The sequence below is a fragment of the Oncorhynchus keta genome, chromosome 14 (assembly GCF_023373465.1).
Source record: "Oncorhynchus keta strain PuntledgeMale-10-30-2019 chromosome 14, Oket_V2, whole genome shotgun sequence".
In the NCBI taxonomy this organism is placed as follows: Eukaryota; Metazoa; Chordata; class Actinopteri; order Salmoniformes; family Salmonidae; genus Oncorhynchus; species Oncorhynchus keta.
The window spans coordinates 51,279,433-51,423,611 of record NC_068434.1 but is presented as its reverse complement, the minus strand read 5'-3'; the positions used below and the strand labels follow the sequence as shown (position 1 = coordinate 51,423,611).

General features: G+C 42.7%; 2 protein-coding genes and 1 long non-coding RNA gene across 15 annotated transcripts; 1 reads left to right on the top strand and 2 right to left on the bottom strand.

The window, feature by feature from the left end:
• Positions 1 to 1,819: 1,819 nt before the first annotated feature.
• On the bottom strand, positions 1,820 to 5,598 carry LOC118394280 (uncharacterized). Its single transcript, XR_004827717.2, has 3 exons — positions 5,399 to 5,598; positions 5,035 to 5,204; positions 1,820 to 4,528 (listed from the first exon to the last, which is right to left on the bottom strand). It is a non-coding gene; the product is annotated as an uncharacterized LOC118394280 (long non-coding RNA).
• A 29,175-nt stretch (positions 5,599 to 34,773) lies between these two features.
• Positions 34,774 to 87,981, bottom strand: grin1b (glutamate receptor, ionotropic, N-methyl D-aspartate 1b). Of its 4 annotated transcripts, XM_035786399.2 has the most exons (21): positions 87,299 to 87,981; positions 82,593 to 82,727; positions 81,098 to 81,274; positions 66,396 to 66,458; positions 65,630 to 65,727; positions 65,134 to 65,255; positions 64,327 to 64,501; positions 63,031 to 63,175; positions 62,665 to 62,751; positions 57,596 to 57,734; positions 57,335 to 57,462; positions 56,583 to 56,747; positions 56,330 to 56,448; positions 54,006 to 54,118; positions 53,587 to 53,735; positions 48,728 to 48,885; positions 48,341 to 48,502; positions 47,958 to 48,067; positions 47,497 to 47,642; positions 43,561 to 43,671; positions 34,774 to 39,235 (listed from the first exon to the last, which is right to left on the bottom strand). In XM_035786399.2, exons 1-21 carry the CDS (start codon positions 87,545 to 87,547, stop codon positions 39,170 to 39,172), a joined length of 2,817 nt encoding a protein of 938 aa, XP_035642292.1. In that variant the 5' UTR covers positions 87,548 to 87,981; the 3' UTR covers positions 34,774 to 39,169. The 4 variants fall into 4 exon arrangements, with proteins under 4 accessions (XP_035642292.1, XP_035642294.1, XP_035642293.1 ...); XM_035786401.2 differs by lacking the exon at positions 43,561 to 43,671; XM_035786400.2 differs by lacking the exon at positions 66,396 to 66,458.
• Positions 87,982 to 107,006: 19,025 nt separating this feature from the next.
• On the top strand, positions 107,007 to 141,034 carry tsc1a (TSC complex subunit 1a). Of its 10 annotated transcripts, XM_035786391.2 has the most exons (23): positions 107,838 to 107,972; positions 108,073 to 108,144; positions 108,783 to 108,987; positions 111,430 to 111,533; positions 112,034 to 112,186; positions 112,473 to 112,617; positions 113,160 to 113,314; positions 113,436 to 113,509; positions 113,689 to 113,894; positions 114,343 to 114,455; positions 115,890 to 116,058; positions 116,250 to 116,329; positions 116,748 to 116,805; positions 118,979 to 119,083; positions 119,356 to 119,947; positions 120,230 to 120,300; positions 121,758 to 121,924; positions 122,269 to 122,451; positions 127,930 to 128,040; positions 128,262 to 128,384; positions 136,893 to 137,080; positions 137,361 to 137,537; positions 138,813 to 141,034. In XM_035786391.2, exons 3-23 carry the CDS (start codon positions 108,879 to 108,881, stop codon positions 139,456 to 139,458), a joined length of 3,729 nt encoding a protein of 1,242 aa, XP_035642284.1. In that variant the 5' UTR covers positions 107,838 to 107,972; positions 108,073 to 108,144; positions 108,783 to 108,878; the 3' UTR covers positions 139,459 to 141,034. The 10 variants fall into 10 exon arrangements, with proteins under 10 accessions (XP_035642286.1, XP_052318591.1, XP_035642285.1 ...); XM_035786393.2 differs by lacking the exons at positions 107,838 to 107,972; positions 108,073 to 108,144 and adding an exon at positions 107,007 to 107,303; XM_052462631.1 differs by lacking the exons at positions 107,838 to 107,972; positions 108,073 to 108,144 and adding an exon at positions 107,437 to 107,668.
• The last annotated feature ends 3,145 nt before the right edge of the window (positions 141,035 to 144,179 follow it).

Below are 144,179 nucleotides of genomic sequence, written 5' to 3'. Positions count from 1 at the left end.
AGGAGGCATCCGGCTCTTTGTCCTCTGTATCCGCGTCACTTTCTCTTGCAAATGACGTGGATGTCGTCCCTTCCAGGTGTTTGGAGGATGTCTTGTGCGTCTTTTTTGATGAAGAAAAAATCTTTGTCTAATCCGAGGTGAGTGATCACTGTCCTGATATCCAGAATCTCTTTTTTTGCCGTAAGATACAGTTGCAGAAACATTATGTATAAAATAAGTTACAAATAACGCGAAAAAAAAACACATAATAGCACAATTGGTTGGGCGCCTGTAAAACTGCTGGCATTTCTTCCGGCGCCATTTTACATCTACTTTAATTCGTTGAAAAAGGTCTGTTTGTGGGTCGCCAGGAACGTGATTGTATAATACTGTTCCTTGAATATAGCTGATCATCATATTCAAATTCAAAAATATTGTATTATAAACTCGTTGTTTTACAGCATGTGTTCGTAATGGCTGCTCAGTGAAACAACCTGTCCTGATTTGTCATAGACGCTTGCTAAAAAACTTTCATGAGCAAACCTTCCTTCATGACCTGACATCTGTAAATTGGTATAGAATCAGCTTGATCCCCTCTGCCGAAGACACTAAGACCTGTTTTTTGATATTTTCAGTGATATTGTTAACAAACGCCCCCAACGAGAAAATGAGAATTAAAAACAGTTTCAGCCCCTGGTTCGACCGTGATCTTGCAGAGTTACTCGACCTCAAGAATTGCATTTGGCTAAAGGCTCAACACACGCATACTCACAAGCAACAGTGTGTAAAAACCTTGTGAAGACTTACAGAAAACGTTTGACCTCTGTCATTGCCAACAAAGGGTATATAAACAAAGTATTGAGATATACTTTTGTTATTGACCAAATACTTATTTTCCACCATAATTTGCAAATAAATTCATTAAAAATCCTACAATGTGATTTTCTGGATTTTTTCCCCCTTTGTCTGTCATAGTTGAAGTGTACCTATAATGAAAATGTACAGGCCTCTCTCATCTTTTTAAGTGGGAGAACTTGCACAATTGGTGGCTGACTAAATACTTTTTTGCCCCACTGTATATAGGGGGGGAATCAAGGAGGTGATGGAGTCCAGGTGAGTGTCATTATGCGCTGATGCGTGTAAGGATGGTGACAGGTGTGAGCCATAACGAGCAGCCTGGTGACCTAGGGGCCGGCGAGGGAGCACACGTGACAGTTCTTAACTGTCAAAAGGTTAAATAAAAATTATGAAAAATGAAAAATGTGCAAGTGCACTTGAAAACAGGTGGTACCTAGACTAAAAAAACAGATATTAGAGTTAAAGCACAGGGAAAGAAAAGAACGTGAACATGCTGCCAGACAGCAAGAACAGGAAAGTGAGCATGCCATTGAATTAAGAGCGATAGATCTGGAAACACTCCGAATCCAGTCAGGCCATCCTACAACCTCAACAGAGTTTGATCTTGGTCAGAACACCCGGCTTGTACCACTTCTTTTTTTTGTTGCAGTCCATCCAATTGAAAAGTGCATATTCACATACAGTACATGACATGTGTTCTAGACTAGCAGCATGTAAGATAAACATGCACAATAATACAGGATACCCTTACAAATTTTCACTGCAGATAAAATGCTGTAAAAATGCAGTACAATTAAATAATGGTTGTTTCATGATCATTGGATTGCTTACTTACAACTTTTAAGCAATTAACATTACGCAAAATTTGATTTTAATTTCAGTAGCTAAACGAGGAGATAGGCATATCAGTTCCAGCTAAAGCAATTGTTGGTGTTTCATACTGGAGAGGGAATGCAAAACAACGACGCTGGACAGAGTGGAATCAGGTGTATCAAAAAGGCAGTTTATTGGTCAAAGTTATCTTGTCCTGCCGTTTATCGTGCACGGACCTAAGCAATGTGACTCTGTGAAGAGTCAGAATAATTAGGCTGCTCAGCCAGAGTTTACAGCAGAATGTATACACAGAATAATGTAGGTGGAGTCTCGTCGTGTTGGTCTTCTGACTGGTCCTGAAGAGTTGGAGGCGGGCCTTGCTCTAGCCAGAGCGGGCCCCATTGGTGCACAGCAAAGTCCTTTGCTCTTGGCACCCGACCAGTAGGGGGGGTAGAGTGTGAGTGTACAGTCCTTCATGAGATGTTTGTGTGTCCAGGAACGAAAGATAGGGGAAACTAGCAGTGTCTGCTTTAGGCGCAGGTGTTTCCTGTTTATGCAGGAGTGCATGAAAGGGTCAATGTCAGTGAGATAGCTTGGCACTTAGTAAATGTTCTATTGCCATACTGGCTGAAAACATTCTCCTCCCTTGCTTGATAGCTAGCCAACTACGGCTAACTTACAGTCACATCAAACAGTGCAACCAATATAACAACAGTAGTGGCATTTGCATAAACTGTTCATTTGGATACATCCATAACAATGAGCAACAACACACAGCTAACACAATCACTTCAAACTGAAGCTGGAAAGACTGTACACTAGCTGCAGTTTCAGTTTCAAGTTTTAATGTCACGTGTACAAGTACAGTGAAATGCCTTTCTTGCAAACTCAAAACCCAACAATGCAAGAATCAATAAAAAAGTACCAGAGAAATAAGAATTTGAAATATGATATACACAATAAAGTAAGTAAGGCCAGACAAAACTGATTCAATGTTTAACGGATTTTCCCCCCAGAAAAGTGAGGCGAGCGAGTGAAAAAACAATAATAATTAAGTGGATAAGTAATAACAGTACTTTACCACATTGTTCTAGACTATATGGACATGAACAATAGGCAAAATATTCAATTTCAGACTTATTTTCAGATTATTAGTATTAATACACAAATTAACATTAATGAACATTATTCACATAGGATGTCTAACAGAATGCAATATTCTATCATATTCAAAAATTATTGGGAAGTTATGAATGTATTATCAGTTCATTAATCTGCTTAAATTGTATAGCCTAACACATTTTTGTAATCAAATTAAAAATGTTGATACACCATAATGAGTTCATTACCTGACTGCATCTCTAGAGCTTAGGCATAAACAAAATATTCATACTAATATGATTAGGCCTCCTCCACCTGATGATCTGCACGAAGTGTGTGCGTGCCACTGGCGATGTCCTTTGCTGGACATGCTAGCTGTTCTCGGTGGCGCATCATCACTTCAAACGCATTCCGTCGTGGTGTTATCGGTTGGCCTATTGATACTGGTCGTACTGATAAAATGTAAGTTATGAATCGCAAATCACCCAGCTGACACACTTCGATTTCATCAATCATTTTGTCTTCAATTTGGTTGTCCAAAATACTTTCAGCTTTCTCTGCGTCTTTGCTGATGAATGCCCTGGCCAATCAATTGGTTAAATTACAGTGTTGTTTCGTCTATTAATATCTTCTAATAGATCTGAAAATGATGCAAAAAACATGAATTTAACCGATGTTTGTTTATAATGAGGGACGTCCCACATTTAACCTGGAAACATAAATTGTATGAATTTGTGCTGGCTTCAGCCATGACAGCGTGAGAGAGAAATGAAACATCTGCATGTCGCCTGCAGGTGAGAGCGTATGGGGGGAGATTCATGCCAGAATTAACCTCATGAAGCTACTGATACCTTTCACCAAGTCACTTAACCTCTTCCTAGCGCCATAAAATAACGCCATGAATTAACATGGACTGTCAATGGAGACAAGTTAGTTTCTAAGGCGTCAAACGTTCACGTCACGTGACACGTCATGTAGATGTGCACGTTGCGTAACGTGTCAGTATGCGGGTAAGTTTATTATGAATGATCTTACCATGAATGCCTTAATGTCTACATGTGTTACCCGTTAGTTTAAGTGTCTGTTTAGTTCATCAATTTAATTTGTCGATTTAGCTAAAATAGGCCTATCATCTCAATGCAAAAATTATTAGGCTAGTTGATATCGCAGCTACCATTACTGTGTAGATATGCCTATTTCTTTCATCAATACAAACACAAGGGCTTCTTGGTAGCATAGTGGTTAGTGTTGGGCCAGTAAACATTAGATATCTATTGTATGTCTTAGCAATGTTGAATTAACAAATACCATCAAGGGATACGATACACAATAACAAAAACCTCATGAAACAGGTGTGAAAATCAATCTAGCAATATTTTACATTTAAATACATAACCATTGATATTTGTTTGGTAGATGTGTCAATTTACTTTCAGATTTTTTTGTACACTCACTTGGCAATCAGACTGAAATACAGAATTATGGTGTGGAATAGAGAGGAGGTGGGTCTTGTGTGGATGGGAGGTTCTGCCTGTCACTTGTTTTTCAACAGGCAGTGGACTCTAAGAGTGTCTAAGAGTGTTTGCAGTGCTAGTGATTTTAGCTAATCTGTGCAGCTCACATTATGTGCCCAGTATGATAGTTGTCTTGCTCTTTCTAAGCAAATAATGACAACTTGACAATAACAGTTGCTGATGTAATGAAAAGTTGGAGGGTGGTTGGTAATGGGGGACATCAGGAGGATCCATGTCTGGGTGTTTGGCAGAATCCCTATGTCCTGGAGAACAGGAGCAGAGTAAAGGGAACAAGGTAGGAGGCAGATGTAAACAAGCAAACACACATTAAATGATAATCAGGTATGTAAAAAATAGTTATTGAATTATTTAATTTAATGTTTGATGAGACATGCAATAATGTTAATGGCAGACAGAAAGGATACCAGTCTAATTTTTTATGTCAGTGGGGTTGGTAAGGGATGGTCCCTGGAAAAGATAGAGATTAGTTGTGAGAGAAACTCCAGGGTGGTGTCATGACCACTGGAGTTATACACCTTAATCAGTGTCTGCTGCAGACCTATTGTAGGTCGTAGTACCACCCTCCTCCACCCTCCATCCCTCCGTACCTACCTGGATGTAGCGGTTACTTAACGTGACCCAATGGTTAGCCTTGAGATTGACTATTTGGAGAAACCCCTGAGCCAGCGCTGGTATTGCTGAGAGCATGGCGATGCCGCCCAACACGAGGCAGCAAATGCAAATAGTTATCAGGGATTTTTATATTCACCTTAACGGATGTTGACCCCAGCGAGGAGCGAAAGAGCACCAAACTTTCCCGGGTCTAGTCTTCCTTTCTTCCAAGCCAAGTCATTCACCCAGATTCACCCAAAGCACTTGGTCCCCTTGATTCTTCTCAGGTAGATCCTCCTCATGCGCCCTGTCCATGTTCAGTCTCACCTTGATTGGTAGAAATAAATGCAATTATATTTCATATTATTATAAATACATCTATCTAGGAAGGCCAGAAAATAAATTAACAGCGGACAATAATTTTCACCTGGTCAAAAACCTCCACATCCTTCTCAGTGGTCTTCGAAGGTGTTCTGATCTGGTTCAAAAAACACTGCTGTGTTGTGTGAAAAGATAATTACCTTCCACCATTCCTGGTACCCGTCAAGGGACTTTCCCATGGCAGTCCTGTTGGTCCGTTCATCCAAATGGGGAGTCACCATACACCTACACATTCACATTATATATATAAAAATCTCACTGTACTATCAGTGTCGATTTCGGGGGGGGAAAAAACCTCTACATTACAGGACGCCTATGCAAAACAATGCTACTGTGAACTTCCTGGTCCCGTCCCTCTAGTCAGTGATTCACCACAGGAAGGAGTAATGGATGTATAGTTCATTTATTTCCAAAGCTGCAATCATGGGACACACACACAGTATGGATGAATGATGAGTAGTCAACGGGATAGAACACTCCCACAGCAATTCTCCATAGATCTGCTCTATAATATACAAACAAAAGAACAATTGAAATGTCTATCAAAGTCATTGTGATCATGTAGTGGATTTAACCATTTCTAATTTACTATGATAAAAATATTGCTTCCATGTGTAATCTCATATAGAATAAACTATCATCCATTTTAGCATTCAAAATAATTCAAATGAACCTGAAAAATTACTCAACATCACACTCTTGTGGAGAAGAAATATAATACCTAGAATGTACCACATGTTCCTAAACCCTTCAAAATCAGGCTAATACGCTGTTAGCTAGTGCTCATAAATGTATAAAACATATACTTTATACATTTGTCATAAATTACCTGCAATCATGACACACACAGTATGGATGAATGATGAGTAGTTGACGGGAAATAAATAGCACTCCTAAAGATGCATTTTCAAGAAAGCTACCAACTTCAGAGGGAATTTAAGCTAGCATAAAACCCACATGGCAAACTGAGATTCGGCAAATAACATGTAAAGAGTGCCTTAATTGACGCCAAACCAACAATTAGTTACTAAAAACATAAATTGCTAATGTACGATGTAAAATGTGGATTTTATGATGTAATGTCAACTTTATACATTTCTATCCCGGACCATTCCATTTTCAACTCACCAACAGCAATTCTCCATAGATCCGCTGTGGATTACCCAGAATCCCATAATTTAATTACACCGTTACACTACAACCATTACATTAAACTGACATGGACTAAAACCAACTAGGCTAGAGCTAACTACTATAGCGTTTAGCCAAGATAAATTTGGTTAGCTAAATCATCAAGCTAGCAAACTGTTAAACGTTATTTTCGTACAAATATTAACACTAACACATTTTATTGTGACATCACATATTTACATATATTACATAAAGTAAACTGAGTTCATAGAAAATAAAACAATTTGTATCTAAAACATAGGAAAAAAAGTACAGAAAGTTTGAACGCCATGTTAATCTTGTAACTACCCATCCCGGATCCGGGAGAATTGTCAACAACTGACACTAAGTAGCATAACGCAACGGACAAAAAAATCTTACTAGAAAATATTGATATTCATGAAATGACAAGTGAAATATAATTTTGTTAATCACCCTGTCGTCTCAGATTTTGAAAATATGCTTTACAGCCATAGCAAGACAGGCATTTGTGTTAATTTACCGATAGCCTAGCATAGCAGTATGCCTAGCTAACAGCAGGCAATCTGGTCACGAAAATCAGAAAAGCAATCAAATTAAATTGTTTACCTTTGATGAGCTTCGGATGTTTTCACTCACGAGACTCCCAGTTAGATTGCAAATGTTCCTTTTTTCCAGAAAAATTATTTTCGTAGACAAAAAAAAAAAAAAAAAAAGCTCCATTAGTTCTTCATGTTTGGCTGAGAAAACGACCGGAAATTGTGGTCACGACAACACCGAAAAATATTCCAAATTAGTTCCATAATATCGACAGAAATTGCGGTCACGACAACGCCGAAAAATATTCCAAATTAGCTCCATATTATCGACAGAAACATGGCAAACGTTGTTTATAATCAATCCTCAAGGTGTTTTTCAAAATATCTATTCGATAATATATCAACCGGCACATTAAGGCCGGGTGGAAAAATGGCTTCCTCTGTCTTTTGCGGAAAAATACACAGAGCCATCAGGTGGACACTGGCATAATGTTGTCGCTCAGGCTCAGTTTTCAAAATAAAAGCCTGAAACTATGTCTTGTGATACTAGACACATTAAGGAAGCCACAGAAAAAGGAATCTCGTTGATATCCCATTCACTGCTCAATAGGGAAGCATAGGAAGGGATTCTTATTTAGAAACCGCTGCATTCCTGATTGGATTTTTCTCATTCTTTTGCCTGCAATATCAGCTCTGTTATACTCACAGACAATATCCTTACAGTTTTGGAAACTTTAGAGTGTTTTCTATCCTAAACTGTCAATTTTATGCATATTCTATTTTCTGGTCCTGAAAAATAGCTTGTTTACTTTGGGAACGTTATTTTTCCAAAAATAAAAAAATGACCCCTAGATTCAACAGGTTCTTGTTCATGTAAACCTTACCTCAAAAAAGTAATACTGGAACATTGGTAGCCAGGATGAGCTATTTCAAATCAAATCAAATTGTGTCACATGCGCCGAATACAAGTATAGACTTTACCGTGAAATGCATACTTACAAGCCCTTAACCAACAGTGCAGTTCAAGAAGTTTAAGAAAATATTTACCAAATAATAAACTAAAGTAAAAAATTTAATTAATTCAAAAGTAACACAATAACACAACACTAACGAGGCTATATACAGGGGGTACCTAGTCAGTGTGTAGGGGCACAGGTTAGTAATTTGTACATGTAGGTAGGGGTGAAGTGACTATGCATAGATAATTAACAGTGCAGCAGCATTGAACAAAACAAATGGAGGGGGGGTCAATGTAGGAGTAGCAGGGTGTCTTGTAATAATTGCATAAGGATGCAAGTTAAATCAAATCCAATTTTATTTGTCACATACACATGGTTAGCAGATGTTAGTGCGAGTGTAACGAAATGCTTGTGCTTCTAGTTCCGACAATGCAGTAATAACCAACAAGTAATCTAGCTAACAATTCCAAAACTACTACCTTATAGACACAAGTGTAAGGGGATAAAGAATATGTACATAAAGATATATGAATGAGGGATGGTACAGAGCGGCATAGGCAAGATACAGTAGATGGTATTGAGTGCAGTATATACATATGAGATGAGTATGTAAACAAAGTGGCATAGTTAAAGTGGCTAGTGATACATGTATCATAAGGATGCAGTAGATGATATAGAGTACAGTATATACGTATACATAAGAGATGAATAATGTAGGGTATGTAAACATTATATTAGGTAGCATTGTTTAAAGTGGCTAGTGATATATTTTACATCATTTCCCATAAATTCCCATTATTAAAGTGGCTGGAGTTGAGTCAGTGTGTTGGCAGCAGCCACTCAATGTTAGTGGTGGCTGTTTAACAGTCTGATGGCCTTGAGATAGAGGCTGTTTTTCAGTCTCTCGGTCCCAGCTTTGATGCACCTGTACTGACCTCGCCTTCTGGATGATAGCGGGGTGAACAGGCAGTGGCTCGGGTGGTTGCTGTCCTTAATGATCTTTATGGCCTTCCTGTTACATCGGGTGATGTAGGTGTCCTGGAGGGCAGGTAGTTTGCCCCCGGTGATGCGTTGTGCCGACCTCACTACCCTCTGGAGAGCCTTACGGTTGTGGGCGGAGCAGTTGCCGTACCAGGCGGTGATACAGCCCGACAGGATGCTCTCGATTGTGCATCTGTAGAAGTTTGTGAGTGCTTTTAGTGACAAGCAGAATTTCTTCAGCCTCCTGAGGTTGAAGAGGTGCTGCTGCGCCTTCTTCACGATGCTGTCTGTGTGGGTGGACCAATTCAGTTTGTCTGTGATGTCTGTGAGGAACTTAAAACTTACTACCCTCTCCACTACTGTTCAATCGATGTGGATAGGGGGGTGTTCCCTCTGCTGTTTCCTGAAGTCCACAATCATCTCCTTAGTTTTGTTGACGTTGAGTGTGAGGTTATTTTCCTGACACCACACTCTGAGGGCCCTCACCTCCTCCCTGTAGGCCGTCTCGTCGTTGTTGGTAATCAAGCCTACCACTGTTGTGTCGTCCGCAAACTTGATGATTGAGTTGGGGTCGTGCGTGGCCACGCAGTCGTGGGTGAACAGGGAGTACAGGAGAGGGCTCAGAACGCACCCTTGTGGGGCCCCAGTGTTGAGGATCAGCGGGGTGGAGATGTTGTTGCCTACCCTCACCACCTGGGGGCGGCCCGTCAGGAAGTCCAGTACCCAGTTGCACAGGGCGGAGTCGAGACCCAGGGTCTCGAGCTTGATGACGAGCTTGGAGGGCACTATGGTGTTAAATGCCGAGCTGTAGTCGATGAACAGCATTCTCACATAGGTATTCCTCTTGTCCAGATGGGTTAGGGCAGTGTGCAGTGTGGTTCGAATTGCATCGTCTGTGGACCTATTTGGGCGGTAAGCAAATTGGAGTGGGTCTAGGGTGTCAGGTAGGGTGGAGGTGATATGGTCCTTGTCTAGTCTCTCAAAGCACTTCATGATGACGGAAGTGAGTGCTACGGGGCGGTAGTCGTTTAGCTCAGTTACCTTAGCTTTCTTGGGAACAGGAACAATGGTGGCCCTCTTGAAGCATGTGGGAACAGACTGGGATAGGGATTGATTGAATAGACACGTCATCTTTTGTTTGCTTGTTTTTTTATATATTTTTTTTATTTAACTAGGCAAGTCTGTAAAGAACAAATTCTTATTTACAATGATGACCTACCCCGGCCAAACCCTAACCCGGACGACACTGGGCCAATCGTGCGCTATGGGACTCCCAATCACGGCCGGTTGTGATACAGCCTGGAAACAAACCAGGGTCTGTAGTGATGCCTTTAGCACTGAGATGCAGTGCCTTAGACCGCTGTGCCACTCAGGAGTCCCAAGCATGTATTTTCTGTTAGTCCTGTCAACTTTGCCTGCTTGCAAATGTGTGCTGAAAGTGGGGATGTTTCATAGTGGTTAGGGTTATTTCTGATTAACTCATCATCACCAATACATTTTATTTTTCACAGATATCCACGGAACCACGACTGCAATATAGGCCTACTCTCAGATAAACAAGGTGCTATCTACAAACTAACAGGATTCTTCCGCTGTCCCCATAGGATAAACCTTTTTGGTTCCAGGTAGAACCCCTTCTGTGTCTAGGTAGAACCCTTTTGGGATCCATTCCACAGAGTCTTCTACATGGAACCAAAAATACCTACCTGGAACCAAAAAGTTCTCTCCTTTGGTGATAGCCAAAGAACTCTGTTTAGTCTGTTAAGTTTACACCATTTGATTCTGTACTCAAACATCTGCCTGGTATTCAAGATAACATGCAACATAGCACCACCACCTTTGAAGGTTTTTGTCAACCTCTGCTCAGACTTAAATCGCAGTGCTCCAAGAACTTCCACCATGAGTGACTGTAGTATCCTCAAATGGGCGAAAAGGAGAAACAAGAGGCACCCCACACTCATTTCAGATCCCAAGGGGTCTTTATTTTCATTCTCTATGCTCTCACTCTCATCACGATCTCCTTTGCCATCTTATCAAGTCTTTACTTGGAACTCCATCCATACACACACACACACACATATATATAGCATCTTGCTTACATTTCTCACATTTTAGGTATCCTGCTGAGGCCTTGGATGGATCATGTTACACTGAGATGGCACGGGGGTATATATACAGTCATTTTTAGTGTGGTGGCAAAGTAGTTGAATAGGACTTTTTATTTTTTTTATTTTTTTATTTCACCTTTATTTAACCAGGTAGGCTAGTTGAGAACAAGTTCTCATTTGCAACTGCGACCTGGCCGAGGCCGAGGACCTGGCCGAGGATGTGGATATGGTTACTTGTGGAGGGAGAACAGTGAGGGTGGTGGGTTGAGCACCTGCAGTGAAGCTGAATGGTTGCTCTGGCTCATCCCATCTTGACTAAAAGAAAGAGATTTAAAAATTAGTTCGACATTGCCATAGTTCAACAGCTGAAGCCGTCATTAACATACTCCCAGAGATAGCAATATATTCAGTATTCACTGAATTAAGTAGCCTACCAATCCCCATTTACAATTATATTCATCAATTAAATAAGTGATGCTATAGCACATTCAATTACATATTTGTAGACTATAGACTACTCCTGTATCTACCTTGTACAATAACGTAATCATTGAATGAAATAGCATACCCATCCACATTTACAATTTAATTGATCAATTAGATAAATAATACTAGCAAGCACATACAGTTGTTACATTGTTGTAGAATAGGCTACTACTGTATCCATTACATTTACATTTACATTTAAGTCATTTAACAGACGCTCTTATCCAGAGCGACTTACAAATTGGTGCATTCACCTTATGACATCCAGTGGAACAGCCACTTTACAATAGTGCATCTAAATCTTTTAAGGGGGGGGGGGGTGAGAAGGATTACTTTATCCTATCCTAGGTATTCCTTAAAGAGGTGGGGTTTCAGGTGTCTCCGGAAGGTGGTGATTGACTCCGCTGTCCTGGCGTCGTGAGGGAGTTTGTTCCACCATTGGGGGCCAGAGCAGCGAACAGTTTTGACTGGGCTGAGCGGGAACTGTACTTCCTCAGTGGTAGGGAGGCGAGCAGGCCAGAGGTGGATGAACGCAGTGCCCTTGTTTGGGTGTAGGGCCTGATCAGAGCCTGGAGGTACTGAGGTGCCGTTCCCCTCACAGCTCCGTAGGCAAGCACCATGGTCTTGTAGCGGATGCGAGCTTCAACTGGAAGCCAGTGGAGAGAGCGGAGGAGCGGGGTGACGTGAGAGAACTTGGGAAGGTTGAACACCAGACGGGCTGCGGCGTTCTGGATGAGTTGTAGGTGTTTAATGGCACAGGCAGGGAGCCCAGCCAACACCGAGTTGCAGTAATCCAGACGGGAGATGACAAGTGCCTGGATTAGGACCTGCGCCGCTTCCTGTGTGAGGCAGGGTCGTACTCTGCGGATGTTGTAGAGCATGAACCTACAGGAACGGGTCACCGCCTTGATGTTAGTTGAGAACGACAGGGTGTTGTCCAGGATCACGCCAAGGTTCTTAGCGCTCTGGGAGGAGGACACAATGGAGTTGTCAACCGTGATGGCGAGATCATGGAACGGGCAGTCCTTCCCCGGGAGGAAGAGCAGCTCCGTCTTGCCGAGGTTCAGCTTGAGGTGGTGATCCGTCATCCACACTGATATGTCTGCCAGACATGCAGAGATGTGATTCGCCACCTGGTCATCAGAAGGGGGAAAGGAGAAGATTAATTGTGTGTCGTCTGCATAGCAATGATAGGAGAGACCATGTGAGGTTATGACAGAGCCAAGTGACTTGGTGTATAGCGAGAATAGGAGAGGGCCTAGAACAGAGCCCTGGGGGACACCAGTGGTGAGAGCGCGTGGTGAGGAGACAGATTCTCGCCATGCCACCTGGTAGGAGCGACCTGTCAGGTAGGACGCAATCCAAGCGTGGGCCGCGCCGGAGATGCCCAACTCGGAGAGGGTGGAGCGGAGGATCTGATGGTTCACAGTATCGAAGGCAGCCGATAGGTCTAGAAGGATGAGAGCAGAGGAGAGAGAGTTAGCTTTAGCAGTGCGGAGCGCCTCCGTGATACAGAGAAGAGCAGTCTCAGTTGAATGACTAGTCTTGAAACCTGACTGATTTGGATCAAGAAGGTCATTCTGAGAGAGATAGCGGGAGAGCTGGCCAAGGACGTTCAATAGTTTTGGAGAGAAAAGAAAGAAGGGATACTGGTCTGTAGTTGTTGACATCGGAGGGATCGAGTGTAGGTTTTTTCAGAAGGGGTGTAACTCTCGCTCTCTTGAAGACGGAAGGGACGTAGCCAGCGGTCAGGGATGAGTTGATGAGCGAGGTGAGGTAAGGGAGAAGGTCTCCGGAAATGGTCTGGAGAAGAGAGGAGGGGATAGGGTCAAGCGGGCAGGTTGTTGGGCGGCCGGCCGTCACAAGACGCGAGATTTCATCTGGAGAGAGAGGGGAGAAAGAGGTCAGAGCACAGGGTAGGGCAGTGTGAGCAGAACCAGCGGTGTCGTTTGACTTAGCAAACGAGGATCGGATGTCATCGACCTTCTTTTCAAAATGGTTGACGAAGTCACCTGCAGAGAGGGAGGAGGGGGGGGGGGATTCAGGAGGAAGGAGAAGGTAGCAAAGAGCTTCCTAGGGTTAGAGGCAGATGCTTGGAATTTAGAGTGGTAGAAAGTGGCTTTAGCAGCAGAGACAGAGGAGGAAAATGTAGAGAGGAGGGAGTGAAAGGATGCCAGGTCTGCAGGGAGGCGAGTTTTCCTCCATTTCCGCTCGGCTGCCCGGAGCCCTGTTCTGTGAGCTCGCAATGAGTCGTCGAGCCACGGAGCGGGAGGGGAGGACCGAGCCGGCCTGGAGGATAGGGGACATAGAGAGTCAAAGGATGCAGAAAGGGAGGAGAGGAGGGTTGAGGAGGCAGAATCAGGAGATAGGTTGGAGAAGGTTTGAGCAGAGGGAAGAGATGATAGGATGGAAGAGGAGAGAGTAGCGGGGGAGAGAGAGCGAAGGTTGGGACGGCGCGATACCATCCGAGTAAGGACAGTGTGGGAAGTGTTGGATGAGAGCGAGAGGGAAAAGGATACAAGGTAGTGGTCGGAGACTTGGAGGGGAGTTGCAATGAGGTTAGTGGAAGAACAGCATCTAGTAAAGATGAGGTCGAGCGTATTGCCTGCCTTGTGAGTAGGGGGGGAAGGTGAGAGGGTGAGGTCAAAAGAGGAGAGGAGTGGAAAGAAGGAGGCAGAGAGGAATGAGTCAAAGGTAGACGTGGGGAGGTTAAAGTCGCCCAGAACTGTGAGAGGTGAGCCGTCCTCAGGAAAGGAGCTTATCAAGGCATCAAGCTCATTGATGAACTCTCCGAGGGGACCTGGAGGGCGATAAATGATAAGGATGTTAAGCTTGAAAGGGCTGGTAACTGTGACAGCATGGAATTCAAAGGAGGCGATAGACAGATGGGTAAGGGGAGAAAGAGAGAATGACCACTTGGGATGACCACACTATATTATTATACCGTTGTGATATTGTCAGGCATGATTTTAGGTCTTTGATCGAAGTTGCATGTTTTCCTCGTTTCCCTTCAGTGAAAAGTAGTTATTTCATTTACAATTGAATTAATCCATGAAATAATACTAGCACATCAAATTACGTTATTGTACACTAGCCTACTCCGCTATCGACACAGTAAATGATATTGCCTACGTGCATTCGACAATATGTCATCAACAAAACAATCATTTCAAATAAACCAAATTTGCCTTAACACAGCACTACTCCTAAATATTTCCTAACTATATCACAACTTAAATACAGCCTACTTACTCTTCAATTGGATCAAGGACATCTTGTAATTATTTTCATCATCTCAAAAAAGGAAACTGTCTGGGGCAGACACTCGAAAATCGCTTCTGCCGCTTGTAAAAAAAACAAATGAATGTCTGTGTCGCTGCCGAGCTCTCAAATACCGTGCCAGTCTCTCATTCTATGACCAGTCACTGCAATCCGGATTTATTGGGATGTCCTTACCCTAAACACTAAACTTAACCAATTTACATGTGTACTTGATAGAGGTGTGGACATCCCAAGGAACCTGAATAGCACGGACCCTCTGGGAAAGTCTATGAACTGCTCTATTCGAAGGAAGGGACATCCCAAGGATCCCGAATAGTAACTATAAACTCCGAAGGCCATGGACACTCTTATTGGTTGTCTGATGTGGAACTGGTAACAACACAGTCTGTGATTGGCTAACAACATTTAGATCTGTATACAGTGAGATAAGATAACATACCATTCCATGAGGTGTTGAGGGAAAGCAGATGATCTATAGATTGGACATAATCATTTCTAGGCCTTTAGCGATAACTGAAATACACAAACCGTAGGCTACACTATAGTTCAAGGTGGCTACTTCGAATTGTCTGCTAGCACGGGATTTATTTAAACATTTATAACATTTATGGTTGCGATTTAATTAATATAAATATAACGAGGCACATTATGACTTCCATTAACACGCAATGCAGGCGTCACTCAGACGTTAGTAAGGTGTTGGTATCGTCATGTCAGGTGGTACGGTTGCCTAGGCTTATATATGTCCCTTATCACCCCCCATGCGAGTGTGTGTGTTTCACTGTCCAATCCAAGGCTCAAACATGATCTGAGGCTGTTTAGGCATCAACTTGGGAAAGCCTCAAGGGAGAGCGTACAGTGCATTATAAACAAAGAGCTGCATATATTGGCCAAAAAATAACACATCCAATATTTTTTCCGGTGTGTGGAGAAAAGTGAGGCAGGGCATCCTACTATATACAGGAAATATTTTATAAGTTCCAATACCATATTTACATGTGGAGGGATACTGGAGTGATGGAGGTAGATATGTATAGGGGTAAGGTGAGCAGGCAACAGGATATAAGATAAACAGAGTAGCCACAGCCTACATGTGAGTGGGTGTGTGGGTGTGTAGAGTCAGTATTAATGTATGTGCATATTATGTGTGAGCAGTGGCGGTTCTAGCTTGTATGGCTCCCTGGCCAAACACCCCCCTTCAGCACCAAAAAAAAAAAATTAAACACCATTCTGCACAAACTGACATTTTTACTCATTTTTAAAACTATATAAATATATACAAAAATAAGAAGAAAGAAAATCAGAAAGCTGAAACAAAGTTACAAATTTGTGTTGATTTGGCACCTGACTGAGCATCAATACATTACCCATCCCCCAACACTGTCAACCAAGAGTCAAAACTAAACCAATTCACCTTGGTGGTGTGTAAACTGGTTTTACATTATTCTTAACGATTTCGCACAAACCAGAAAAAAATGCAACAATATGTCTGTGAAACTATATATTCAGAGTATTATGAATGAATTGTGGTTTATTTGGTAGCGTTTCGTAGTGTGACTGATTTGACTAATTACATTAGTACTATACAAAGTTAGAGGTGTTCTGTTTGATAGATTCCCCCACTCCCCCTACCTCGGGCTTCCAGTGGGGAGACTTGAGGTCAACCTACCCCCGTTCCCTCCCCATCTTGTACTTCTGAGCGGGAGACCTTCCCAGGCAGTAGCCTGCCTAGCTCACAAACTAGAAGCAGGGCCCGCATTCCGGTCCCACACGGTGAGCCATAGAAAACCAATCGTGCAAATGTCACCGTTCTGATTTTTTTTGTAAGGGTGCCCCGTGCCACCCCCGGCAAGATGCCGCCCTGGGCGGCTGCCCATGTCGCCGATACCTAAATCCGTCACTGTGTGTGTTTGCAAATGATGGAGTGAGTGTTAGTGTATGTGTTTGAGTGACAGTCTGTGTGAGTGTCTATGGCCCTGTGAGTGTGCGTAGAGACAGTACAAATACTGAAATAAATGTCAAAGATACAGAGTAAACATGCTTTGTTCAGTATATGTGTGTATCTCAGTGAGATAGAGAGGGGGGAGAGAAATTATGATTAGCAGCAGCACGTTCAGCAGTGCTGCAGACAATGGATCGTTGGGACCTCCACCAGCCCCACTACAGCAGGTCCCACTGTCTACCCCTCTTTCATCTTGTCCCAGTGGGATTCGACTCGCGCTCCTGAGGGAGTATGATGGGACGGCTACCGGATGCCAAGGGTTTCTACCCCAGCTGGAGCTCTACCTGGCGACCGTCCACCCGGCTCCTTCGGGGTGTGAGAGCATGTCCGCCCTCATCTCCTGCCTCTCAGGCAAAGCCCTGGAGTGGGCCAAAGCCGTGTAAAGTGAGGGAGACGCGGCGTTGGACCATTACACAGAGTTCACCCGCCACTGTGAACATCTGTTCCACCTGAGGCAGGGGACGAGGAGCACTCAGGATTTCGCCTTGGACTTCCGGACCCTAGCCGCCAGCGGGGGATGGAACGACAGGGCACTACGTGGTGCCTGAGGACACAGTTTCTGATCGGGGTCACCAGTTCACGTCCAGATCTGGAGAGCATTCATGGAACGTCTGGGGGTCTCGTTCAGCCTCACCTCAGGTTTTCACCCCGAGAATAACGGCAGGTGGAGAGAGTAAACCAGGATGTGGGTAAGTTTCTGCAGTCATATTGCCAGGACCGTCCGGGGGAGTGGGCGGCGTTCATCCCCTGGGCAGAGATGGCCCAAAACTCACTCCGCCACTCCTCCACTAACCTCTCTCCTTTCCAGTGTGTACTGGGGTATGAGGCAGTTCTGGCACCGTGGCATCAGAGCCAGATTGAAGCCCCTGTGGTGGACGAATGGTTAAAGTGCTCAGAGGAGACCTGGGACGCCGCCCTTGTGCACCTACAATGGGCCGTGAGGCGGCAAAAAGCGATCACCAACCGCCACCGCAGCAAGGCCTCTGTGTTTGCACCAGGGGACCGGGTCTGGCTCTCGACCCGAAACCAGCCCCTCCACCTGTTCTGCCGGAAGCTGGGTCCGCGGTTTGTGGGGCCAATTAAAGTCCCGAGGAGACTGAACGAGGTATGCAACAGGTTACAGCTTCCCCCAGGTTATCGTATTAATCCCTCGTTCCATGTGTCTCTCCTCAGGCCAGTGGTGGCTGGTCCAGGATGCTGAGGTGCGGAAATCGAGGGGGCCCCGGCGTATGCTGTTCAAGCCATCCTGGACTCAAGGTGTCGGTCGAGGAGCCTTCAGTACCTCGTGGAGTGGGAGGGGTACGGTCCGGACGAGAGATGCTGGGTGCCGGTGGAGAACATCCTGGAACCTTCGTTGCTGCGGGATTTCCAACGTCTCCATCCGGATCGCCCTGTGCCTCGTCCTCCTGGTCGTACCCGAGGTCGGTGTCTGTCTTTGTCTTATCACACCTGGCTTCACTCAACCAATGACTTGTTTATTATTTAACTCACTGTTCCCCATGTTGTGTTCGTGAGTGATTGTTTATTGTAATTCGGTCCGTGTTTGTGGGCTATCATTTATTGCCTTGTATATTTGTATTTTTCTGAGTAAAGTACTTTGATTACTCATATCTGCTGTCCTGCGCCTGACTCCCAACACCAGCTACACATAGGAAACTTACAGTGCTTCACAGTTGGGATGGTGTTCTTCGGCTTGCAAGCCTCCCCTTTTTCCTCCAAACATAACGATGGTCATTATGGCCAATCAATTCTATTTTTGTTTCATCAGACCAGAGGACATTTCTCCAAAAAGTACGATCTTTGTCCCTATGTGCAGTTGCTAACCGTAGTCTGGTTATGTGCAGTTGCTAACCGTAGTTCTTCCTTGCTGAGCGGCCTTTCAGGTTATGTGCATGTAGGTACTTTTGTACCTGTTTCCTCCAGCATCTTCACAAGGTCCTTTGCTGTTGTTCTGGGATTGATTTGCACTTTTAGCAACAAAGTACATTCATCTCTAGGAACGCATCTCCTTCTTGAGTGGTATGATGGCTGCGTGGTCCCCTGGTGTTTATACTTGCACACTATTGTTTGTACAGATGAACGTGGTACCTTCAGGCGTTTTAGAAATTGCTCCCAAGGATGAACCTGTGGAGGTGGAGGTCTTGGCTCATGTATTTAGATTTTCCCATGATGTCAAGCAAAGATGCACTGAGATTGAAGTTATGCCTTGAAATACATTCACAAATACACCTCCAATTGACTCAAATTATGTAAATTAGCCTATCAGAAGTTTCAAAAGCCATGACATAATTTTCTGGAATTTTCCAAGATGTTTAAAGGCACAGTGAACTTAGTCTATGTATACTTCTGACCCACTAGAATTGTGATACAGTGAAATTATCTGTTTTAACAATTGTTGGAAAAATTGCTTGTGTCATGCACAAAGTAGATGTCCTAACCGACTTGTCAAAACTATAGTTTGTTAACAAGAAGTTTGTGGAGTGGTTGAAAAATGAGTTTGACTCCAACCTAAGCGATGACTCCAACCTAAGTGTATGTAAACTTCTGACTTCTGATACGATACGGGGCAATAGAAGATGAACACCAGGGGCTAATGACTTTGGAGATGGGGAACTGGCCGATAAGCGGGGGGAGAGTTTGTGGGATTCCACCTGGAGGGGCAGATCCTGAGTGGACCTTCTGCACGAGATGATGCCGGGGCCCGGTGGTGATCCGCTTGTCATCGATACCTGGAGGTGGTCTTGAGGAGGGCCTGCCGGGCTCTCCTCTGGGAATGACGACAACTGCGGACAATCATCTGGGCAGAAGGTGTGCTGACCTCTTCTTCCTGCCCAGGGAAGAGTAGGGGCTGATACCCCAGGGAACACTCAAAAGGTGACAGTGCACGAAAGGGTGTTGTGGGAATATTCGACTCCACACAAGCTGCTGGCTCCAGGTGGTGGGGTTGGCGGAGACCAGGCAGCGCAAAGTAGTCTCAAGGTCTTGGTTGGCTCGCTCCGACTGGCTGTTGGACTAGGCGTGGAACCCGGAGGACAGACTGGCCGACGACCTAATAAGGGGGCAGAACGCCTTCCAGAACTGGGACGAGAACTGAGGACCCAGGTCGGAGACCATATCAACAGGCAGTCCATGGATCCGGAAGAGGTGCTGCACCATGAACTGGTCCGTCTGCTTGGCAGAGGGTAGCTTGGGGAGAAGAATAGTGGTCGGCCTTGGAAAATCGATCCAATACGGTCAGGATGGTAGTGTTGCCATCAGACGGAGGCCTGAGACCTGTGACAAAGTCCAGAGATGTGAGACCAGGGACGGTGAGGGACAGGCAGAGGTTGGAGTAGACCAGCCGGAGCTTGCCAAGGAGTCTTGTTCTGTGCACAGATCGTGCAAGAGACGACAAATGCGGACACTTCAGGAACCATGGTAGGCCACCAAAAGCATTGTCGCACAAAAGCCAGGGTCTGCTGGGAGCCCAGGTGGCAGGCAAGCCTGGAGGAATGGGCCACTCCAGGACATCCGGTTAACTGAACCCCCCCACTGGGGTACGGCTGGGAACACTGTGCTTCCCGAATCTGCTTCCCTATTCCCCAGCTGAGTGCCGTCGCCAGGCACGAGGTGGGAAGGATGATCTCAGGTTCTGGGGCAGTAGTCAATGGGGCTATAGCGGCGTGACAGCACATCTGGCTTGATTCATTCCCGGGCCGGTAGGAGAGGGAGAAGTTGAACTGGGTGAACAGTAGAGCCCACCTAGCCTGCCTGGAATTGAGGCACTTGGTGGTGCGGAGATATTCCAGGTTCTTGTGGTCGTTCCACACGATAAATGGATGTTCCGCCCCCTCCAGCCAGTGCCTCCACTCATCCAACTCCATCTTCACCACGAGAAGATTCCCCACATCATAGTTCCTCTCCGTGGCGTTGAGGCGGTGGGAGAAGGCGCAGGGATGCAACTTGAGGTCCAGGGCAGACTGCTGGGACAGAACAGCCCCCATTCCAACATCCGAAGCATCGGCCTCCACCACAAACCGGCGGGACAGGTCAGGATTAACCAAGATGGGAGCTATGGTGAAGCGGTGTTTGAGATCCATGTGAACGGAACCTTCGGAGAGGTGAGTGCAGACGTGGGGGGAAGCCAGGGTGCTGTAGCCCCGGATAAAGTGATGATAAAAGTTGGCTAAACCCAGGAACCACTGTACTCTGGACATAGGCTGGGGCCAATCCACCACCGCTCTCACCTTCCCGGATCCATCTGTACGCTCCCTGCAGAGATGATGTAACCCAGGAAGGGGATGGTGGACGATGGAATTTGCACTTCTCTGCTTTTACAGAAAGCTGCTTGGAGAATCTGTTGGAGAATCTGTCGGACGTGGAGTGTTCTTGGGTGGAGCAGGAGAAGACAAGGATGTCATCGAGGTAGAAGATGATCCGGTTCAACATGTCATGTAGAACATCACTAACCAGAGCCTGGAACACAGCAGGGGTGTTGGTAAGGCCAAAGGGTATGACCAGGTACTCATAGTGGCCGCTGGCCGTGTTGAAGGCAGTCTTCCATTTGTCACCTTCCCGTATCCGCACCAGGTGTTCGGCGTCCAGCTTGTCCAGCTTGGAGAACACATTGGCCCCTTGGAGTGGCTCGAAGACCAAGAAGATGATAGGTAGTGGGTAGCAGTTCTTCGCCGTTATGTTATTGTGATCTCTGGAGTCGATGCACGGGAGCAGGGTTTTGTCCTTCTCCACAAAGAAGAAGGATGGATGAACCCAGCAGCTGGGGAGTCCTCTATGTAGGTCTCCATAGCCTTGGTCTACGGATCTGACATAGAGTACACTTGTCCCCGGGGCGAAGTGGTGCCGGGGAGAAGATCAATCCCGCAGTCATATGGTTGGTGCGGCGGAAGCGAAGTGGCCTGGGCCTTACTGAACACTTCCCGGAGGTCCTGGTACTCCGCAGGAATGGCAGAGAGGTTCGGGGTTACTTCCGAAGCCCCAGGAAGACGTCCCAGGACAGGCTGTAATCACTTCCAGGCAATGGGTGTGGCAGAACAGGCTCCAGCTCATGATGGCACCGGCAGACCAGTCAATGAGGGGATTGTGTCGCTGGAGCCAGGAGAATCCCAATATCACGGGAACCTGAGGAGACTTAATGAGCAGGAACTGGATCGTCTCGCTGTGGTTCCCTGACACATGTAGGTTGATGGGGGTGGTATTGTGGGTGCACCGGCCTATAGAGCACCCATCCAGTGCTCTAACATCCATGGGAATGGAGAGGGGCTGAGTGGGGTTATCCAGCTCGGAAACCAGGGTAGCGTCCATAAAGTTCTCATTGGCCCCAGAGTCAATGAGGACCCAGAAAGATTTTGACTGGTTCCCCCACAGCAACATGGCATGAAAAGGGATGCGAGTAAGGGGAGGGGAAAAGTTATCCGTATGGCCCAACAGAGTACTTGCTCCTACCGGCGAGCCTGGTCTTTTAGTGGACAGGTAGAGGCGAAATGACCAGTAGTCCCGCAATACAAGCAGCTCTTAGTGTGAAGCCTGCATGGGCTCGGGAAGAGGTGAATCGGCAGACTTCGGAGAAATAAAAGTGTATTTCTAAAACAGGGTCAGGCAAACGACAGGTCAAAGGCAGGCAGGGGTCAATAATCCAGTAAGGTGGGCAGGCAGGCTCAGGGCAGGCATAACGGTCCAAATCGGGAAGGACTAGAAAACAGGAGCAAGAAACAGGCATGGGGAACAAACACTGGTAGGTTTCATGAACAAAACGAACTGGCAACAGACAAACAGTGAACACAGGTATAAATCACAGGGGATAATGGGGAAGATGGGCGACACCTGGAGGGGGTGGAGACAAGCACAAAGACAGGTGAAACCGATCAGGGTGTGCCAATGACAGACACATACCTTTTGAACAATATAATATTTTATTGTCGCCTTATTGCCTCTTTATTCATACTTACATTTTTGCATTTAACTTTTTTTTAAGACTACCAAGCTGTCCTCAATTGGAGAACCTTTGTCTGGGACAATGTCCTCAGTTTTATGGAGTGGTGTGTTCATAAAAGTTTTTGAATATTTTAACGTGATTTAATGATTAAGCAAAACTTTACAATTTAGAGAGGAGTTAAACATTTTCATTATCCAACTGTCAAATTTTGATGTTTCAGATTGATGACCAATTAATTAATGTCCCACTTCAATATGAAGAGACAGAGGAGCAAACATGACTTTTCTACCACTTTTAGTAGATTTGACTGTTAAAGATATTTTATTGTGTGTTACTATTAGCTCTTGTCCTGCATTCTAACATTATGCCAATCGTTATTTTTGTAAAACACTGTTAATGCTGACAGTAAGTGTCATGAAAAGCCAGAAAACTCAGGAGGTTGATGTGTTGCGGGCTCTTTGGAAAGTCCCGAAATATACCCCTGAGCCATGTTGGAGAACGACGCAAAGTGTTGTGGGCGCTGTGCTTTGGCAAAGTGGGTGGGGTTATACCCTGCCTGGTTGGCCCTGCCCGGGGTTATTGTCAGACAAGGCCACAGTGTCCCCCAACCCACCCCTGTCTCAGTCTCCAGTATCTATGCTGCAATAATCCATGTGCTGGGGGGGCTAGGGTCAGTCTGTTATGTCTGGTGTAATTCTCCTGTCTTATCTGGTGTCCTGTGTGAATTTAAGTATGCTCCCTTTAACTCCCCCTCCATAGGACCTGAGCCCAAGGATGATGCCTCAGGACTACCTGGTCGTGCTGCTCCAATTTCAACTGTTCTGCCTGCGGCTAGGGAACCCTGACCTGTTCACCAGACGTGCTACCCTGTCCCAGACCTGCTGTTTCCGTCTCTCTCTCTCTCTCTCTACAGCACCTGCTGTCTCAACCTCTGAATGCTTGTCTATGAAAAGCCAACTGACATTTTACTCCTGAGATACTGGCCTGTTGCACCCTCTACAACCACTGATTATTGGTAGATCCTCATCAAGGACCTCTGAGGACAGAATGCGATCTGTAGCGTAGTAACCCTCTTGAAGGGTCATGTGATTGGTCAGATCTGCAGTGAAGAGAATCAGCGCATTACAACGTTATCAACACCTGCACAGGATCGATACATCTGAACATCACACCTACGGGACAGGTACAGGATGGCAACAACAACTGCCCGAGTTAAACCAGGAACGCACAATCCCTACATCAGTGCTCAGACTGTCCGCAATAGGCTGAGAGAGGCTGGACTGAGGGCTTGTAGGCCTGTTGTCTGGTGAGGACCTGCCTTACATCACCAGCAACAATGTCGCCTATGGGCACAAACCCACCATCGCTGAACAAGACAGGACTGGCAAAACGTCCTGTCTTTTGTCTAACCAGGGGTGATGGTCTTTCGGATTCACGTTTATCGTCGAAGGAATGAGGGTTATACCGAGGCCTGTACTCTGGAGCGGGATCGATTTGGAGGTGGAGGGTCCATCATGGTCTGGGGCAGTGTGCCACAGCATCATCGGACTGAGCTTGTCATTGCAGGAAATGTCAACACTGTGCGTTACAGGGAAGACATCCTCCTCCCTCATGTGGTACCCTTCTTGCAGGCTCATCCTGACATGACCCTCCAGCATGACAATGCCACCAGCCATACTGCTTGTTCTGTGCATGATTTCCTACAAGACATGAATGTCAGTGTTATGCCATGGACAGCAAAGAGCCCGGATCTCAATCCCATTGAGCATGTCTGGGACCTGTTGTTTCGGAGGGTGAGGGCTAGGGCCAATCAAACAACAAGAGAAGAAGTTCTTCAGCAGCCTGCCGACCCAGATGAAGAGTACCTACCTGTCCCGACTCAGGTGCCGCTCTGCCCCCATGAGGAGTGCTGTGGAGGACACAATCCCAGAACCAGAGAAATGCAGACGGGAAAAAACGACATGGGCCACCGTGGTCACTAAAAGTATTGTATATGACAGACAAACCGTCTAGAATCAAAATGTACATTTTAATGATCTAAATATGAATGTATTTGTATTGCTGTCTGGGTCCCATAATTGAGATGATTGTATAATAGGTAGACCTATAATAAAAGTATATTCTACTGTATATTTTATTATAGAAGTATCTATCATTATTTAAATTATTGGGTTTTATTTTACTAGGCAAGTCAGTTAAGAACATATTCTTATTTTCAATGACGGCCTAGGAACAGCAGGTTAACTGCCTTGTTCAGGGGCAGAACGACAGATTTGTACCTTGTCAGCTCGGGGATTCAAACTTGCAACCTTTCGGTGACTAGCCCAACGCTCTAACCACTAGGCTACCCTGCCGATTTAGACAGCAGTCACAATAAAGGAACATACATCAATGTTTTAACAGTGTCGACCAGGTTATCTCTTGTCGTTTTGCAGGTTGCAGTCAAGAGAGGGAGAACATTAGGGACTACTTGTCTAAACAGCGGGAAAAGTTTATGCAGCAGGTAAAACAATTATGGTCTAAAATGTAACAGAAGCTGTGGCTAGGTCTAATGAATTCAATCAAGGAATACCTAGGATAGGATAAAGTAATCCTTCTCACCCCCCCCCCTTAAAAGATTTAGATGCACTATTGTAAAGTGGCTGTTCCACTGGATGTCATAAGGTGAATGCACCAATTTGTAAGTCGCTCTGGATAAGAGCGTCTGCTAAATGACTTAAATGTAAATGTAAATGTAGGGCCATTACCCCCAGAAATGTCTGGGAACTTGCAGGTGCCTTGGTGGAAGAGTGGGGTATCATCTCACAGCAAGAACTGGCAACTATGGTGCAGCCCATGAGGAGGAGATGCACTCTAGTACTTAATACAGCTGGTGGCCACACCAGATACTGACTGTTACTTTTGATTTTGACCTTTTGTTCAGGGACACATTATTCCATTTCTGTTAGTCACATGTCTGTGGAACTACTTCAGTTTATGTCTCAGATGTTGAATCTTGTTATGTTGCTACAAATACATGTTAAGTTTGCTAAAATAAACGCAGTTGACAGTGAGAGGACGTTAATTATTTTGCAGAGTTTAGAAATGTTATGAACAATGTTTTCAATATCCCACTTTATCCCCTGCAATACTTGTTACAGTGCACTCTTAGAAAAGCTTAACTATTTTGGAACCCTTTTTTTCTAAGGGTGTAGTTAATAGCCAGGTTATGATGAGGTCTTCTTAACCATGACCAGTAGGCTACATAATATAGTGGTCAGAATTATGACCAGCTGGTTCTATAGAGGTCACAATTATGACCAACTTGTCATTTGGTGTCCAGAAAAAGACGGCATATTCTGGTCAGTAGAAAGACGTAAAATAAATAATTTTTTCTATCAGTTTAAAACCAGACTAAGACAATCATGTTTTGAACATTTAGTGTATGTCTGTAAAATGGTAACGTAAAAATAATAATATATATACTCAAATATACTACTGACAATTATTATTGTACTTCACATTAATTTAAAAAATAATCTAATATAATAGACGATATCAGGGATTTACTGCATGTAACACATACAATCAAGGTTTATCGGTCACGTACACATATGACCAGATATCACAGCAGGTGCAGCGAAATGCTTGTGTTTCTAGCTCCAACAGTGCAGTTATACAACATCAATAAAATAACATACCAACTCGCAAATGATGCAGAAAGATCAAAACAAGAAAGAAATGCAACCCCTATACAGTAAACAACAAATTAAGTTGCTGCGGTATTTTTGAAGGGTCACACTGCTCTGCTAAAAATGCATTGGCCAATACAGTACCATAATACCGAATACAAATACAGTATTCAAACCCCTTGGCTTTTTCAACATTTTGTTACGTTACAGCCTTATTCTAAAATGGATTAAATTGTTTTTATTCCTCATCAATCTACACACAATACCCAAATGATGAGGAAGCAAAAACAGGTTTTTAGAAATGTTTGCAAATGTATTATTTTTTTGTTGAAATATCACATTTACATAAGTATTCAGACCCTTTACTCAGTACTTTGTTGAAGCACCTTTGGCAGCGATTACAGCCTTCAGTCTTCTTGGGTATGACGCTACAAGCTTAGCACACCTGTATTTGTGGAGTTTCTTCCATTCTTCTCTGCAGGTCCTCTCAAGCTCTGTCAGGTTGAATCATGAACGTTGCTGTACAGCTAATTTCAGGTCTCTCCAAAGATGTTAGATTGGGTTCAAATCCGGGCTATGGCAGGGCCACTCAAGGACATTCAGAGACTCCTGTGTTGTCTTGGCTGTGTGCTTAGGGTTGTTGTCCTGTTGGAAGGTGAACCTTCGCCCCAGTCTGAGGGAGCAGGTTTCGTCAAGGATCTCTCTGTACTTTGCTTCGTTCATCTTTCCCTTGATCCTGAAAAACATCCCCATAGCATGATGCTGCCACCACCGTACTTCACTGTAGGGATGGTGCCAGGTTTCCAGACAAGACGCTTGGCATTCAGGCCAAAGTGTTCAATATTAGTTTCGTCAGACCATAGAATCTTGTTTCTCATTGTCTGAGAGTTTTTAGGTGCCTTTTGGCAAACTCCAAGCAGGCTGTCATGTGCCTTTTACTGAGGAGTGGTTTCCGTCTGGCCACACTACCATAAAGGCCTGATTGGTGGTGTGATTCAGGGATGGTTGTCCTTCTGGAAGGCTCTCCCCCCTCCACATAGGAAATGTTGAGCTCTGTCAGAGTGACCATTGGGTTCTTGGTCACCTCTGTGACCAAGGCCCTTCTCCCCCGATTGCTCAGTTTGGCCAGGCGGCCAGCTGTAGGAAGAGTCTTGGTGGTTCCAAACATCTTCCACTTAAGAATGATTGAGGCCACTGTGTTCTTGGGGACCTTCAATGCTGCAGACATTTTTTGGTACCCTTCCCCAGATCTCTGCCTCAACACAATCCTGTCTCGGAGCTCTACAGACAATTACTTTGACCTCATGGCTTGGTTTTTGCTCTGGCATGCACTGTAAACGGTGGGACTGTGAAGACAGAAGCTGGAGACTAGAAGCAAGTACAGGAAGTGAACATTTTAATGAAACACGGACATAAACAGAATACAGACAGCGTCTGGACAGGGGAAAACAAAACCGACAATAATGCTGACACGGGGATGAAACAAAGGAAAGAGCAGATGTGCTTAATGATGGTGACAGGATTGCGTAATGAAGGGCAGCCTGGTGCCCCCAGGGCAGAGAGGGGAAGCGGGAGCAGGCGTGACAGGGACCTTGTATATACAGGTGTGTCTAATGCCTGCTAAACATTATGTTTCTTTCATTTGATGACATTGTGAAAGATGTCTTCAGTGATCACACGTTTGATAACACATAAGATAGGGTTTTAATGGGTAGAGCAAGTGTATTGCCAATGTGAAAACAGTGTAAGGTACTATAACTTCTTCCATTTGCTGTAGCATACTACATTCAAAGGGCAATTTTAAAACAGGGTCCTGAATTTATTTGCTATTGTATTAACTGGTTGTTAAAATAACTAAATTGAGAAGATATCATTGTTGTGTTTTGGTGATTAAGCCAATGTACTCATTATATTTGACAGTACACTTACAGGACCTTCAGAAGGTATTCATTCATTTACGTACAGTACCAGTAAAACATTTGGACATACCTACTCATTCAAGGGTTTTTCTTTATTTTTACTATTTTCTACATTGTAGAATAATAGTTAAGACATCAAAACTATGAAATAACACATATGGAGTCATGTAGTAACCAAAAAAGTGTTCTAAATATAACATCTAAACATCTAAATATATTTCATATTTGAGATTCTTCTAAATAGCCTGTCAGGCCCTGATCTGCTTCACCTGTCTTTGTGATTGTCTCAACCTCCTCCAGGTGTCGCTTATTTTCCCCAGTGTATTTATCCTTGTGTTTCCTGTCTCCCTGTGCCAGTTCGTCTTGTATGTTTCCAAGTCAACCAGCATTTTTCCCATTTTTCTAGTCCTCCCGGTTTTGACCCTTGCCTATTTCTGAACTTTACTTGCCTGCCTGACCATTCTGCCTGCCTTGACTACGAGCCTGTCTGCCACTCTGTACCTCCTGGACTCTGATCTGGTTTTGACCTTTTGCCTGTCCAGGACCATTCTCTTGCCTACCCCTTTGGATTAATAAACATTGTAAGACTCCAACCATCTGCCTCCTGTGTCTGCATTTGGGTCTCACCTTGTGCCTTGATAAGCCACCCATTACCTTGATGACAGCTTTGCAAAATCTTGTCATTCTCTCAACCAATTTCACATGGAATGCTTTTCCAAAAGTTTTGAAAGAGTTCCCACGTATACTGAGCACTTGTTGGCTGCTTTTCCTTCACTCTGCGGTACAACTCATCCCAAACAATCTCAATTGGGTTGAGGTCAGGTGATTGTGGATGCCAGGTTATCTGATGCAGTACTACATCACTCTCCTTCTTGGTTAAATAGCCCTTACACAGGCTAGAGGTGTGTTGGTCATTGTCCTGTTGACAAACAAATGATAGTTAAGCCCAAACCAGATGGGATGGCGTATCACTGCAGAATGCTGTGGTAGCCATGCTGGTTAAGTGTTTCTTGAATTCTAAATAAATCACTGACAGTGTCACCAGCAAAGCATCCCCACACCTCCTCCTCCGTGCTTCATGGTGGGAACCACACTCGGAGATCATCTGTTCACCTACTCTGCATCTAACAAAGACACTGCGGTTGGAACTAAGAATCTCAAATTTGGACTCATCAGACCAAAGGACAGATTTCCACCGGTCTAATGTCCATTGCTCGTGTTTCTTGGCCCAAGTAAGTCTCTTCTTATCATTACTGTCCTTTACTAGTGGTTTATTTGCAGCAATTTGTCCATGAAGGCCTGATTCCTGCTGTGTCCTCTGAACAGTTTATGGTGAAATGTGTCTGTTATTTGAACTTAGTGAAGCATTTATTTGGGGTGCAATCTGAGGTGCAAGTTAACTCTAATGAACTTATCCTCTGCAGCAGAGGTAATTCTGGGTCTTCCTTTCTTGTGGCGGTCCTCATGAGAGCCAGTTTCAACATGGCGCTTGATGGTTTTTGCGACAGGTTTTTGCCATAAAGGGGACTTGTTTTTTTAGCAAGTAGGGCTATCTTCTGTATACCAACCCTACCTTGTCACAACACAACTGATTGACTGACGCGTTAAAAAGGAAAGAAATTCCACAAATTAACTTTTTAACAAGGCACACATGTTAATTGAAATGCATTCCATTTGACTACCTCATGAAACTGGTTGAGAGAATGCCGAGAGTGTGCAAACCTGTCAAAGGCAAAGGGTGGCTACTTTGAAGAATATAAAAAATATTTCGATTATTTTTTATTTTATTATTTTGGTTACTGCATGATTCCATATGTGTTATTTCATCGTGTTGATGTCTTCACTATTATTTTACAATGGTGAAAATAGTAAAAATAAAGAAAAACCCTTGAATGAGTAGGTGTTTCCAAACTTTTGACTGGTTCTGTAAGTATTCACACCCCTGAGTCAATACTTTGTTGAAGCACCTGTGGCAGTGATTACAGCTGTGCGTCTTTCTGGGTAAGTCTCTAAGAGCTTTGCACACCTGGATTGTACAATATTTGCCCGTTATTCTTATAAAATATCTTCAAGCTCCGTCAAGTTGGTTGTTGATCATTGCTAGACATCCATTTTCACGTCTTGGCACAGATTTTCAAGCCAATTTAAGTCAAAACTGTAACTAGGCCACTCAGGAACATTCAATGTCATCTTGGTAAGCAACTCCAGTGTATATTTGGCCTTGTGTGTTAGGATATTGTCCTGCTGAGTGGTGAATTCGTCTCTGTGTCTATTGCAGACTGAACCAGGTTTTCCTTTAAGATTTGTGCTGTACTTAGTTTTATTCCGTTTCATTCATCCTAAAAAAAACTACCTAGTCCAAGCAGACTCATAACATGATGAAAATATGAAGAGTGGTACTCAGTTATGTGTAGTGTTGGATTTGCCCCAAACATAATGCTTTGCCCCAAACAAAGTACCTTTTTTGTAGTTTTACTTTAGTGCCTTATTGCAAACAGGATGCATGTTTTGCAATATTTGTATTCTGTACATGCTTCTATCTTTTCACTCTGTCAATTAGGTTAGTATTGTGGAGTAACTACAATGTTGTTGATCCATCCTCAGCATTCTATCACAGCCACTAAACTCTCTAACTGTTTTAAAGTCACCATTGGCCTGTATCTTTGCAGTGACTGGGTGTATTAATACACCATCCAAAGTGTAATTAATAACCTCACCATGCTCAAAGGGATATTCTTTTTTTTTTTACCCCCATCTAATAGGTGCCCTTCATTGCGAGGCATTGGAAACCCTCCCTGGTCTTTGTGTTTGAATCTGTGTTTGAAATTGACTGCTCGACTGATATACCTTACAGATGCAGTAACTGTATGTGTGGGGTACAGAGATGAGGTAGTCATTCAAAAATCATCTTTAACACTATTGCATACAGAGTGAGTCCATGCAACTTATCTGACTTTTACTCCTGAACTTATTTAGGCTTGTCATAATAAATGGGTTGAATACTTATTGACTCAAAACATTCCAGCTTTTCATTTTGAATTAATTTGTAAAAATGTCTAAAAACAAAATTCCACTTTGACATTATATGTGTAAGCCAATATTGTGTGAAGGCCACTGACACATCAATTGAATCCATTTTCAATTCAGGCTGTGAATACTTTCTGAAGGAACTGTATATTTTTGATCAATGGTTGTGTGGTGAAAGATGACTACAAACACAATTAATGCACAATAAAAGGTTTTGAACGTATGACTGTCTGTATGACTGTCTACGTTTTAACTGTTAACAGTTTCGAGTTTTGTACTAAGAGCTTTGAACATTCCCCACATACTTGTGAAAATAGTACCAAAGCAATTTAAAAAATTGTATTTACATTGTAAAAGATGTCTTCAATAATGACAGGTTTGATCACTCATGGGATATAAATTATGTAAATGTCATTGCCTACTGTGAAAACAGTTTAATGTACTTTAATTTACAGTGTTGTAGCATACTACATTCAAAGGTCAATTTTGAAATGTATCTTAACCTTTTTGCTATTGGATGAACTGGTTGTTAAAATAACTAAACTGAGAATATATTGTATCAGTATGTTGTGTTTTGAGGATGAAACCAATGTACTCATTATAGTTCACAGTACACGTATAATGAACAAAAAATATAAATGCAACATATAAAGTATTGGTCTCATGTTTAAGGAACAGAAATAAAAGATCCCAGGGATGTTTGTCAAATTTTGTGCACAAATTTGTTTACATTCCTGTTAGTGAGCATTTCTCTTTTGCCAAGATATTACAGGTGTGGCATATCAAGAAGCTGATTAAACGGCATGATCCTTACACAGATGCACCTTGTGCTGCGGACAATAAATGACCACTCTAAAATATGCAGTTTGGTCACATGACCCAATGCTATACAGTGGGGCAAAAAAGTATTTAGTCAGCCACCAATTGTGCAAGTTCTCCCACTTAAAAAGATGAGAGAGGCCTGTAATTTTCATCATAGGTACACTTCAACTATGACAGACAAAGTGAGAGATTTTTTTTTATTTTGTCCCATTCCTCCATGCAGATCTGCTCTAGATCTCATCTAGAGCAGTGATGTTTTGGGGCTGTTGCTGGGCAACACAGACTTTCAACTCCCTCCAAAGATTTTCTATGCAGTAGAGATCTGGAGACTGGCTAGGCCACTGAAATGCCTTGAAATGCTTCTTACGAAGCCACTCCTTCGTTGCCCGGGCGGTGTGTTTGGGATCATTGTCATGCTGAAAGACCCAGCCACGTTTCATCTTCAATGCCCTTGCTGATGGAAGGAGGTTTTCACTCAAAATCTCACGATACATGGCCCCATTCATTCTTTCCTTTACACGGATCAGTCGTCCTGGTCCCTTTGCAGAAAAACAGCTCCAAAGCATGATGTTTCCACCCCCATGCTTCACAGTAGGTATAGTGTTCTTTGGATGCAACTCAGCATTCTTTGTCCTCCAAACACGACGAGTTGAGTTTTTACCAAAAAGTTATATTTTGGTTTCATCTGACCATATGACATTCTCCCAATATTCTTCTGGATCATCCAAATGCTCTCTAGCAAACTTCAGACAGACCTGAACATGTACTGGCTTAAGCAGGGGGACACATCTGGCACTGCAGGATTTGAGTCCCTGGCGGCGTAGTGTGTTACTGATGGTAGGCTTTGTTACTTTGGTCCCAGCTCTCTGCAGGTCATTCACTAGGTCCCCCCGTGTGGTTCTGGGATTTTTGCTCACCTTTCTTGTGATCATTTTGACCCTACGGGGTGAGATTTTGCGTGGAGCCCCAGATCGAGGGAGATTATCAGTGGTCTTGTATGTCTTCCATTTCCTAATAATTGCTCCCACAGTTGATTTCTTCAAACCAAGCTGCTTACCTATTGCAGATTCAGTCTTCCCAGCCTGGTGCAGGTCTACAATTTTGTTTCTGGTGTCCTTTGACAGCTCTTTGGTCTTGGCCATAGTAGAGTTTGGAGTGTGACTGTTTGAGGTTGTGGACAGTTGTCTTTTATACTGATAACAAGTTCAAACAGGTGCCATTAATACAAGTAACGAGTGGAGGACAGAGGAGCCTCTTAAAGAAGAAGTTACAGGTCTTTGAGAGCCAGAAATCTTGCTTGTTTGTAGGTGACCAAATACTTATTTTCCACCATAATTTGCAAATAAAATCATTAAAAATCCTACAATGTGATTTTCTGGATTCTCTCATTCTCTCATTTTGGCTGTCATTGTTGAAGTGTACCTATGATGAAAATTACAGGCCTCTCTCGTCTTTTTAAGTGGGAGAACTTGCACAATTGGTGGCTGACTAAATACTTTTTTGCCCCATTGTATATATCTGAAGTTTTGAGGGAGGGTACAATTGGCATGCTGACTGCACGAATGTCCACCAGACCTGTTGCCAGATAATTTAATGTTCCTTTCTCTACCATAAGCAACATTGTTTTCGAGAATTTGGCTGTACTTCCAACCGGCCTCACAACCACAGACCACATGTAACTACACCAGCCCAGTACTTCCACATCCAGCTTCTTCACCTATGGGATCACCTGTGACCAGCCACCTGGTCAGCTGATGAAACTGAGCATTATTGCTGTCTGTAATAAAGCCCTTTTGTGAGGAAAAACTCATTCTGATTGGCTGGGCCTGGCTCCCCAGTGGGTGGGACTGACTCCCAAGTGGGTGGGCCTATGCCCTCCCAGGCCCACACATGGCTGCGCCCCTGCCCAATCATGTGAAATCCATAGATTAGGACCAAATTAATTTATTTAAATTGGCTGATTTCCTTAACTGAACTGTAAAATCGTTGAAATTGTTACATGATACAATTATATTTTTGTTCAGTGTACATTTTGGGTCAATGGCTGTGTGGTGAAAGACATCTACAAACAAAATGAATGCACAATGAAAGGTTTTGAATGTAAGACTGGCTGTATTACAGGTGTTACCAGTTTGGAGTTAAGAGTTTTGAAAATTCACCACATTCTTGTGAAAATAGTACCAAAGCAATAAAAAAAACATTAATGGAAACAGAGACCTACCCTTTGCGTGACACTGTGCGCAAAAGCGGACTCGCAACAAAATGGTGTGGTCAAACATTTTGTCAGCTCATGTGGAGACCTAAATGGTACTTCAGGTCAAAAAGCCGTTGAGGAGAATAAATCCGGTTTTAAAAACTGGACCTCCTCCATCCTTGGGAGCATCTTTGTTCAAACAACAATGAATTGAGTGAGTTTAATAGTTATAGCATATACCTTATCATTGCATCAATATAAGAAAATAGAAAGGCTATGTTAGCATTGCATCAATACCCACTCAATAGCAGTGTGTCCTTAGTTAACTAGTTCCTTTCCTGGAAAATGTCTTCCATAGGCCTACATGTAGATCTAGTGGGCTATATGCTACCTTTATTGTTTAGGCTACTCATCAAAAGTTTAATAAATTAAAGTGTGTCCAAATAGCATTTAATATATCAGACATTTTATTAGTACAACTGATTTCTATTACAAACAGATATTATAATGTATAGTCATTATTCACACAATATAGGAATGATATTCAAAGCACATTTGGTAGTGATTGATAGTTAAGTTATAGTAACTTACTATATCTTAAAGCCCTGCAAAATTGTAATTTTACATTAAAATAATTCGGAACTGTGTTGTTGAATATGTTTTGAGTCACCTGAAATGACAATTGAACACTTTACTCACAGTCTGTAATTCTATCACACAATCCAATGTAATCTGTTTTCCCAAGCATTGCAACTACTGAACTTCCTTGGCTAACAGAACAGACATTTTCACAGCCTAAATAAACCCAACTCTTTCGAGTTACAATTCCGAATAAACACTCTGTATTGAGAAATTAGATGATCAAATATTTCTACCTCAATTTAAACTTCATTAATAATTATTATACTTACATAATCATTTAGGTATATTTTCAGGATCCATGAGAACATTGACACAACCATAGCTAAACTTCCGATCTCTGGTTGATGGCTACATTGTTATAAGTAATAATTAATATATTTTCCCACATTATTTAACTTGAATGATAAATGGAACACCTATACAAAATTGAGCACGTCAATACTGAAACCATAATAAAAAATAAAAAAAATGATTCCAGACAGATCAATCCATGTCTCTCTCTAAAACCATCAACATTTCAAACGAGCCTATTGCACAAAAAACACATTTTCGGCTCATAAAATACAGGTATAGTAACAGTTACAGGTATATATTTCACATTCTTAATTTCTCACAATTATGAGCAAAGCCCTCATGTTGATTGTTTAAAGGCCCAGTGCAGTCAAAAACGTGATATATATATATATATATATCTCCACACCATGTGGTTGGAATAACACTGTGAAATTGTGAAAATTAAGATAATGTCCTTTTAGTGTAAGAGCTGTTTGAAAAGACTGCCTGAAATTTCAGCCTGTTTTGGTGGGATGGATGGAGTTTTGGCCTACCTGGGGACATCACCAGGCGGTAAATTAGTTAATAGACCAATAAGAAAGAGTTCCAGTTTTCCGCTCCCCACTCAGACCACTCCCAGACTGTCCTAGCTAAATTCTTGCTTGAGAAATTGCTCTAAGAAGCAATTTTTGTTTATTTTTAACAATTTTTAATTAAAACAATCACAGTATTGTAAGGTACTTAATTGTTACCCAGAAATGATTTGATATTGAGATAAAAACGGCTGCATTGGATCTTTAAGACAAAAGTGCTAAACAGTGTTTCAGATCTTGAGTCAGGAACATGCCAGGATACACTTGAGCTACTACACCGAAGGATCTCTGACAGGTTTTTGCAGGAAACAAACTTTTTACAATATATCATTTTTGCAATTAATCAATTTGCTATTGACAGACTAAATGTCGGTGTAAATGCAGTCTGGAAAATAGGAAAGGGTAAGAGTGAGGGATTTTATTAATCTAATCTCACATATAAAGCAAAAATACAGTGACATAGTGAAATATATTATTATATTATAAATACAAAGTAGTATTAATTTATAGGGTTAACCACACAGCTACAACAGCCATCTTAGCCGATTACCAGAACACCCCTAAGGTTGACAGAACATGATTATATATATATATATTTATATACACATATACATAATATACACACCACAATAATATATAAATCATTACAGGATATTTTGAGCCAAAGAGAGACAATCACTGTCAGTGCAGTTTAGGCTCAAAACATCCAGAAATCATGTACACGTCACAATATCCTCAATAATGTCATGATATAAAAGAGACTATGTAGAGAGAATACATACAGTGTCTTCACAAAGTTTTCACACCCCTTGACTTTTTCCACGTTGTTGTGTTACAACCTGAATATAAAATTGATTACATTGAGATATTGTGTCACTGGACTACACAATATCCCATAATGTCAAAGCGGAATTATGTTTTTTATTTTATTTGACAAATTAAAGATAAATGATAAACTGACATTTCTTGAGTCAATAAGTATTCAACCCATTTGTTATAGCAAACCTAAATAAGTTCAGGAGCAAAAATGTGCTTAACAAGTCACATAAGTTGCATGGACTGTGTGCAATAATAGTGTTTAAGATTATTTTTGAATGACTACCTAATCTCTGTACCCCACACATACAATTATCGGTAAGGTACCTCAGTCGAGCAGTGAATTTCAAACACAGATTCAACCACAAAGACCAGGGAGGTTTTCTAATGCCCCACAAAGAAGGGCACCAATTGGTAGATGTTTTTTTTTAAGCAGACATAGAATATCCATTTGAGCATGAAGTTATTAATTACACTTTGGATAGTGTATCAATACACCCAGTCACTACAAAGGTACAGGCGTCCTTCCAAACTCAGTTGCCAGAGAGGAGGGAAACAACTCAGGGATTTCCCCATGAGGCCAATGGTGACTTTAAAACAGTTACAGAGTTTAATGGCTATGATAGGAGAAAAGTGAGGATGAATCAACCACATTGTAGTTACTCCACAATACTAGCCTAATTGACAGAGTGAAAATTAAGAAGCCTGTACAGAATTACAATATTCCAAAACATGCATCATGTTTGTCCTTAATACAAAGTGTTATGTTTTGGGGAAATCTAATACAACACATTATTGAGTACCACTCTCCATATTTTCAAGCATCGTGGTGGCTGCATCATGTTATGAGTATGCTTGTAATCGTTAAGGACTGGGGAGTTTTTCAGGATAAAAAAATAAACAAAAGGGAGCTTAAACACAGGCAAAATCCTAGAGGGAAACCTGGTTCAGTCTGCTTTCCACCAGACACGGGAGATTAATTCACCTTTCAACAGGACATTAACCCAAAACACAAGGCCAAATCTACACTGGAGCTGCTTACCAAGAAGACAGTGAATGTTCCTGAGTGGCCGAGTTACAGTTTTGACTTAAATCTACTTGAAAGTATATGGCAAGACCTGAAAATGGTTGTTCTAGCAATGATCAACAACCAATTTCACAGGGCTTGAAGAATTTTGAAAATAGTAATGTGCAAATGTTGCACAATCCAGGTGTGGAATGCTCTTAGAGACTTACCCAGAAAGACACCTAGCTGTAATCGCTGCCAAAGGTGCTTCAACAAAGTATTGACTCACGGGTGTGAATACTTATGGAAATTAGATATGTTTGTATTTCATTTACAATGCATTTGCAAAAATGTCTAAAAACATGTTTCACTTTGTCATTATGGGGTATTGTGTGTAGAGGGGTGAGAAATGTTTTTTAATCAATTTTGAATTCAGGCTGTAACAAGACAACATTTGGAATAAGGGGTATGAATACTTTCTGAAGGCACTATATAGGCTATATAGAGACTTGATGTTGACTGATAAATTGATTTGCATTAATGACCATGTAACACTGTCAAATCAACAATTGTAGAGAGCAATTTTCTTGAATGAACAACAACATAGCCTACAGCACTAGTGGTTACCAGTCTATTTCTGTTGATGGCAACTCCTTCACCGATGTCATGCCAAAGACGTTTGGCTCAGAAACATTAGTATTGTTGAATGCTGAGAATAGTCTGCCACGCAATCAATGCTGAGAGAATGAAGTAAATTAACACATAAAAGGGGCTAAGACATCTATAGCTAAAGAAAGGGATTGCAGCTGATACGAGTGCTACAATGGACAAAGTGTGCTTAACTCGGATTTACACTTAGATATTAGCATAGCTGTATGCTGCTAATTTATAAATTGACAACTTGTCCATTGTTATTGCCCCACACTACACCGCATTAGCTAATGCTAACAAAAACCTGTCGATAAATGTAACACAGGAAAACCTTACAATGTCAAATAGTTTTAACTACAGTATCTTACATGTCTAAGGTTCGTCTAAATAAGTGGAGGTAGTAAGACATTGACATCACAAAATACTCTTAAACATGATCTATGAAATCTATCGCTTATTGAAATCAGAAACACAGTGCATGACGATGTATTGCGAATGACATGATCAGAAAATTTATATATTTCTTGTTGTTTCACACGTAAAGTACACAACTACATGACTCTAGCAGGCAGATTATAAAAATAAACCTAAAGCTATCATTGTGCTGGGTCAGGCCTCTGTGTGGGAAAAAACAGGTGGTTTGGCTCAATTGTGAATTGGCACAGTTTGTCAGTGGGATGTCAGCTATCCAGTTCCTGCCTGTTGTGTTTGGTGGGGAATGAGCAGAACACATGTTCTATGTGGGTAGATAGAGAACAGGATGGGCAATGGCTCAGGTGGCGTAGCAGCAATGGACCAGCTTCTTTCTCCAAACCAGGATCCTCTCTCTCATTTCAGTCCTCTCATTTATCTCAATCTCTCACACCACCGTGCTGACAGAGGGGTCTGACAAGTTGAGCTGGCCTGTGATGTCCGTGGGATAAGGCTGCAGAGAGTATGGGAAGAATACAAAATAGAACAAATTATTTCATCTGTACTCACATCATATATATTCACGGTGCATACAACACAACAAATGTTATGTAACATGATTATGTCATACATTTCATCAAGTCCCCCCTCAAGGCAGTGTTTGCCTGTGATTCGGAATGGTTGTTTGGACAGATCAAGCTCAGCACCGCAGGGACCCTATGAACTGTGCATGCTGATCAATAAACAAAGCAAGGTCACAGATGTGAGACTAAGCTACAGTGTTGTTGCCAAGTAACTGGATTTTTTTCCCGCTGTATGGTATTGATTTATACAGAGACGTGTTGTCCCAGCCCATTTAGCATATTTTGCCTGCAAGTGTAATATGGATTTTCAAATGAATGCTAAATGTCATACCCTGACATTTTGGAGCACAGAACACAATTTATCATCAGTGTTGGGAAGAATTTTCAGTTTGGTGTTACAAAGGGTCTATGAAAGGGCCTATCCTCGGTTGCCATGGAAACTGACATGATAATATCCAGGCACGGATGTTTTTGTCCTGCTGTTAATTTCACCACGGATTACCAATTACCATTGTATAAAAGTGATTATAATGCTGTTGATGAAAGACATGAAGCTATTTATCATTCAAAACTACCACCACCTTAATAAAAAGTTTTATTGTGTCAAGTATTCTTGTTGTGACCAAGAAATCCTTAAAGGAAATGTAAAAAGTTGACATGATATTCCACGAAAATGAGATTGTACCAAGGGTACAACGTTGTGGAACGTTAAGATAGAGATAATCTACTGTATGTAGAATAAACATGCGTTTCTGACATGTAGAATAAGGAAACATCAGTTTTATTCATGGCATTTCTATCTGCGACGTTCAACAACATTTGACTACTGAGCATGTGTGACCTCATTGTTTCCAATGCCGTTACAATTTTAGGTACAGCTTCACATTCCGAATCATAGCTCACAGCACCTCCTGCCAACAGACAGGCGAACAGCATGACAACAGTCTACACCAGTGTTTCCCAACCCTGGTCCTCGTATACCCCAACAGTACACATTTTTAGTTTAACCCTGGACAAGCACACCTGATTCCACTTGTCAACTAATCATCAAGCCCTCAATAAGATGAATGAGGTGTGTTTGCCCAGGGCTACAACAACAATGTGTACTGTTGGGGGTACTCCAGGACCAGGGTTGGGAAGCACTGGTCTTCTCCACAACAACCAAGGAGGTGGAAAGAAGCAGTGTGGCATATGGTGTGGATACCGATACTCACAATCCGTTGAAATCCATTTATAAATAAACACTGATATAAAATAATAGGATGGTTACAACAAAAATAAATGGGTCAATTCCAATAAAAGTGTAGGATTTATTTTGTGGGTAGTTTTAGGCTACCTATTTTTATCACTAAATAATAATACAAAATTAATATAAAAATACAATTGGATTGATTGTCTACAGAGACAGGGCTCTGGAAGATTGACACACTGCTTTGGATGGCACAACCTGGAGGCAAAAAGTAAAACAAAATAAACCGTTTTTGAAATGACTAAAATGTTCAGCTGACAATACCAATGCTCAACGGACTGGAATACATTCCAATCCTCTGTCTAGACTTTGTAGCCTGGTGCTCCAAGTCTGTTTGTGCTTCAGCCAAGTAAGTCCCCTCTGAGTTCATCCATTGTCACACCAAACATGTATGGCATCACAAAGAGTTAGCTACAGCACACCAGGCTATTATAAAACTACATTCAGTATGAATCCTGCTACAGTAACCATATTTACAGTATTCATGTAACCATATACAGTTCCAGGACTCATGGAACGAACGTGTTGAGCTCTGGATAATCTAGTGTAGAAATGATTGTCATTAAATTACCAAGTATTCAACATAAAAACGTTTGTTTGAGATTTATCATCAGGACAATACGCAATCCACAATGACATAAATGGCATGCATATACAGTGCCTTGCAAAAGTATTCATCCCCCTTGGCGTTTTTCCTATTTTGTTGCATTACAACCTGTAATTTAAATGGATTTTTATTTAGATTTTATGTAATGGACATACACAAAATAGTCCAAATTGGTGAAGTGAAATTTAAAAAATTACTTGTTTCAGAAAATTCTAAAATAATAATAATTGAAAAGTGATGCGTGCTTATGTATTCACCCACTTTGCTATGAAGCCCCTAAATAAGATCTGGTGCAACCAATTACCTTCATAAGTCACATAATTAGGAACAAACTCCCTCACGACGCCAGGACAGCGGAGTCAATCACCACCTTCCGGAGACACCTGAAACCCCACCTCTTTAAGGAATACCTAGGATAGGATAAAGTAATCCTTCTTCCCCCCCCCCCCTTAAAAGATTTAGATGCACTATTGTAAAGTGGCTGTTCCACTGGATGTCATAAGGTGAATGCACCAATTTGTAAGTCGCTCTGGATAAGAGCGTCTGCTAAATGACTTAAATGTAAATGTAAATAAAGTCCACCTGTGCAATCTAAATGTCACATGATCTGTCACACGATCTCAGTATACATACACCTGTTCTGGAAGGCCCCAGATTCTGCAACACCACTAAGCAAGGGGCTCCACCAAGCAAGCGGCACCATGAAGAACAAGGAGCTCTCCAAACTGGTCCGGGACAAAGTTGTGGAGAAGTACAGATCAGGGTTGGGTTATAAAAAAATATCAGAAACTTTGAACATCCCACGAAGCACCAATAAATCCATTATTAAAAAATGGAAAGAATAGGACACCACAATAAACCTGCCATGAGACGGCTGCCCACCAAAACTCACAGACCAGGCAAGGAGGGCATTAATCAGAGAGGCAACAAAGAGACCAAAGATAACCCTGGAGGAGCTGCAAAGCTCCACAGCAGAGATTGAAGTATCTGTCCATAGGACCACTTTAAGCCATACACTCCACAGAGCTGGGCTTTACAGAAAAGTGGCCAGAAAAAAGGCCATTGCTTAAAGAAAAAATAAAGGCATGTGGGAGACTCACCAAACATATGGAATAAGGTACTCTGGTCAGATGAGACTAGAATTGAGCTTTTTGGCCATCAAGGAAAACGCTATGTCTGGAGCAAACCCAACACCTATCACCCAGAGAACACCCTCCCCACAGTGAAGCATGGTAGTGGCAGCATCATACTGTTGGGATGTTTTTCATCGGCAGGGACTGGGAAACTGGTCAGAATTGAAGGAATGATAAATAGAGGGAAAATCTTGAGGGAAACCTGTTTCAGTCTTCCAGAGATTTGAGACTGGGACGGAGGTTCACTTTCCAGCAGGAAAATGACCCTAAGCATAAGTGGTTTAAGGGGAAACATTTTGGAATGGCTCAAGTGGTTTAAGGGGAAACATTTTGGAATGGCCTATTCAAAGACCAGTCCTCAATCTAATTGAGAATCTGTGGTATGACTTAAAGATTGCTGTGCACAGGTACAACCCATCCAACTTGAACTTTTCTTTGAAGAATGTACAAAAATCCCAGTGGCTTGTTGTGTCAAGCTTATAGAGACATACCCCAAGACACTTGCAGCTGTAATTGCTGCAAAAGGTGGCTCTACAAAGTATTGGCTTTGGGGGGAGGCAACAAAATAGGAAAAATGCCAAGGGGAGTGAATATTTTCGTAAGCCACTGTATTATATTATATCTCTTTTCATTCCCAGCAGCATTTGTTGATTGAAACACTACAAGTAAATATTGCTTGGTCAAACACACTTGACAGGAGATCCCTTAAAATGGAAAGTCTGTGGAAAGAAAAGAGAACGTAAAGTCTGTTACCCGGTGCATTTGGCTTTTTCTTGGCCATTATTTTTGTAATGAAAGGAAAAAAACACACAAAATATGACACACACAAAGGAAGGTGCAGCACAGACCAATCAGTGAAAGGAGACAAACACACATACACAACTAAAAAGGAGAGCACAAACCAAAATGGTGTCTAGTTTAGCCACAGGAGAAAGACCAGCATAAGGACTAGCTCTTGTATCCCTTTGCATAGTAGTCATTAAAAACACATTTTTTTTATCAAAGAAAACGAAAGCCCTTAGCTTCAGACTGCCTACTCATGCTCATATCGATTTCCTTCTTTTGGTGTTGGAAAAATGTCTGGATGGTTTATCGATGACTGACTGACAGACACGTGGCCATGACTGTAACTCCATGTGTGAGGGTGACTGACACGAGCCTGGAATGAAACGTTTTGTGAGAAGAGATGACAGAAGAGAGAGAAAAAAGGATGAGGTAAAGGAAGAGAGGAAGAGAGAGAGGGTGTAATTTCCTTCAACTCCTTACCGTGTCTTTGGAGGACCTACGTCTCTTGATGTTGGAGGCCAGGTTGGTACTGATGGACCTAAAAGAGGTTTTCTGTTTGGAGTCAGGCTCTGCTCTATCACTTTTCCTATCCTAAAATAAATATATATGTAGAAACATTATTGGTGTTCCCTGATGAAGGAGTGTGTTTGGTCTCAGTGCCCCCCCCCCACACACACACACATTACTACATTACTGTACACCAAAACTGCAGAGTAACTTGCAGAGTAGTTACACTACTCTCTATTTCAATTACCAGCTTTAATATGGTCCAGTATCTCATGTCCACTTTCTGTCTATACCCAATGCCACGTGGACATATAAAGTATCCTATAATTGGAGCTGGGTTACTATTAAAATCTGGGTATATTTCTCCTGGCTACTTTTTGAGGACTGCCTCGGATGGCATGGCACAGTAAAATAAGAACCATCCATGGGGGGGGGGGGCTGGTTATACAATGATCAGTAAGATCATGGAAAAAATATGGACCGACTAATCAATAAACCATGTGAAATTCAACAAGGTCCCTTTGCGTTCTACCAACACTAGCATAATGGCATTTCTCCCACGGCAAAGGGAGCGATGAAGACTAAGAGGAGCAGGGGAAGTAGATTTTGGTAGTGGGTGTGACTTCAACCAGAAAACATGCAGTGCAGGAAAACCAAAAGGGATACAGTATGTAGAATGAGTGGTATGATGTCGAACCTATAGGCCAGCACTGTCCCACATGAACTTGTGTCTTCTTGGTGGCTATAATCCCCTAATAGTCCTTGACTCCTCAAAAAGCATGGACCAGGTCAATTCCACATAACAGAGAGTCTGATTATAAATAGCTAAATACTGTATATTGCTTTGTGATTTGGTTTAGATGTCTAAATCATTTGGAACATTCTTTTCTCGTTTTACCCTTTGAAACACAGTATATCAGTATATTCAAGAGATTATTACATCCAGGATATCAACAACAACAGTGAAATCATTGCAGAATCCCCCTTTACAATCTCCACAATTGTGTTCACCTCCTTTTCATTGCAACCTTCTCAGACCGTTCACCATTGAATGAGGTTTCTCAACAACACCGCCTTCATCAGAGGGCTGTCTGGAATCGTTTGAAATGCTAATACAGCCCGCGGACAGGCGACTAGTCATGCATTTCAAATATGGGGAGAAATGTAGTTGGTCGAAAAGCATACAGTATATGTAGTGCACCTGAAATTAGGGCACGTTTTTCACTGGTGCCTGATGTTCGTCTGCCATTATTGTTGTTTAAATATGGACATGTACACCCTTCATACATATGGCTTAGAGTATAAATCACACATAAATCAATAATACATCATTCAGTCCAAAGCAGGGCATCCATCTTTTAACATAATGAGAATTTGTACAGTATTCATTTGACCTTACAACAACACACAGTGGCCCAGTGGATATGTCCCAGCACAAATATTAGCCGGCCTTGCTTGTGTTTTTTGCCTTCCATAGAAAACAATACCGAATACAACATCTAAAGGAGATCTATTTAGACTTGTTTACCTCACGGCTCAGTAGTCATAAAGAACAAGACAATTTGTCAAAGCTTCAAAGAGCAGTAAGTGCTCTCTCCGTTGAACTGAACAAGGAAATGCTTTTACTGTTGTCACAGCCTGATCTATTTCACTTGTCCTTGTGTTTGTATCCACCCCCCTCCAGGTGTCGCCCATCTTCCCCACTTATCCCCTGGGTATTTATACTTGTGTTTTCTGTCTGTCTGTGCCTGTTCGTCTTGTTTATTCAAGCCGACCAGCGTTTTGTGTCTCAGCTCCTGCTTTTTCCAGTCTCTCTTTTCTCGCCCTCCTGGTTTGACCCCTGCCTGTCCTGACTCCGAGCCCGTCTGCCTGACCTTGAGCCTGCCTGCCGTCCTGCACCTTTGTCCCTACTCTGGATTATCGACCCCTGCCTGCCTTGACCCATTGTTTGCCTGCCCCTGATGTTACAATAACACAGTCTACACTTGGGTCTTACCTGAAGCCTGATAACTGTACTATTGTAATTGGGGGCCCTATAGTAATGGCCCTATGGCTGATAGTGTGTGGGAGTGCCCGACCCAATGTTATGGCCTCTGGCATAAGCAGGCGAAGACTTGCAGCAAAATTCACCTCTTTGTTGTCCATTGAGATAGAAAATACTTCAAATGAAACTGCTATTTTTATTATCTTCCCCAAACAGCTTGCATCAGTCTAAACAATCTGTCAACACTGAAAATCAAGTTTATTTTGGTGAGAAGTTATACACAGGCATCTAATGTTGGTGCCCCCACCTCTTTAAGGAATACCTAGGATAGGATAAGTAATCCTTCTCACCCCCCCTAAAAGATTTAGATGCACTATTGTAAAGTGGCTGTTCCACTGGATGTCATAGGTGAATGCACCAATTTGTAAGTCGCTCTGGATAAGAGCGTCTGCTAAATGACTTAAATGTAAATGACAGAAAGTTAAAGGACCTACAAAGCTAAACAACCACTAGCTTTGGTCCCATCGCAAAATGACAACAAGTTGCTTCTGGTCTGCAACTACTAGAGAAAAGCACACTAACGCTTTGGACCAGAGAACATTTTCATGAAATGAGATTCACATTAGCTGGTCCCACTTGACAGAATCATCAACGTAAATTAAGAAATATATAGCTCAAGTTCAACCTTCACATTTTACAACCAATTAGACCATGTTTAGAAAAAAAAGGTTTCTCTAAACTGTTGGAGGGTTTAATCAGTGGCTGGGAGCATTGCATGCTACTACAGAGTCTTATATGGCTTGTTTTGTTTGGCTTGAGTTGGGTCGCTGATTACCAGTACATAGTACCGGCACCTTGAATATCGGCTTAAAAAAATATTATGAGCACTGGCACCTATTTCAGATCCACTTCAAGCACTGGCTTGTACAATATGGATTATATGGTGTGTCAACCAAAGCTAGCCCGCTAAGCCTTTCAAGACACAATAGGCCAAAGCTCTGTTACTTTCCGATCCCCCTTTACAAACAGTACATGGACATGATGTGCGTCAAGAGAGACCATTGATCAGGAGATGCTTGGCTGCCACCCGTTGAGCTATTCAGTAGCCTAGCCCTTTAGTGAGAGAGCCGGGCCCAGTGTGCATCTGGCTGACTGTACAGCAACATCAGAGCTTCCTGGTGCCCCACTGCACTCACCCGGGGTGCACTCCCCCGGTGTACCCCCCCACTGCACTCCCCCACTCTGCCCTTCACAGAGAGAGAGGGGTGGGGGAAGGGGGTCATCGTACCCTCCAGGCAGGGGACCGGTCGTGTCCTTGAGCGCTCAGACACAGCAGCAGCAGACGAGGATAATGAAATCAGTCCTTTCACAGACGCTGGGGAGTGTGCTGTACGTATGCATGTGGAGCTGCAAATATCCTCACAGCTGTTTGTTACATTCATGTTTTGGGAGGGATTTGGAGTGCAAAAAAACATGGATCTCTCATTATAAGTCATTTCCAAATTTAGAGAAGTAGTATGCAGCCAGCTCAATTTCTATAATAATGTAGTACACCCAACTAGCTCTGTGGAAGGTTATAATTTAACTTTTTCTAATCCTGTCCATATGAATCACTCACCAATGAATCACTCGCGGTTACCTGCGACAATTTCAAAATACATGGAAAAGGGGTAGAATAATTACTGAATTGGCGAAGGCAAAGAATTTACTTAGATTTCAACAACAGACTGACTATAAGTCTATCCCCAGTGAAGTTTATTATTATTTTTTTTTTTACAACCGCTGACCGGATTTACTAAGATCCCCACTGGCCGCTCTAGATCCAGATGCGGCTTGCGAGTTGCGAGTTTGAGACCCTACTCTACAGGATGTTGTCTGATGTGCTGCCCTGCTGGGGCCTGTGTGTGAAGACGGGCAGATCATACCTGTAGGTTCTTCCTCCACACGTTGACCGCAGCGAAGGCCAGCTGCATCTGCTTCCTGCGGGCATCTTTGTGGCGCTTATACGCAATCTCAATAAAGATGAGGAAGATTCCAGCAACAATACCCCCAGCAACCAACATGAACACACCTGTTAGGAGACAATTTGGACATGCCAACCTGTTATTTTACTGCCTGCGGTGCACAGGACATACTATTATCCCAAGTCACCAGCGGCCACTGCATCCTCCATGGAGAACCATTTTGAGCACAATGAACCTAATGAAAACAATCTGTCAAACTTCTGCAGATTAAGAAATACCTTCACACCAATTTGAATACCTACACACCTGCTATAGACTAACGTTCTGGCTCAGGGGGGGCTACTTCCTTACACACCAGTTTACTATTTGCATTTCCTCTCATTTCTGTATCATTATGGACTAAATTGGAGAACCGTACATACCTGCCATGTTCTCAAAAGTGAGGGTGGCCGGGGCATTACTCCTGGAGTCACACTCCTGGTATCTCACCCAGGTTTTATCTAGTTCCTCCATGAACCCATTCTCATGAGAGCTGTTATGGGAGAAGAGCCAGATCATACTTTAGGTTAGGTCTCAAACAGTAAATACTGATACAATACATAGAATATACTATGGGGTGGTTTCCTGGACACACATTAGGCTTAGTGCTGGACTAAAAAGCTACAGTATTTCAATGGAGACTCTCCATTGACCATGCTTTTTAGTCTAGGACCAGGCTTAATCTGTGTCCAGGAAACCACCCTTATTATAAAATTGTATGGTAGCATGTTGCTTCAATAGTATCTTGTTGCTGGCCAATATTCACCTAAGAATGGACAGGGAAACGTTTTGCTTCCAAGGGCTGTCCTTCCGCATGCCTATGCCGAAGCCGGAGCGGAAGAACAGCTCTCCCGTTGTCACCAAGTCACACTTCTGTGATGCCTCAAACTCCAGGACGGCAGAGTCCCAGATGAACGCGTGCAGTTTGCTGAGGGAGGGACAAGGACAACAGGGAAGAGGAGGAGTGGAACGAATGAGTGTATGAAAATGCACACTAGATAACCACATCATGTCATTATTGTCTTCCTCTCACTATTGCTCACCTGGGATAGCATAAATACTGTACATTCAGCATTATGGCCTCCCCCATTGGAATTTTCAGAGTATTAAACCCCCACCCTCATCCCCTGGTGCTACCCCAGCTGTTGCTCACTTGTCGCGCACAGCTTGGATGGCCTCAGCAGCGCTTTCGTAGTTGTGCTTCTCCATGTGGCGGTACATGGTGCTCAACTCCACTTGGCGCCGGAAGTAGATGTCCACCGAACTCTGCTTCACTGTGGCGTAGATGAACTTGTCTGATGGGTTTCGCAGCTGAGACACAGAGACACAAACAGAGGCACAGCAGTCAGTCATCCTCCATGACTGTCCTTTACATAAGCTTTCACCCATAAAATATCTGCACTCAATGAATGTTGCTGTTGCTTATTTCCCCAGAATACCATCAGCATTTCTTATCATTTTAAATTCATCTCAATCTTTCATTGATCCTAGGTGCATCAGGTGCATCTATTTTTTATATGTGTGTCTTTGTAATCACTGATGATGCTTGTGGTGATTTAAACATTTTCCCAAGTTGGGATCAATAAAGTACTACTACTACTCTACTCTACACTCCCTATACTGCAGACTTTCAATAATAGCTTTTCACCCAAGGTCTATTTGGGCCCTCTCTAAGAGTTCCAGTTACCAAGAAGACTAAAATGAACTGAGAAGACAGAGACGATTTAGCGAAAGACCGCCATCTTGTTAGCCTTAACTCCAATGGGAATGCTAACCGTTCATTTTTAATAGGCAGCGTGGTGCATTCTGGGTCAAGGAGTGCATAAAAGAGAACAGGGGGTACACATGGGTTCGCACTGCTAAAATTGCATTGCATACAGTACTGTAATGCGGTAAAATACAGTATACCATTTATGTAGCATAAGCTTTCATACAAAGTGACAACAGTGAGTCCACATATTCTCATATGTGACCCAAGTGGGAGTCAAACCCACAACTCTACCGCTGCGAGAGCCACACTTTTTCGAACTGAGGCACGTACAGAAGAACTACAACAATACCATAATAATTAAATCAAACGCTGAATCTCAAATAGCCGCCTGTCCCTTTTTAATAGCAGGACAATGGCACACATTTCAGCAAATAAACCTGTTTCAAAAAAACACCGGTCTAAATAAATTGTTTACAAGGTTAACATGAATTACCATGAGTTGTTTACAAGGTTTAATGTTTGATTTGTTACAGTAAATAATTCAGTAATGACTCCATTTTTTGGGACAATAATCCTTTTTTATCGGCAGAAAGAAACTGCTAACCATTGGCTACTAACAGCTGACAACTGCTAGCTAACTGGCAAGCACAAAAACAGTCAACAACTTTGGGAGTACAGGCCCCAATAAATTGTCCGCCCCCTAATGGCGAAAGTAAAAACTCCTGAAGATTAACAGTCAAAGAGGAGAATAATGATTATGCTAAGGAAGTTTTTTATTTGAAATAAAGGCATACTAAGACAAAATAAATGTGATACAGTGTGTAAACTACACATTAGTGCAGGAAATGAACAAATGTAGAAAAATGCTGGAAGTGAATGCTGGAATTCAACAATGAAATATGCAAATGAGCAAAATATGCAAAATATGCATGAAATCAAATCAAATCAAATTGTATTTGTCACATACACATGGTTAGCAGATGTTAATGCGAGTGTAGCGAAATGCTTGTGCTTCTAGTTCCGACAATGCAGTAATAACCAACAAGTAATCTAGCTAACAATTCCAAAACTACTACCTTATAGACACAAGTGTAAGGGGATAAGAATATGTACATAAAGATATATGAGTGAGTGATGGTACAGAGCGGCATAGGCAAGATACAGTAGATGGTATTGAGTGCAGTATATACATATGAGATGAGTATGTAAACAAAGTGGCATAGTTAAAGTGGCTAGTGATACATGTATTACATAAAGATGCAGTAGATGATATAGAGTACAGTATATACATATACATATGAGATGAATAATGTAGGTTATGTAAACATTATATTAGGTAGCATTGTTTAAAGTGGCTAGTGATATATTTGACATCATTTCCCATCAATTCCCATTATTAAAGTGGCTGGAGTTGAGTCAGTGTGTTGGCAGCAGCCACTCAATGTTAGTGGTGGCTGTTTAACAGTCTGATGGCCTTGAGATAGAAGCTGTTAAGGAAATAGACGCCTGGCTCAAATAGAAGCCTGTCTTTAATAACCACCTGTTTAGTCCAGTGATTTAAGCAAATACTCTGGCTCTTCCTTTCCTTTCGCGATCCTCACGAGAGCCAGTTTCATCATAGCGCTTGATGGTTTTTGCGACTGCACATGAAGAAACTTTCAAAGTTCTTAACATTTTCCGGATTGAAAATAATGATGGACTGTTGTTTCTCTTTGCTTATTTGAGCTGTTCTTGCCATAAAATGGACTTGGTCTTTTACCAAATAGGGCTATCTTCTGTATACCACCCCTATCTTGTCACAACACAACTGATTGGCTCAAACACATTAAGGAAAGACATACCACAAGTTAACTTTTAACAATGCACACCTGTTAATTGAAATCCATTCCAGGTGACTACCTCATGAAGCTGGTTGAGAGAATGCCAAGGGTGTGCAAAGCTGCTATCAAGGCTTGGGTGGCTACTTTGAAGAATCTCAAATATAAAATATATTTTTGATTAGTTTAACACTTTTTTTGGTCACTATATGATTCCATATGTGTAATTCATAGTTTTGATGTATTCACTATAATTCTACAATGTAGAAAATAGTACAAATAAAGAAAAATCCTGGAATGAGTAGGTGTATATTAAATACTGTATATTATTTAGTATATGTAAAGACAAGATTAAATCAAGAATAGTCTGATGGGTGACAATATTAGCCTATCAACTGTGAATTATATATTTACCGGGAAATTTGAGGCATTATCAAGTGCTTGTTAAATTGTGAATGAGAGACTGATCAAGTGTGTCCAGACTGTGCAAAAAACTAAGCAGAGCTCATGCTTTTAATGCAACTTTTTTCAAACCATCAATCAGGCAAGTGCACAGATAGGGCTCTACCTGTGCACATGCCCCTTTTCCCTTCCAGGCTCTAAAGCAACCTTTTGTTTTGGTTATTTGGTATTTTTGAAAGGTCTGTGCACGGCCGAGTACAATACAATACTGTAAAATTAATGATAAAAAATACGAAGATGTATGATTGCCATCCTCATGAGCTGACCACCCTCCCTAAGGCCAAGGATGTGGCATGCAATGACACCAATCCAGACCAAATGCAGGCTTGAACAGAAAAACAGGCTTGATGCAAACGAATGCCTGCTAAACATTATGGTACTTTCATTTATTTAAGTTGATTACGGTACACTTATACTAGGTTTACCAAACATTAGGAACACCTTCCTAGGGAAGCTGGCTCATGTTGACTCCAATGCGTCCCATAATTGTGGCAAGTTGGCTGGATGTACTTTGGGTGGTGGACCATACACACAGGATACTGTTGAGCGTGAAAAACCCAGCAGCGTTGCAGTTCTTGACACAAACCGGTGTGCCTGGTTCTTAATGTTTTGTATACTCAGTGTATGTTGTAATTAAATCTGAACAATGCATAAATATTGATGCAAAAGTAGCTAAGATGGGGTGAGGTCTGTCCATAATAAAGCGCTGTTCTGCCTTCATAAGAAATGCTATCAACAAAGCAGATCCTACAGGCCCTAGTTTTGTCACACCTGGACTACTGCCCAGTCGGGTGGTCAGGTGCAACAAAGAGGGACTTAGGAAAATTGCAATTGGCCCAGAACAGGGCAGCTCAGCTGGCCCTTAAATGTATATGGAGTGCTATGTTGAATGCACAGAGCTGTCTGTTTGAACTACTAGCACACAGCTCAGATACCCACGCATGCCCCACAAAACATGCCACCAGAGGTCTCTTCACAGGCCCCAAGTTCCGAGCAGACTATGAGAGGAGCACAGTACTAAATAGAGCCATGAGTACATGGAACTCTATTCTACTTCAAATAACTAATGCAAGCAGTAAAATCAGATTTAAAAAACAGATAAAAATACACCTTATGGAACAGCGGGGACTGTGAAGACACACATGATAAAATACGCACTATACACACACGTACTCATGGATTTTGTGTTTGGATTTTGTGTTTGACATGTGGTAGTAGAGCAGTGGCCTGAGGGCACACAGCATGTGTTGTGAAATCTGTTTTTAATTGTATATAACTGCCTTAATGTTGCTGGACCCAAGGAAGAGCTAATCAGAGTCTACAGTGCCTTTCGAAAGCATTCAGACCCCTTGACTTTTTCAAAACTTTGTTACATTACAGCCTTATTCTAAAAAAAAATGTAAATGTAATCCTCCACAATCTACACACAATACACCATAATGACAAAGTGAAAACAGATTTAGATTTATTTTTGCTAATTTATTATTATTTTTAAACAGAAATACCTGATTTACATAGGTATTTTCCGACCCTTTGCTATGAGACTCAGATGCATCCTGTTTCCATTGATCATCCATTTTTCTACAACTTGATTGGAGTCCACCCCTGGTAAATTCAATTGATTGGACATGATTTGGCACACACCTGTCTGTATAAGGTCCCACCGTTGACAAAAACCAAGCCAGGAGGTCGAAGGAATTGTCCGTAGAGCTCCGAGACAGGATTGTGTCTAGGCACAGATCTGGGGAAAGGTACCAAAACATTTTGCTCCAGCATTGAAGGTCCCCAAGAACACAGTGGCCTCCATCATTCTTAAATGGAAGAAGTTTGGAACCACCAAGACTCTGGCCACTCGGCCGAGAGCTGGCCACTCGGCCAAACTGAGCAATTGGGGGAGAAGGGCCTTTTTAACCTGCATGTCGTGATCTCGTTTGGTGTGTGGGGGGGGCAAAATAAATGTATGCACGATAGCGCACGCACACAGCCGGTTTGGGTTCCATGTTAGTTTGTGTGTGTGCTCACCCTGGGGTCATTGATGCCGGTGATGCGCTCCTCAGGCCGGTCCAACACTAGGAAGGCTGCCAGATTGGCTGTGTAGGATGCCACAATGATCATGGCAAATCCAGCCCACACCATACCTAAGATCCTTGCTGAAAAGCTCCGGGGTGCTCCTACAAACACAATCACAAACACAAACATAGTCACTCAGTTAACAGCAGCCAATTTCAATGTCCACTTGAATAGGTAGTCTACAAAGATCCTATTGAATTACTATATACTGTATGTTTCTATTAATAAATTACAATATTCTATACAGTATATAATTCTACGAGGTAGTCTGCATCTGAAGTGAAAACCTATTCCTATATACACTTGGTGCTATCTAGGGATTAGGGTACCATTTTAGACACATACATAGACATAGGCCAGTAGATATTTACCTTCTCCTATCCCGGAGTTCAAAAGGACCCCCCAAGAGAACCACATGGCGGAGGATAAGGTGAGGGCGTCCTCTTCTTCTTCTTCGCTATTCACTTTAAACCTTCCAAATGGGCTGCGGTACACACAAAACACATGTGAGCTCAGGTCTCTTTCAAGACACCAAACCTCCAACCTTTCCCACTGGATACAAACTGGTTGAATCAACATTGTTTCCACGTAATTTCAACAAAACAATATTTTTCCTTCTGAACACAATGTGGAAAACTGATTGGATATGCAAAAAGTAATCAACATAAATCCAATGACACGATTCAAAACTTTGTTGAATTCACTTTGAATTGACGGTACAGAGTCAATGTGCGGGGGCACCGTTGTCGAGGTAATTGAGGTAATATGTACATGTAGGTAGAGTGGGGGGCAATGCAAATAGTCTGGGTAGTCATTTGATTATATGTTCAAGAGTCTTATGGCTTGGGGGTAGAAGCTGTTTAGAAGCCTCTTGGACCTAGACTTGGCACTCCGGTACTGCTTGCCGTGTGGTAGCAGAGAGAACAGCCTATGACTAAGGTGGCTGGAGTCTTTGACAATTTTTAGTGCCTTCCTCTGACACCGCCTGGTATAGAGGTCCTGGATGGCAGGAAGATTGGCCCCGGTGATGTACTGGGACGTATGTACTACCCTCGGAGGCCGAGCAGTTGCCATACTAAGCAGTGGTGCAACCTGTCAGGATGCTCTCGATGGTGCAGATGTAAAACCTTTTAAGGATCTGAGGACCATTGCAAAATCTTTTCAGTCTCCTGAGGGGGAATAGGTTTTGTCGTACCCTCTTCACAACTGTCTTGATGTGCTTGGACCATGTTAGTTTGTTGGTGTGGACGCCAAGGAATTTGAAGCTCTCAACCTGCTCCACTGATGCCCCGTCAGTGAGAATGGGGGCGTGCTCGGTCCTCATTTTCCTGTTGTCCACAATGATGTCCTTTGTCTTGATCACATTGAGGGAGAGGTTGTTTTCCTGGCACCACACAGTCAAGTCTCTGACCTCCTCACTGTAGGCTGTCTCATCGTTGTTGGTGATCAGGCCTACCACTGTTGTGTCATCGGCAAATTTAATGATGGTGTTGGAGTCGTGCCTGGCCATGCAGTCATGGGGGAACAGGGAGTACAGGAGGGGACTGAGCACGCACCCCTGAGGGGCCTCCGTGTTGAGGATCAGTGTGGCGAATGTGTTCTTACCTACCCTTACCACGTGGTGTGGCCCATCAGGAAGTCCAGGATCCAGTTGCAGAGGGAGGTGTTTAGTCCCAGGGTCGTTAGCTTAGTGATGAGCTTTGAGGGCACTATGGTGTTGAATGCTGAGCTGTAGTCAATTAATAGCATTCTCACATAGATGTTCCTTTTGTCCAGGTGGAAAAGGGCAGTGTGGAGTGCAATCGAGATTGCATCATCTGTGGATCTGTTCGGGCGGTATGCAAATTGCAGTGGGTCTAGGGTTTCTGGGATAATGGTGTTGATGTGAGCCATGACCAGCCTTTCAAAGCATTTCATGGCTACAGACGTGAGTGCTATGGTAGTCATTTAGGCAGGTTACGTTAGTGTTCTTTGGCACAGGATGGTCTGCTTGAAACATGTTGGTATTACAGACTCAGACAGGGAGAGGTTGAAAATGTTAGTGAAGACACTTGCCAGTTGGTCCGCGCATGCTCGGAGTACACGTCCTGGTTATCCGTCTGTGAATGTTGACCTGTTTAAAGGTCTTACTCACACGGCTGCGGAGAGTGTGATCCCACTGTCGGCCGGAACAGCTGATGCTCTCATGTATGTTTCAGTGTTACTTGCCTCAAAGTGAGCATAGAAGTTATTCAGCTTGTCTGGTAGGCTCATGTCACTGGGCAGCTCTCAGCTGTGCTTCCCTTTGTAGTCTGTAATAGTTTGCAAGCTCTGCCACATCCGATGAGGGTCAGAGACGTTGAGCTGACGTCTGTCCCCAGTGGGATGTCAGTGCAGTTCTTTATTTCACGTGCCTGTGTTGTGTTAAGTTTCACTTGCCACAGACATAAACAATTATTTCAGCTGTTCATTACAAATGCATGGGGAACCTGTGGCATAGGAAAGGTATGGGGAATGTCCTGATCCTATGTGGCTCAATTGGTTAAGTATGGCACTTGCAACGCTAGGATCATGTGTTTAATTCCCGCTGGGGCCACCCATATGAAAATGTATGCATGACTGTAAGTAGCATTTGATAAAAGTGGCTGTTAAAAAGGCCTATATTATTATTAATGTGATCAGGTTATTACTGTACACAGACATGTCGTTGTTTTACCTGAACCGGTCTAATAGGTAGAGCATCACCGCCACCACATGGACCGATAGACCCACCAGCAGCCACAGGGTGCTCTGAAAGGGCTGCATGAACGAATCCAAAGTACTGCGTGGTATTTCCTACAGTCAAACAACAGCCAGTGACTCATTCATTCTACTGTGAGTAGTACTACTCTGGGTCATAGTTGTAGGAAGAAAACAATAGCTTCAATGGGTGCCTGTCTGAGCAGCGGGAGTAAGAGCAGAGAGCATACCTTTTTCACGAGGATGGTAAGCCCCTGGTACTTAAAGGGTTTTGAGAACTCGATGTACTGGGCGCGTTCGTTGTTGATCGTGAGCGGAGCCACAATCATGTCTGCCAGGCCACCCAGGAGTTCTCCCATCATGCCGTTCCACTCCTTCTTGTTGCTGTTGTTCACCTGATATAGAAAGAGAGGGGCATCCACTGTACTCTACATACTTAGTTGACATTTCCAAACCTGATTGATGCTTGGATCAGCCAAAAACTGTTTGATCACAAATGCGATCCTACAATTACATAAGATGTTGGACTAAATTGCACTTTAGCATTATGCACATAACCTGTACATGTACCCTTATATTATTGCAGTTAGCAAAGATTTTGCCTACTGGCCAATTTTTTTAATATCCATTGATTATCTGTTGTTATTGTTTTTCAATTGGTGATTTTGTCTAGAAAAACATTGTCCTTTCGCAGCCTACACAATATACAGACAAAATACAATCAAATCGAATGGACTAGTCTGTCATTTGTTGGTCCCAATAAAGTAATTAAATATGAACTGTGATGAAGGTGGAAAATAACACCCAAGAATACACATTGATTGGCATTTCATATGTGGTAGTCCACACTATACCACACATGTAGCCAGTACTGCATTTCTCTGTGTGATAATAAACATTACCTTGAACCTTGAGGATGGTATTCCATAGCACAAGGGGGTTCGGTTCTAAAGCTGCAGAACCATATGATCATCTTACTTACCCGCTCCTGTGTACCAAACTTCCCATCAGCCACCAGATGAACCTCATAGGTGAAGTTCATGGTATCCGCTAGTTTAATCAAGAGGTCAATGCAAAAGCCGTAGCAGCATTGGGGTACTATAGGCTGTCCTATAAGGGACAAACGACAAACACAAAATCAGCTTAAAAAACTGATATTGAGAGCAAATCAACATATACAGCCAATACAGATGGACACTATACTGAACTAATACTTGTGTATATCCTGTGGCTGTCTTATTACCTGGGATGGTTCCATTGGGGCCAGTGCATATAACTTTTTGGACATCTTTAAGTCCATTAACAGTTTTCTCTTTTTGGCAAGTTCCGTCAGTTGTTGTGGGTTGGACATAGACAAATGGCTCCTGATGAATGGTTACTATCTGTGAACAATAGAGAAGGGCAAGTATGGCGCCAACACATTTTGGCACACAGACATTCAACACAAGGAACAAGTGCTTGGGTGTATGCATTAGTGCACACCGTAGCAAAATATTTTGCCACAGAAAAAGTTTTCAACAGAAACAATTGGACAAATTCAGATAGGTCTCTCCCCATTTCTAGCCATTTGGTTCCTAGTGAATACACCCCCGGTTATGCAAGACCAGGGCGGTAGCTGCACATGAGCACACCAAGGTCCAGACCTCAGTTTTTTCTACTTACTGTTGAGAGTTAGAGTAGTAGGTGCAACTTCTAAACTTGGTCTTTCTCTTGATGTACAGTATGTCACTCACCGATAGTCACTCAATGAGTCCATCTCATAAAATGTTTTAGATTGGCAAGTTAGTCTAGTTAGTCTAGCCAGCTATCTAAACCATTAGTAATCATTACCAACCAGGCACGCAGGGCATGTGCCCAGGGGTCCTGACCTTTAGAGGGCCCCCATTGATATTGTTAGTCCCTGTCACTTAGATGTAATATTAACATGGCATAAGTCATGGCAAAATTATTGCAGGAAATTAGCTTTAAAATGGCACAAAAAAAGTTATGTAAAGCAAACTAATTTGTTTACATTTTGCTATTGGGGGCTTTCCAAAATAGGGGAGGGTTGTCAAACGTATTTATTTTGCTTTGGGGAGGGTTGTGTGTTTTTTTTATTTGGCACATGGGAGGGTAGTGCATTATTTTGCCTGGTTTACATGATCTAGTTGCAGGTTTTACTATATAACTAGCCACATTTCCTCATCTGCTTGCATGCACCTCCCCTATATCAAGGTGTTTTGGTAGTCCCATTATGCACTACGCTTTTCCGTGTGCTAACTTTTACTATACCACAGGTCAGTATAGTCTACCAGTCTAACGTTCCATCCTGCCCTCTATCATAGTGACAGAGCTGGTATAGGCTAACAAGCAATCACACCAAACATAAAATCATTCAAAGCTGCATTCAATTTCAATATGAAACCACAAGAACAAATAGGAATACCTAAAAGGCAGCGGAGATGCAAGGTGCATCATTGCGCATGAAAGTAGACATGACAAACAGCTCAACAAGCTCCCCTATTGATTTAGTTTTTTGGGCAATAAAATTGCAGACTAGCCTACAACACCACAATGCAATGAATAATTTCATTATTGTTTTCAAGCGAGTACTAACTTCTACTCTAGGTTACTGTCACGAGTCCGACCGAGGGTGGCTTCCCTTCCTGGTCGGGTGGCGGTCGTCGTCACCGGCCTATTAGCTGCCACTGATTGTCTTTCCTCCCCCTCCTTGTATGTTTATTGGTAGCACCTGTTTGTGATGATTAGTTGGGCTTCTTTAGACAGCCGGCCCGCCTGTTTGTTGTGCGGGATTAATTATTGTAACCTTCGGCTCTGTAGTAGAGGAACGTGTTTGTTCCTGGTCGTGAATTTTCAGTCGTACATTTTTCATTCCCCGTGTTTGGGGCCATTATTATTGTGAGCACCCTGTGGTGCGTTGGTGCATTAAAGAGCACAGCATTGCACTCTCTGTCTCCTGCGTCTGACTCCACACCCACGACACCCGGAGCATTACAGTTACAGTAAAAATGTCAGTTGAATAATGGCAGATTGTGATTTACATGTTTCATTCGATTTGGATCAGGCACAGTAGCAGGTCAGTCTGGCTGTATTTTTACTTCTGATTCTGAATGCGCTGTCAGTTGCAGATCGTCATTCTCCCAAGTCATCCTATAATAATGTGTCTACATATGCTCCCGCAGGCCAATTTATTCAGAAGAGTTTAACACACGCTCTGCCTCCTCTCCAATCCGAGCGGCTTTTCTTTGTTCACATGGAAGCTAAAGCTTCAATATGGCCTTAATATTTATAATTAAACTTGTAAAATGTATTACCTTTGTATATGTGCTAGAAACACAACCAGTCACACATTTTTCATCTGAGTAGGCTACTTCAAATGTGTCCTGTAGGCCTGTACATGTTCATCACAAACATACATTCCAGCATCTTCAAAATGGCTTGACATAAACAGGGTCAGACAAAAAATGTCACATGAGAAAGCAGACAGTTTATTAGGCTACAGATGAAATAAGTTATTAACTTCACAGGGTGGTGAAAGTGCACAGGGATGATGTTGATGCTCCTTTCAATAAATGTCTAGGATTTTATTCTGGCGAAATGATGACCGATGCTTGGCTGCCATTTGACAAATAGAAATCATCTCGTACTTTTATCCATAATAATCTCATCATTGTAGTAGGCTGTACCTTGCGCTGTATCTGCAAGCTGTTGGTTAGAGCGAACATACCAATACCAGTGTAGGCACAATCGCTATACCTATATACAACCATCAGTAGGCCAAAATCCTAATATATTTTATATTAATATCATACAGCGGGCAAACCTATAGGCCTATGCATCCAAAACCCTAATTAATTTAGAGCTACAATCTCTGACAGCTGAACCTTGATGGGGACAATTATTGTTCTAGGAAAGTAGCCTAAAAACAAAACAAAAAAATAGACTATGAAGTTTCGCATGTGCTACACATCGTAACCCAATGAATAGTGTTTTTATAATTTGTTATAATCTGTTTTTAAAGACACGTAAATGTGGCTAATTTGGCCAATATCCCTCGTTGGCTGCGCCAGGTCGGTTCTGAATGCATATTGATGTCCAGTAAATTTCTCAAATGTCCGGTAAATTAAAATATTTACTGTCATGTTCACTGGCGCCACAGGGAACTCTGAAATGTGCATGTTGTTTTTATGCAGATTTTAGAATATTTGCATGACATTCGGTCACCAATTGGATGGAAACCTAGCTATATACACCCAAGACTCTGGCAAGTGCACTAGTCCTGTGTCACATTGATTATGCCTGCACATCATGGTTCGCCAGCAGCCCCAAACATCTAAAGAATAAGCTACAGACCAGACAAGATTTGTACGTAAACTCTCCCCTTAGGAGGTTGAGCATTTTTTGTCTGTATCTCTGTAATGTGTCTGTATCTATGTAATTGTATATTTATTTATGTAAAAAAAAAATCCCAGACGTTATTGTGCAATCTCGGTCACTTAAAAAATATTTGTGTATATATATATATATATATATATGTCTTTTTTTAACTGATGAAATCAATAAATCAATCCAAATGACTCAAGGGGGAGCCCCACGGCACTTGATTTGAGCTGGGTTTGGACTTGCCGCACTGGAAAACCAGGGAGTTTATTGAAAGTTCCAGGAATTTTGCAACCCTAGTTGCACAATTGTTCTTACATAATATAACCATATGCAATTTCAGTAGCACATGTCTTAAAGTGATGGACTGTCCCATCCCCGCGGCCTCAGCAACAGATTAGTCCACCGAGACAAGCGTGAATCAGGCGGATGTCTTGTGCACCATGAAAAATATATATATTTGCCATTGCTCAACTAAAGAAATCTCAGTCGACCAAAATTGAGTCAGCCCTAGTAGGGAGGGATGTATTTTTTATTTTTTTTGTCGAGATTGACATAGTCTATTATTATGGTGTTGAACAGGCAAATCGTCATTTTGAAGTGACTAAAATATGCTTCGTTCATTGGTTGTGTGGTGCACAGGCACAGAAACCTGTTGGTGGGAAAATGTGTTGCATATATTTTATATAATTATAATTATGGCATCAAAATGTCGAAAATCATTGTCTGCAGCTGCTTCTGATCATATTGTAATGAACAGTTAGGGAGAGTGATCTCTCTGTGGTGGTCAGCGAACCCTCAACCTTCTGGCCCAAAAAGCATGCTAAAGTGGAAAAGTTTATATCAACGTTTATAAACATAGGGTTGCTACATTTATTGTTTGTGGTTGTAAACATTGTTTTGAGGAAGTTTTATGAGAGGGAGGGTGTTCAATTTATTTAACAATACAAGGGGAGGGTCATGTGAAAATATTTGTAATGTTGGGCAGAGTGGTGCATTTTTTTATGACACCTTGAGTTGGACCAGTCCCCCCCCCCTCAGTAAATATAAATCTGTCCATAATAAAATATTTTTTATGCTAACAGTTCCCTCTGTACATATTCAATTATAGTTTTTAATCCCCGTCACATCCTGATCTGTTTCACCTGTCCTTGTGACTGTCTCTACCCCTCTACAGGTGTCGCCCATCTTCCCTTATGTATTTATACCTGTTTTGTTCAAGTCAAGCAGCGGTTTGTCTCTGCTCTGCTTTGCTTTTTCTCAGTCTCTCTTTTTCGCATCATCCTGGTCTTGACCCTTGCCTGTCCTGACTCTTAGCCTGCCTGCCATCAGGTTCCTTGGCCTCTACTCTGGATTATCGACCCCTGCCTGCCTTGACCTGTTGTTTGCCTGCCCCTGTTGTTACAATAAACATTGTTACTTCACACAGTCTACACTTGGGTCTTACCTTGATTACTGATAATCCCGGTGCTGAGTTAATGTGTAGAAGCCAATTGTATAGCTAATAGGCTATGTGTTTGTAGAATGTGTAGAGGTGAATGAAGCTTCAGCAACCAATGCCGGAGCGGCAGAGTAGCCTAGTGGTTAGAGCGTTGCGAGTTCAAACCCCCGAGCTGACAAGGTACAAATCTGTCGTTCTGCCCCTGAACAGGCAGTTAACCCACTGTTCCCAGGCCGTCATTGAAAATAAGAATGTGTTCTTAACTGACTTGCCTGGTTAAATAAAGATTTTTTTTTTAAATGTGATAATGGCAGGGTTCATTTTTGCTCGTTTTTGCTGTTCTCGAAATAGCATTTTAGAGTTAAATTAAATAGAACTTTCCAAAAATGTCTTGGATGGGGGGGGGGGGATAAAGCCCACTTCTCCTCTCCCTCCAGACCTCACTAAAACTCAGATCCTGGCTACGGCCATGTGCTGGACGTAGTAGCTACCTTTAGTCTGGTAGACATCTGGTATCCTCTTGGCTTCTCCGTCTCTCCTCCTGGCCAAATGATCTTCCTCTGCGGATTCATCACCACCTACAAAACCAAAGAAATAGAATGGCTAGTATGGAAAAAAGTAATTCAGACAGTACAATCATATGGCACGCTAATTTAATTGGGCTAGTTTTTTCACCTCTATGTACAAACCACCCCAAATATTAATGTTCCCCATACAACTTGGTTTTATACATTTGATAATAACACAAGCACAAAATGATAGCACCAATGCATAATTACTTAATTTAACACTTAATTTAAAAAATACTGTATTGTGTACAACTGGTAACATAAAACATTTAATAAAACCCCCCGTACTTGGGTGCCGTTGAAAATGCCCACTTGCACCAGCCTGGTCTTTTGGTAGTTGAGGATGCTGTAGGTAGCAAACCGCCTGTCACCATCGTCATTAAACTCGATGCGTCCTGTCAGGCCATCTGGGTACTTGGATGACATCAGCACTCTAGAGTCCAACGGGGAGATCGGAGGGATGGCATCATCAGACAAATCATCCCAATATGACATGATGGACTTGGTTGATGAGAGGGGGTGAGATGGGAGATTTAAAACAATGAGGATGAAGGGAGGAGGGTGGGGGTGGAACTATAATGCAACGCATTTCGAATTAAGTGTGTGTTCGTAAATTCAATCTGGAGTGCCAGAGTGCGCTCAAAGTGCGTTCTGTGCATTTGTAAATTCAGAATGTTGTCAGGTTGTCCATACATAAATTCATAGCATTTCGCTCTCGGAGCTGTCAGAGCGCACACTCAACCCTCTGGCCGAGGATTAGGGTTGATGCGAGCATTCTGACAACACAATAGCAGCTAACTGGTTAAGGTTGGCTAGCTTGCTAGCTACTTCCAGACACAAATGAGAGAACACCTCACTCTGACCATTTTACTCGCCCTAGCAGAACTGGTTAGGCTGATTTCATGTTATCCAGAGCGTTGGTGACTGTAACTGTGTGGCTGGAAACAACATTTACTGACACCGGCCATATTCAACGGGTGTTGAGCATTTGTAAATGCATCAGTTATTCTGCTCTCTGGCACACTCAGGCGAGAGTGCTCTGGAATCGGAGTAGATAGCCAAAGTGAATTTACAAACGCACCCTAAGTCCTCTGATGTAGAATCCTCTATCCCCTTAATTCTGAGTTCTGTCTATGTATTCTTGCCAAAAGCCAGACACTACATTTTGGAGGCAAAGGAAATGCAATTCGAGATGTACCCACCAAGGCTACCCCAACCCGACTTGAATTTGACCTGCATGGCCCTAAATGCCAATGGAAACTAAGCTTAATTTCTCAGAGAATGCACAATGAGACAGGGATGATTTTCAGGGGTCTGACTTGGTCCACTTCCAATTAGAACTGCTCAGAAAGGAGGTCTTGCTTTCAGACTGCCCTCCCTGCCCTGTCTCCCAGCAACCTCAGGTGCCTGGGCCAGCATGTTCAGTTTTATGTTTTGGCCCTTGTCCTATACTGAGGACCATACAGGACTGTTCTGGTTATATTCTGGTTATTTCCAGATGACTCAGACCTACTTCTGACTGTGTGCAAATAAGAAATAAAAAAGTGTTTGTTTAGTTACTCTCACTATTACTTGTGGCATTACCGTTTGAAGAGCGGTCCAGTCCTCCAGATGTTTGTGTTGCCTACACAGCCGCGAGGTGGTTCTGTGATGTTCTCCTTCTCAAAGAGCTCCTGGATGGACTGTGCCACCACAGCCACGGCATCGTTGATATGCGCCGACTCGTTCTTGCCGTTGATCAGCTGAAGGCCGAGCAAGCCTGACCAGTCAATAAAATCACAGTTTTAGAGAAGCACTCGACCCGAGATAGCTAATATTAGGCCATGAACATTAAACTTGCTTATATAGAAACAACAAGTACCTATTAAGTATAGGAGTTAGGTTGGGGATGATACTGTACAGAACATGGGTTAGGGCAAAGTGAGCATGTTGAAGTGAAGGTTATGTACAGACGTGTCATACATGTAGCCAGGCAAAAAACAAAATGCAGTTGTAGCTTACCATCGGCTTTCTGTTACACTTCAATGTGGGGGTAGCAACACACTTTTTCTAAATTAGCCCATGAGAGCCAGACACTCATATTAACGTGAATTCAAAGTAATGTAGATTACCAAAACCTCTATTTCATTTGTTGTCTACTGAAAAAAACACACACACTAAAAATGGAACAAACAAAAGATGTTAGACATTTAAAGCACAGTAAAATGAGAAATAACTTGTTTTAAACCTTTAAACAAACAAATGTTTAAACGTTCAAACATTCAATGTATTACACACCACACTGATTAGCCGATGAGGATAAAACATTTGAATAATAAAGCAATGTGACCAGCACGACCGATCTGTCACACAGTCTGTGAGAGAGGCATAGGGTATAGGAGCAGGACATACCATCTGGTGCTTCACTCAAAGCTTTACCAGACATCTCCCTCTCTCCAACCAGCCACACGTAGCCAGAGCCCGTCATGTTGAGCTGGCGGGCAGCTTTGTAGACCGACGCCGCTTCGTCCTCGCTACAGTCAGATACACATCATTACCACAATGGCAGCTCCAGTCAATCTCCAGTGACTACACCAAGAGTACAATACATGTAAATGTTTATTTTGCTCGGTGCAATAAATGGTTAGTTCATCCAAAATGTACAGGACCATTACTGGCCAGGGTACCAATAACATAGGGACACAGTATATTTGTGTTTTCATTATTAATATATGATTATTATAATAATATGATATAATATATACTGCATGTATGTAACCTGTATTACTATATACTACTACTGTATAATGATGTCATCGAGTCCTGCTGCCCTCATAATAAAGACGTGTCTGTGTGGTATATGAGGTTTAGAGGTATAGTGCAGTGAGGGATGTAGATGGGAGCTTACCTGGCAGAGAGGATGATGACGCGAGCCTCCAGGTCCTTGGCCTCCAGCAGCATGGATGTCAGGTTGGTGTCTTGGCTGAACAGGAGAACTTTCTCTGCCTGCAGTTAGGGGACAAAATTAGCAAGGAGGAGAAGAACTCAGCCCTGAACCATGCTGTCTTCAGCTCCTCTTTTTCTTTTTTTTGGGGGGGGGGTGGAAGAAATGGAAAAAAAGGTTCCAAGATAATCTGTTTAACTGAAAAAAAATCGAAGCTGGTAGGAAAAATTGTTCTGCATTTGTGCATGCAAACTGAGGGTTATCAAGACTCCAAAGAGGAACGTGCAAGTTAGAAGTAGAGGGAGAAGAAGATTGATGCAACCGCAAATCAAAGTGGTGGAGGAAGGGAGGAGGGTGGTGGTGGTTTCTTTCCCAAAGAACAAAAGAAGAAGGAAATGCTGCAGAAAGGTAGGAGGTGCCATCTGGATTGTGCCTGTCCCACACGTCCAGATCTCCACAAACTTTGTCAATGTAATAGACTTGCAATCTCCTTGGTTTGAACACATGCAACCCTTTACACAAAAATAAAAAAGGTTGGAGGGGGCATTTCATTTTGCTGAAAATATACTAAAAACCCATTCTCGACTGAAATCATAAAATAAAATGTAAAAATACGTGCTACCAGGATAAGGATATCTCTGGAATCGGTTGTTGACTGTTTGACTTTCTAGTTTCTAGTGGCTACGTTCAGAGAATTGGTGGGCGGCGTGCATTGACCATGCAAGTATACCTTGGGTCCTCGCTTGTTGTCATAGGACAGTTGGTCGAGGTTTTCATAGTTCTTGTTTTTATTCTGATGAGTAATGTGCACAGAGAAAATATGCAGACACAGAAGGATATTATAAACAGTTATAAATGGTGTGCAGTAAAGCATTCCAACAAATCTCCACTTTTCTGCTTCAATTTGGGATTCCCAACACTGGGGCTTGCAAAAACATCAAAGGCCTGCTCACAGCATCACAGATTCCTTAGGTTTTAACTGTCTGACACAGGCACGCTCCACCATGGTGTTGTGGGAACCAAAAATATCCCCCAGCGACATTGCTCATTCAGTAGTCTATAGTCATTCTCAAATGGAAGGCCAATGGCAAATGCAGCAAGTTCACCAACGTATCTAACTGAAACAGCATTAATATCTAAATGTAGTATAATCAAATAGGACTGTAGGAAATGTATTAATAAGCTAATAGATTTTCCAGAAAAATTACATCTTAGTGTTGCTCTTGGACAATTTTTCACAGATCCTGTATCTGAAAAAGCAAGTTCTCTTCATTAGTATATTTTACTAAATATCCAAATTATGTTTCTCTATTATTCCTCTTGAATTATTATTTTAAAAACTGTATGTTGATATAATACAATATGGCATGCAGATGGTCAGAATAGTCCCTTAAATATCCATTAAATGCCACAAGGTTTGGGACCAGAGTCTTGGATCTTTGGATAAATCAGCTAAATATAGTGTGTATATACTGTGTACATACAGTATATTGTGTATATACTATGTATTGCGTATATACAGTAGTATTTAATTCCAATGGTATAAATAGGTCTGAAGATCCATAGCTTTAAAAGCTGCTCAGGTCTACAATGTAAACCCAATGATCTACACAACAACATAACAATAAGAAATATAGTCTATATCTATGTGTGAAGCTAATCATACATGATTTATACGTATTAATGACATATTAGTCTGGCGTTGCTATACCTCCAAAATCACACACACACACACACACACACACACACACACACACACACACACACACACACACACACACACACACACACACACACACACACACACACACACACACACACACACACACACACACACACACATACCTCCCTTGGAGGTATGGAGAATTTTGTATTGCAAAAAAGGTTTGAATGGTCCGCTGGCTCCCAGTCCTCCCCCACACGCCCGTAGAAGGCGTGCTGTGTGTTATGTGTATCACTGTTTTCCGTCCGGGTAGTTGTAACCTATGCTAGTTTCAAGTGCTAGTGTGGCCGACAGTCTGCGATTTAAATTTATTGAAAATGAAAGTGGATTACACTGGTAAAGTCAAACGTCACATACTTTTAATGTGGGGCTATGACAGTCAATTGCAAATGTTTCTTATCTCACCACCACTAATGAGATGGGTGTGCTTGATGCATGTCTCGTTGGAGCTTCTCAAAGTCAGAGGGCGTGGTCGACAGTGCACACCTCATCTCTGCTGTCACATCCAACCTGGATTGATGTTTGGTTTTAATGCAGACGAGAGCACTGAATCCAGCTTCACGCAGATATGAGCTGGCAAAGGGTAGCCTACTATGAAGTGTAGCCTACTATGAAGGGTAGCCTACTATGAGTTTTATGGTACTTTCAAGACAACTGGGAACTCAGAAACATACGAGGTCATGGTTTTGGTTAGGGACTTCCCAAGGATCCCGGATAGCAAAGACCCTATGCGAACCGAACGAGTGTGCTCGCATACTCCCTTAAAATACCTTTGCTTCAAAAACAGAAAAAAATATCAATATTACTGTTTGTCCATCTTGAGACACCAGTATACAGTATACACTTCCTCATAGTCCGAATTAATCTAGGATAACTCAAGAAATCTTAAATGTTCACGATTTTGCAGAGATCTACGTTGTGTAAATCTAACTAAGATAGTGCAGTATTTCTCAAAATAAAAATGTGCATAAATGATTTGTCTCTCGTTGAATGACTAAAAACACTTAATTTAAGAATCCCTACAGTTGACCAATCAACAACTAAAGGGGCGTAAACTTCGGCTACCGACTTCGGCTTGTCTCGAGAAAAAATGTTGTGTGCAGGAACAGCCGGGAAACAAATGTTACAGAAGACCAAAACTAACAAAAACGTCACAAAATGTTGTCATAGTATATGCACGAACTGTTCCGAACTGTTTCGGATGGGAAGCATGTGTACGCCTTATACAACTGGGAACTCACAAATTATGACGTCAGTGATCTTGAGGTCAGAGCTCGAGAAAGAGGCTCAAAGTTCCCGTGTTGGATGACCGTTCAAAGCGATTTCTCACAGTCAAAGCTTGTGTTTTTCTGAGTTCCCAGTTGTCTTGAACACACTGAAGTCAGAAGTTGGAGATTTCCGAGTTCCAAGTTCCCAGTTGTTTCGAATGCAGCATTAAAGACGATTTATGTTCATGTGTGATGTTAGGTTTGATACTGAAGCTCTGAGGCATGCGTCTCTGAGGCATGCATTGAAATCGCTAAGCAGCTAACTTTGAAACAGTGTGCATATGTGTATCACTTTATCAGAAGTACATCATCAATGATGTCCAAAGCTTTTTGGTGAAATTTGGTGAAAGCGCCGAAGCCTTCAGAAAGCTTTGATTTCCCATCACTAGCATCTGCATTGGCAGTGCAACATTTACTGCAATGCGGCTTCTGCAGAAGTCAGGGCATTCGCTTATGGGGAGCAGAGCAGATCTGTTGTGAAGGAAGTTGTCAAGGAAGTGAGTTTGTGTTTATGCAGGATGTACTGCCCCCACCTGGCATCAACCAATCATGTCAATGCAAAGCTATACGGAGCTCTCCGCATTGTTACAAAATTTGAGTGGTGCATGGAGATGCGTTACGGAGCTTGATTTGACCTCCACAAGCCTCTGAAGGCTCCGCAATTGTTCCACACTCTCTGTACAGAGCCTCCGGGCTGCATTTTTTTTTAGATCAAGCATGAATTGGCTTTAACTGAGCTGCTAGCTAGCTAGCTAGCTAACTTTACATACTGTTTAGCTAAGGGAATTAAATGTTATCAGCAAGCTAACTTCCTATTTGTTAGCTATCTTGATGTAATCCTTGTAAATTAAAAACAGTCTCCAAATGCATTTGTAGCCATGGAAGAGGGGGAAATTGCAGCTCCAGCTATCAGTAAAGAGAGAGTGGCTGTGTGTAGTAATAAGAAGAAGAACAAAAGATGGCAGTGTCGAATGCCTTGTGACTGATCAAATAATAGTACTATTACGCTGACCTGCTCACTCATGGGCAACAACATTCAAACTGGATAATACCTCAAAACAACAAGCCAGGCTAGAGAATTTTATAGACAAACACTACCAATGCAGTCAAAACAAAAACATGGCTGAGATTAAACATGGAAAGAATGGAGAACCAAAGTCAATAAAAAAATTAAAAAAATATGAGCCTCTTTGACTGACACAAATTATCTATTTTCACCACCCTGTACAGTAAGCATGGAAACCGAACTGCTAAAATCTAAAATTATAAATTAAGCATGCTTAAGTTCAAATCAAATAAAATGTATTTCTATTGTGAAATGCTTACTTACAAGCCATTAACCAACAATGCAGTTCAAGAAATTGAAAATATTTACTAAATAAACTAAAGTAAAAAATTTAATAAAAAGTAACACAATAAAATAACAATATGAGGCTATATACAGGGGGTACTTGTTAGTCGAGGTAATTTGTACATGTAGGTAGGGGTAAAGTGATGATGCATAGATAATAAACAGCAAGTAGCAGCAGTGTAAAAACAAAGGGGTGGGGTGTCAATATAAATTGTCCGGGTGGCCATTTGATGAATTCAGCAGTCTTATGGCTTGGGGGTAGCAGCTGTTAAGGTGGCTTTTGGACCTAGACTTGGCGCTCCAGTACTGCTCGCCGTGTGGTAGCAGAGAGAACAGTCTATGACTTGGGTGACTGGAGTCTTTGACAATTTTTTGGGCCTTCCTCTGCCTGGTATATAGGCCCTGAATGGCAGGAAGTTTAGTGCGTATGACCCGGTGATGTACAGGGCCAGATGCACTACCCTCTGTAGCACCTTAAGGTCGGATGTCGAGCAGTTGCCATACCAGGTTGTGATGCAACCGATCAGGATGGTGCACGGTGGTGCAGCTGTATAACCTTTCGAGGATCTGGGGACCCATGCCAAATCTTTTCAGTCTCCTGAGGGGTGTTGTTGTGACCTCTTTACGACTGTCTTGTTTGGACCATGATAGTTTGCTGATGATGTGGACACCAAGGAACTTGAAACTCTTAACCCACTCCACTACAGCCCCTGGCACCACTGCCAGGGCTCTGACTTCCTCCCTATAGTCTGTCTCATCGTTGTTGGTGATCAGGCCTACCACTGTTGTGTTGTCAGCAAACGTAATGATAGTGTTAGAGTGGTGCTTGTCCACACAGTCGTGTGTGAACAGGGAGTACAGGAGGGGACTAAGCATGCACCCCTGAGGGGCTCCAGTGTTGTGGATCAGCGTGGCAGATGTATTGTTGCCTACCCTTACCACCTGGGTTTCGGCTAGTCAGGAAGTCCAGGATCCTGTTGCAGAGGGAGGTGTTTAGTCCCTGGATCCTTAGCTTAGTGATGAGCATTGTGGGCACTATGGTGTTGAACGCTGAGCTGAAGTCAATGAACAGGATTCTCACACCGATGTGAGTCATTTAGGCAGGTTAGTGTGTAAAGATATACATGAGATGAAGGCAAGCCTTAAAATGAGCCTTGAAATAAGTGATGAGAAAGCCACGACACTGGAAAAAGAAACAAAAAAGCTTCAGGGTACAGTCAATGTAATGAAAGCTGATGTTAATGAATTTAAAAGAGAGAGAACGTTGTTAAGATAAACCTTACTTGATATACAGACTACATCAATACGTGGAAATCTGGTGCTTACTGAAATGAAAGAAAATGAAGGTGAAGATCCATAGATTCTGGTGAAATAATTTATGGTTCAACAGCTACAGATCCCAGACAGCCCTGTCGACCAAATTAAACTCAAACTGGTACATCGTTTCAGACAGAGAGGACAGGGATACGAGCGCCCAATTGTTGCCAAATGTGCATCCTTAAAAGATGAAATAATGGTTAAAACCCTGGGAAAAAGACTTGCAGGCTTTAAAATAGGCATGAACAATCAGTTCCCAAAGGAAATCCCAGAACGACGCAGAGTACTGTATCCACTCTCCAAAGACAATAGACTAAAAGGGAGACGTGTAGCTCTTGTAGTCGACAAGCTATACATTGATAACCAACTATTCAGAGACACCAAGACCACTCCATGGTTATTGTAAATAAAATGGAACATCCAACACTGTTAATGATTGTCGTAAAAAATAAACAGAAATAATAAAATAAAGCAATTACTAAATAAATTATAAATACACTATACTATTCAAGTTAGGGAATGTTGTAAAATACTTTGTGTTCATTTTTTATGTATAGTATTTTTAAATAGATAAAAGATAAGAAAATTCATTAAATAATAAATCCCGAAATACAAGTAACTGGAACACAAGTGGCGCCGGAGAACATGGCTGACGTTTTACGTGCTCCTAACAGATTGTGTTTTTATGTTCATGTTTTTGCGCTGTTTGTAACTTATTTTGTACATAATGTTACTGCTACCGTCTCTTATGACCGAAAAAACCTTCAGGACATTCAGGACCAACGTGAACGACATACTGGCCCAAATCCCTGCCATTTGTGTGAAGAAATGACGGAGAAAAAGAGGACGGAAGTCGGGCTGCCATCTGAGAATTCATAGGCGATCGAATAAACCCTCCTGTCTTCCATTCTTCTAGCTAATGTGCAATCATTGGAAAATAAAATCGATGACCTACGAGGAAGATTAAACTACCAATGGGACGTTAAAAACTGTAATATCTTATGCTTCACTGAGTCGTGGGTGAATTACGACATTATCAACATACAGCTGGCTGGTTAGACGTACGCTGTATCGGCAGGATAGAACAGCGGCGTCTAGTAAGACAAGGGGTGGTGGACTGTGCGTATATGTAAACAAAAGCTGGTGCACAATATCTATGGAAGTCTCGAGGTTTTGCTTGCCTGAGGTAGAGTATCTCATGATAGGCGGTAGACCACACTATCTACCTAGAGAGTTTTCATCTGTATTTGTCGTAGCTGTCTACATACCACCACAGACTGGATTACAAGCCATGGATTACAGGCAACATCCGCACTGAACTACAAGGCTAGAGCTGCCACTTTCAAGGAGCGGGACTCTAACCCGAAAGCTTATAAGATATCCTGCTATGCCCTCCAATGAACCATCAAACAGGCAAAGTGTCAATACAGGAATAAGATCGAATCGTACGACACCGGTCCCGACACTTGTCGGATGTGGCAGGGCTTGCAAACCATTACAGACTACAAAGGGAAGCACAGCCGAGAGCTGCCCAGTGACCCAAGACTACCAAATGAGCTAAACTACTTCTATGCTCGCTTCGAGGCAAATAATACTGAAACATACATGAGAGCACCAGCTATTCCGGACAACTATGTGATCACGCTCTCCGCAGCTGATGTGAGAGGTTTAAACAGGTCAACATTCACAAGGCCACGGGGCCAGACGGATTACCAGGACGTGTACTCCGAGCATGCACTGACCAACTGGCAAGTGTCTTCACTGACATTTTCAGCCTCTCTCTGTCCAAGTCTGTAACACCAACATGTTTCAAGCAGACCACCATAGTCCCTGTGCCCAAGAACACTAAGGTAACCTGCCTAAATGACTACCGACCCGTAGCACTCACATCTGTAGCAATTAAGTGCTTTGAAAGGATGGTCATGGCTCACAACAATACCATTATCCCAGAAACCTTAGACCCACTCCAATTTGAATACCGCACCAACAGATCCACAGATGATGGAATTGTTTTTTCACTCCACACTGCCCTTTCACACCTGGACAAAATGAACACCTATGTGAGAATGCTATTAATTGACTATAGCTCAGCGTTCAACACCATAGTGCCCTCAAAGCTCATCAAATAGCTTAGGATCCTGGAACTAAACACCTCCCTCTGCAACTGGATCCTGGACTACCTGACGGGCCGCCCCCAGGTGGTAGGGGTAGGTAACAACACATCCGCCACGCTGATCCTCAACACAGGGGCCCCTCAGAGGTGCGTGCTCAGTCCCCTCCGGTACTCCCTGTTCACTCATGACTGCACGATCAGGCACAACTCCAACACCATCATTAAGTTTGCTGATGACACAACAGTGGTAGGCCTGATCACCGACAACGACGAGACAGCCTACAGGGAGGAAGTCAGAGACCTGGCCAAGTGGTGCCAGGACAACAACCTCTCCCTAAATGTGATAAAGACAAAGGAGATGATTGTGGAACACAGGAAAAGGAGGACCGAACACGCCCCCATTCTCATCGACGGGGCAGGTTGAGAGCTTCAGGTTCCTTGGTGTCCACATCACCAACAAACTAACATGGTCCAAGCACATCAACATAGCCGTGAAGAGGGAACAACAAAACCTATTCCCCCTCAGGAAACTAAAAGGATTTGGCATGGGTCCTCAGATCCTCAAAAGGGTCTACAGCTGCACCATTGAGAGCATCCTGACTGGTTACATCACTGCCTGGTGTGGCAACTGCTCGGCTTCCGACCGCAAGGCACTTACAGAGGGTAGTGCGTCCAGCCCAGAACATCACTGGGGCCAAGCTTCCTGCCATCCAGGACCTCTATACCAGGCGGTGTCAGAGGAAGGCCCTAAAAATGGTCAAAGACTCCAGCCACCCTAGTCATAGACTGTTCTCTCTGCTATGTCACGCCAAACGGTATTGAAGCACCACGTCTAGGTCCAAGAGGCTTCTAAAACAGCTTCTACCCCCAAGCCATAAGACTCTTGAACCTCTAATCAAATGGCTACCCAGACTATTTGCATTTTACCCCCCCCCCCCACCCCCCACACATTCTTCTATGCTGATCCTACTCTCTGTTATTATCTATGCACAGTCACTTTAATAACTGTACATAATACCTCAATTACCCCAACTAACTGGTGCCCCCACACATTGACCCGCTGTATGTAGTCGGGATGGGGGGAAGTTTTAGCGGGTGGAATATTGGAGGACAATTAGAGGTGTATTTAGTCGCAACTACAGTATTCTTAACAGTGCAAATATCATGGTGTACCATAATAATATATGTTTGTAAACTTAGCATGTCCATATAGCTGTAGCTATATGGACACTCAATTATCATGGTACTCCTTAATGCTAAGTTTACAAACATATATTATGGTAAGTACTGTATAATCAAAAATTGTATCTCATTATGGTAAGTGGTGAAATAAGTATTGCAAGTTATAATTGTAATGGCTTAGCAGATAATTAGAAAGGACGATCAGTCTTTTCATTGCTAAAAGAGAAGGAATATAATATCTATCGTTTACAGAAAACTCATTCTACACCTTTAGACAAAATTGTATGGTAAAAGAACTAGGAGGGCTAAATATATTTCTCCCATGGGCAAAGAAACTCAAAAAGAGTAACAATATTAATTAACAATCATTTTGATCCAAATGTGCAAACTGTTCATACAGATCCGCAAGGAAAGTGGATCCTTTTAAATATGCTATTGGACCATAAACAGATTTGGCTTATTAATCTACATTGTCCAAATAATTATATTTAAAAATATATATAATAATTTATCAATCTTACAGGCAATACATGACTCAATTATTATGGTAGGTTTTAAGTACCTCAATGGACAGTAGAGGAAATCACACTACAAACTATCACCTTCATGCACTTAAGCAAATTACGAATATTATGGCTATATTAGAACTAGTGGAAATACAACATGGAGGCTTAAAAGTCCTGACCTAGTGAGATATACATTTGCAGTCAAAGGTTTGGACACACCAACTCATTCAAGGGTTTTTCGTCATAGTGCTTGATGGTGTTTGCGACTGCACTTGAAGAAACTTTCAAAATTCTTGAAATGTTCCGCATTGACTGACCTTCATGTCTTAAAGTAATGATGGACTGTTGTTTCTCTTTGCTTATTTGAGCTGTTCTTGCCATAATATGGACTTGGTCTTTTACCAAATAGGGCTATCTTCTGTATACCACCCCTATCTTGTCACAACACAACGGATTGGCTCAAATGCATTAAGGAAATAAATTTGACAAATTAACTTTAAACAAAGCACACCTGTTAATTGAAATGCATGCCAGGTGACTACCTCATGAAGCTGGTGAAGACAATGCCAAGAGTATGCAAAGCTGTCATCAAGGAAAAGGGTGGCTACTTTGAAGAATCTCAAATATAAAATATATTTAGATTTGTTTAACACTTTTCTGGTCACTACATGATTCCATATGTGTTATTTCAAAGTTTTGATGTCTTCACTATTATTCTACAATGTAGAAAATAGTCAAATAAAGAAAAACCTTTAAATGAGTAGGTGTGTCCAAACTTTTGACTGGTACTGTACATGGCAGAGGTTCAATCATGCTAGTCGTCTTGAATACTTTCTTATGTCATTTTCGCTGGCACCGAAAGTTAAAAGAATGTTGATATGGGACAGAATGCAGTCAGACCATCAAATCATTGGTATACACATTACTCTTACAGAATTTCCACAAGGGTGAGGATATTGGAAATGTAATTAAAGCCTAATGGATGACAAATTGTTTTTAACCAAGACAGAATAATTTATGACTGGCTTTGTCCTACATAACATAGGTACAGCAGATCCCCTTTTTGTATGTGACACTTTTAAATGTGCCTTTAGAGGCCATGCAATTCAATACTCCTCTTTAAAGTAAGAACAATATAGGTCAAAAGAGATCATCTTAAAAAAGGAAAAAGAGGAAATAACAGTACAGATAGAAAGCAATAAAAGCTGTAACATAGAGGCAAAGAATAAGTTATAGGAAAAACAAAAAGAAATGAAGGAACTTATTCAAGACAAATCAAGCGTAATATAATTACGCAATAAGGCCCGAGGGGGTGTGGTATATGGCCAATGTACCACGGCTAAGGGCTGTTCTTATGCACGAGGCGGAGTGCCTGGACACAGTCCTTAGCCATTGTATATAGGCCATATATCACAAACCCCTGAGGTGCCTTATTGCTATTATAAACTGGTTACCAACCTAATTAGAGCAATACAAATAAATGTTTTGTCATACCCGTGGTATACAGTGTGATATACAATGGCTGTCAGCCAATCAACATTTAGGGCTCGATGTCACGACCATCGTATGAATAATTGGACCAAGGCGCAGCATGAGTAGAGTTCCACATTTTAATGATAGTTGAACTTCCAAAACAACAAAGATATAATGATCGTGAAATACACAGCACACATAGGCACTCATACAAAACAATATCCCCCATAGCAGGTGGGAAAAAGGACACACTAAGTATGATCCCCAATTAGAGGTAACGATTATCAGCTACCTCCAATTGGGAACCATACACACACACCAACATAGAAATATAATACCTAGAACCCCGAGGGCTCTCTATGGTCAGGGCGTGACACTTGAACCACCCAGTTCATAATATAAAAATAAAGCAAACTGGATGGAATATGGGGAAAATGCACCAAATAATTGTTTAGTCTTCAACATATAAATGCTACCAAAAATAATTTACAGAAACTTGTTACAAATGACGGAGTGATCCATGATTCACCAAACTATATTTTGAAAGAGGAAGCAAAGTACTTTCAGCATATGTTTTCATTTCAGTCTCCTCCATTTCCACTAACTGAAGTTAATTGTAAGGATTTTTTTCTATTAATAGTGTCAAATTAACAGCTATACAGAAAGACTCATGTGAAGGCCTAATTACAGAGGAACATCTAGATGCAATTAAAGCCTTCAAGTTTGGGAAAACTCCAGGGCTGGATGGCATACCAGTTGAGGTATATCCAGTATTTTTCGATGAACTCGAAGGTCCGTTATTAACATGTTTTAACCACTCCTATAAAAATGGTAGACTATCAAATACTCAACAAGAAGGTCTGATTTCAATATTACTGAAACAGGACACAGATGGTAAATATAAAGATCCAGTCCACCTAAATAAAAAATGGATAAACTATCGATAAACCTCTTACACTTCAGTGTTGTGATGCCAAAATCCTAGCAAAATGCATAGAGTATTATCAGATATTATTCATCCTAATCAAACAGGTTCTTTGCATGGATGATACATTGGAGATAATATAAGATAAGTACTGGAAACAATAAAACACTATGAAAAATCTGGGAAACCAAGCCTGGTATCCATAATTTACTTTGAAAAGGCATTTGATAAAGTACGACTGGAATTTAACTTCTTGGATATAGGGGGCGCTCTTTTAATTTATGGATAAAAAAACGTTCCCATTTTAAACAAGATATTTTGTCACGAAAAGATGCTCAACTATGCATATAATTGACAGCTTTGGAAAGAAAACACTCTGACGTTTCCAAAACTGCAAAGATATTATCTGTGAGTGCCACAGAACTGATGCAACAGGTGAAACCATGATGAAATTTCAAACAGGAAATGGCCCAGATTTTGAAGGCGCTGTGTTCCAATGTCTCCTTATATGGCTGTGAATGCGCCAGGAATGAGCCTACACTTTCTGTCGTTTCCCCAAGGTGTCTGCAGCATTGTGACATATTTGTAGGCATATCATTGGAAGATTTACCATAAGAGACTACATTTATCAGGTGCTCGCTTGGTGTCCTCCGTTGCAATTATTGCGTAATCTCCAGCTGCGTGTATTTTCCCATTTGCTTCAGAGGAGAAACCCAACTGCCACGAATGACTTATCATCGAATAGATATGTGAAAAACACCTTGAGGATTGATTCTAAACAATGTTTGCCATGTTTCTGTCAATATTATGGAGTTAATTTGGAAAAAAGTTTGGCGTTGTAATGACTGAATTTTCGGGGTTTTTTCTTAGCCAAACGTGATGAACAAAACAAATAATCTTTTTGGAAAAACTGAACATTTGCTATCTAACTGAGAGTCTCCTCATTGAAAACATCTGAAGTTCTTCAAAGGTAAATGATTTTATTTGAATGCTTTTCTTGTTTTTGTGAAAATGTTGCTTGCTGAATGCTAGGCTTACTGCTATGCTAGTTATAAATACTGTTACACAAATGCTTGTTTAGCTATGGTTCAAAAGCATATTTTGAAAATCTGAGATGACAGTGTTGTTAACAAAAGGCTAAGCTTGAGAGCTAATATATTTATTTCATTTCATTTGCGATTTTCATGAATAGTTAACGTTGCGTGATGGTAATGAGCTTGAGGCTATAAATAGGATCCCGGATACGGGATTGCTCGTCGCAACAGGTTAACTGACTTGCCTAGTTAAATAAAGGTCAAATAAAAAAATACAAATAAATATCAACGTAACCTGAAAGGCCGCTCAGCAAGGAAGAAGCCACTTCTCCAAAACAGTCATATTAAAGCCAGACTATGGTTTGCAACTGCACAACTTTTTGGAGACATGTCCTCTAGTCTGATGAAACAAGAATAGAACAGTTTGGCCATAATGACCACTGTTATGTTTGGAGAAAAAAGGGGGTTGGCTGGCAAGCCGAAGAATACCATCCCAACCGTGAAGCACGGGGGTGTCAGCATCATGTTGTGGGGGTGCTTTGCTGCAGGAGGGACTGGTGCACTTCATAAAATAGATGGCATCATGAAGAGGAAAATTATGTGGATATATTGTAGTAACATCAGTCAGGAAGTTATAGCTTGGTTGCAAATGGGTCTTCCAATTTGACAATGACCCCAAGCATACTTCCAAAGTTGCCATTACAAAAATTGCCATTCCAAAATGGCTTAAGAACAACAAAGTCAAGGTATTGGAGTGGCCATCACAAAGCCCTGACCTCAATCCTATAGAAAATTTGTGGGCAGAACTGAAAATGCGCGTGCGAGCAAGGAGGCCTACAAACCGGAATTGTGAAAAACTGAGTTTAAATGTATTTGGCTAAGGTGTATGTAAACTTCAGACTTCAACTGTATATATATATATTTAAAATAAATATATATATTTACACTATATATACACAAATAAAGTAAGAGTGCAGGCTAATGGATAGGCCAGGCCATTTTGTTGGAGGACATTATGAAAAGATTCTCTATTTCCAGTCCCTAGAGGGGAAAACTCTGAGGACAGAGAGATAATAGCAGAATAATATTTAGTGCTGTCAAATTTGAGTATAATGAAGCATGATTCTTTGTGATATTTTCTGTCCTCAGATATGGAAAGCTGTGAAAGCTCCCAAGAGACTAAGGGTATATCCTATATGCCATGGGTTATATGTGTAGGCCTACCTACGCAGTGGTTTAAAGTACTTAAGTAAAAATACTTAAAACTACTTACGTCATTTTTGTGTGGTATCTGTACTTTACTATTTATATGTTTTACAACCTTTACTTCACTAAAGAAAATAATGTTCTTCTTACATACTTTTGGGTGTCGGGGAAAATGTATTTGTTACATTTTGAATGCTTAGTAGGACAGGAAAATGGTCCAATTCACACACTTATCAGGAGAACAACTGGTCATCCCTTACTGCCTCTGATCTGGTGGACTCACTAAGCACAAATGCTTCATTTGTAAATTATGTCTGAGTGTTGCAGTGTCCTCCTGGCTATCGATAAATAAATAAAAAATAGAAAATTGTGCCATCTGGTTTGCTTAATATAAGTATTTTGAAATTATGTATATTCCAATGATGGGATTCCAAACACAAAGAAATGCAAAAATACTCATAACAACACTTAAACAAAAACAGCAAAGTCATATCTGCTATCATGCTCCATAGTTTTGATGCATCCCTGGGCATGTTTTAGGGTAACTACACCTCACTGTGTCCCATCAAGATGATTTTAGTGCTTTGCTGTGACAGCTACCATAAATGTTTCCCCCATCAGGTCTATTTCCATTTCGTTGTGGGCAGATAGGCAAGCAACCCAATTTTAACTAACAAACAGGAAAAGTTCCATTCTTTCAAATGCAGACAGCACACAACGCTACACAACAAAGACTGGAAATTCAGATACCGGTAAGCAACATACAAGAAGTAGAGCTTTTCAGATTCTATTGCACTAAATGTGAACACAAACGCCATTCGTCTATAAAAAATGTATACCTCCAAAAATTCTGAATTATGGATGAAAACCATAGTTATCTTACCTCAGCAAAAAATAGTCCACATTTATTTCCAAGACTTGTGCACAATTTAACAGAAACCAAGAAACTGTTGGAAGAAGATCTAGTAGCTAATTGAACTATGTGAAAATCCTCGATTTTTTGCATAGCCCCAGGTTAGGTCCCTCATTGCGCTCCTGTTGTGGATGGACACATTTTGACTATGGTAAAAGTAATGTGAAATGAGTAGAAAATACAGAGTTTTGCCAGATAGCCACTTAGGACGCTGTTGATGCCTCTAGCATTAAAAAAAAGTTAGCTAATGTTACAAATGGGAAAAAAATGTGCTCACGTAACAGAAAATTAAAATAAATACAAACAGTACATAGAGGACCTTTGTGATACTGAATGCAAGTTCGACACACAAGAGTACAGACGCACAGACAGATGGACAGACAGTGTTGTGGAACATGGCGTCTGGGCCCGGCAGTCTCACCTTGGTCTCCCTTTCCTCCAACAGGGTCTCCAGCCTCTTCTGGGCAGCGCGGCCCTCGTGGTCGTCGCTCACTATCAGAATGATGTGGTTCCAGCGGAACTCTCTCATCATGTCGAACCACACCTGGGCTTGGTGGGAGTAGGGGGGCACGGTACGCAAGAAAGACAGGTGGATGCTCTGGAGGAGAGATACACAGTAGAGGGAACAGTGTATCTCAACCCCTCCTGTCTCAGCCTCCAGTATTTATGCTGCAGTAGTTTATGTGTCGGGGAGCTAGGGTCAGTCAGTTATGTCTGGAGTATTTCTCCTGTCTTATCCGGTATTCTGTGTGAATTTAAGTATGCTCCCTCTAATTCTCTCTCTCCCTCCCTCCCCTCCCGGAGGAAGTGAGCCCTGGGACCAGGCCTCAGGACTACCTGGCCTGACACTTTGCTCTCCCCAGTCCACCTGGTCGTGCTGCTGCTCCAGTTTAAACTGTTCTGCCTGGGGCTATAAAACCCTGACCTGTTCACCGGATGTGTTACCTTGTTGTTTTCGACTCTTTCTCTCTCTCTCTACCGCACCTGCTCTCACAAATTCTGAATGCTCGGCTATCAAAAGCCAACTGACATTTACTCCTGAGGTGCTGACCTGTTGCACCCTCTACAACCACTGTGATTATTATTATTTGACCCTGCTGGTCATCTATGAACGTTTGAACATCTTGGCCCGTGCACTGTTATAATCTCCACCCGGCACAGCCGGAAGAGGACTGGCCATGGTTCCTCTCTAGATTTCTTCCTAGGTAACCTTCCTTTCTAGGGAGTTTTTCCTAGCCACTGTGCTTCTTCATCTGCATTTCTTGCTGTTTGCGGTTTTAGGCTGGGTTTCTGTATTGCACTTTGTGACATTGGCTGATGTAAAAAGGGCTTTATAAATACATTTGATTGATTGATTGATTGATTGATTGATTGATTGATTGATTGATTGATTGATTGATTGAACAGGTTAGCTCAACGGAGGCAACACAGAGCCCAACGTGTGGTTTTTGTACTCGTTGAAAAAACGATTTACCATGTTGAGGACCTGTGCTGTCACTTAATTCTAAAAGCAGCAGCTTCAAGCATTGCTTCAAAGCATTAATAGACCTTTGATGTTTTGCTCTAATGTATTTCTCGTGGGAAAATATGTCAGAGTAGGCCTGAGAAAATCCAAATATTCGAAAGTGCATACAAAAACAACATCACAGGAGAAAAATGACAGTTACAGAAAAATGACAGTGAATTACTATAACAGACAGATTCGAGTGGAGCTGGAATTTCAATATTTGACTAATAAAATGATCCCATGTAGCCCTGCTAAGTGAAGTGGTGAAGGGATATCTGTCTGTTAACCACACTACCACTAGTCTGATTGTAGGTATAAAGAAAACAACATATCATAGATCACATTGTGTGTGTGTTTCTGTGTGTCTATGGGCTTTGTCCGTGTGTGTGTGTGTGTGTGCGTGTCTCACCTTGTCCGAATAGATGGACATGCGGGTGGTGAGTCCAACCACAGGGATACGGTAGAACCCTGCGGTGTAGGACACGGGTGTGGGGGTCAGATGGTCATTCGATTGAGGCGGGTGGCTCACCAGAATGGCATACACCTGTGTACAGAATATGGATCATAAGATACAAACAGATACAGGATATGTACTCGACGTGTGCTCAGGGATAATGAATAATACAGGAGAATCATATCTTTCTACATCAGCATACACACACACACACACACACACACACACACACACACACACACACACACACACACACACACACACACACACACACACACACACACACATCAGAACACACGACGCAAAGGCAGCTTTTGAAACTGATTTTTGGAGCCGATTTACTGCAATTCTACATCTGTTCAGGTGAACATCATCAGTAGGCTAATTAATGTGTGACCCAGTGAAATATTTGCACATTTTAAGTAAGTACCTGAGAAGAGTGTAGATAAAGTAGGCCTATGAGGACATTTTGTTATTACACAGTAAGCTGACCCATATAAATTGCATAATGCATGAACAAAAGTGCATCACAAAACATGTCTCTTGAATATGGAATAAATAGGCCTATAGAGAAATCTCTTGTTGATGCTCTTTGAGCGTGTGTGTGTATATTAGAGAGAGAAAGATAATTTGTTTTGAGAAAACGAGAGAGACAGCATGCGCATCTGTGTATGTCTGTCATGTGTGCGCCTGCACGCGCGTCACCACTTGCATTATAATCTGTGCTGTCACTTTGGCTAGTGGGCTATAATCTTCCTCTACATCACTGTATAATGCTGCCCTACCCGACTACCCGTGCTTTACTCACAGCAACAAAGCAGCTGCCAACCCGTGTGCCTGCTGACGCCATGTTGGCCTAATTTTCCTTTGGAAGACATGACATGGCCTCTCCACAGAGTTTCAAAGCAATGCCATTAGCTCAGGTTATCTAGCACCATTTTTATTCAACCTTGCTCCGATGTTGTCCCGTCATTCAAGATAAAAGGTCTGGGGTTTATCCTCCATTGAATAAGCCACTACGTTAAAATCACAGCCCTTGAGTTTGTTTTGGTTAATCCACTGGTGTGCACTCCCATCAAAAACCGGGACTCCCTAAAAACACTCCACTTCGATACAGTTATGACTGGAATGGACTTTTCGTAGCAGGTTATGAGAGCATTTTAGCTAACCCTAACCTCAACCTTATTCTCCTAACCTGCTACATGAATTATCCTAACCTACTGCGTAAGTTCTCCTAACCTGCTATGAAAAAGTAACTTATAGAAGTGGCGTGTTTTTAGGGAATCGATCAAAAATCTGTTATCTGGCCAGCGAGACTATTGAACATTGCAGCTGAAGCCTCATGCTTATTCATTCACAAATTGAATAAAGGAGAGGCTGTTTAATATCTATCACAATCACCCTAATGGATTGTATAAGTTCCAAATGCCAAGGCTACTCTAGGCGTAGCCTACTGCAAAAATAGGCTAGCAATTAGGCTGAGTAGTCTATGTCTTATTGAATAAATGCAGGTTAATCAAGAATTGGAGCACGTCAATGTTCTTTCAATTCATAAGCAGCCTAATGCATACAGTTGTTGTCATATTGACAAAGTAAATTATTTAAAGGCTATAGGCTAATGTGAAATGATGGTAAATGGGAATTTAAAAAAGGAATGATTGTCATTCAAGTTACTCAATATCTAGAAACCCAATCTCAATAATATCTAAGTGTGCACTCATTCAGAACATCCCCACAAATATAAAATAATTGGATTGGTGGAGGCACAGTCACATATTTTACACCATATTTCTCACTGAGGTGCTTTTTCTGATTGGTATGATCCAAAGTTAATCTTTGGTTCATTAAACCTATTTTATTGAATTTGTTTGAAATCAAATAATGAATGTGGCAGATCAACGTGATTTTTGCACTTAATGAAAGCTTCTAAAATGCTTTCAACATCACATGCGCATTCACATTGCATAGTAGTGGGTGCAATGTAGTGGTGTTTGTTCTTTTGGGATACCCGTGAGAGTGAATGTCATTCCAGGTAATGTGTGTTTTTTATTTTCATTAAAAAAATGTATGCTTACTGTATATTTTCACTACCAGCACGGAATCGTAAAAGATATCTACATAAAAAGATTGGGGCGGCAGGTTAGAGCATTGAGCCAGTATTCGAAAGTGTTGCTCGATCGAATCCCCGAGCTGACAAGGTAAAAATCTGAACCAAGGCAGTTAACCCACCGTTCCTAGGCCATCATTGTAAATAAGAATTTGTTCTTAACTGACTTGCCTAGTTAAATGAAGGTAAAATAAAATAGCTTTGGACCTAAAAAGTCTGGAAAGGTTTCCATTGATGAGATGGTCACCATTTAATTACAATATTGTAAACAGTATTTGACAGTGTTTGGAGTCATTATTTCATGTTATGGAACCAACTTAATACAGTATCTTGATAAACATGAAATTTATTTAATTGCTTGTAACCCAATTGAAGAAATTTGGATAGGTAATTTCAAAGTGAAAAATCTACTTGGTATCTAATGGGTTGTAAACTCACACAAAAAGAAAAGTCCCTTTTCAGGACCCTGTCTTTCAAATATAATTTGTAAAAATCCAAATAACTTCACAGATCTTCATTGTAAAGGGTTTAAACACTGTTTCCCATGCTTGTTCAATGAACCATAAACAATTAATGAACATGCACCTGTGGAACGGTGTTAAGACACTAACAGCTTACAGATACTAGGCAATTAAGGTCTCAGTTATGAAAACTTAGGACACTAAAGAGGCCTTTCTACTGACTCTGAAAAACACCAAAAGAAAGATGCCCAGGGTCCCTGCTCATCTGCGTAAATGTGCCTTGGGCATGCTGCAAGGAGGCATGAGGACTGCAGGTGCGGCCAGGGCAATAAATTGCAATGTCCGTACTGTAAGATGCCTAAAACAGCGCTACAGGGAGACATGATGGACAGCTGATCGTCCTCGCAGTGGCAGATCACGTGTGACAACACCTGCACAGGATCGGTACATCAGAACATCACACCTGCGGGACAGGTACAGGATGGCAACAACAACTGCCCGAATTTACAACAGGAATGCACAATACCTACATCAGTGCTCAGACTGTCCGCAATAGGCTGAGAGAGGCTGGACTGAGGGCTTGTAGGCCTGTTGTAACGCAGGTCCTCACCAGACATCACCGGCAACAACGTTGCCTATTGGCACAAATCCACCGTCACAGGACCAGACAGGACTGGGCAAAAAGTGCTCTTCACTTATGAGTCGCGGTTTTGTCTCACCAGGGGTGATGGTCGGATTCACGTTTTTGTCAAAGGGATGAGCATTACACCGAGGCCTATACTCTGGAGCGGGATCGATTTGGAGGTGGAGGGTCCGTCATTGTCTGGGGTGGGGTGTCACAGCATCATCGGACTGAGATTGTTGTCATTGCAGGCAATCTCAATGCTGTACTTTACAGGGAAAACATCCTCCTCCCTTATGTGGTACCCTTCCTACAGGCTCATCCTGACATGACCCTCCAGCATGACAATGCCAACAGCCATACTGCTCGTTCTGTGCATGATTTCCTGCAAGACAGGAATGTCAGTGTTCTGTGAAGAGCGAAGAGCCCAGATCTCAATCACATTGAGCACGTCTGGGACCTGTTGGATCGGAGGGTGAGGGCTCGGGCCATTTCCCCCAGAAATGTCCGGGAACTTGCAAGTGCCTTGGTGGAAGAGTGGGGTAACATCTCACAGCAAGAACTGGCAACTATGGTGCAGTCCATGAAGAGGAGATGCACTGCATTACTTAATGCAGCTGGTGGCCACACCAGATACTGACTGTTACTTTTGACCCCCCTTTGTTCAGGGACACATTATTTCATTTCTGTTAGTTACATGTCTGTGGAACTTGTTCAGTTTATGTCTCAGTTGTTGAATCTGGTCATGTTCATACAAATATTTACACATGTTAAGTTTGCTGAAAATAAACGCAGTTGACAGTGAGAGGACGTTTCTTTTTTTTGCTGGGTTTATATTAAGTTTGTATTTATGTTATTTATTTGGTTTAACCAAAGGGGAAAGGTAAGTTGAGTGTTGAAAGAAATAGGTTGCAACTTGAAATATGGGTTTGGCATTGAATCATATGTTTGGTTTAAAACATGTATTTATTTTCAATTGAGAAAACCTCTCATCTAAAGATTTTTTTTTTACACTGTAACAGTCATTTCCTTTCAAATCAGTAAAGGGAAGTGAACAAGTGCACACTTTGGGGGGAAGGAGAGATAATTGGGACATTTCTCCCAGTCTCCCCAGGGAATAAACTGCAACAATTGAAACGTTTATGATTTTTTTTATCAACCTCTAGCAACTTTACTCTTTAACAACAATGTGTTTATGCTCCTCTTTTCAACACACAGGCTCAGCCAGACAAACATCCTACTTAAAGCAAAATAAACATGGCCCAAGTATCACTCTCTCTCTCTCTCTCTCTCTTTATCAATGTAATTTTAACAAACCACTCAAGCAGCCATCCTCGCACCCAGATGTTGACTTTGCACACTGGCTTGTGTCTCCCCATAGGGGGTTTCATGAATGAGTAGTAAACATGGGTATCAAAACACTGTGAGAGCTATACTTCCATCATACATAGGCTGCAATTATATTGCTTACCTGGTTCGAGATGAGGTCCTCGCAGACGGAGAGAGCCATCTGAATTGCATTGGGTTTATGAGTGACAGAGATGGCGTTCATCTTGAACTTATCTTTCCCATACAGCGTGTTTGCCTGGGTGACGGCGTCCTTGAACACCTGTTCATACCTCTTCTGGCTCAGGACCGCTCCGATATTGACAATCTTGGGTTCACATCCACCACCCGCACAGGAGCAGGATATGAAAAACGCAAGCAGAAATACACGCATTTTGACATCGACACAGCTGCCAGACCGAGTCTCCTGTTGAGTGGATGTGCGTCGTAGCCAGCCCAGCTAACCGATCCGCATGGATCACGCGTCCTCTGGACCCTGTGCTAACAGCAATACCAGTGGAATGCAATTACATTAGTCCGCCCTGTCGAGGTATGTGCATCATGAGTTTTTTCTCCAGCTGATCTCTAAACCTGCATTACACTCCCATAAAAAAAGACAATAACACATTTGCTTTGTGGTGGGTAAATCCTGTTGATTTTCATTGACGCAACAAAAAAAAAACATATATTATTGGCCTACAAACAGTTTTAGGAGAGCTTGTTTCTTTGTCTTTGAGAGATGCAGGTCTCCTTGTCACGACTCCCGTCCGATGTTCTGCTTTGCTGAAGATCCAATGACCTGATGCTCAGCGCGAGCGGCTGTCCTTGGTCCTGAAATCGTGCCCGCGCAGCGACGCGCGTACCCACCACTCATTCCGCTTGACGTCGCTTTCGCGTTCTACTTGAACGCTCTGGCTACATTTGAATTAATGCAACTAAACATCTACAACTGCCAGGAGATGTTTTATATGGATTTGGAGGACGGGTTGACTAATATAGTAATACAAAAAAAAAATATTGTCAATGTTTTAAACTTTATGTGGCTTTTAGCCTAAAAGGCCTGTAAAGGCTACAGTAACGTTTTAGTAGGATATACTGTTGTATGATAATGTAGGGCTACAAATAATTTAAAAATGACAAAAAAAACAATACAGAATTTATCAGATGTTTAGCCTATTCCTGCTCCTACATAGTTCTAAAGGCTACATTGTGGGCCTACAGATTGTGTAGCTCATATGAACCATTTTCATGTCCAGCACCAAAATATATTCTCTCAATCAATAGGGTTAATTCGTTGAGGGATAATGATAATTACACAGATATCATACTGATATAATTGTTTTGTTATTACATTCATTCATTAATAGCAGGCTAAAAACATTTATTGTGTGTAGTATAATAAAACAAGCTGTGGGGCTATTTGGTCTACCTAAACAAAGAATCAATAGAATCCCTATTACTGGAGAGCTCCAGAAGGGTAGAACCAGATATGGCTCTGTGTAGAACCATAAGCACTGAGAAATTCAAGAGAACCTGGTTACCAAGGAAACAAGCATCTCTGGCTATGGTGCACAGTTTCCCCCAATGCCAGCCTAAGTTGCAATTATAGCAATGCTTTGGGTATGGGGCTTTGGTGAAAAAAACTGTCATGAAGAAGGCGTGTAATAATTTTAATAGGCAACAAAAAGCGTATTATGTCAGTGGCCTTTCCAGTGTAGTGTAAGAATCAGGAGAACACACAAGGTCATGCATGCAGATGTAGTCAGACAGAAAATGCGTAACACTGATATTGCATTTACATTACATCACTACCAGAGGTCCCATGCCCTGCCTTCCCAGTGCTAGATAAATCCAGGAGACACTTATGGCAACAGTTATTACTGAACACCACACTCCATTTTAAAGGGGAGATTGGAAGACATTTCCCCCCAGGGTTGAGCGAGCCTTAATTTTGAGCATTTAATGCATTTGCAGCATGGAACCTATCCTACATGTAATGTGATTTTTGATATTGTTTTATTCATATAGGTTACAGTTGTAAACACACAGGCAGAAACACAGGCACACTGGATTCACACCACACACATCATGACCTAGCCTCCTTCCGGGACAGGCAAAACATTCCGCTTTTTTTGTTTCCACCTGATTATCCGCTTAGACAAATGCTTTTCTGGGACTGGTGAGCCAAAGGCCCAACGAGCCCATGGATGGGACAGGGATCATTAGATGGCACAACAGCATCTATAGACACACTGGGGATCTATGATCATGCAGATAAAAAGACATGACAGCTGAACCCATTGCTGCCCTAAACTGCTCCAGGCTCTCACTCACTGCAGCTATCAGCAGAGGAATTCTCTCTCTCCGTCTCAGCTCTCTGTGTCGGTTTGTATCACACTACCATGATGCACATTTAGAAGTATTTATTACTTGTAGTATAAAACCATTGCTGTGACAATAGCTGTAAATCATTTTTTCATCATTGCTGTAGTTGGAAAAGACAGCTTGTGAATTAAACTTTCTTATGTTACTGTGGATGCTGTAAAATAATTTTAAAAAACAACTGGAAAAGTGGAGTGCAGAAAGAAACAAAGCAGATTATGCCCGGCATAAATCGACAGTAAATGGTCCAACCATGTACGGATTGGAAATGTACACTTGATTTTCTTTATTTGTGGCATATGTTCTCTTCATGCATAATTGACAAGCATACCACCACGTTAAAAAGCTCATCCCAAACGTCTGTTTGATTATGCAGAAGTGCCCCTAATGAGAATCCAGGTTCTCACAACTAGGGGTGAATTTCAATTGTATATCCTTGATTCCTTGTGTCCTCTCTCTCCTTGCCTCCTTCTCAAAATGCATTGGAGGAACCTCATGCCTTCTCCAATGCATTCTGAGGAGGTGAGGAGAGGTGGAGAAGATTCAAAGAAGTGTAATTGAGATTCAGCCTGGATCTCACAGAAGAGAGAGGAATAGTGCCCGCAATCTTTAAACAGATATTTCCATTGCCAGGGAGAGAAGAAATTCATTTGGATGTTCTTTTTATCATTTATAACATGCACACATTTTCCTAATTCCGAATAGGAAGTAAAAAAATATTGAAGCACAACAGAAGTCCTAAAAGCGTCTTCTTGGATATGCATACAAACGTAAACTTGCTTACGACACTGGCCTCTACTCTCAAGTGAAGCATTAAAAGTGCATTTTAAGAGTGCAAATAAGTCACTCTAAATGTATATTACTTCATTTGCCTGCATTAGTGCTACCACTGGATACTTTTGAGTAAAATGTTGAAATATGTTTTTTTGTATTTTCGCATTTGCATTTTACTGAGGCTAGTTTTGAGCCTTAAAACAAAGACAAACATGCACAATGACTATAAGATATACATTTACTTTCTTATTTACATTTACATTTAAGTCATTTAGCAGACGCTCTTATCCAGAGCGACTTACAAATTGGTGCATTCACCTTATGACATCCAGTAGAACAGCCACTTTACAATAGTGCATCTAAATCTTTTAAGGGGGGGGGGGGTGAGAAGGATTACTTATCCTATCCTAGGTATTCCTTAAAGAGGTGGGGTTTCAGGTGTCTCCGGAAGGTGGTGATTGACTCCGCTGTCCTGGCGTCGTGAGGGAGTTTGTTCCACCATTGGGGAGCCAGAGCAGCGAACAGTTTTGACTGGGCTGAGAGGGAACTGTACTTCCTCAGTGGTAGGGAGGCGAGCAGGCCAGAGGTGGATGAACGCAGTGCCCTTGTTTGGGTGTAGGGCCTGATCAGAGCCTGGAGGTACTGAGGTGCCGTTCCCCTCACAGCTCCGTAGGCAAGCACCATGGTCTTGTAGCGGATGCGAGCTTCAACTGGAAGCCAGTGGAGAGAGCGGAGGAGCGGGGTGACGTGAGAGAACTTGGGAAGGTTGAACACCAGACGGGCTGCGGCGTTCTGGATGAGTTGTAGGGGTTTAATGGCACAGGCAGGGAGCCCAGCCAACAGCGAGTTGCAGTAATCCAGACGGGAGATGACAAGTGCCTGGATTAGGACCTGCGCCGCTTCCTGTGTGAGGCAGGGTCGTACTCTGCGGATGTTGTAGAGCATGAACCTACAGGAACGGGCCACCGCCTTGATGTTAGTTGAGAACGACAGGGTGTTGTCCAGGATCACGCCAAGGTTCTTAGCGCTCTGGGAGGAGGACACAATGGAGTTGTCAACCGTGATGGCGAGATCATGGAACAGGCAGTCCTTCCCCGGGAGGAAGAGCAGCTCCGTCTTGCCGAGGTTCAGCTTGAGGTGGTGATCCGTCATCCACACTGATATGTCTGCCAGACATGCAGAGATGCGATTCGCCACCTGGTCATCAGAAGGGGGAAAGGAGAAGATTAATTGTGTGTCGTCTGCATAGCAATGATAGGAGAGACCATGTGAGGTTATGACAGAGCCAAGTGACTTGGTGTATAGCGAGAATAGGAGAGGGCCTAGAACAGAGCCCTGGGGGACACCAGTGGTGAGAGCGCGTGGTGAGGAGACAGATTCTCGCCACGCCACCTGGTAGGATCGACCTGTCAGGTAGGACGCAATCCAAGCGTGGGCCGCGCCGGAGATGCCCAACTCGGAGAGGGTGGAGAGGAGGATCTGATGGTTCACAGTATCGAAGGCAGCCGATAGGTCTAGAAGGATGAGAGCAGAGGAGAGAGAGTTAGCTTTAGCAGTGCGGAGCGCCTCCGTGATACAGAGAAGAGCAGTCTCAGTTGAATGACTAGTCTTGAAACCTGACTGATTTGGATCAAGAAGGTCATTCTGAGAGAGATAGCGGGAGAGCTGGCCAAGGACGGCACGTTCAAGAGTTTTGGAGAGAAAAGAAATTAGGGATACTGGTCTGTAGTTGTTGACATCGGAGGGATCGAGTGTAGGTTTTTTCAGAAGGGGTGCAACTCTCGCTCTCTTGAAGACGGAAGGGACGTAGCCAGCGGTCAGGGATGAGTTGATGAGCGAGGTGAGGTAAGGGAGAAGGTCTCCGGAAATGATTATTGATATTGACATTGGGTGAACAGCATACTCTGTGCCAGAGTGATATATTTAGCCCCAGAGCAATATGGTACATTTCTATAGCTGTATGTACTGTACTTAACCAGAAGCATCGTAACCAAATGAACAATCAATTACGTAACATTGCATGTACTGTGTGTACTGTATGTAGCTCAGAAGTAAATCACAACTCTCTGTGATACTGTATGCTGTCGTCTATCTAGACAACAGTGTTTCGGGAAAATAGCGCCCTCTGTTGGAGCTGCTACAGAAGTTTCCAGCATTTGGAACGTCACCTAGATGCTGATCTGGGTCCGTTTTCAATTTCCCCCACTAATTATCAAGGCTAGTATTGGGGGAGAGGAAGATGATCCTAGATCTGTACCTACAGACAACTTCACCCTGGAGCACATTTGGACATCAGCAAAGTGAACATGTAAAGGACAATACATTTGGTTTCTTTATCTCCATTTACAGAGATACATTTACATAGCAACTCTAGCACCATTTTAAAATCAACACACTTCAACTTAACATGAAAATATCATTCAACCTCATCTTTCAATAAGACCTCAAGAAGCTATTCAGCTATTCATCTTCTGACTGACATTGAATAGATGGAAGACTGGCATAGGTGCTGGACCAGTACTGTACATAATGAGTCCTCAAGGTTGTGTTTGACAGATTACTTGTTGATTTGGTTATTGATGACAAGGTAGGGGACCTTACTCACTCCCTGGTTGGGATCACTGTGGCAGGAAAGGGCAAGCAACTATTTCAAGAGAAGAGATTTATAACTTCAAGAGAAAAGTAATAATGGGAGAAAATATGTCATCTACACTGAGTATACCAAACAGTGGGGAAAGCCAGTTGGACAACTGAATGCATTCAACTGAAATGTGTCTTCGATTAGGAACAACTTATGAGTTGCACCCTCCCTTTTGCTCTCTGAACAGCCTCAATTTGTCAAATCAAATCAAAGTTTGTCAGGTGCGCCGAATACAACAGGTGTAGACATTAGTGAAATGCTTACTTACAGGCTCTAACCAATAGTGCAAAAAGGGTATTAGGTGAACAATAGGTAGGTAAAGAAATAAAACAACAGTAAAAAGACAGGCTACATACAAAAGCGAGGCTATAAAAGTAGCAAGGCAACATACAGACACCGGTTAGTCAGACTGATTGAGGTAGCATGTACATGTATATATGGTTAAAGTGAATATGCATATATGATGAACAGAGAGTAGCAGTAGCGTAAAAGAGGGGTTCGGGGGCACATAATGCAAATAGTCCGGGTAGCAATTTGATTACCTGTTCAGGAGTCTTATGGCTTGGGGATAAAAACAGTTGAGAAGACTTTTTGTCCTAGACTTGGCACTCCGGTACCGGAGTAGAGAGAACAATGCGGTAGTAGAGAGAACAGTCTATAACTGGGGTGGCTGGGGTCTTTGACAATTTTTTGGGCCACCCTCTGACACCACCTGGTGTAGAGGTCCTGGATGGCAGGCAGCTTTGCCCCAGTGATGTACTGGGCTATACGCACTACCCTCTGTAGTGCCTTGCGGTCAGAGGCCGAGCAATGCCGTACCAGGCAGTGATGCAACCAGTCATGATGCTCTCGATGTTGCTGCTGTAGAACCTTTTGAGGATCTCAGGACCCATGCCAAATCTTTTTAGTTTCCTGAGGGGGAATAGGCTTTGTCGTGCCCTCTTCACGACTGTCTTGGTGTTTTTGAACCATTCTTGTTTGTTGGTGATATGGACACCAAGGAACTTGAAGCTCTCAACCTGCTCCAATACAGCCCCGTTGATGAGAATGGTCCTCCTTTTCCTGTAGTCCACAATCATCTCCTTAGTATTGGTTACGTTGAGGGATAGGCTGTTATTCTGGCACCACCCGGCCAGGTCTTTGACCTCGTCCCTATAGGTTGTCTCGTCGTTGTCGGTGATCAAGCCTACCACTGTTGTGTCATCTGTAAACTTAATGATGGTGTTGGAGTCGTGCCTGGCCATGCAGTCATGGGTGAACAGGGAGTGCAGGAGGGGCCTGAGCACGCACCACTGGGGAGCTCCAGTGTTGAGGATCAGCGTGGCAGATGTGTTGCTACCTACCCTCACCACCTGAGGGCGGCCCATCAGGAAGTCCAGGATCCAGTTGCAAAGGGAGGTGTTTAGTCCCAGGATCCTTAGCTTAGTGATGAGCTTTGAGGGTACTATGGTGTTGAACGCTGAGCTGTAGTCAATGAATAGCATTCTCACATAAGTGTTCCTTTTGTCAAGGTGTGAAAGGGCAGTGTGGAGTGCAATAAAGTTTGCATCATCTGTGGATCTGTTTGGGCGGTATGCAAATTGGAGTGGGTCTAGGGTTTCTGGGATAATGGTGTTGATGTGAGCCATTACCAACCTTTCAAAGCACTTCATGGCTACGGACTTGAGTGCTACGGGTCTGTAGTCATTTAGGCAGGTTGCCTTTGTGTTCTTGGGCACAGAGACTATGGTGGTCTGCTTGAAACATGTTGGTATTACAGACTCAATCAGGGACATGTTGAAAATGTCAGTGAAGACACCTGCCAGTTGGTCAGCACATGCTCGGAGCACATGCTCGGAGCACATGTCCTGGTAATCCATCTGGCCCCGCAGCCTTGTGTATGTTGAACTGTTTAAAGGTCTTACTCAAGTCGGGTATGGAGAGCGTGATCACACCGTCATCTGAAATAGCTGATGCTTTTGTGCATGCCTCAGTGTTGCTTGCCTCGAAGCAAGCATAGAAGTGATTTAGCTTGTCTGGTAGGCACGTGTCACTGGGCAGCTCGCGGCTGTGCTTTCCTTTGTAGTCTGTAATAGTTTGCAAGCCCTACCACATAAGACGAGCATTGGAGCCGGTGTTGTATGATTCAATCCTAGCCCTGTATTGAAGTTTTGCCTGTTTGATGGTTTGTCGCAGAGCATAGAAGGATTTCTTGTAAGCTTCTGGGTTAAAGTCCCGCACCTTGAAAGCGGCAGCTCTACCCTTTAGCTCAGTGCAAATGTTGTCTGTATTCCATGGCTCCTGGTTGGGGTATGTACGTACAGTCAATGTCGGGACGACATCCTCGATGCACTTATTGATAAATCCAGTGACTGATGTGGTGTACTCCTCAATGCCATTTGAAGAATCTCGGAACATGTTCCAGTCTGTGACAGCAAAACAGTCCTGTAGTTTAGTATCTGTTTCATCTGACCACTTTTTTTATAGACCGAGTCACTGGTGCTTCCTGCTTTAATTTTAGCTTGTAAACAGGAATCAGAAGGATAGAATTCTGGTCGTATTTACCAAATGGAGGGCGAGCTTTGTACACGTCTCCGTGTGTGGAGTACAGGTGATCTGAATTTTTTGCCTCTGGTTGCACATTTAACATGTTGATGGAAATTTGGTAGAACTGATTTAGGATTCCCTGCATTAAAGTCCCCAGCCACTAGGAGCGCCGCCTCTGGGTGAGTGGTTTCCTGTCTGCTTATTTCTTTATACAGCTGACTGAGTGCGGTCTTAGTGCCAGCATCTGTCTGTGGTGGTAAATAAACAGCCACAAAAAGTATAGCTGAAAACTCTCTAGGCAAGTAGTGTGGCCGGCAATTTATTGGCATGTAGATGCAGGGTGGTCTGTGTGGGCACTAGGAAGAGGGAATCTGTCTTGATGTCCGCCACGGTTTTCTTTACAATTGCCTGGTCTGGTTCGGGACCCAAGCTCTGTATGTTTGTCATAAAGAGTCCACAGGTGCCATTCCTTTTTTCTTGGTAAGAGTAGCAATGTTCAAACAAATCTCTGCTGTTGAAAACCAAATGCTAGTCTATAAATTGCCTGGCTGATCTGATGAGACAGTGTATTGCACAGTCAGATGGAACCAAGCAAATAGGTATTTCAACATCATATATTTATACTTGATCCCTCCGATGTCAACAACTACAGACCAGTATCCCTTCTTTCTTTTCTCTCCAAAACTCTTGAACGTGCCGTCCTTGGCCAGCTCTCCCGCTATCTCTCTCAGAATGACCTTCTTGATCCAAATCAGTCAGGTTTCAAGACTAGTCATTCAACTGAGACTGCTCTTCTCTGTATCACGGAGGCGCTCCGCACTGCTAAAGCTAACTCTCTCTCCTCTGCTCTTATCCTTCTAGACCTATCGGCTGCCTTCGATACTGTGAACCATCAGATCCTCCTCTCCACCCTCTCCGAGTTGGGCATCTCCGGCGCGGCCCACGCTTGGATTGCGTCCTACCTGACAGGTCGCTCCTACCAGGTGGCGTGGCGAGAATCTGTCTCCTCACCACGCGCTCTCACCACTGGTGTCCCCCAGGGCTCTGTTCTAGGCCCTCTCCTATTCTCGCTATACACCAAGTCACTTGGCTCTGTCATAACCTCACATGGTCTCTCCTATCATTGCTATGCAGACGACACACAATTAATCTTCTCCTTTCCCCCTTCTGATGACCAGGTGGCGAATCGCATCTCTGCATGTCTGGCAGACATATCAGTGTGGATGACGGATCACCACCTCAAGCTGAACCTCGGCAAGACGGAGCTGCTCTTCCTCCCGGGGAAGGACTGCCCGTTCCATGATCTCGCCATCACGGTTGACAACTCCATTGTGTCCTCCTCCCAGAGCGCTAAGAACCTTGGCGTGATCCTGGACAACACCCTGTCGTTCTCAACTAACATCAAGGCGGTGGCCCGTTCCTGTAGGTTCATGCTCTACAACATCTGCAGAGTACGACCCTGCCTCACACAGGAAGCGGCGCAGGTCCTAATCCAGGCACTTGTCATCTCCCGTCTGGATTACTGCAACTCGCTGTTGGCTGGGCTCCCTGCCTGTGCCATTAAACCCCTACAACTCATCCAGAACGCCGCAGCCCGTCTGGTGTTCAACCTTCCCAAATTCTCTCACGTCACCCCGCTCCTCCGCTCTCTCCACTGGCTTCCAGTTGAAGCTCGCATCCGCTACAAGACCATGGTGCTTGCCTACGGAGCTGTGAGGGGAACGGCACCTCAGTACCTCCAGGCTCTGATCAGGCCCTACACCCAAACAAGGGCACTGCGTTCATCCACCTCTGGCCTGCTCGCCTCCCTACCACTGAGGAAGTACAGTTCCCGCTCAGCCCAGTCAAAACTGTTCGCTGCTCTGGCTCCCCAATGGTGGAACACACTCCCTCACGACGCCAGGACAGCGGAGTCAATCACCACCTTCCGGAGACACCTGAAACCCCACCTCTTTAAGGAATACCTAGGATAGGATAAAGTAATCCTTCTCACCCCCCCCCCCCTTAAAAGATTTAGATGCACTATTGTAAAGTGGCTGTTCCACTGGATGTCATAAGGTGAATGCACCAATTTGTAAGTCGCTCTGGATAAGAGCGTCTGCTAAATTACTTAAATGTAAATGTAAATATATTTAGCGGTGGTAACATGTGGAATAGACACAGGCTGGAGACCCATCCTTTGTTTAAAATCGTAATATACAAAGCATGTTACATTGGATTACATTAGAAGACCTTTATTATCCCCAGCATGGGAAAAATCTATTTGCATTTTAAGCTTCACAACAGCCCTCTTGCTCCAACAGGCCCTGTGTTGGTGCTGCTGGAGCACACCCCAGTAGTGGAGGGTGACTTTGTCCTTGACCACCCCGGCAAGCTGTTATAGACTACCCGGCTGGCGCCAACAGCATGTCCCTTAAATCAACCAAAACAAAATGCCTACCTCTCCGTGAGTTTTCAACTTAGTGCTGACTGTATTCATATTGTTATTGTTGTTTTGAGGATACGAAAATACATATTTAATTTGCAAAGTTATTTTCCCTGGCCCAAGACCCCGAACAGTCCAGTACACGATGATATCCCCAAATACCTTTGCAGATCATTCAAAGCTGTAAGCATGCATAAATATATATTAGTAAACTATGCTAATGTCAGTACTGTTGTTTTCCACTGAAGGGAGAAGATTAACTTCCTGACTGATGTCTTGAGATGTTGCTTCAATATATCCACATCTATTTTGTGAAGTGCACCAGTACCTCCTGCAGCAAAGCACCCCCACAACATGATGCTGCCACCCCCGTGCTTCACGGTTGGGCTGGTGTTCTTCAGCTTGCAAGCCTCCCCCTTTTTCCTCCAAACATAACGCTGGTCATTTTGGCCAAACAGTTCTATTTTTGTTTCATCAGACCAGAGAACATTGCTCCAAAAAGTACCATCTTTGTCCCCATGTGCAGTTGCAAACCGTAGTCTGGCTTTTTCATGACTGTTTTGGAGCAGTGGCTTCTTCCTTGCTGAGCGGTCTCTCAGATTATGTTGATATTGGACTTGTTTTACTGTGGATATAGATACTTTTGTACCCGTTTCCTCCAGCATCTTCACAAGGTCCTTTGCTGTTGTTCTGGGATTGATTTGCACTTTTCGCACCAAAGTACGTTCATCTCGAGGAGACAGAACGCATCTCCTCCCTGAGCGGTATGACGGCTGCGTGGTCCCATGGAGTTTATACTTGCATGCAGTTATTTGTATAGATGAACTTGGTACCTTCAGGCGTTTGGAAATTGCTCCCAAGGTTGAACCAGACTTGTGGAGGTCTCCAATTTTTTTCTGAGGTCTTGGCTGATTTCTTTTGATTTTCTCAAGATGTCAAGCAAAGAGACACTGAGTTTGAAGGTAGGCCTTGAAATACTTCCACAGGTACACCTCCAATTGACTCAAATGATGTCAATTAGCCTATCAGAAGTTTCTAAAGCCATGACAATTTTCTGGAATTGTCCAAGCTGTTTAAGGCACAGTCAACTTAGTGTATGTAAACGTCTGACCCACTGGAATTGTGATACAGTGAACTATAAGTGAAATAATGTAAACAATTGTAGGAAAAATTCTTATGTCATGCACAAAGTAGATGTCCTAACCGACTTGCCAAAACCATAGTTTTTAAATGTGTGGAGTGGTTGAAAACGAGGTTTAATATCTCCAACCCAAGTGTATGTAAACTTCCGACTTCAACTGTGTATTATATATATATACACATACACACACATATTTTGGGGAGAAATTGATCCACGGGTCTACAAAACGCGGGCATGTTGCCCATCTCTGCTCTAAGGGCTCTATTTTTGGCAGGTGGTAAGGAGGCGCAAGTGTCAAACGTACTTTAGTTTAGCACTTTTCACTCCTTACGCCAGGTTCGGCAATTTACCTGTCTATCAGTTCGCTTGTGTTGAGGTTGTAGGGGTCGAAATATGAGTTGTGTCCTTAAACACGTGCGCCAATATGCCAATTTCAGTCAGTGCAACTAGGGATATCTAAGACCGATCAAAAGTGGGTCTTAGTGGTAACGCAATTGGTTATGGCATTGATTTTGCCAGCAGGCGCCTTATGTATTTTATTTTATTAGGATCTCCATTAGCCAATGATAATGGCAACATCAAGTCTTACTGGGGTCCGACATAACGAAAAATACACTAGACTTTACAATTTACATACATTTAAAAGCATTAACATGTAGTGTGCATGTGTGTGTGTGCGCACACATCTATCAGTTACACATACATGTCAGTACATGCACACAAGTAGGACACATGGGCAAGAGGCGTTTTGCCGTGAGGTGTTGCTTCATTCGTTTAAAAAACAACAACAAGTTTGCTGTTTACATGCACTATATGAGATAGGAGTTCCATGCAATTATGGCTCTGTATAATACTGTTAGTTTCCCTGAATTTGTTTAACAACCTGAACCAGATTATAGGTACTAGTTAAGTGAGAAGCTTCATCAGACTGTGAGAAAAACAGTCAATATTCAGGTCCCCAAGAAAGTTGACCTCTCTGTTTACATCACATACACTATCAAGCATTTCACACACATGATCTGTAAACACTTGGTGGACTATAGCAACACCCTAAAATAATGTTTTAGATGACTAAGGTGAACCTGCAACCACACGTCCCACGATATCTTCTCTAAGCATTGCAGGGATATAGCGCTGAATTCGGAAGTGCATTCAGAAAGTATTAAGACCCCTTGACTTTTTCAACCTTTTGTTACATTACACCCTTATTCTAAAATGTATTGAATTTATTTTTCATCATCAATCTACACACAATACCCCATAATGACAAAGCGAAAACAGTTTTTTACAAATAAAAAAATTATAACTGAAATACCTTATTTACATAAGTATTCAGACCCTTTGCTATTCAGACTCGAAATCAGGTGAATCCCTGATGTTTCAACAACTTGATTGGAGTCCACCTGGTGTAAATTCAATTGATTGGACATGATTTGTGTATATAAGGTCCCACAGTTGACAGTGCATGTCAAAGCAAAAACAAGCCATGAGGTCGAAGGAATTGTCCGTAGAGCTCCGAGACAGGATTGTGTCGAGGCACCGATCTGGGGAAGAGTACCAACAAATATTCTGCAGCATTGAAGGTCTCCAATAACAGTGGCCGCCATCATTCATATATGGAAGAAGTTTGGAAACACCAAGACTTTTCCAAGAGCTGGCCGCCCGGACAAACTGAGCAATAGGGGGAGAAGGGCATTGGTCAGGGAGGCAACCAAGAACCCGAGCTCCAGAGTTTCTCTGTGGAGATGGGAGAACCTTCCAGAAGGACAACCATCTCTGCAGCACTACACCAATCAGGTCTTTATGGTAGAGTGGCCGAGCAGAAGCCACTCCTCAGTAAAAGGCACATGAACGCCCACTTGGTGTTTGCCAAAAGGCACCATCTCTACAGTGAAGCATGGTGGTGGCAGCATCATGCTGTGGGGATGTTATTCAGCGGCAGGGACTGGGAGACTAGTCAGGATCGAAGGAAAGATGAACAGAGCAAAGTACAGAATCCTTGAAGAAAACCTGCTGTAGAGTGCTCAGGATCTCAGACTGGGGCCGAAGATTTACCTTCCAACAGGACAACGAGCCTAAGCACACAGCCAAGACAACACAGGAGTGGCTTTGGAACAATTTAATCAATTTTAGAATAACAAAATGTGGAAAAAGTCAAAGGGTCTGAATAGTTTCCAAATGCACTGTATACATTAACCTCTCCCATAGGCACTCCTGTGTCTTCAGCTACTGCTGTGTCAAAGGAATGATCTAAGTGAGTCTCAAAATTGGCTAATATATGAATGTTATGTTAGAAATAAAGTTCATGAAATCAATAACTTGCTAAGGCTACATTATCAGAGAGACATAATATGGAAAAGAACAAACAAATCATAAAAACATTATTCAGAAGTCCATCAATCAGTGTTGCAGGGTTGACGCTATGAACCCACAGGCTTGGCTCGGTCATCCCTTTCAGGCTTTTGGAAGGGAGGGTGGACAGACAATGAGCCTGTCATAGTGGATGCAAGATATGTCCCCATGCGCTCTGACAGCTTTCATGGCTGGAATAAGTTCTTTCCTCTTCTGGCGCACAGCTTCAGGATAGTCCTCGACATTCCGCTCAAGTTCTTGGCTCTTTCCAGAACAGCTACCTTGTCCTTGATCCTCAGGAACTTGACCACGATCGGCCTGGGCCGGTGTTGGGTTTCCAGTCCTGTCGGCGGACTCCACCTCACTCTTCTTGTGGTCCATATTCTGTTTCTAAATGATAATTTCCCTCACTTTGTCCTCAGATTCCGTCCAGGTCTGGAGGAGATTCTGCAATTCCATCCACAACAATGTTGTTTCATGAGAATCTGAGTTCTCTGTCATTGTTATTATGCATTCACATACAGAACTGATGTCCTCACTCAATGACTTACAGATTGCTGTTTAAACTCATCGAGCTAACCCTGGGAAAACTGCTAACTGTTCTTCAGGTCCTGGACCTCTCTGGTCAGATTGTCCATTATTTTATTAGTTGACTCCACAAGTATTTGGACACAATACTAGCTATTTTCTTATTATAACAACTGCTTGTAGAACTCATTTTGTTTGTTTAAAATATCCTTCACCTTTAATAGACACCCCCCAATGTCCTCAACGGTACTCCAACCGGCTTTTGTCTGTGTCATGGTAGCAACGTAGGCTACGCAGTTACTCCTCACAGTTCCAGAAAGGGCAGATGGAAACAGCAACAAACAGCAGGGATTCAAACAGTCACACTCCCGGGACAATCCGTGATTCTAGCCTTATAGGCTGTGGGCTGTGTACAAGCTGCTAAGAAAAGCTTGATAGCTAGCTAACATTAGTTAGAAGCTAGGCTAGCGTCTGCGCCAACAAGGGAATGAGCTATTTCTCTTGAGCAAAATAGACCTATTGTTCACTGTAATACAGTGAATGTCCTACACTTTTGTGATGTTATATGTTAGCAATTATTTGAAAATAAGTCCATTAATTCATAGTTTTTGCAAAAGAAAGCCACGAGAAAGAAACATTTCAATGCATGTACATCAATGTTTTATTAAAATATCAAACAGCAAATGAGTGAACCCCTTTTTTTAATTCTCTGACAATTTGTGTCCCGCTGCTGTTAAAAACGTTTGGACTGATTATGTGCGATGCCATTGCATGAAAGGTGTCAGTGACTGTAGGAAGCCTGTTTAGGAAAATGTAGTTATTTAAAAAGACTGCGTATTGTCCTTCTGTAGCACAGTTGGTAGAGCATGGCGCTTGTAACGCCAGGGTAGTGGGTTCGATTCCCGGGACCACCCATACGTAGAATGTATGCACACATGACTGTAAGTCGCTTTGGATAAAAGCGTCTGCTAAATGGCATATATTATTGCTTTTCATTTTTTTATTCTGTCAAAAAAAATATGCATCTTCCACTTTTCTCTGTTGGACCTAACTGTCAAATTGTTCTGAATCCGCTATATTTGCCTGTTGGTTTCCCTTTCACGTGACAAAAGTTACTACTTGCCATATCAACAGCAATGGTAGGCCTTCAAAGTATTCACACACCTTTTTCCATATTATGTTGTGTTACAGCCTGAATTTAAAATGGATTAAATTGAGATTTTTGTTATTTTGTCACTGGCAACTGAAATTGTTTCTCAAAATGTTTACTAATGAATAAAAAATGAAAAGCTCAAGTGTCTTGAGTCAATTAGTATTCAACCCCTTTGTTATGGCAAGTCTAAATAAGGTCAAGAGTAAAAATGTACATAACAAATCATATATGATGTTTAAGGGACACTGTGTGCAATAATAGTTTAACATGATTTTTGAATGACTACCTCATCTCTGTATCCCACACATACAATTATCTATAAGGTCCCTCAGTCACACAAAGAATTTCAAACACAGATTCAACCACAAAGGCCAGGTTTTCCAATGCCTCGCAAAGAAATTAAATCCAATCTTATTGGTCAGATACATGTGACCAATACACCCAGTCACTTAAAGAATACAAGCTGAAAGATTTAAAAATGTTTGTCTAACAATGATCAAACAACCAACTTGACAATGCTTGAAGATTTTTTAAAAGATGAATGTGAAAATATTGCAATGCTCTTAAGAGACTTACCCAGAAAGACTCACAGCTGTAACTGATGCCAAAGGTGATTCTAACATGTATTGACTCAGGGGCTTGAATCTAATCAAGAGTGTTTTATTTTACTTTTTATAAATGTTAGAATTGTTCTTCAACTTTGACAGAGTATTTTGTATTGATCATTGACAAAAAAAATTATGAAATAAATTCCAATATATAACAAAATGTTGAAAAGGTAAAGGGGTATATACACACACACACACACACACACACACACACACACACACACACACACACACACAGTGCCTTCAGAAAGTGTTCACACCTCTTTACCTTTTCAACATTTTGTTATATATTGGAATTTATTTCATTTATTTTTTGTCAATGATCAAACAGGCTGAGATTACTACACGCTACTAGGGAGAGAATAGGTTATTTAAAGCAAGTTGCTTTGTTTTATTCACTGCCGATTTGTCTTTAATTTAATCCTTCTTATTGAAAACGTTTGGCATGTCCATGGCTCACACATAATGCATTTTACAGTAGGCCTATATCATTGTGGATTGATGGCAGCATTCGCGTGAAACTGAAAGTGCGAACCACTGCTTTTAATCAGGGCAAGGTGACTGGTAACATGACCGAATACAAACAGTGTAACTATTCCCTCCGCAAGACAATCAAACAAGCTAAGCGTCAGTATAGAGACAAAGTAGAATCTCAATTCAACGGCTCAGACACAAGAGGTATGTGGCAGGGTCTACAGTCAATCACGGATTGCAAAAAGCAAACCAGCCCCGTCACGGACCAGGATGTCTTGCTCCCAGGCAGACTAAATAACTTTTTTGCCCGCTTTGAGGACAATACAGTGCCACTGACACGGCCCGCAACTAAAACAGGCGGACTCTCCTTCACTGCAGCCGACGTGAGGAAAACATTTAAATGTGTCAACCCTCGCAAGGCTGCAGGCCCAGACGGCATCCTCAGCCGCGCCCTCAGAGCATGCGCAGACCAGCTGGCTGGTGTGTTTACGGACATATTCAATCAATCCCTATCCCAGTCTGTTGTTCCCACATGCTTCAAGAGGGCCACCATTGTTCCTGTTCCCAAGAAAGCTAAGGTAACTGAGCTAAACGACTACCGCCCCGTAGCACTCACTTCCGTCATCATGAAGTGCTTTGAGAGACTAGTCAAGGACCATATCACCTCCACCCTACCTGACACCCTAGACCCACTCCAATTTGCTTACCGCCCAAATAGGTCCACAGACGATGCAATCTCAACCACACTGCACACTGCCCTAACCCATCTGGACAAGAGGAATACCTACGTGAGAATGCTGTTCATCGACTACAGCTCGGCATTTAACACCATAGTGCCCTCCAAGCTCGTCATCAAGTTCTAGACCCTGGGTCTCGACCCCACCCTGTGCAACTGGGTACTGGACTTCCTGACGGGCCACCCCCAGGTGGTGAGGGTAGGCAACAACATCTCCACCCCGCTGATCCTCAACACTGGGGCCCCACAAGGGTGCGTTCTGAGCCCTCTCCTGTACTCTCTGTTCACCCACGACTGCGTGGCCACGCACGCCTCCAACTCAATCATCAAGTTTGCGGACGACACAACAGTGGTAGGCTTGATTACCAACAACGACGAGACGGCCTACAGGGAGGAGGTGAGGGCCCTCGGAGTGTGGTGTCAGGAAAATAACCTCACACTCAACGTCAACAAAACTAAGGAGATGATTGTGGACTTCAGGAATCAGCAGAGGGAACACCCCCCTATCCACATCGATGGAACAGTAGTGGAGAGGGTAGTAAAGTTTTAAGTTCCTCGGCGTACACATCACAGACAAACTGAATTGGTCCACCCACACAGACAGCATCGTGAAGAAGGCGCAGCAGCGCCTCTTCAACCTCAGGAGGCTGAAGAAATTTGGCTTGTCACCAAAAGCACGCACAAACTTCTACAGATGCACAATCGAGAGCATCCTGGCGGGCTGTATCACCGCCTGGTACGGCAACTGCTCCGCCCACAACCGTAAGGCTCTCCAGAGGGTAGTGAGGTCTGCACAATGCATCACCGGGGGCAAACTACCTGCCCTCCAGGACACCTACACCACCCGATGTCACAGGAAGGCCATAAAGATCATCAAGGACAACAACCACCCGAGCCACTGCCTGTTCACCCCGCTATCATCCAGAAGGCGAGGTCAGTACAGGTGCATCAAAGCTGGGACCGAGAGACTGAAAAACAGCCTCTATCTCAAGGCCATCAGACTGTTAAACAGCCACCACTAACATTGAGTGGCTGCTGCCAACACACTGACTCAACTCCAGCCACTTTAATAATGGGAATTGATGGGAAATGATGTAAAATATATCACTAGCCACTTTAAACAATGCTACCTAATATAATGTTTACATACCCTACATTATTCATCTCATATGTATACGTATATACTGTACTCTATATCATCTACTGCATCCTTATGTAATACATGTATCACTAGCCGCTTTAACTATGCCACTTTGTTTACATACTCATCTCATTTGTAAGTCGCTCTGGATAAGAGCGTCTGCTAAATGACTTAAATGTAAATGTAAATATGTATAGACTGCACTCAATACCATCTACTGTATCTTGCCTTTGCCGCTCTGTACCATCCCTCATTCATATATCTTTAAGTACATATTCTTTATCCCCTTACACTTGTGTCAATAAGTTGTAGTTTTGGAATTGTTAGCTAGATTACTTGCTGATTATTACTGCATTGTTGGAACTAGAAGCACAAGCATTTCGCTACACTCGCACTAACATTGCTAACCATGTGTATGTGACAAATAAAATTTGATTTGATTGCGAATCATATGTTTAACAATATATTTCCATAGTGAAGCCATGCTATTACTTAGAACATTGTGGACTGCAAACATGTTAAACATTCTTAGCAAATATGGGATATGTCTGCATTTAGTTACTTAGTTTCTGTAGTCTAATTAACAAACTAAGCTATCACTGACTAACATAATTAGAGTTGATGAAAATACAATACATAAAATACAATAAATACACATCTTGAAGCAACCACATATTTAGCCATGGAGCACGTTCTGATTGGCAAGTGAGGAATCACTCCTCCACACACCTACAATTGTTAATTCATCAAAATCCAATTGTATTTGTCACACCTTACTGTGAAATACTTACAAGCCCTTAATCAACAAAGCAGTTAAGAAAATATTTACTAAAAACTGAAGTATTTTTTGTTGTTATAAGAATTACACAAAATAATGAGGCTATATCCAGGGGGTACCGGGGCAATGTGTGGGGGTACAGGTTAGTCGAGGTCATTTGTACATGTAGGTAGGGGTAAAGTGACTATGCATAGATAAACAGCGAGTAGCAGCAGTGTAAAAACAAAGTGTCCTGGTGGCCATTTGATTAATTGTGGGGGAAGATTAAGGAGCCTTTTGAGACTCGTTGACGCTCCATTACCGCAGCCTTTTTTCGTGCATAATTCTGGTTGTAAAAAAATCCGACACACCCCCAAACCTAAATCTTAGCCAGTGCTAAGATTTGACATTGCGTTTGTTTGGTTAAAATAGAGCCCATAGGCTACTATTGAGAGTTTGAATCGTGGGCCTGGAATATACTATTCAAATACAAGGTGCAATTTTGAAATTTGGTAAGTGCATCAGCAGTTTTCTTCATGTTATGCAGTGCGGCTTGGTAGGATCGTGTTTCGGACGCATGGTTCTCAACCTTCGCCTCTCTCTAGTCCGGGGGGATAAAACATTTTTTAAAAATTAATTATGCTATCTCGAGTCATGAGTTATGTCCATATAAAAAACAAGCGTTGTGAGCTCAACTGGTGCTTTGGTTCGATGGACTACACCTTTGCTTGTTGAGTAACCTTGCCTGAGACCAGAATACTTGTCAGCTCCCCAAATATGCCAAGGCTTTACATCAGCAGGTTAAGTATACAGGCCTAGGCAACTCCAATATTTTTTTACGTACCTCCACAAATTCACCATTGCAAGGCAACACAATGTAAGTGCGACTTCTGAGCAATGCCAATTCAACAGTGATATACTGCAGCACCGTTTACAGTTACTGTTTGTCGTGGTACCGCATATGAATTGAAATCTGTTGGTAGGCCTACGGTCTGGAATGGATAGGTCTACAGCACTTTGCCCTTGTGCGTAGGACGCTTGCGCAGACAGGCTTGCTATGAGTCACGAGAAGTCCGACTTGCCTCTCAACCAACAAGGCAGTCCCCCTGCAACAACGCCATAGTCAACGGAGCACAATTATATTATTTTAAAGTGTTATTGTTCCAATAAAAAAAGGAATGGTATGTATTATAACTTTCGTGCCAGATTTGAAGGTCAGAATTTAGTCGGACTCGGATTGTAGTTGACAGCTGTGGATAATTTTTCCTGAGTGCTGCGTAGATTTCAGGAGAGGGAGGGGCTTTTCGGTTGCTCAACATGGCTGCGCCCTGTGGAGAACAACAAGTGTAGAAGGTATTGAAATGTATTCCATGCATTTACTTTCGCAGTGACAAATATTTTAGTCTAAAATTGGAACTTTGCTGGTACATATTTGAATTTAAAAAAATAGTTGATGAACTAATCGAGTTTGTCAGTACGGTACTAGCCAATGGTAACAGTTGACGTTAGCTAGCCAACTAGCTGGATGGCTAGCTAGCCTGGTTATAGATAGCTAACATTTTGGGGCAGCGTTCAATCAAGTTTGTGCATTAACGTCAGCTGTCTTCATTAGCTACTTCTTCTCGATTCATTGCATGATGTCTTTAATATGTTGCAATGGTAATAACTTTGAAATATGTTGACACAAGTACTGTGCCGGCTACTCATCTCTTCCCAACTACTGTAACTAGCTAGCTAACTAGGATTCACAGATAACGAACTGTACACACGCGCTCAATTCCACCAGGCAGGCACCACTGATCATCCTTTATGTTGTAGTTGAACATTAAATAAAATGTCAGCCTTTGCATAATAAATATTATTGATAGTAACTAGTAAATGGTCATATGATGTAAGTTCCTATTAATAGTATTGATGTGTAGCTAACTGCACAGCTGTATGAATTATTCAATTTTTTTTTAGCTTGACCACATTTTCTTTTCTGTCCAAAGTGCCTGCAGTGGCCACCCCATTACAACAGCACAGCAGGTTGCTGGCAGGCTTTACCTTGAGAGGGAGGACAGTTCCATAGGCATCCCAGCAGCACCATGGCAAAGGAGCAGTCGAATGTGAGCGACCTCCTCCCGCTCCTGGAGTCGTCCGATCTGCATGAACTGGATCAGATCAAAAGTGTCCTCAATGACCACCTCGGCACAGGTCAGTACTCAAAATCCTTCTGTAGCTCAGTTGGTAGAGCATGGCGCTTGTAACGCCAGGGTAGTGGGTTCGATTCCCGGGACCACCCATACGTAGAATGTATGCACACATGACTGTAAGTCGCTTTGGATAAAAGCGTCCGCTAAATGGCATATATATATATATATATAAAATTCAGCATTATTCCCCCCTCTTCCTTACTAGCCACTCAACCACAACAGGCTGAGATTGCTACACGCTACTAGGGAGATGTTTGCATAGTTTTCTGTAGGTCTCAAACTAGGTGACATTCTGCCGCATTTACCGCAGAGCAATTAAGTTTTGGTTATTTAAAAAAAAAAAAATTAAAACAACTGTTTTAACTGTTTTTGTTCTGAATCGCTATTAGCTGCTGCCTACTCTTATTGGGACCCAATTACATACAATACAATACACAACACATTATTGCACACCACTCTACCATAACATATCTACAATACAAAATCAATAATACAAGTAATTGACTAACATTAGTTAAATTTATTTGAATTCCATTTAATTCGTTTTTCTGTGCCCACAATGCGCACATTGCATAGTTTCTCTAGAGATAAATCAGATCAAGCCCAAACTGTGTGGTGTAATAGGGTGTTGTAGTTTCCAACAGGCCAATATTCTACATAGTTTAGTGCAGAAAAATGTGGTAATTAGCTACAATGACCATAATCCATTGTGAGCCTACTTGTCTGGTCTGTGTGTTTATTTTACGCATGCTACGAGAAGAGACAGAAGAATGCACAATGGAGGAAGGGACAGAGAGCAGTTGCTTCGCAAGGTATCGCTACCTAAAAAAAAAGCCCCCAGTTTGGGTATGCCTAAAATGACATATGTGCAAAGTGTGGTGGTTAATTTCTTTACTATCAAATGGGAGACAAACTTATCACACACGTCAGAGTCATACATCAACTAAATCTTTATTCACTTATTAATAAGGGAGCGGGTCAATACAACACACGGATAAAGTGAATTGATTAAGTGCTTTACGATAATGATGGCTGGTCAACAAATCACTCTTAGGTTATTAATTGAGAGCCCAGAGGTACAAAGGTCTTTTATAGCCAAGATACACCCCCTTCAGTCTACTTGACAAACAGATGTATGGAATGGGTCACAAGGTTAAGGTTGGTATGAAATAGAGGTCGACCGATTATGATTTTTCAACACCGATACCGATTATTGGCGGCCCATAAAAGCCGCTGCCGATTAATCGGCCGATTTCTTTTATTTATTTGTAATAATGACAATTACAACAAGGGGTCCTGTAGAGGTTTTAAAAAGCATATGGAAATTAATGTCCATCTTGGGCTCATAAATTAGTTTATTATGAAGTTTCGATACCCACTGAGTTATATATATTTTTGCTTCAAATCCAGATAATTCATTAAATAATGATCTATTATGGTTACATTTGACATCACACAGGACCATGTGCTGACACAGACCAATCACATGCCGGCAGGCTACGAGGTCACTTGCGCCCTCATGCCATCGACATTCAGATTGACTTGCTCAGGCAGGATGAAAATGACTACATCGACCATGATCCTTTGATAGTTACGGCCACTTTCACCATGATCCCTTGCGTTTTTTGGGGGATGGGAGAGGGATGCCATTCAGCCCAATTCAGCAATATGGTGCACAAATTCAGTCACTTCCGGTTTCATGCGCCATTGGGAGTTTTCCATAGGAATGCGTGGATGATGTCAGTGCTATCACTATCTACTGGTTTTGTCTAAAGAAAATATTATTAATATTATTATATTAAAATTATTTTATTAATTGATAGTTGGTATTCAGCAGTCAAAAGTATGCCTTATTTACTTTGAATAACTACTAAAATAGTGATTTCTGTCAGACAGCTTAGAGGTGTGTATCAATTTAACCTTATTTCTCACAGATATGAAAGATACGGTCATTATGCTTCCCAAACCGTGCAGCAAGCAATGCGTGTTAATATTCAGACCGAGCATTGAGGCTCTTAACAAAGCTCCCCATACAGAAGCTGCCTTTTCCATTACATTATACAAGAGTAATTAGACACTGAGAGTCATGATCAAGGGCTGGGTTCTCTGTAGCTCAATTGGTACTGCATGGTGCTTGCATCACCAGGATAGTGGGTTCGATTCCCGGGCCCACCCATACTTAAAAAGTATGCACGCATGATTGTCACTTTGGATAAAAGGGTCTGCTAAATGGCCTATATTATTAACAAATAAACTAACATCTAATGTATTGGCAGGATCTCCTCCTCTCTATGTTCTTGATGTTGTCTCCAGAGCTATATATTGAGAGATATAATAGCCATGTATTTATTTATCTATTAAATAAAATACATGGCTCTGGTTGTCTCTAGTCATCAACATGTTACATACATTGATTAGTTGATTCTTCCCTTCTGAATAACAGAGCGAGGATCTGTGCTGCTCAATGGCCTTGTGGATTACTACCTTGAGACCAGCTCTCCACAGGCTATACTCATCCTCTGCTCTGTCAGGGAGCCTCATGACAAGGTGAGCACTGTAGGGTAAAGTTGCCCAGAGGCTCTGATCTTGGGTTAGTTTAGCATTTTCTCCGGGGAAGGTGATCCCTGATCTGTACTTAGGGGAATCTTCACCCGGAGCACCAATTGATCGGTGTGCTGTCCTGCCGACTCCTATTATCATTGGCATGAGTTGGCAGGATAGCACAAACAGAAATGCAACCAGTCTATCAATCTGGCTTCTGGATAAAGTGTGGTTTACCACAGGGATCTCAAAACATAACATTGTGCTCTGAACAATTGGATCATGGCTGTTTCACCACACCTTAAACAGAATTATTTATTAATTGACAATATCGCACGGAAGCCATTGTTGACATGTTGAATTCCATGAGCAGCCATTAAGTGCTCACTGTAGCAAAACGTTTTCCAGCGGGAGAAATACTTTTAGGTTAGTCCCTCTGTTTCGTCCAGTTCATTGTGAATACACCTTTGCACTGGATATGTTAACTTGTCTGTGTTGTCCCACAGCACCTCCTGGACAAGCTGAACGAGTACATGGCCAAGCCAGCCTGTCGGCTGCCCACCCTTACCCTCCTGGGGCACGTTATCCGCAAGCAACCCCCCTGGATGCACAAGATAACCCGCTTCCCTCTGCTCACCTCCTTACTCAAATGCCTTAAGGTACATGAGTTAGCGCCTTGGTCAAAAGTAGTGCACTTTATAGGGCACGGGAGGTTGGTGGCACCTTAATTGAGGAGGACGGGCTCGTGGTATTGGCTGGAGCAGAATGAGTGGAATGTTATTTAATACATCAAACACATGGTTTCCATGTGCTTGATACCATTCCATTCGCTCCGTTCCAGCCATTATTATGAGCCGTCCTCCCCTCCGCAGCCTCCACTGATATAGGGAATAGGATGCAATGTGGTACACAGCCATTGAGTTTGCACTTTTTTGCCAAATCTAGACGGACTCTGATGTGGTGGTGCTGATAACTGGAGTCCTAGTGTTGATCACACTGCTACCCGTGATACCCCAGGCAGGGAAGCAGCACATATACGACTTCTTTGACATCTTTGGCCGACTGGCGTCCTGGAGTCTGAAAAACCCAGGTGGTTTAACATAGATCAGTATTGCCCACATAGAAATACAATTACTAGAGGGCGTAGCCCATCAGACCACAGCAATTTGACACAGCAAATCACGCCTCTGGGACTACCAACCATTTCACCTATTTGATCTATTCCATCACTAGATTCAGCTATTCATGGCTTTGATGATTATTTGACCTATTGAAACAGTTGTGTTAGTAATGGGATAGATGACATAAGCGAAATGAATGGAGGTTGTCGAGGAGAGGTTGGAGGAACATCCTAAGATCAAACCCATAACCTGCCCCATGGGAAGGAGGAACTGGGATGAGGGGATAGTAGCTCTCTGTGTACTATCTGATATTAGATTTTCCCATCATTAAATGTGTGGTGAATTGTAGTCACAGCCAAACTATTGAATAGTTAAACTACTAGAGCATCCATGCTCATCTAGCTACAGGACAGGATCTATTTCCTTGGGATCTCATTTGGTAATTTCCTTGGAATTGTGAAATGTTGCCTAACCCCTGTTCTCGCCCCACTCCCCGCCCTGTGTGCCATAGGGCATGTGCACGGGGTGTATCTGATCCACCTCCATGCCAGTGTGTACTCCCTTTTCCACCGGCTCTATGGCATGTACCCCTGCAACTTTGTCTCCTACCTGCGCTCCCACTACAGTATGAAGGAGAACGTGGACACCTTTGAGGAAGTAGTGAAGGTTAGTACAACAGGACACGCCATACTCACCCCATCCTAGAATCTATGCACACTACATAAATGTATGTTGTGTGAAGAGATGTCTCGTGGTCATCCGTCTCACCAATTTGTTCGTTTCTTAGCCGATGTTGGGGCACGTGCGGATACATCCCGAATTGGTCACTGGAACCAACGACTATGAGCTGGACCCCTCCAGGTAAGCACTCAGAAAGTAAGATTCCCAAATGGCACCCTATTCACTATATAGTGCACTATTGTTGACCAGGGCTCTGGTCAAAAGTAGTGCACTATATAGGGTACCATTTGACGCAACCAAAGACTCTTTCGACTTGTAAGGTATGACTCGACAACAGCCAAGTTTACACTAATAATAAGGGGTCCTGTCAAACCCAGGTGGAAGAGGTTTGAGATCCACGACATTGTGATTGAATGTGCAAAAGTCTCCCTGGACCCCAAGGAGGCGTCCTGCGAGGAGGGTTACTCCAGTATGCCAGACCGCATCACGATCCACCATCACCCCCACCTGCGGTCCGGTCTCGACTACACTGCCAGTCCCTACACCGACTTCCTCAGCAGCTTCGGTCAGAGCTCTGACACATTCACGTTGATACAACTCAATCCTAATAAAATATGTCCTTAGCCTTGTCCCAGGTCTGTTTGTGTCATCATGTCAACTCCTTGGCACTCATTGAGTTGACATGACGGCACAAACCTACCTGGGACCAGGCTACTCCGTCGTCTGTAATGACGTAATGCAGTTACAGGCTAGAACAGCAGTTGGGCCAAATACCACTTGGTTACTTAGTTGTCAGCCACGCTTAAGCCACTGCTGTAATTCACAGGTAGAAAAACAATGGTTAAATATTTAATTTGCTTATAACCTGCCTTTTTTGTATTTTTCTACCACACAGTGTCTGTTACTTCAGGGGGTCGAAAGAGGCTTTGAGCTGTTCAACAGCGTGCCTGTATTTACAGGTTGTGTGTACATTAATGATCCAGTTGCGTGTTTTTTTTCTCCTCCCCACACAGGTAGCTCTGCCTCTACCCCCCTATCGGTTGGCCGACCACCTCTCTCCCTGTCCTTACCCCAGCTACCAGGGACCCAGTCCTCCCTCTGCAGTCCCCACACCTCTTTCCATCAGGTAGGTCACTGTTCTCCAAGCGAAAGCACCCCATTAGTGAGATTACACTGAAATCTTTGTTTATATTTATACTTAACAAAAATATAAATGCAACAATTTCAAAGATTTACAGTTCATATTAGGAAATCAGTCAATTGAAATACATTTATTAGTGCCTAATCTATGGATTTCACCTGACTCTGAATATGGATATGCATCTGTTGTTCACAGATACCATTAAAAAAAATGGGCCGATGAACGATGGTTCTCAGGATCTCGTCATGTTATTTTTGTGCATTTAAATTGCCATTGATAAAATGCAATTGTGTTCGTCGTCCGTAGCTTATGCCTGACAATACCATAACTGCCACCATAGGGCACTCTGGGTCTGTGGTTGTGACGCCATTTTGAATGTTCTGCCAAATTCTCTGAAATGACTTATGGTAGAGAAATTAACATTGAATTATCTGGTAACCGCTCTGGTGGACATTCCTGCAGTCAGCATGCCAATTGCAAGTTCTCTCAACTTGAGACGTCTGTGCCGTTGTGTGACAAAATCGCACATTTTGGAGTGGCCTTTTATTGCCCCCAGCACAAGGTAAACCTGTTTAATGGTCATTCTGTTAATCAGCTTCTTGATATGCCACACCTGTGGATTATCTTGACAAATGAGAAATGCACACTAACAGAGATGGAAACAAATTTGTCCACAACATTTAAGAGAATTAAGCTTTTTGTGCATATGGAACAATTCTGGGATTTTTAAAATGTATTATTTATTTATTTATTATTTTTTGTTGAATTTTACCCCTTTTTTCTCCCCAATTTCGTGGTATCCAATTGTTGTAGTAGCTACTATCTTGTCTCATCGCTACAACTCCCGTACGGGCTCGGGAGAGCGTCCTCCGATACACAACCCAACCAGCCGTACTGCTTCTTAACACAGCGCGCATCCAACCCGGAAGCCAGCCGCACCAATGTGTCGGAGGGTACACCGTTCACCTGGCAAACTTGGTTAGCGCACACTGCGCCCGGACCGCCACAGGAGTCGCTGGTGCGCGATGAGACAAGGACATCCCTACCGACCAAGCCCTCCCTAACCCGGACGACACTAGGCCAATTGTGCGTCGCCCCACGGACCTCCCGTGCCTGGGCGCGAACCCAGGGACTCTGATGGCGCAGCTGGCGCTGCAGTACAGCGCCCTTAACCACTGCGCCACCCGGAAGGCCAATTCTGGGATTTATTTTTCAGCTCATGAAACATGGGAGCAAAACTTTACATGTTGCATTTATATATTTGTTTAGTGTATCAAGTATATAACACTGAAGCTCCCACTGAAAAATTTAAGTTATTCTACACAATTGTATTCTATTCTGTATTCCCATTGATTGTGATTCATGTAAATTCTCTTGAGACACACATGGCCCTCTTGTCCCCTGTGCACATGTTTCCAGAACCAACACTGTGAAGTCGACCCTGCTGGGAATAAAGTGTTGATGTGGAGTCCGTGCTCGGATTGTGGAATGACCACACCTCCCACCTCGAGGGGTATCTCCCCTGCAAATGTTCCAGAGCTATCTCAAAGTGCCTCCCATGCCCCCAGCCAAACTGCCAGCACATCAGGTCATTTTTGTTCATTTTTTATTTTACCTTAGTTTTTGCTGGTCAAATACCAGCTGGGGAAAACATTTGAAGATCTAGTGAAAGTAAAGATGGGAGAACAAAGAACCGTTATAGTTAGTATACTTTCCGGTGCTACGAGAGTGTTTTGATGGACTTTTCACTCAGAATTGTGTGTTCTTGTTTCATCGCAGGTGGTAAATGTCTCAGTCCTGCCCCGACTCTCTCCAATGAGTTTGAGCATCTTTGTTCACCCCCCAACACAACCAACCAGGTGTGTACTATAGCACACAATTCTTACTACCATAATCTTTGTACGAGAACCCCTAAGCACTACTCGTAGTAGTTAATTACTGAAGATGCTCTTCAATTATTTAATTGGCTAGTACAGATCATAGCAACGAAAGGAAAGTATCTGCAGAGCCAGAGTGTACACTGAGCACAAGCAGAGCTGGAAATGCCATCTTCAGCAGAAGTGGTAAACTGAACTCCCTCTAAAAGTCATGCAAACAAAGCAATCACTCCACCCGCAGAGGAGTGCCCAGCCTAAGGGAGTTTGTTTGCTCCAGCCAGTGTTGACTGTATTTAGATTATGGTTGTACCCAGTGCTGTTTGTGCGCTGGTTGTGTGTTTGAAGCCAATGGTCCACCCGTAAGACTTTTCATCAGCTGAATTTATATCTGTTCCGACAGCTGAAGCAGAAACCGAGTGGAGAGGCAGAGAGGGGCAACCCTGAGGTCATCAGTAAAGGTCAGCAGCTTTGCTCATCTCCGAAAGAGAAGCAGCTTTCGCTGTCACTATTCAGTGTTTTTTTTATGGAGCCAATGTTAGCCTTTAACACTCATACCCATATTCGGGTTGAAAATGGCAGGCTTGGACACTGATAAATGACCTTAATTGGAACGCAGTGGCTGTACAGCAACATGCCATACATGATGTCAGAGCTTTGGTCGGATCTCCGCTTCACAGCTCTTTAAGGGTTTTGACTGACAGTCGTTCTGAACTTGAGCACCCCTCCTGCTAATTGGGCTACTTTTGCTAATTTCTTGTTGTCTGAGTGAGGTAAAGACTGTAAATTACGTATTTTGAAAGATGAGATGCTGAGGATTACAATAAATACCGTTTTGATGTCATACAAAGAAGCCAAACACCTGTGAGTCCAAATGTGCACTTCACATTTTCATATCATAAAACTCATTGTAATATGCAGTGTCAATGTTTGATCACTATGTTTGATGACAGTGTTATAACCTGCAATTTCCTGAACAGAAAGCCTATTGTGAAGAAAATGTGCAATTGACCACGCATCTGAATGCACTCATAACTCTATTCTATGCTCACCAAAATTAGGATCTGCTTCTCTGAATTGCCTTGTGAAAGCCTAACACTGTAAGATCGTATTTTATAATTTAGCTAGTTATGTTGGCAATTGAACCTGTTTTCAAATTATGCCCACCTGACCCGGGTTGCGATTTATTATGGACCGTTTTTGGATTGCGTAAACAACAGTTACTGTGTAAAGGTGGGGGATGCAGGGCTGTGTTCCAAACAAAAATCCAAGTGTGCTTACTCTAGTTCCTCAATGGCACAGCCAGGTTGAGCTCCAAAAAAACACCTTATGGTTAGACTCTTTTGAGTCACAAAAGTGCATTAAAATGACATGTGCACACTTTAGAGAGGTATTTGGACATACCAGTTAGTCCTCTCACTCAAACCCTTGTCATTTCTTTGTTGAACCTATCCCACATTTTCCCGGAATAAGAATTCGTTCTTATTTGATTTGCCTAGTTAAATAAAGGTAAAATATTTTTTTAAACATATTTTAATTTTTAAACCAAATGTATCCAGAATATTTTCAGATTTCGTTATCAACAAATGTGTCAAAGTACAGAATGTAAAATGCACGTAAAATCAACAGTTTAATTTTTGGATTCAGTCTTTTAAAGTGAACTGTTGTCTTCACCTTTAGTCTAATAATTGTAACAATCTCCAAACTGTTCCTTTTTTAATTGCTACAATTGTTATGCATATACTTTACATAGTTCTTCTGTAAGAAATATTTCAATGTATCCCTGTCCATATAGGCCAATTCCCACAAGTGTAAGGAGTTAAGAACAAATGTCCTCTTCTTATGAGCGATCGTTCACTAGACCAGATTTTTCTAGCCTATTTTATTATGGCTGGCAATTGCTAGGTCCCTCATGATACGATATTATCACAATACTTAGGTTCCAATACGATGGGTATTGCGATTCAATATTACAATTTGATTTATTTCTTCCAAACATATGGCTCACAATATGTCTTCTGCAAAGAGATGAGCATGAGAAAATGATTTTTTTCCACTCGGAAATAAATGTTGAAAACATGTTGGCTCACTATTTAAAACGATGTAGAATAAGCTATAGGATTTAGAATACTGGAGTTTTGGTGCAGGTACAGCCGACTATCACTAGCTAATGCTACCTACAGTAGCAAAACATTTGATGTTATATATTAAGTTGAAGTCTATTATCAAGATAATATTGTGATATGTAACTATAGATTCCCCCCCCCATCACTACTATTTATTGCCTAAAATGACTCGTTAGTTCTGTTGACATCGCCAAAGTACCTTTCCTCCCCAATTTTTGGGGGCTTTACGTGACCTTTGCTGTAAATAGAGGCATCATCCGAGACCATTAATAGAGGTGGTGTTGACGGGACCTGGGTAGAGCGTCTGCTAAATGACTTAAATGTAAATGTAAATAGTATTGCTTGTCTTTGGAATACTTTTTGTTTGATTGAGCCTGTCTAGAGTACCCAGATGGGTGGGGTTTGCACTTTTGCTACTATTCCATTAGTTTCATTGAGGCAAGCTCAATGAAACAAATACTATTTGAACCCAGGTCTGGAACTAAGCACGCTCTATGCTCTTTGTCAGGTGCTGCTGGTGAGAGTGTGAAGACCATGTCGTTGACAGAGTTGTCGGACTTCATCAAAGAGCAGGATTTGGACATTCAAAGGATGGAGAATGAACATGACGAGGGTGAATGGTTTTTCCCAATTCATTAAATGGTATAGGGTGAAGTTGCCCCTATACCAGTGGTCTTTGGTCAGTTGTTCCATTTTCCTCACTAGTGGTTAGGATTGCAGGAGGGGAAGCCAATCCTTGATCTGTACCAAAGAGAAACTTCACACCAGGGCTCATTAAATCCCCCCCAAACCTACTACGGTATTCATATCTTCCCATGAAAATCACTTGTGTTCAGTCAGTGTGAAAAACATTGATTTGTTCCATACGCTCTTCTCCCTGGTCAGATGCCATCACAGAGGAGCTCCTGAAGTTGACTGAGCAGAAGCACAAGGTAGACTACTCTTTCTACAGTACTACAGAGACCCTGACTGGGCCTCAGGAGAAGGAGATGCTACTCACCACCTCCAACCAGAGCCTAAACAGGGAGGCCCCGTGCCTGGTCTCCACACCCGACAAGAGCGAGTGCTCGGCGGGGGGAGGAGATCAGCAGCTCCCCTGGTCCTTCCGGCCGTGCTTCACCCCCATCGACAACCTGCTGACCGGATTTAGCACTTCTCAGAGCCCCTACAGGGCCGAGGAGGAGGGGGGCTCCGGTCTGGCAAATTATGGCCTGTTCTCCTCCCCCAGTATCTTCAGGGACCCTGTTAACCCCGTCTACGAGCCTCTGTTTGAGCTGGCCCTGCCCAGGGCTGCCTCTCTGTTCGTGGGGAGGAAGACTTCGGTGGCACTGGCACAGAGGGCCGCTGGCGACGAGGGGGAGAGGAACGCAAGCAAGGGGGAGGAGGAAGGGGACGAGATGGCGGCAATGTCCCCGCTGGAGGTCCTGGATCGCCTCATTCAGCACGGCAACGAGGCCTATGAAAAAGTGCTCAAGAGGTGAGAGGTCATGGCTGGCTGAGTGTGTTTCGCTACTCTGTCCGTATGGACGACGACCCCTTTATGGAAGTCTGGGCGGGCAAGCCAATTCCTTCCGTAGACTAGTACTCCATCCATGTTATTGCTCTCATGTATTCACTGGTAGTCGGTATATCTGTGCATTGTTATGAAGTGCTCATCACCTGGCTGTTTGGTGTGCCGTACTATGTCTGTCGGTGTCTGTTATTGACCCTTCGTTATCTTTCCTCACACTCCTCTGTACTCTGTGTGTTCTTGTTATAGATTGCCCATGCCAGACAAGTCAGTTGACTGGACACACTTTGGAGGTAAACAACAGAGTATGAAAGCGAAAGGTATTGCCAAATGTATTGCCACTACGCTATGATGGGGGAGAGGATGAGACTATCCTTTTTTTCCTGTCTGCGCTCTCCTTCCTACCGCATCATCACTCTATTTGTCGGTTTGTCTTTTTTTTCTATCAGGTTCCTACCTGTATCTTCTTTGAAAAGCTACATATCAGCTGTAATATATGGAGTAGGGTGAAGTTGACCCTAAACGCTGATCTTGGGTCAGTTTTGCTATTAACCCACTAAGGCTAGGATTGGGGGAAGGGAAGCTGATCATAGATCTGTACCTAGGGGAACTGCCATGAGTGTCTGTGGATCAACCTGTTCTTCTGTTTCTGTCCTCCAAACTCTCCAGGCTAATATTAATTAGATTGACCTATTCAATCCAATGGGATTTGGATTACTATGTGATCAGAATCTGAGAGCCTCTGCATCTCATTGCTTCTTGCCCTTTGCTATGAAGTCAAAAGTTCGTCTTTTGAGACAATCTATGCATGCAGTGCTTAGGTTAATGCTTAAAATCTATGCAATATACAGTACCATTTCATTTTGATCTATACTGAACAAAAATATAAACACAACATTCAACAATTTTACTGAGTTACCGTTCATATAAAGAAATCAGTCAATTGAAATAAATTAATTAGGATTTGACTGGGCAGGGGCACAGCCATGGGTGGGCCTGGGAGGTCCACCCATGGCCACCCACTGGGGAGCCAGGCCCAGCCAATCAAAATGTGTTTTTCCCCACAAAAAGGGCTTTATTACAGGTAGAAATACTCCTCAGTTTCATCAGCAGTCCGGGTGGCTGGTCTCAGAGGTGAAGAAGCCGGATGTGGAGTTCCTGATCTGGCGTGATTACACTTGGTCTGCAGTTGTGAGGCCTGTTGCACATACTGCCAAATTCTCAAAAATGACATTGGAAGCTGCTTATGGTAGAGAAATTAGCATTTAATTATCTGGCAACAGCTCTGGTAGACATTCCTGCAGTCAGCATGCCAATTGCACGCTCCCTCAACTTGAGACATCTGTGGCATTGTGGTGTTTGACAAAATTGCCTTTTATTGTCCCCAGCACAAGGTGCACCTGTGTAATGATCATGCTGATAAGCAGCTTCTTGATATGCCGCACCTGTCAGGTGGATGGATTATCTTGTCAAAGGAGAAATGCTCACAAACTCAGATGTAAAAATAAAAATGTACAAATAATTCTGCACAAAAGTTGAAAGAAATAAGCTAGTTGTGTATATGGAACATTTGAGACTTTATTTAAGCTCTTGAAATGTTATATATTTACATTTATTTTTGTTCAGTATAATTTGAATCGTTTTAGATACCACAGTACTAATATATAGTTTTCTGTTGAGATGAATAACATGTCCTTGAAAAAATGAGTTTGAAAAGGTAATAAAATAAACATAATATTAAATAGTCAAACATTTTGCTCATGTGTCCTCTTGAAAGGCACCACGCCGCTGGACGAGCTGCACACGCTGCGCAGTCAGGTGCTGCTGCTCCACAACCAACTCCTGTACGAGCGCTACAAGAGAGAGCAGCACGCCATCCGCAACCGCCGTCTGCTCCGCCGCATCATCAACGCCACCGCCATGGAAGAGCAAAACAACTCAATGGTTAATTAAAAACCTTGCACTCCCTGCCCAGTCAGAAGCCATTGAATCCTGAATAGAACATAACTTATTTTTGGAAATTAAAGCATGCATGTTGTTTACCAGGGTCGTATCCATTAGTGCACCCTGTAGCAAAATGTTTTGCAATGGAAAAAAGAAAACGAGCGATTCATATTTGTGCCTAATGAACACGAGTATGAGGTTCTTTCGGTTGATGTGGGAGCGGTGGTTGACATACAGATATATATATAGATATATATTTTTGTTAAATGTATGGCTTGCTTGTTTTGTATCTCTTGAATTTTATTTTTTACTCTAAGGTGTGTTGGGATTTTATTTGGTTGCAGAAGGCCCAGCTGAAGCTGCAGGACATAGAGATCCAGTCTCTGCAGGCCAGTCTGGTGGAGGAGCAGCAGCGCTACAGGCGCCTGAAGGAGGATGGAGACACTGAGACGGCTTGCCTCCACAGTCAATTCCAACAGCTACAGCAGGGCCATGACCTGTATCTATCCAAGGCTCAGAAGCTGCAGGTGAGCACACATGAATAACCACATATAGTACACAGTACCACTTTGACACAGGAGTGAATGTAATACATTTAACCTATCTTTTATCTATCAACTGCCTTATAACCAGTGTCTTTTCAGCACGGGGTCTGTATACTTATTTACTGATGTCCAGGAGCCTCATGTATAACCGACGCATACATTTTACACTAAATATCTACGTGCACCATTTCTGAAAAGGCTGCGCACGCACAAACGTATTGAGATTTATTAACTTGGCGCACGCCATACATACGCATGTTTCCCGTTATAAATCAGACCTTTCGTAAAACTGGCAGCGTCAACGCACATCATTCAACTTTTATGGTGACAATAACTTCCTTAGTTGCTGTATATAACTTCTATGGGGGTATTGGAAATGGGCCACAACAGTATCTAAAGGAAATGGCCATGGCAGGTGTTGGCAGAATGTTTACTTTTGCAGTGACATTTGCCGTTTTGACCGTTTCTGAAAGACAAAAACAACTTGAAATTGTTGTGGACCAGTGAACAGATCTTTTGAATTCAATAATGTTTTGCATTCACTTTTTCCCAAACCTAAATATGCTGCACTGCCTGCAAATTCTGAAACATTGTCTACTTGGAAAACAAACTACAGTAGACCGACTTACAGTGAGTGGTAGCCTACACACTTCAATGATAAAGATCAACTGTCTGTTCACCTGTTAAATTTGGCTGTATGTAAAATCTCACTCCACATTCAGATGCATACAGCAACAACTAGAAATTATAATAGCCTTTCTAATAGGCTTAATTAAATGAGAGATGGGACGAATGGTAGCCTATCCTAACCTGTTGTAGGCGTATAGGCTATTTTGCGAGTAAGGAATTTATTCTGCAATGATCATGGAAATGAAATAAATAATTAATAGAAAATAGATGCTTATTTCTAATTATTTTAAAATGCAAAGAAACTAAATCGATCGACTTAACTAGTTGAATAAAGGTTCAATTATTTTTTTTTATTTTGAATGTAACGTTGTATTAATGCCTACATTTTAATGGATTAAATTTGGGTTTTTTGGTCACTGGCCTACACACAATAGCCTATGATGTAAAAGTGGAATTATGTTTTGTAAATGTTCACTAATCAATTAAAAATGAAAGGCTGAAATGTCTTGTGTCAATAAGCCCTTTTTGTTATGGCAAGTTCATAATAACATTTCCTTAACAAGTCACAGAATAAGTTCCATGGACTCGCTGTGTGCAGTAACTGTTTAACATGATTTTTGAATGACTTCCTCATCTCTGTACCGCACATATCTGTAAGGTCCCTCATTTGAGCAGGGAATTTAAAACACAAATACCGGGGAGGTTTTCTAATGCCTCCTAAAGAAGGGAACCTATTTTCATATCTTTATTTTTACCCATTTACCAGTCATTGAACATCCCTTTGAACATTGTGAAATTATTGATTACACTTTGGATGGTGTATCAATACACCCAGTCACTTCAAAGATGCAGTTAACCTAACATGCATCAACCAGAAGCCATGGATTACAGGCAACATCTGCACTGAGCTAAAGGGTAGAGCTGCCGCTTTCAAGGAGCGAGACTCTAACCCGGAAGCTTGTAGGAAATCCCGCTATGCCCTCTGACGAACCATCAAACAGGCAAAGCGTCAATACAGGACTAAGATCGAATCGTACTACACCGGCTCTAATGCTCGTCGGATGTGGCAGGGCTTGTAAACTATTACTGACTACAAAGGGAAGCACATTCATGAGCTGCCCAGTGACACGAACCTACCAGATGAGCTAAATTACTTCTAAATTTGCTTCGAGGCAAGTAACGCTGAAACATGCATGAGAGCACCAGCTGTTCCGGACGACTGTGATCACGCTCTCTGCAGCCGATGTGAGTTAGACCTTTAAGCAAGTCAACATTCACAAGGCCGCAGGGCTATACAGATTACCAGGACGTGTACTCCGAGAATGTGCTGACCAACTGGCAAGTGTCTTCACTGATATTTTCAACCTCTCCCTGTCTGAGTCTATAATACCAACATGTTTCAAGCAGACCTCCATAGCCCCTGTGCCCAAGAACACTAAGGTAAACTGCCTAAATTACTACCGACCCGTAGCACTCACATCTGTAGCCATGAAGAGCTTTGAAAGGCTGGTCAGGGCTCACATCAACACCATTATCCCAGAAACCCTAGACCCACTCCAATTTGCATACCGCCCAAACATGGTGACTTTAAAACAATTAGAGTTTAATGGCTGTAATAGGAGAGAACTTATGATTGTTCAACAACATTGTAGTTATTCCACAATACTAACCTAATTGACAGTGAAAAGGAATCCTGGCTTCCTGAGTGGCTCAGTGGTGTAAGACCATGCTTCGCAGTTGTGCGGCGTCACTACACCCTGGGGTGACCGGGAGTCCCATAGGGCGGCGCGCAATTGTCCCAATGTCGTCCATGTTAGGGGAGGGTTTGGCCAGGGGGGCTTTACTTGGCTCACTGCGCTCTAGCGAATCCTTGTGGCTGGCCGGGCGCCAGTTGAACGGTGTTTCCTCCGACACATTGGTGCAGCTGGCTTTTGGGTTAAGCAGTACGGCTTGCCGGGTCATGTTTTGGAGGACTCATGACTCGACCTTGACCTCTCCCAAGCCCGTTAGGGAGTTGCAGCGATGAGACAAGATCGTAATCACGAAAAAGGGGTAAAAAAAAAAGAACCTGTACAAAAAAAGATTCCAAATATGCATCATATTTGAAACAAGGCACTAAAGTAATACTACCAAAAATGTGTCAAAGAAATTAACTTTTTCCCCTTAATACAAAGTGTTGTTTGGGGCTAATCCAATACAGCACAATACCGAGTACCAGTTTACGTATTTTCAAGCATAGTGGTGGCTGCATCATGTAATGGGTATGCTTATAATTAAGGACTGGGGAATTTTTCAGGATAAAATTAAACTGAATCAAGCTAAGCACGGCCAAAATTGTAGATGATAACCTGGTTTAGTCTGCTTTCTACAGACACTGAGATGAGTTCAACTTTCAGCAGGACAATAACCTAAAACACAAGGCCTGAGTGGCGAGTTAGTTTTGACTTAAATCTATTTGAAAATTCATGGCAAGACCTGAGTGTTTTTGTTGAGCAATAATCAACAATCAATTTGACAGGGCTTGAAGAATTTTGAAAATAATAATTGGTTAGTGTTGCACAATCCGGTTGTGGAAAGCGCTTAGACTTACCCAGAGACTCACAGCTGTAATCGCTGCCAAAGGTGCTTATACAAAGTTTTGAGTCCAGGGTGTGAATATTTTAGGTAAATGAGATTTTCTGCATTTCATTTTCAATACATTTGCAAAAAATGTATAGCAACCAACTTTCACATTCTGGGGTATTGTGCTTAGATGGGTGAGAGCAATTTGATCATTTGAATTCAGGCTGTAACAACAATGTGGAACGAGTCAAGGGGTGTGAATTTCTTTCTGAAGGCACTGTATGCCTGGGATCAAATTCAGCACAGGGTAGGCATAACATTATTGCTTTCAAATATCTGTTATTGGTACTGGAAGTTAAACATGTCAATTCCAGACGTAACAATGCACAGTATATTCGGGCATTGTATTCGCTCATTTTAGTAACATTGCTCTGTGTAGATGCGGTAAGTAGACTTGCTTTCTAATTTCACGCTGTTGATGCTCTTTTCTGTCACTTTAGTGCATTCTATTTCCAGTGTATTCACGGGCATTTAAAAAAAAAGGCTTTTTGTTTGAATTATGCTTGACATGCAGTGTGTTTGGAAAGTATTCAGACCCGTTACTCTACATTTTGTTACGTTACAGCCTTATTCTAAAATGTATGAAATTGTTTTCTGCATTCATCTACACACATTAACCCATAATGACAATGGGAAAACAGGTTTTTAGAAACTTTTGCAAATTTATTAAACTTAAAAAAAGATATTGGAGTCCACCTGTGGTAAATTCAATTGATTGGACATGATTTGGAAAGGCACACACCTGTCTATATTATGTCCCACAGTTGACGGTGCATGTCAGAGCAAAACCAAGCCAGGAAGTTGAAGGCATTGTCCGTAGAGCTCCATTACATTACATTTAAGTCATTTAGCAGACGCTCTTATCCAGAGCGACTTACAAATTGATGCATTCACCTTATGACATCCAGTGGAACAGCCACTTTACAATAGTGCATCTAAATCTTTTAAGGGGGTGAGAAGGATTACTTCATCCTATCCTAGGATAAAGTAAAGTAAGCTCCGAGAGGATTGTCGAGGCAAAGATCTGGGGAAGGGTACCAAAAAATTGAAGGTCCCCAAAGAACACAGTGGCCTCCATCATTCTTAAAATGGATGAAGTTTCGAACCACCAAGACTCTTCCTAGAGTTGACCGCCCTGCCAAACTGAGCAATCGGGGGAGAAGGGCCTTGGTCATGAAGATGACCAAGAACCTGATGGTCACTTTGACGGAGCTCCAGAGTTCCTCTGTAGAGATGCGAGCACCTTCCAGAAGGACAACCATCTCTGCAGCACTCCGCAGGAAACCAAGATTGAACTCTTTGGCCTGAATGCCAAGTGTCTGGAGGAAACCTGGCACCATACATACGGCGATGCATAGTGGTGGCAGTATCATGCTGTGGGGATGTTTTTCAGCGGCAGGGACTGGGAGACTAGTCAGGATTTGAGGGGAAGATGAACAAAGCAAAGTACAGATTGATCCTTGATGAAAACCTGCTCCACAGTGTTCAGGACCTTAGACTGGGGCGACGGTTCACCTACCAACAGTGCAATGACTCTAAGCACACAGCCAAGACAACACAGGAGTAGCTTCGGGACATGTCTCTATATGTCCTTGAGTGGCCAAGCCAGAGCCTGGGCTTGAACCAGATCAAACATCTCTGGAGAGACCTGAGAGTAGCTGTGCAGCAACGCTCCCAATACAACCTGACTGGGCTTGAGAGGATCTGCGGCGAAGGGTAGAAACTCCCCAAATACAGGTATGCCAAGCTTGTAGCGTCGCAAGGCTGTAATCGCTGCCAAAAGTGCTTCAACAAAGTACTGAGTAACGGGTCTGAATACTTATGTAAATGTGATATTTCATGATTTTTAAAAAATAAACATTTGCACAAATGTCTAAACCTGTTTTTGCTTTGTCATTATGGGGCATTGTATGTAGATTAATAAGGCTGTAACTTTACGTTACAGCCTTATAATGTAGAAAAAGTCAAGGGGTTTGAATAATTTCCGAATGAACTGCACAAGGCTACTTTGGCCTTCTTGCAATGCAACACTTCAACTGTTTAGAAACTAAACTTTGTGTGACGATAATCACATTCTCACGTCAATTTCAGTTTTTATGAATGACAACTTCTGCGTGAACTGACGCATGCGTGTTTTTGGGCATATTTTGTGTGTATGCAACATTTTATAAATGACTCCCAGGTACTGACTTCTGATTTTGTCTACAGAGTGAGTTACAAGAATGCCAAAGCAACATGGGAGAGCTGGAGGCTGAGCTTCAGAAAGCCAATAATGAGGCATACAACACTGGACACCAGCTCACCCAACTGTCCCTCAAGGTGAGCTTACTAGCACATAACTATTGCCATTATTAAGCATATTTAATTTCTCTATCTTATTCCTCAGAGAGAATAGCGTCTTAAAGCTAGAAGAAGGTAGTTATAGCCTTGTCGAGCAAAATAAAAAAACATTGTTGGTCAGTGTATTGGAACAAACAAAACAAAAATGTATTGTGCTCCCCAAAAAAGCTTTGCTTCTCTCTTCCTCTTCCCCTGTTCAGCTCACCAACAGTGAGAACCTCCAGCAGCAGATGTACTTGTTGAACAAACAGCTGCTGTTACTGGGAGAGACCAACAAGCTGGCAATACAGGAGGTGCAACGCCTGGGACCGGAGAGCAGTAAGGTAGAGGCCCTACCATATTCAATACCAAGTAGACCGGTCCACGGACAACCCAAAGCGTGATGTTTCCCAAAGGGGTGTTTGCCGTAGCACTAATATTCAACTCATCAAGCCTTTGATTAGTTGAATCAGGTCTGTTAATCTGAAACTATTGGATAAGGCACACTATGGTTGTATCCCACTTACCCTCTGAAAAGTGAGATGGAATTATTTTTGCCATATTGCTTATGCCTACCCAAACGTTCTAAGATCTACATAAGTTGTTAACCTCTCCTGGGTATGTGGGACGCTATCGTCCCACCTGGCCAACATCCAGTGAGATTGCAGAGAGCCAAATTCAAATACAGAAATACTCATTATATAAATTCAAAAAACAAAACATATTTTACATAGGTTTAAAGATGAACTTCTTGTGAATCCAACCACGGTATCAGATTTTAAAATGCTTTACGGCGAAAGCATACCATACGATTATTTGAGAACACAGCCCAGCAGACAAATCATTACAAACAGTAACCAGCCAACTAGAAGAGTTACACAAGTCTGAAATTGAGATAAAATGAATCCCTTACCTTTGATCTTCATATGGTTGCACTCAGAAGACATTCATTTACTCAATAAATGTTCCTTTTGTTCGATAAAGTCTCTTTTTATATCCAAAAACCTCAGTTTTGTTCGCGTTTTGTTCAGTAATCCACAGGGTCAAACACAGTCAAAACAGGCAGACAAAAAAATCCTAATTGTATCCGTAAAGTTCATAAACATGTCAAGCGATGTTTATATTCATTCCTCAGGTTGTTTTTAGCCTAAATATTCGATAATATTTCAACCGGACAGTAACCTCTTCAATATAAAAGGCAAACAGGAAAGGCACTCTCGGTCGCGCGCATGAAAAAGCTCTGTGACACGTCAGGGTCCATTCATTCAGACTGGTCTTACTCCCTCATTTTTCAGAATACAAGCCTGAAACAAATGTCTTTTTACAGATCGACTGCACTTGTGACGCGTCTCACTCTACTGTGTGGGAGTCGTTAAAAGCATATCTAAGGGGCCAAATTATTTCATACACAGTGTATGACAACAAACAGTGCACCAAACGCTTATCGAACCTCTCAACTCATTCTAGATGTGGACAACAGATATGCCTCTTATACTCCTGAACTTTACAAAGAGAGACTGCTACACCAATCGGAATTTGACAGTCTTTCCACCAAACAAACGGAGCGGCTTCTGTTTAAGTAGAGGCAAAAATTATATGAACACTGAGAGAAAGCTGGCAAGTTATCTGAAATCTGTTGCAGCTGATTTAACTTCTACCAATCCCAAAGAAATCAACAATCAATTTAAGCAAATCTATTCTGCCCTTCCATCGTCAGAGGCTCTTCCTGACACATCTCGTATGCATGCATTTCTAGACGTCTGGACATCCCCTGTCTCAATTCAGATGAACAAACCAACATGAATGCCTCAATAAGTGATGATGAAGCTACTCTGGTAATCCAGTCCATGCAGAGCGGTGAAGCCCCTGGGCCTGATGGCTTCCCTCTTGAATTTTATAAAGCGTTCTCCTCTAAATTATCCCCTATCCTCAGCTCATTGTACAATGAAATCCTTTCTAGTCAGAATCTTCCCCAGACACTTACCCAGGCGACCTCTTTCGGTTTTGCTTAAAAAAGACAAGAATCCACTAGACTGTGGAATATACCGCTTTAAGCCTTTTGCGCTGCGATTTATAAAATTCTCACTAAGGTCCTCTCGTGCCGTTTAGAGACAGTGATGCCTAAAATAATTCACTTTGACCAAACCGGATTTATCTCAGGGAGGCAATCTTTCTATAATATGCGCCGGCTATTTAATCGTTATTCTAACCACAAAACTCTACAGCCAAAGGTTGTCATTTCTCTTGATGCTGAAAAGGCTTTTGATCGGGTTGAGTGGGAATATCTATTTACAGTACTAGAGAGATTTGGGTTTGGCCTGTCATGCCTTTCCTGGATTAAGATTTTGTACTCGTCCCCAGTGGCTTCTGTTCGCACCAACAGTGTTACCTCCAGCTACTTCCCTCTCCACAGGGGGGGACTGTTTATCCCCTTTCCTATTTGATATGGCTAATGAGCCTCTTGCTGTCGCCCTGCGGCCGGAGGAGAGTATTAAGGGGCAACATAACTCACAAGGTGACCTTATATGCAGGCGGTCTTATTTTATACAGTGGCAAGAAAAAGTATGTGAACCCTTTGGAATTACCTGGATTTCTGCATAAATTGTTAATCAAATTTGATCTGATCTTCATCTAAGTCACAACAATAGCACGCTGTTTGTCTTTAACTTCATTGGGATAGGGGGCAGCATTGTCACTTTTGGATGAAAAGCGTGACCAGAGTAAACTGCCTGTTACTCAGTCCCAGATGCTAATATATGCATATTATTAGTAGTATTGGATAGAAAACACTCGGAAGTTTCTAAAACTGTTTGAATGATGTCTGTGAGTATAACAGAACTCATATGGCAGGCAAAAACGTCAGAAAAAAATCCAACCAGGAAGTGGGAAATCTGATGTTGGTCGTTTTTCAACTCAGCCCCTATTGAAGACACAGTGGGATATTGGTCTTGTTGCACTACCTAAGGTTACCACTAGATGTCAACAGTGTTTAGAATGTTGTTTCAGGCTTCCACTGTGAAGGGGAGCTGAATGAGACAGAGGTCTGGCAGAGAGCCACGCGCTCGTGACGCGCGGTCATGAGAGAGTTAGCTCGCGTTCCATTGCTTTTCTACAGACAAAGGAATTCTCCGGTTGGGACAATATTTAAGATTTATGATTAAAAACATCATAAAGATTGATTCTATACTTTGTTTGATATGTTTCTAGGAACAGTAATATAATTTTTGGGAATTTTCATCCAACCTTTCCACTGGTCTGAAGTTTGCAAAAGTGCACCTGGATGTTCCACAGCGCTACTGGCAAAATATTCTGTGGACAGATTAAACTACAGTTGAGCACAACACTGTGGAGAAATAAAAGCACAGCACACCAACATCAAAACCTCATCCCAAATGTGAGGTATGGTGGAGAGAGCATCATGGTTTGGGGCTGCCTCAGGGCCTGGACTGCTTGCTATCATTGACGGAAAAACTAATTCACAAGTTTATCAAGACATTTTGCAGGAGAATGTTAGGCTACCTCTCTGCTGATTGAAGCTCAACAGAAGTTTGCTGACGCAACAGGACAACTCTCCAAAACATAAGTTAATTAACAACAGAATGCCTACAACAGAAGAAAATACGCCTTCTGGAGTGGCCCAGTCAGTCCTGACCTCAACCTGATTTGAGATGCTGTGGCAAGAGAGCAGTTCACACCAGACATCCCAAGAATATTGCTAAACTGAAACAGTTTTGTAAAGAGGAATGGTCCAAAATTCCTCCTGACTGTTGTGCAGGTCTGATCCACAACTACAGAAAACATTTGGTTGTTATTGCTGCCTAAGGAGGGTCAACCAGTTATTAAATCCAAGGGTTCCCATAAATTTCCCACCCTGCACTGTGAATGTTTACACGGTGTGTTAAACAATTATATGTTTTCATATATTTATTTATTAGTTTAAGCAGACTGTGTGTTTGTCTATTGTTGTGATCTAGATGAAGATCAGATCAAATTTTATATTCACATAATTTTTCTTGCCACTGTACATCTCTAACCCTGTGGAGATGTACAGGTTTATGTTACAAGGTTTTGGGACATTCTCTGGTTATAAGTTAAACCTAACAAAAAGTGTGCTCCTCCCATTAATCAGTTAGCAGAAGGAATTGGGTATGCCAATTTCCCATTTAAGGTGGAGCATCAGGTCTTTACTTATTTGGGGATAAAAGTCACACGCTCTGTTTAAAAACACTCCTGCAACACACTAAGCAGGATTTTATAAGGTGGTCGTCTCTTCCCATTTCATTAACAGATCGCATTAATTCTGTTAAGATGACTGTACTACCTAGGTTTTTGTACTTATTACAAAGTTGATGTTCAAACAACTGGACAGCTACATTTCCAACTTCATTTGGAATAAGTCAAGGCCCCCAGGCCTTACCACTTCTTTTTTTTTACACTACTACTGGTAAGCAAATATCTAAATATGTTTATTGGGTTTCTACATTTGAATACAATGTTGACCCAACTTGGGCCATCATGGAGTTAGTCAAGCCTTCCAACTTCTCTGGTCTCGCTCCTGTGCTCCCCAGTGCCCATGAATCTTGGCACCCATGTTTTGAACCCCATTGTTAAGAACTCTCTTAAAATCTGGTCCCAATTCCTTCAGTCACTTTAGCCTTAAACAAGCAAGTGGCTTCTCTCCATGAACATCTAATCGTCTCTTCCCAGTGTCACAGATTGACACGGCATTCCAGTTCTGGCATAGGAACGGTCTGGTATTTATTTTTTTGTGTGACCTATTTGTTGATAACAGTCTCATTTGATACTCTTGAGGGTCGACCACCCAATACCCACTTTTTTTTAGATTCCTGCCAACTCGCAGCTTTGCCAAAAAAAATAAATTTCCTTTTATTTCCATTCGGGCCTACTAAGTGTCCAGTTGAGAGGTGCTTAGAACTTAACCCTTATCTGAAAGGCATAATCTCCAGATGATACAACATAATACAGAACATTAATCCGCCTTCCTTTGCAAATACAAAATCTGCATGGGAGCAAGACCTAGGTGGCGAGCTACCTGGTGATATGTGGCTACAAAGTATTGAGCGTATCCACACATCCTTTTGCATAAGGCGTGAGCTTGTTCATTTTAAGGGTTTGCACCGTCTCCATTACTCAAATGACAGATGGGCAAAAATATACCCAAATGTTGACCAAGTGTTTGAGATGCCACCAGAGTCCAGTGACTATGGGACACATGTTTTGGTCATGCCAATCTTTGAGTGGCCTCTGCCTCAAAAATGGGACCCCATTCTCACATATGTGTAATACAACTGTTCACCCCAACCCATTCACTGCCATTTTTGGGGTACTTCCCCTAGACCAGAATGCTACCTTGCCGCCTTGTCCTCTTTCACTGTAAGTCTGCAAAGCCACCCTCTTTTATGCAGTGGGTTAAGGAGGTGATGTCATCTCTGCCTCTGAAGGAGGTTAGGTACACTGCATGGGCCTGACAAAAGTTTGACTTAACCTGTTCCCCATTAGTACAATATGTGGAGATCCTGTCTTTTACTTTGTGTAACTTGCATAGTGGCCATTTGTGCTGATAAAAATGTGTATTTAACTTTGTTTTCCCCATTTGGTTTTGTTTCTATTATTGTTTGTTTCTGTTTTTCTTATTTAACTTACTTTTATAGATGCCTTGGTGGGAGTGGAGGGGATGAATGAAGGGTTGGGGTTGTACTGTTTTTGTCATATCTGAAAATCTACTAATAGTTAAAAATACAAATAAAATTTAAGTATGCAATCTGGTTTCAGAGCTGGTCATGGGTGCACCTCAGCCACGTTCAAGGTCCTAAACGATATCTTAACCGCCATCGATAAGAAACAACACTGTGCAGCCGTATTCATTGACCCGGCCAAGGCTTTCGACTCTGTCAATCACCACATCCTCATCGGTAGACTCGACAGCCGTAGTTTCTCAAATGATTGCCTCGTCTGGTTCACCAACTACTTCTCTGACAGAGTTCAGTGTGCTGTCCGGGCCTCTGGCAGTCTCTATGGGGGTGCCACAGGGTTCGAGACTCTTCTCTGTATACATCAATGATGTCGCTCTTGCTGCTGGTGAGTCTCTGATCCACCTCAACACAGACGACACCATTCTGTATACTTTTGGCCCTTCTTTGGACACTGTGTTAACAACCCTCCAGGAAAGCTTCAATGCCATACAACTCTCCTTCCGTGGCCTCCAATTGCTCTTAAATACAAGTAAAACTAAATGCATGCTCTTCAACCAATCGCTGCCCGCCTGTCCAACATTACTACTCTGGACGGCTCTGACATAGAATATGTGGACAACTACAAATACCTAGGTGTCTGGTTAGACTGTAAACTCTCCTTCCAGACTCACATCAAACATCTCCAATCCAAAGTTAAATCTAGAATTGGCTTCCTATTTCGCAACAAAGCATCCTTCACTCATGCTGCCAAACATACCCTTGTAAAACTGACCATCCTACCGATCCTCGACTTCGGCGATGTCATTCACAAAATAGCCTCCAACACTCTACTGGATGCAATCTATCACAGTGCCATCCGTTTTGTCACCAAAGCCCCATATACTACCCACCACTGCGACCTGTACGCTCTCGTTGGCTGGCCCTCGCTTCATACTCGTCCCCAAACCCACTGGCTCCATGTCCTCTACACAACCCTGCTAGGTAATGTCCCCCCTTATCTCAGCTCGCTGGTAACCATAGCAACACTCACCTGTAGCACGCGCTCCAGCAGGTATATCTCTCTGGTCACCCCCAAAACCATTTCTTCCTTTGGCTGCCTCTCCTTCCAGTTCTCTGCTGCCAATGACTGGAACGAATTACCAAAATCTCTGGAACTGGAAACACTTATCTCCCTCACTAGCTTTAAGCACCAGCTCACAGATTACTGCACCTGTACATAGCCCATCTATAATTTAGCCCAAACTACTACCTCTTTCCCTACTGTATTTATTTATTTTGCTCCTTTGCACCCCATTATTTCTATCTCTACTTTGCACATTCTTCCACTGCAAATCAACCATTCCAGTGTTTTACTTGCTATATTGTATTTACTTCGCCACCATGGCCTTTTTTTTGCCTTTACCTCGCTTATCTCGCCTCACTTGCTCACATTGTATATAGACTTATTTTTCTACTGTATTATTGACTGTATGTTTGTTTTACTCCGTGTGTAACTCTGTATGTGTCGAACTGCTTTGCTTTATCTTGGCCAGGTCGCAATTGTAAATGAGAACTTGTTCTCAACTTGCCTACCTGGTTAAATAAAGGTGAAAAAAAGAGACTCGGAGCTAGAAAATGGTATATCATACACTGCAGTTGAGCAACAATGGGAAAGTAATTCTGCTTTGAATGTTGATAAACCTGTAACCCCACTTTTGAGAAAATGGCCCTTAAATGTTTTGGAACAGCTACTGGACCGCTCTTCTTTGTCTACACCAATTCAGCATCATTCACACCCTCTTTAGCCCCACCCATCTCTTTAAGGATTCACATGTGAGGCCATGTACTAAACAATCAAAGATTTCAGGACTAAAGGCTGGTTTATACTACAGGTGTGTTTTGTAAATTTTGCCTGGAGTGCTCTCTGGGCGTTCGACCCTAACGTTGGCTAGCTTGCTAGCTACTTCCAGACACAAATGAGAGAACAGCTCACTCTGACCATTTTACTTGCCCCAGCAGAGATGGTTAGGCTGTTTTTATGTTATCCAGAGTGCTGGTGACTGCAACTGTGCTGCTGGCAACAATTTAATTACACTTTTTTTGCCACCGTTTTCTGACACCGTCCGTATTCAGCAGGTGTTGAGCATTCGTAAATTATTCTGAGCTCTGGCACACTCAGACGAGAGTGCTCTGATAGCTGGTAAATTCGCTCTAGATATCTACTCTGTGTATTGACAGTTGTTGTAATGACATCATGAACATTCTGTTGAAATGGTTACTTGCATTCTGGAGTCTTTTTGTTTAGACATGTAGCTAGCTAAACAATGAACCATAATCCCAACTCATAACGTTACTACCCTGCATGAATCGGCAGGTAGCTAAACAACCAGGTTCAATGTTAGCTAGCTAGCTAAAAGTACACTATAACTTGAAATGAAAATGACTTTCTGACAAAATTAGAAACGTGTAATATCTGAAAATGTAGCTAGCTAGATTATCTTGCCAGTATACATGTATGGACGCTTATTCCTCTGTTATGGATGCCATGGTTTCCCTTAGTTTGAAGATGTAATCCAGAGACTGGTGTCAAACGCCAGAATATTCCTAGCTATCATACTCCAATTCCAAGATTTCAAAAATTGGTCCTCCAGAAATTGGAGAGCAACACTTATGTAGTTCTACTATGTGATATCTTAAAAAAAAAAAAAACATGTTGGAAAGGATGACCTACTCCTACTGACCAGCTCATGTGATAGACAAAAGCGTGCTAAATGGCAGACCAATCCGAACTCATCTCTCGGCATGTCCAGCCCACTCATTATCTCCACCAATCATGGATAGCTGGAAGGTTGCGGACTTTTTCCGTGGCTAAACCAACTGGGCTCGTAATTTTAACAATTTTATTCGTATTTACAGATGTCATACAAGTTTGTTATTAAGGCACATTAAAGTTTACATGTTCCAGAAGGCATTTCTGCCCAACAAATGCATTTTGATTTTTAAAAAGTTGTTTTCAAATGGCTCTTGTGTAAAGTAGTGACGTGTGACCTATGCCTAGGTTCCTGAAACTAGCCAAAAATGTGCACCCCTTTTGCATTCCCAGGACCAGGATAGAGAAACACTGCCATAGACTAAACCATTTCCTGGTCCTATCTGCAGGGACTGCAGATGCTGCAGTCATCCATGGGCAAGGAGCAGGAGTGTCTGCGTCAGAGCATGCTGCAGCAGACCCAGGGGCTTGAGGCAGCCCAGCAGCGCATCGGAGACCTGGAGGCCCAGCTAGCCAAGAAGGAGCACCTCATTCTGGAGCAGAAGTTGTTCCTGGAGGAAGTCAAAGGCCAGACCAAGTAAGGGCCCAATTCCACTCTACTTTTTTTTAGGCTATTGCGAGCTCTGATTCCCTTATGTATTTTATTATTTTTCAAATAGGTTGTATTTAAAATGGTGGACAGATTTGAAAGGGGAGAACTGGTGGGGAGGCTGGATTCAAGCGACATCAGCTACGTACTTGGCTCCCAGTACCAAACGCAACTCTTATTATTCCACAATGGATGGACTGTATTGTGTACTTTTCCCCCCTGTGAACTTTTACATTTTAAAGGTGTGTCTGTCTATGTGTAACCCCAGGGGCCAGCTGCAGGCGTCGGAGAGCAGGTACCTGGCTATGCGACGGGTCACCCAGGTGCTGCAGACGGAGATGCTGCAGCTCTACAGCCAGCTGGACGCCGAAATGCTGACCACCAACCAGAGTCTCTCGGAGTCTGACACCATCGAACCCTCCAGCGCTCCTCCTGGCACTTCCAGGTGAGACCCAGCACCTCCTTTGATCCCTTTCCCACAGTGTGAGGGATGGTTCCAGCTCCTACAGAATGGATATAACAGCCAAGGGCCTTCAAAGTATAATTACGCAATATTGACAAAATGCTGCTGGTGTTATTTTGAACAATGAATGTCTTCTCTCTGGGACAAAGTCAAATGATATAACCGTGCCAAATGCTACTAGCAGGAGATGGTCTTTTAGGTAGGCTATACCCAGTGCAGTGCAATTTGAGCCATCTCATCATCGCTACAGTCTAGAAATACAGTACTATTGAAACTCAGTCAACTCAGTTAGGGGTGTGAATGTTTTTAAACTAAATTGTGATCCTCACAAAATTGAAATCACTGTGCAGCTGGCTTGCCTGCTCTTTCTCTTCGCTAATAATGCGAGTGTGTGTGTGTGTGTGTGTGTTCTGTCTTCGATCTGTTGCCTGTAGAATAACCTAGCCTATTTATTAATGATGGGCCCTGTTTTACTGAAGTTGCAAGCCAAGAAATGCGAAATGTACATTCCATTGTGACAGAACGCTTTTGATTGCCGATAGATAGGCCTAGTGCACGGTTCTGCCTGGTGGTCGACCTGCCTATACTGTGCCCATTCCCCATCTCTCCTTCCCTCGGTAGCTTGCTATGAAAGATGCAAGTGTTTGTTCTCAGAAGTACGCCAACTAATCAGTCTCTTCCGTGCCAAAAATACTGAATCTTAGGAGTCGATTCCTAGCGCAAAGTTGTTTTCTTTCTACTAAATGTCTTTTTTAGGAGAGCATGGCCTGCATCAGGCAGTTTAAGATTGTGATGGATGTCAGTCCCCATTTCAGAAGCTGCATTCCTTTACCGACAAGTATAATGCCCATTAAGTGGGGCTTCAAAACTTATCTCCAGATAAGGTTTTGTTTCTCCATTTAAAAAGCACCCTTGGACAAACAAACATGCTGTAAGCCGAGGTGCTTTCAAGGGTTATATGACTGCGGTAGATAACTTCATTGCAACTGGACCATAATTCTGCATTGTGAGTTGACGTCAAAATAATCTTGTTTTAACAGAAAACCGTAAATGGCCGTTTTAAACGTCAAGCAAAATGGTAACTTTGTCACAGGATAAGGGAGAGGTTAGCCTGTATATAAATTAAAAGTAGGTACTATGGACTAATCCCAGAGAGATACAGCTCTTGAACAGAATGTTTTGTTTGGAGTGAAGCTGAAGACCAATGTAAAAAGATGAACAATAGTGTGTGTGTGTGTGTGTCTGTGTGTTTGCTAGGCCAAATGGCAGCAGTAGCAGAACTGTGCCAACTGCTCAGGGCAGCTCTGACCGACGCACCCAAGCGTGGCCGCCTGGCAACGGAGGCACTTTACCACCCGGGGGTGGAGCTCAGTTCACTACCTCGGTGACCCTCAACGGCAGTCTGAAACAGCCCCCTCTCCTGTCAGAGATGTCCCCTACCCACCTGGCCGCCTTTACACTTTCCCTATCCCCCGCTGGCACCCCCTTCACTGTGGGTACCTACCCCAGTGCCAAGAGCTTCCTGGGAATGCACGCCCGAGAGCTGTTCTGCAACAAAAGCGATGGCCAGTGTGACGGGGATGAGGACACCCAGCTCAGTAGTCTCTCTCACAGCCTGGTCGGCGGTGAGGAGAGCAGCGAGTCGACAGAGAACGTCCAGTCCAGCCCATTTCCTCCTCCTGCCACAGGCACCCCCCCCCATTCTCCTGCTGCTGCTCCTCCATCACAGGGCTCTGCTCAGTCTGCTTTGGCCCAGGAGCCACCCCCGTCAGACAGCCAGCAGCTTAGGGCACACCACGGGCAGGGGGCAAGGCCTCGGGCCAGTGCTGCCGCTGCCGCCCGCCAGAGGAGGAAGGACCTGCGGATCATGGACTACAATGAAACACAGCAGGAGCACATCTGACGACGACGAGAGAGGGAGGGGTGGGGCAACAGCTGCTGATGAGCTGCCACTGTAACAACAGATGTAAGAAGTATCTCTAAATGCAGTGTTATTTTCACTGTTTCCCCAGTGGATGGGCACATACAGGTTCATACAAAGCTATATTATATAAACAAGAAAAAATTTTTTTTTTCCCTAAGCAAGGGACAATGAGCAAATTTGGCCTCAACTTGCTTTTTAATTTATTCTGTCAAAGGGCCACTGCTATATGTATCCATTAGGGGGAGCAAGAGTGAACAAAAAGTATTCAACAGTGAACTTAACATGGATTCCTTATGGCAAGTCCTATCACACAGAATTGGTCTATTGGGTGTGTAAATCTATATATTGAGGCTACGTCGGTCTGTGTGATGTAAAACGAATAACAGCAACAGGAAAACGAGCAAGAATCTTTTGTTAGATGTTTTAATAAGCTATTTATTTATGGTTTTGGCACACCCCAATCTAGAATGGCCTGAACTTTCTGTAGGGTTCGGAGGGTCCTACTCACAAGTGCAATACTTTTCTCAAATGGATTCATCTTGTTTTTTTGCTGCTTGGTCAAAGACTTCACAGCCTCAGCTTTTCAGAACACTTTGAGTTGTTCCATCACATTTCCCTCCCCAAAACACTGAGTGCCTCTTGTTTTAACACATATAGCTCTACAAATAGGTACTAAAGTTATTGCAATAATTTGTTATAATTTATAACCAGCTAAAGAGAGCTTAAAGACTATCAAGTAACAATTTTGTCTTGTTAATTCAATGGGCATGATCCCACCAGCAATAACGCATCTTGCCTAGGTTTAAGCTAAATCTCTAGCTCAGGTCGTGTTCCTGCAGTAGTGAAGGAACGTGCAATAACACCCTAGACCAAAGCTTGTTAATTCTCATTCTCTTGAGTTAAATGTGCCACGTGGCATCCATCTTGCTTTTTGGGGGTTTATTGATCAAGTTGATGTGGATCACTGCATTATTTTGCCTAGGCTAGAGGCCTGAGAGGACTGTTCTTTTGGATATTCAGTGCCTTGATGGCTGCACACAACTGCCAGAATTCCTGCAGTGGGACTCTGATGGCGCTCTTGATGTCTTGGCATTGAAGCTATGCCAGGTATATGTCCCTCTTCATAGAGGTTCTTCCTCACCCAATGCCTTTAAAGTGAATCGGGTCACATTGTAGTTCTTAACATGGACATATTGTGAGTTTCTGTTGCCATATAGCCAATTGTCATCTAAGGTGACCATCATTATTGTTCCATCCCCTACTCAGGATCAGGGCTTGCAAGCTAGTCAGTTAAGTCACATATCCATGGAAGTCAGTATTACCCATCTCCAGCTGTTATCCTCAAAGCATGGTCTCTGTCCAAGATCCTGGTGTCAATTCAAGTGTCCCCCCCCCCTCATCTTTTGTTATCAAGCATGTAAATCAATGTTAAACACCATCAGGATGAGGAAACTATGGTACAGTGAATGTGACGGTATGTTAAGACAGTTCTGATTACAAATGTTCTGAAAACAAAAAGGGGGGAAATGAACTGAATATAAATCAATACAAATATTTTGCATTGTCTCTTTTTTTTTTTCAGTTTGCCGAGAGCACACACACATTGCTACATGGTAATTTAACAAGATTTGGTTATGGACGCCGAGAGAGTTATTTACCGTCTTATTCTACAATGTCAGTGGGGTTTAGAAATGCCACCGCATTGTTTTGATGGAAATCACTTATGTCTCAAAACGCAAATGGTGTTGACTATTTGTCCAGTTTGTCTGTTGTATGAAACATTGTGTAATATGGTTGCCAAGTTCTGAGTAATAGTTGATCACAAGTCAAACCAGGAGAAACAAACTTTATTGCAATGCTGATTTATGTAAACTACAGGAAAATCTAATTTTATTTGTCACATACACATGGTTAGCAGATGTTAATGCGAGTGTAGCGAAATGCTTGTGCTTCTAGTTCCGACAATGCAGTAATAACCAGTAATCTAACTAACAATTCCAAAACTACTGTCTTACACTTGTGTGTATAAGGGGAAAAAGAATATGTAAAATATGAATGAGTGATGGTACAGAGCGGCATAGGCAAGATGCAGTAGATGGTATTGAGTACAGTATATACATATGAGATGAGTATGTAAACAAAGTGGCATAGTTAAAGTGGCTAGTGATACATGTATTACATAAGGATGCAGTAGATGATATAGAGTACAGTATATACGTATACATATGAGATTTACATTTACATTACATTTAAGTCATTTAGCAGACGCTCTTATCCAGAGCGACTTACAAATTGGTGCATTCACCTTATGACATCCAGTGGAACAGCCACTTTACAATAGTGCATCTAAATCTTTTAAGGGGGGGGTGAGAAGGATTACTTTATCCTATCCTAGGTATTCCTTAAAGAGGTGGGGTTTCAGGTGTCTCCGGAAGGTGGTGATTGACTCCGCTGTCCTGGCGTCGTGAGGGAGTGTGTTCCACCATTGGGGAGCCAGAGCAGCGAACAGTTTTGACTGGGCTGAGCGGGAACTGTACTTCCCCAGTGGTAGGGAGGCGAGCAGGCCAGAGGTGGATGAACGCAGTGCCCTTGTTTGGGTGTAGGGCCTGATCAGAGCCTGGAGGTACTGAGGTGCCGTTCCCCTCACAGCTCCGTAGGCAAGCACCATGGTCTTGTAGCGGATGCGAGCTTCAACTGGAAGCCAGTGGAGAGAGCGGAGGAGCGGGGTGACGTGAGAGAACTTGGGAAGGTTGAACACCAGACGGGCTGCGGCGTTCTGGATGAGTTGTAGGGGTTTAATGGCACAGGCAGGGAGCCCAGCCAACAGCGAGTTGCAGTAATCCAGACGGGAGATGACAAGTGCCTGGATTAGGACCTGCGCCGCTTCCTGTGTGAGGCAGGGTCGTACTCTGCGGATGTTGTAGAGCATGAACCTACAGGAACGGGCCACCGCCTTGATGTTAGTTGAGAACGACAGGGTGTTGTCCAGGATCACGCCAAGGTTCTTAGCGCTCTGGGAGGAGGACACAATGGAGTTGTCAACCGTGATGGCGAGATCATGGAACGGGCAGTCCTTCCCCGGGAGGAAGAGCAGCTCCGTCTTGCCGAGGTTCAGCTTGAGGTGGTGATCCGTCATCCACACTGATATGTCTGCCAGACATGCAGAGATGCGATTCGCCACCTGGTCATCAGAAGGGGGAAAGGAGAAGATTAATTGTGTGTCGTCTGCATAGCAATGATAGGAGAGACCATGTGAGGTTATGACAGAGCCAAGTGACTTGGTGTATAGCGAGAATAGGAGAGGGCCTAGAACAGAGCCCTGGGGGACACCAGAGGTGAGAGCGCGTGGTGAGGAGACAGATTCTCGCCACGCCACCTGGTAGGAGCGACCTGTCAGGTAGGACGCAATCCAAGCGTGGGCCGCGCCGGAGATGCCCAACTCGGAGAGGGTGGAGAGGAGGATCTGATGGTTCACAGTATCGAAGGCAGCCGATAGGTCTAGAAGGATGAGAGCAGAGGAGAGAGAGTTAGCTTTAGCAGTGCGGAGCGCCTCCGTGATGCAGAGAAGAGCAGTCTCAGTTGAATGACTAGTCTTGAAACCTGACTGATTTGGATCAAGAAGGTCATTCTGAGAGAGATAGCGGTAGAGCTGGCCAAGGACGGCACGTTCAAGAGTTTTGGAGAGAAAAGAAAGAAGGGATACTGGTCTGTAGTTGTTGACATCGGAGGGATCGAGTGTAGGTTTTTTCAGAAGGGGTGCAACTCTCGCTCTCTTGAAGACGGAAGGGACGTAGCCAGCGGTCAGGGATGAGTTGATGAGCGAGGTGAGGTAAGGGAGAAGGTCTCCGGAAATGGTCTGGAGAAGAGAGGAGGGGATAGGGTCAAGCGGGCAGGTTGTTGGGAGGCCGGCCGTCACAAGACGCGAGATTTCATCTGGAGAGAGAGGGGAGAAAGAGGTCAGAGCACAGGGTAGGGCAGTGTGAGCAGAACCAGCGGTGTCCTTTGACTTAGCAAACGAGGATCGGATGTCGTCGACCTTCTTTTCAAAATGGTTGACGAAGTCATCTGCAGAGAAGGAGGAGGGGGGGAGGGGGAGGAGGATTCAGGAGAGAGGAGAAGGTGGCAAAGAGCTTCCTAGGGTTAGAGGCAGATGCTTGGAATTTAGAGTGGTAGAAAGTGGCTTTTGCAGCAGAGACAGAGGAGGAAAATGTAGAGAGGAGGGAGTGAAAGGATGCCAGGTCCGCAGGGAGGCGAGTTTTCCTCCATTTCCGCTCGGCTGCCCGGAGCCCTGTTCTGTGAGCTCGCAATGAGTCGTCGAGCCACGGAGCGGGAGGGGAGGACCGAGCCGGCCTGGAGGATAGGGGACATAGAGAGTCAAAGGATGCAGAAAGGGAGGAGAGGAGGGTTGAGGAGGCAGAATCAGGAGATAGGTTGGAGAAGGTTTGAGCAGAGGGAAGAGATGATAGGATGGAAGAGGAGAGAGTAGCGGGGGAGAGAGAGCGAAGGTTGGGACGGCGCGATACCATCCGAGTAGGGGCAGTGTGGGAAGTGTTGGATGAGAGCGAGAGGGAAAAGGATACAAGGTAGTGGTCGGAGACTTGGAGGGGAGTTGCAATGGGGTTAGTGGAAGAACAGCATCTAGTAAAGATGAGGTCGAGCGTATTGCCTGCCTTGTGAGTAGGGGGAGAGGGTGAGGTCAA

Bases quoted from the DNA above. Each gene is read 5' to 3' on its own strand.
- grin1b (XM_035786399.2), bottom strand. From the start codon at position 87,547: ATGCGTGTATTTCTGCTTGCGTTTTTCATATCCTGCTCCTGTGCGGGT. The intron at 57,463-57,595 runs GTAATAAGACAG...TGTCCCTTATAG, and splicing joins CCCCAATGGAACCATCCCAG to GACAGCCTATAGTACCCCAA. The intron at 47,643-47,957 runs GTATGTACGGTT...GTCTCCTAACAG, and splicing joins CACTTTTGAGAACATGGCAG to GTGTGTTCATGTTGGTTGCT.
- tsc1a (XM_035786393.2), top strand. From the start codon at position 108,879: ATGGCAAAGGAGCAGTCGAATGTGAGCGACCTCCTCCCGCTCCTGGAG. The intron at 108,988-111,429 runs GTCAGTACTCAA...TCTGAATAACAG, and splicing joins CAATGACCACCTCGGCACAG to AGCGAGGATCTGTGCTGCTC. The intron at 114,456-115,889 runs GTAGGTCACTGT...ACATGTTTCCAG, and splicing joins CCCACACCTCTTTCCATCAG to AACCAACACTGTGAAGTCGA.